General features: G+C 32.6%; 8 protein-coding genes, 3 long non-coding RNA genes and 2 other non-coding genes across 13 annotated transcripts; 6 read left to right on the top strand and 7 right to left on the bottom strand.

Annotated features, from left to right (window-relative positions):
• Nucleotides 1–8,787: 8,787 nt before the first annotated feature.
• Nucleotides 8,788–9,470, bottom strand: LOC133031570 (uncharacterized). Its single transcript, XM_061105114.1, has 2 exons — nt 9,135–9,470; nt 8,788–8,904 (listed from the first exon to the last, which is right to left on the bottom strand). Exons 1-2 carry the CDS (start codon nt 9,468–9,470, stop codon nt 8,788–8,790), a joined length of 453 nt encoding a protein of 150 aa, XP_060961097.1.
• A 4,414-nt stretch (nt 9,471–13,884) lies between these two features.
• LOC133033833 (small nucleolar RNA R71) lies at nt 13,885–13,991 on the top strand. Its single transcript, XR_009685894.1, has one exon. It is a non-coding gene; the product is annotated as a small nucleolar RNA R71 (small nucleolar RNA).
• Nucleotides 13,992–41,389: 27,398 nt separating this feature from the next.
• On the bottom strand, nt 41,390–45,144 carry LOC133031510 (ABC transporter I family member 10-like). The gene is made up of 6 exons (XM_061105043.1): nt 45,090–45,144; nt 44,690–44,795; nt 42,927–42,987; nt 42,641–42,673; nt 42,129–42,251; nt 41,390–41,961 (listed from the first exon to the last, which is right to left on the bottom strand). The coding sequence occupies exons 1-6, from the start codon at nt 45,142–45,144 to the stop codon at nt 41,752–41,754; spliced, it is 588 nt and encodes a 195-aa protein (XP_060961026.1). The 3' UTR covers nt 41,390–41,751.
• A 1,951-nt stretch (nt 45,145–47,095) lies between these two features.
• On the bottom strand, nt 47,096–47,923 carry LOC115720299 (uncharacterized). The gene is made up of 2 exons (XR_009683323.1): nt 47,404–47,923; nt 47,096–47,268 (listed from the first exon to the last, which is right to left on the bottom strand). It is a non-coding gene; the product is annotated as an uncharacterized LOC115720299 (long non-coding RNA).
• A 7,845-nt stretch (nt 47,924–55,768) lies between these two features.
• On the top strand, nt 55,769–56,784 carry LOC133031980 (uncharacterized). The gene is made up of 3 exons (XR_009684976.1): nt 55,769–55,802; nt 55,900–56,001; nt 56,121–56,784. It is a non-coding gene; the product is annotated as an uncharacterized LOC133031980 (long non-coding RNA).
• A 2,026-nt stretch (nt 56,785–58,810) lies between these two features.
• On the top strand, nt 58,811–58,883 carry TRNAA-UGC (transfer RNA alanine (anticodon UGC)). Its single transcript has one exon. It is a non-coding gene; the product is annotated as a tRNA-Ala (tRNA).
• A 5,244-nt stretch (nt 58,884–64,127) lies between these two features.
• LOC115704779 (uncharacterized) lies at nt 64,128–67,168 on the top strand. Its single transcript, XM_061105771.1, has 8 exons — nt 64,128–64,321; nt 64,505–64,594; nt 64,785–64,852; nt 65,370–65,473; nt 66,105–66,211; nt 66,444–66,493; nt 66,598–66,680; nt 66,769–67,168. The coding sequence occupies exons 2-8, from the start codon at nt 64,537–64,539 to the stop codon at nt 66,881–66,883; spliced, it is 585 nt and encodes a 194-aa protein (XP_060961754.1). The 5' UTR covers nt 64,128–64,321; nt 64,505–64,536; the 3' UTR covers nt 66,884–67,168.
• A 13,092-nt stretch (nt 67,169–80,260) lies between these two features.
• Nucleotides 80,261–87,491, top strand: LOC115705423 (respiratory burst oxidase homolog protein E). Its single transcript, XM_030632757.2, has 14 exons — nt 80,261–81,891; nt 81,995–82,154; nt 82,400–82,448; nt 82,885–82,998; nt 83,186–83,611; nt 83,968–84,351; nt 84,430–84,525; nt 84,609–84,724; nt 84,817–84,987; nt 85,071–85,224; nt 85,319–85,507; nt 85,611–85,739; nt 85,866–85,944; nt 86,396–87,491. Exons 1-14 carry the CDS (start codon nt 81,234–81,236, stop codon nt 86,503–86,505), a joined length of 2,835 nt encoding a protein of 944 aa, XP_030488617.1. The 5' UTR covers nt 80,261–81,233; the 3' UTR covers nt 86,506–87,491.
• On the bottom strand, nt 83,778–86,353 carry LOC133031977 (uncharacterized). Its single transcript, XR_009684973.1, has 3 exons — nt 85,910–86,353; nt 84,575–85,802; nt 83,778–84,480 (listed from the first exon to the last, which is right to left on the bottom strand). It is a non-coding gene; the product is annotated as an uncharacterized LOC133031977 (long non-coding RNA).
• LOC115705424 (uncharacterized) lies at nt 87,081–88,489 on the bottom strand. The gene is made up of 2 exons (XM_030632758.2): nt 88,201–88,489; nt 87,081–87,550 (listed from the first exon to the last, which is right to left on the bottom strand). The coding sequence occupies exons 1-2, from the start codon at nt 88,350–88,352 to the stop codon at nt 87,415–87,417; spliced, it is 288 nt and encodes a 95-aa protein (XP_030488618.2). The 5' UTR covers nt 88,353–88,489; the 3' UTR covers nt 87,081–87,414.
• A 1,467-nt stretch (nt 88,490–89,956) lies between these two features.
• Nucleotides 89,957–91,715, top strand: LOC115708136 (peroxiredoxin Q, chloroplastic). The gene is made up of 4 exons (XM_030636333.2): nt 89,957–90,404; nt 90,499–90,636; nt 90,881–90,970; nt 91,326–91,715. Exons 1-4 carry the CDS (start codon nt 90,210–90,212, stop codon nt 91,542–91,544), a joined length of 642 nt encoding a protein of 213 aa, XP_030492193.1. The 5' UTR covers nt 89,957–90,209; the 3' UTR covers nt 91,545–91,715.
• Nucleotides 91,716–92,131: 416 nt separating this feature from the next.
• On the bottom strand, nt 92,132–112,782 carry LOC115704816 (probable flavin-containing monooxygenase 1). Its single transcript, XM_061105777.1, has 5 exons — nt 112,182–112,782; nt 94,977–95,217; nt 93,203–93,384; nt 92,710–93,059; nt 92,132–92,612 (listed from the first exon to the last, which is right to left on the bottom strand). The coding sequence occupies exons 1-5, from the start codon at nt 112,635–112,637 to the stop codon at nt 92,276–92,278; spliced, it is 1,566 nt and encodes a 521-aa protein (XP_060961760.1). The 5' UTR covers nt 112,638–112,782; the 3' UTR covers nt 92,132–92,275.
• On the bottom strand, nt 99,648–102,033 carry LOC115696808 (uncharacterized). The gene is made up of 5 exons (XM_061101919.1): nt 100,777–102,033; nt 100,438–100,682; nt 100,030–100,350; nt 99,822–99,920; nt 99,648–99,743 (listed from the first exon to the last, which is right to left on the bottom strand). The coding sequence occupies exons 1-5, from the start codon at nt 100,865–100,867 to the stop codon at nt 99,648–99,650; spliced, it is 852 nt and encodes a 283-aa protein (XP_060957902.1). The 5' UTR covers nt 100,868–102,033.
• Nucleotides 112,783–144,179: the final 31,397 nt, after the last annotated feature.

Here is a 144,179-nt window from a genome sequence, read left to right as displayed (position 1 = left end):
ATAGAAAACTATTTTCCATTTTCACCTCTTTATCTTCTCCAGGCTTCACCACTTTCAGGCTAAGCTTGTTCTAAACCCCATTTCCATCTTCACCTCTCCATCTTCTCCTATCTTCACTCATTTCCTTCTCAGGCAGGTGTGATTTTCTTCTCAAGCGGAGTTAGGGTTCGATTCCCTTTTTCGGCGAAGCTAGTGGTTCGATTCCGGCATAGTTGGTGGTGCGAGTTTTCCTCAGGCGAATCGAGTTGTTCAGACGGAGATTTGGTTGCTCAGGTTCGATTCCACACTCTGCTTCTTACCTTACTATTCTCCCATTAAAACATTTTTTTTCTTAAAAAATAAAAATAAATGTGCAAGTCGAATTCGAACACAGACCTGCAATATTTCAGGCGATGTAGGATCGATGAATTTTTGCAAGCAATAGGAATAGGAAGCAGTGTCATTAGTGAAAGTCGTTTAATTAATTTGGAATTATTCTCTTAGGAATAGGAAGCATGAATTATTCTTAAAGTCAATATATGTATATATATTTTTACATGTAGTTTCAAAATACAGACATTAGGTTATTTTCTTATATTGTTAGGTTACTTTGTAAAGCATGACAAACACACCTGGTTACTTTTTTTCTTCTTTATTTTTTATTATTTTTTTTTTAAAAAAAAATATTCAAAGTTTGATCAATATTCATTTAAACAAAAGAACTAATATTTTTCTAAAATAAAGAATGTAACAAATCATTACAACTTTATGTAGTATGGTGTCCATTACAACCTTGTAGGGAAGCTCTTTTCTTTGATAATTTTCCTAATCTTTTTCAATGAATAGTTGTCTTTTAATTTTTGTTTCAATGACTCTCAGTAACAAAAATTGGGTTTAGTAGCTAAGCTCAGATGATGAACTGTATTATATACCAAGTTACTTTATAAATCATAATAGACATACTAAGTTACTTTTTTTTCTTAAATCAAGACATCAATTTTTATAAGTAAAAAAAATTAAATTATACTTGAAACAAAAATAAATCTGAATAAATTAAAATTTTATTGGTACCAGGTTAATTAATAAAACTTAATTGAATTTCAAAATATTGATATTAAGTTACTTTCTTATATAGTTAGGTTACCTTGTAAAGCATGACAAAACAAATACACTAGGTTACTTTTTTTTCTTCTTCATTTTTTATTTTATTTTTTGAAAATGTATTCAAAGTTTGATCAATATTCGTTTAAGCAAAAGAACTAATGTTTTCCCAAAGTAAAGAATGTAACAAATCATTACAACCTTATGTAGTATGGTGTCCATAGTAACTTGTTCCTTTTTTATGAATGAATATAACGAGCAACGTCATTAAGTAAAACTAAATGAATCATTCTCTTGTTTTGGTTTGCTTGTGTGGCTTCTCCATAGGTGGCCGATTTCTGCACGTTTTCCTATTATGACCTGATTTGTCACATCGTCCACACTTCATAACCACTCTTGGCTCTCCTCGTACTCTTATTCTTCTCCTCCTTGGTCTACCGGGAGGAATTTTTCCTTTCGGAGGTAGGACAAGTATGTCCAATTTTTCTGGTAGACTCCATTCATCCTCATGTGGCAAATGATAAACTGTTTCTGCAATAAATTGCTTTCATTGTTTTAGTTTTGTAGTAAGCAGAACAAAACTCATAGCAATTTAGCCTTTTCTGTAATAATGAACAATTTTCTAGAATATGTACACCAGTTACTTTGTAATTTTAGTAGTAGTTAACTTTCATTCCACTCTCCTCTATAATGAATTAATGCTTTAATAAAATTCATTCTCCAAGAAAATTACAAGTACCAGGTCACTTCCTGAAACAAAAAGAAAAAATAAAAATCATTTAACAAGTTACTTTATAAGAAATTTAAAATAACATGTTTCTTTCCAACACAACAAACACAGTTTTATTCAACTGTAAAGTATCAGGTTACATTCAGAAGCAATATAAATCTCTAAGATTGAACTAGCAGGTAACTATTTCAAGATATGGTATTTTTTTTGTTATAAAATGCAGTCACAACAAAACAAACACAACCATATTCAAATGTAAAGTTCCAGGTTATATTCAGAGGCAATATAAATCCCTAAGATTGAACTAGCAGGTAATTTTTTTTCAAGACATGGTATTTTTTTGCTGTAAATTGCAGCCACAAGAAAACAAACACAACCATATTCAAATGTAAAGTACCAGGTTACTTTCAGAGGCAATATAAAACCCTAAGATTGAACTAGCAGGTGACTTTTTTCAAGACATGGTATTTTTTTGCTATAAATTGCTGCCACAAGAAAACAAACACAACCATATTCAAATGTAAAGTAGCAGGTTACTTTCAGAGGCAATATAAAACCCTAAGATTGAACTAGCATGTGACTTTTTTCAAGACATGGTATTTTTTTGCTATAAATTGCAACCACAAGAAAATAAACACAACCATATTCAAATGTAACGTACCAAATTATTTTCAGAGGCAATATAAAACTCTAAGATTGAACTAGCATGTAAATTTTTTCAAAACATGGTATTTTTTGCTATAAATTGCAGCCACAACAAAACAAACCTAGCCATATTCAAATGTAAAGTACCAAGTTATATTCAGAGGCAATATAAGACCCTAAGATTGAACTTCCAGGTTACTTTTTTCAAGATATGGTATTTTTTTTTGCTATAAATTGCAGCCACAACAAAACAAACACAATAATATTCAAATGCAAAGTTCCAGGTTACTTTCAGAGGCAACATATAAAACCCTAAGATTAGACTAGCAGGTGACTTTTTTCAAGACATGGTATTTTTTGCTATAAATTGCAGCCACAACACAACAAACATGGACATATTCAAATGTAAGGTATCAAGCCATATTCAAATGTAAGGTACCAAGTTACATTCAGAAGCAATATAAAACTCTAAGACTGAACTACAAGGTAAACTTTTTCAAGAATTGAGAGTTTTTTTGTTAAAAATTACAATCACAGCACAACACATTACTATGAGAACCAAAATAAAAACCTAAAATTAAAATTCCTTATCATTTTTCCTAAATAATATGTAAACTACGTCAAGAATGTAATTGTTGTGAAAATTATATTGCTTTATAATTGCGCAAGTGTACACAATCACAAACAAGTAATACAATGATAAGTAATCAAAGTTCGTCTCCACAGGGACTTTTTACTAAATAATGTTAAATCAACTAAAAGTAATTCCAAGAATTTCAAATAAAAATAAAATAAAGTCACACATTAATGCACGAGAAAAATTTATAGCCTTGATTCTAAACTTGAGAACTAACTTTTTAAGCTAAATAAACTAAAAATGAGAAGCTAAAAGTAATTAAAATGGTGGTAATTTCAGATTTGGAAATTAGACTTGGGTGATTAATTTCCACTTGTATGTCCCAATTGATACAGCAATGACCCAGCAATGACTCAGCAATCCTGGCAGAGTTAACAAATTTCAAAAAAAACCAGAGGGCTTTTTCCAAAACTTGCAGTATACTATTCATAATCTCAACAATGCAATCCTACATCAGATTAGATCACAAATAGTCCAATAAAGTATCAAATCTTTAGTTATGCATGGTAGCAAAATATTCCTATTTCACTACTAATTAATACCTAAAAGAAAAGGTAAAAATCATGCATCAATTAGAGGGGTTCAACTAGGTCTTGCTTTTCCAAGTAAGATCTAGCTTGCTAAATGTTAAAAATGGCCAAAAATTAACATTCATTCAACATTTCATCACAACTAATTGAACTAAGACAAGATTGCTTCATCATTGCAAAATAAGAACACTAGTCCATACAAGGGTTCATAACCACCCAAATCTCAAAGAGTTTAGTTCATAGCTGAAATTAAAAACAACAAACCAGAAAATAAATTGTTCATGGAGTTAAAGAGCAAATTAGAGAGGAGAAAATGATACAAAATGAAGTGGAGAGCAAGAGAAATGAGTGGTGAGCTCAAATCCTTTCTTTGGAAGTTGCCTTCTTCTCCCTCTTCTCAATCTTCTTCTTCTTTGTACTCTCTTTCTCTGTACTTTTCTATTTTTCTGCTGTAATTTTCGTACTCCTCTTTCAAAGTGCAGCCCCCATATCTATTATCCTCCTCTTTTCCTTCTTGCCCCCCAATTAGGGTACCAAAGTTTACCCTAATTGGAAATCCAAGTCACCACCCACTTGTCCTTCATTTTCCACATGTTTGATGAGTCAATAGCCAAATTCCGCCACCTCAGCTCATTTTTCTTTTCATTAAAGCCAGCTGGACTATCTGCCAAAATAAACTTACTGGGCTGACAAATTGCTACGCGATGATTGCTATAGCAATGCAGTCAGCAATGATCATTTTTCTGCTCCTTTTTCTCCTTGTCCCAAATATTTCCAAATACATATTCTTGTATTTTTTTCTGCTTAAAACACATAAAAACAATAACATAAGTCTATTTAACACTTACTAACACACACACACTTCCATTTATTACAAAGACACAACAAACTAAACACAATTACATAGTATAGACATTAATTGCTCTACAATTCACATTAAATTCAAGCTTATAGATATGAAAATAACTCTAAATCTTAGAGTTATCAACACCCCAAACTTAGAATCTTGCTCGTCCTCGAGCAATGACAATACAAACTAAACAAAATAAAACACAACAAAAAATTTTTACACAAAGACTCAACATACAAGACAAATGAGAGATTTCAAAGAAATTCAAGTTGGCCTAGCGAACATTGATGCTCTCAGAAAAAATGGAATTAAATGGAATAGGAAATTGCTTGCCGTAACTTTATATGTTGCCCCTTTAAAGTTTTTGTCATTGGATAACATTAATATTTCCCAAAAGTCACCTAATCAACAATTTATACAAGTATATCCCACCTAAACTTTGAACTTTCTACAACTATACCTTAAACTTTTTTTTTCTTCTTTTTCATTCATTTAAGCTCCATAAGTTGGATTAGTGCACTCCTCTCTACTAATGTAGTGTAAACTTATCCCCTTGATCAATAGGACTTTATTAGGCTTGTAATGTTAGGCTTGGGTTAGGGTATGGTAAAGGATGTATTTAAGCTAGCTCAACACCTAACCACTTCACTTGTCAAAAACCGAGCCTCTTCCTTATGATTTTTTTTCTTTTGACCCACTTCCCTAATTCATTATACTCACAAGTACTTGATATTAAAATTGACTTCTCTTGCTATGTTTATTCTCTTTTTTTTTTTTAAAACTAAAATGGGTGGAACACCCCAAACTTAGTTGCAAGTATATATATATATATATATATATTTTTTTTCTATTTTCTTTGCTGATTTTTTTTTTATATATATATATTGGTTAGAAAAGAATTCATTACTATGTTATACTTATATATAGCAAGAGAAAGTTAATTAAAAAAAAATTCATACTAATATACCTTGTGAGCTAATTCCCCCACCCCAAACTTACAACCCAACATTGTCCCCAATGTGGCTAAAAGTATAATCTTAAATTAGCTCGCCACAAATTACACTCACCGCACTCACCCCAAACTTAATGTGAAACTTGGCTCTTGACAAGTGAGCAATTAAGCTAGGACAGATGTGGAAATGCAATTTAGGATGGATGTGATATGTGTGATTGGATTGCACAACAAAACGAGGCTAACGGCTCAAACTTGGGTGACTAGGGAAAAATTGATTGATAGGGAGGGTTAGAAAGGCTCAAACGTCCAAGGAAGGCCTAAATCATTTCTAAGGGACAAGTCTAACTAGGATTTCGCTTCAAGGAGATGCACTAACTAATTCTAGATGCTAAAATGACATGTGAAATAATCGTATGAGAAAGACAAAGCATGGTGGAATAAATACAAGTATAAACTAGTGAGGAGAGACTAAAGAGAAACATCCACAATATCCAACAATGCAGCATGATAAGGCAACAAGTAAAATTAGGCAGCAACAATAATGGAATGGGCGGAAAGTATCATCATCGAGCAGAACACTAGGCCACAGAAAAACTCAAAAGAAAACTCTCAATGCCAAACTAACAACCACATAAACAACATAGAATAAAAGTTCCAAGCACAAAAGACAACACACAACTAGCACAATACAATCGAAAAACAAACAACACAAAACAGACAAATATAAAAAAATAGCCTAGGTATGAGAAAACTCCCTCTACTCGGAGTCCTCGTGGGGCTCCTCTGTGTTCGAAGCTGATGGCCCTCCCCACGGGTCTAGAACGTGCTGAGGGAAGTCCGGGAACTTGGGATCAAAACGGGGCGTAGTCCTCTTGAATGCACGTTCCATGACGGCGTCGCGCTTCTGCTCATAATCCCACATCGCGTGCAATCGGCCACACATTTGTTGTTGCACTTGCTCAAAGCGAGCAAAGCGATCTACGGGAGGCTCCGTGGCTGAGGACGTCGCTGGGGTAGGCGTTGTTTTCGGAGCTCGAGGTGGACCAAAATTGATAGGCCCCCGAGGATTCAGGGCGCCTTCTTCCTTCCATATGGGTACACCTGCCTTGCGGCAAAGAGCAGTGATGGTAGCAGGGAGGAATAACTTCCCCTTCCCCCTGTGTGCACAATCAGCAATCTCTTGGGCAAGGACAGCCCCTACGTCAACATCCCAACCCATTCTAAGGCAATAGAGCATCCAGGCTCGGTCTCTGCTGACGGTCGAATCGTGTGAGGTGGGGCAGAGGGCAGTTTGCACGAATGTATACCAACATTTCAACTCGTGCTCCAAGTCAGTGCGCCGAAATCGAAGATTGCCATAATTATCGAAACCCCATTCAGACCCTGGCTTAGCAAGCATCGGCATCATGTCACCCACAGTCTCGTCGCTCACCTGCCCTTTTTGCGCGGAGTATTGGCACTCGACAGAGTCTAACCCAAATAGGTTGTTGATTGCTGCAGCTGAAAATGAGACTGGGACTTCACGCACCACCACTACAGTGGGCCATTCTTGGGATAGGAAGTTGGCGTAAAATTCCTTGACAACTTCCATGACTGCCGGCTCTCTTTGCTGGACAAAAAGTCCCCAATCTCGCTTATGAACCGTGGCACTGACCCATTCGGGCAACTCATCAATATCCTCAATATCGGCTACTAATCCACGCTCCATATAAAATTCCCGATTGTCCACCTTCTCGTGATACTTTGTCTCAGCTGCCGGGCAATGAAACTTAGGAATTTCATGCAGTGATTTCTTTTTATTCTTGTTGGCGGTCTTCTTAACTTTTGGCATTTTCTTTTCTTTTCACTTGCACACTACCCCAACACACTGAATTTCTTCTTTGCTTTCTTACTCACTGCTACCCCTCAACACAAGAAGAACTCTTACAATGCACTTCACTGTCCCTAACCCAATCTTGTTCAAAAGTCACACCTCTTTGACCACACCACACTAAGTCAGATTTGGACACATTACACACATTCCATGTAGTACTTGGCCATGATAACTTCCTCTGTGCAACTCAGTCAATGCCCAACTTATCCAACACTAATCTGTTCAACTGGCAATATTCCCAACACTACAACAAATTCCAATTCAACACCATCTCACTAATTATCACCATCATAAAAGCCACTGCAGAGAATAGTTTGAAATTCAAATGCACACCAACAATGTCCAAGTTACAACCCCAATTTCAAACTATCAATGTAACCCAATCAACTCCTTTATACCAAAGAAACCATCTTCCACGCATCACTCTGTTCACAATCCCTGTTATTTTTTTTTTCAGCCCAATATTCTTAAACAATTCCACCAAAATCCAACTCAAACCATCCAAACCAAAATTATCACACTGCTACCACACTTAAATCACAAAATCACTTCCAATTATGCAATTCACAAAATACTAGCAGTCCACTACAGCCACCAAGTATGCACTACAACCCAAAATAACTTTCAAATTAATTTACCCAATCAAAACTTAGCTTGAACCGGTGTCTTGACTCGGGTTGATGTAAGTGCCGACTGAAATGGCTCAGCTGGGTGGCTTCGAAGTCAGGTGGATCCGTTGAGTGTGAGCTGGTTCGTGCGAGCTGCTGGAGGTTGGTGGTGCGGTCTCAGGGGAAATGGACGTTGGTTGACTGGTGTCGGGTTGTAGCTGGGCATAGGTCGTGGTTCTGATATGAGTGAACAGAGGTTGGGTTTGTGAGTGGTAGTCGAATGGAGACTTGGTTCGTAGTGGCTTCGGGTGATTTCGACTTGGTTGATGGTGAAGCTGAGTTGAACGGTTGCAGGGGGAATCGTGGTGCAATTCGAATGGTGAGTGGAAGCTTGGTCTGTCGAGTTTAGGCGAGCTGGTGCGATTTGGTGGTGAGCCTTGAGTGAGGTTCGGGTTGCTAGGGGTTCAGGCGAAATCGAAGGGTGGTTGCGATTTGGTGGCTACGGGCTCAGGTGAATGGCAAACGGCTGAGAAGAGGGAAGTGAATGTGATGATGAAGATGGATGCAGTCTAGGGTTGAATGCTAAGTGGGCGGGTCAACATTGGCTGGGGCCCAGTTGACCAAAAAAAATCAGGCCCAAACTGATTAAAGTGTGGTCTTTGTATCTCCAAAATCAATTGGGCTCATTCAATTCAAAACTAAGTACACCCCAAATGATTATATGAACAAAAATAGAATTGTCCAATGATTGCATCATGAACAACATGGCAATCACATGTTTTTTTTTCTGACAGACCATTCACTTTATTTATTTTTTTTTTTTCAAACCCCAGTTCGTTTGATCAGCCTAGTACCAAAACACTTCTTGCTAAGCTTTTGCTATAGCAACTGAACAGCAACCTGCCACCCCAAACTTAATGATTTTGCCCAATTCAAAACTTCTTCACTTCCACAGCCTTTTTCACTAGGTTCTCTGCACACAGAAAAGAACACAATCTAAATTTCACCATGACAATTATTTAGAGCTAATTATAGTATATATATAATTTCTGTTTTTTTTTTATATATATATTTTTTTCTTTTGCTTTTCTTTCTCTTTTTTTTTTCAAGGGGTGCCTTTCACTGAGAAATTTTTTTGTTTTTTTTTTCTCTTTTTTTTTTTTAGGCACCCCAAATTACAATGATCAAGCATCTTTCAAAGAAATCGAGGTCTTCTCTCGGTTGACCTTGCCTCTCCAATAGTGTTTCAGCCGCTGCCTGTTCACTTTAAATTCCCTCCCGGATTGTTGATCTTTCACTGTAATCGCACCAAAAGGAGTCACTTCTTGGACAGTAAACGGGCCAGACCAACGGGACTTTAATTTTCCAGGAAAGAGTTTGAGCCTTGAATTAAAGAGTAACACTTCTTGTCCTTTTGCAAAAACTCTTTCCTTGATTCTATCATCATGCCATCTCTTTGTCTTTTCCTTGTACAATTTAGCATTCTCATATGAAAACAAACGCAATTCATCCAACTCGTTCAGCTGTAATTTTCTTGCTTCTCCAGCCGCTGAAATATCCATGTTGAGATTTTTTAGTGCCCAAAACGCCTTGTGTTCTAACTCCACGGGAAGATGGCATGCTTCCCATAAACTAGGCGATATGGAGACATGCCTAGAGGAGTTTTATATGCTGTCCTATACGCCCAAAGTGCATCATCGAGGCATTGGGACCAATCTTTTCTGTTGGGATTTACAACCCTCTCGAATATGCCTTTAATTTCCCGATTAGATATTTCAGCTTGCCCGTTAGTCTGGGGGTGATTGGCAGTAGCAATTTTGTGTTTTACACTATATTTTGCCAAGAGGGCAGCCAACACTTTGTTCACAAAGTGTGTTCCCTCATCACTTATCAAAGCTCTAGGAGTCCCAAACCTTGTAAAGACATGTTTATGAAGGAATTTCATAACCACTCGAGCATCATTCTTGGGACTAGCAATTGCCTCCACCCACTTTGACACATAATCCACCGCCACTAGAATGTAGAGATTCCCAAAGGATTGTGGGAAAGGTCCCATAAAGTCGATACCCCAAACGTCAAACAACTCCACCTCCAAAATACAATTAAGAGGCATCTCATTCCTGGCGGAGACATTTCCAACTCGCTGGCAGCGATCACATTGTTGAACAAAAGCATGAGCATCTTTAAAAATAGAAGGCCAATAATACCCGGATTGAAAAACCTTGGCCGCCGTGCGTTGTCCACCAAAATGGCCACCATAAGGAGCTGAATGACAATGCTCCAAGATGCTTCTAACTTCACCCATTGGCACACATCTTCGCATAATACGATCTGGGCACTGCTTGTACAAGTATGGCTCATCCCAAAAATAAAACTTGCTATCATGAAGAAACTTTTTGAGCTGCTGCTTGGTAAAATCAGGTGGATAGGCACCTCCAACTAAGTAATTGACAATGTCTGCATACCATGGTACCCGTGTTTGCTCTACCACTAGCAGTTGCTCATCTGAGAATGAGTCTTGAATTCGTAATTCTCCCTCTAAGTGGCTGCTGTGATTGTTAGTGTCCAACCTAGAGAGATGATCCGCTACTTTGTTTTCTGTCCCTTTTCTGTCTCGAATTTCCAAGTCAAACTCTTGTAGCAACAAAACCCAACGAATAAGCCTCGGTTTAGAATCTTTCTTGGTTATCAAATACTTGATTGTCGAGTGGTCAGTATACACAACAACCTTGGTTCCCACAAGATACGATCTGAATTTCTCAAAGGCAAAAACCACCGCTAGCAACTCTTTCTCAGTAGTTGTGTAGTTAATTTGGGCATCAACAAGAGTTTTGCTTGCGTAATAAATGGAATGAAAGATCTTATTCTTCCGCTGTCCAAGAACAGCCCCAACGGCAAAATCACTTGCATCACACATGAGCTCAAAGGGCAATGACCAATCGGGTGCTACAATCACGGGGGCCGTAACAAGAGCTGTCTTCAACTTCAAAAATGCTTCATTACATTCAGCGGTAAACTCAAATGGTCTATTTTGTTCCAGCAAGTTACACAAGGGTTTGGACACCTTAGAAAAGTCTTTAATGAAGCGCCTATAGAAACCCGCGTGTCCAAGGAAGCTTCTTATGCCTTTCACCGTGGTAGGGACTGGTAACTTCTCAATCACTTCTAGCTTTGCCTTGTCAACTTCTATCCCCTTGCTAGACACCTTGTGACCCAACACAATACCCTCTTGAACCATGAAGTGGCATTTCTCCCAATTAAGCACCAAGTTGGTTTCTTCACATCTTGCTAACACTCTTTCCAAATTCTCCAAACAAACCCCAAATGAATCCCCGTAGATAGAGAAGTCATCCATGAATATCTCCAAAATACTCTCAGCCATATCCGAGAAAATAGCCATCATACACCTTTGGAAAGTCGCGGGAGCATTGCACAATCCAAATGGCATCCTCCTAAAGGCAAAGGTACCATATGGACAAGTGAAGGTGGTTTTCTCTTGATCTTCTGGTGCTATAGAAATCTGATTGTAACCCGAATATCCGTCAAGAAAGCAATAAAACTCTTTTCCCGCCAAACGATCCAACATTTGGTCAATAAATGGCAGCGGGAAATGATCCTTCCGAGTAGCATTGGTTAGCTTAAGGTAGTCCATACACACCCTCCAACCGGTCACGGTTCGAGTAGGAATCAACTCATTGTTTGCATTAGCCACCACCGTGACTCCTCCTTTCTTGGGTACACATTGAACAGGACTAACCCATGAGCTATCCGAAATTGGGTACACAATACCATAATCTAGCCACTTGATCACTTCTTTTCGCACTACTTCTTTCATGACGGGATTCAATCTACGCTGATGCTCAACAGAATTGCTACAACCAACTTCTAAAAGTATCTTGTGCGTGTAAATCGTTGGACTAATACCCCTTATGTCCGCCATAGTCCACCCGATTGCTTTCTTATGCTTTTTTAACACCTCTAGCAAGGCACCTTCATCTTCAACTACCAAGTTTGATGCTATAATAACTGGTAGCGTGTCATTCTCCCCCCAAATAGGCATACTTCAGATGGCTTGGCAAGGGTTTCAACTCCAACTTCGGTGGTTCTTGGATGGAGGGTTTTGGAGGCTTAAAATTACTTTCCTTCAACTCCAAAGATTCAAAGGGCTTCTTGAATTTAGGCATAGGTTGCAATGGCTCCACCCAAGCAACTTGGTTGTCTTCATCTTCACTCAAGTCTTCAAGCTCATCAAAAGAACTTATAAATTTCTCATCCTTCCAAGCTTCCTTGTGAAATTTTTCAGCCACTATCGAGTCAATTACACTTATGCGGGAGCACTCTTCTATCTCATCCGGAAATCTCATAGCATTGAACACATTAAAGGTGACTTTTTGGTCATTCACCCTCATTGTGAGCTCCCCATTTTGCACATCAATCAGAGTTCTCCCGGTAGCAAGGAACGGTCGACCCAAGATAATAGGCACATCTCTATCAGCTTCATAGTCTAGGATGATGAAATCAGCTGGAAAAATGAACTTGTCAACCTGTACTAGAACATCTTCTATTTTTCCTTCCGGATGGGCCATGGACCTGTCAGCAAGTTGCAATGTAACAGTTGTAGGACGTGCTTCACCAATACCCAACTTCTTAAAGATCGACATAGGCATGAGGTTGATGCTTGCACCCAAATCACATAAAGCTCTTCCAACATCGGTGCAGATTGCTGACTGTCAGATTGTAAAACTACCCGGATCCTTCAACTTCGGTGGAATCTTACTTTTCAACATGGCGCTGCATCCTTCGGTAAGAGCTACAGTTTCAAACTCCCCCGACCTCCTTTTCTTCGTCAAAATGTCTTTTAAGAACTTGACATAGTTCGGCATTTGCTCCAATGCTTCCACCAAGGGAATATTGATATGGAGCTGTTTCAACACATCTAAAAACTTCTTGAATTGCCCATCTTGCTGCTGTTTCCGAAATCTTTGAGGAAATGGAAGGGGTGGTTTAGTACATACTGGTGCGGATTGCTGACTGTCAGATTGCTGACCCGATGCTGTATCAACTGGTCTGGTATCAGCAATTTCCTGGGCAGTTTTTTTACTCAATTTTTCGTCGTTTTGGATTGAAGTGGGCTCCCCACTACCCTTTATTTCCTCCTCGGAATTTTTCAGATGCTTGCCACTCCTCAAGTGAATGGATTTGCATTGTTCCTTCCCATCCCTCCTTGGATTTTCCGTGTCGCTAGGCAAAGAACCTTGCGGCCTAGCTTTTAATTCATTGGCCAAATGTCCAAGTTGCAACTCTAAGTTTCGAAGAGAGGCAGCTTGACTTTGTATCACCGCATCATTTTTGGCCATATAATCCCGCATTAGACTCTCCAAAGAACTTGGTTGGGAATTTTGAGCATGTTGTGGATGTCGCGGTTGTTGTGAAAAACCCGGTGGATATGCTTGTCTTCCTTGGGCTGGTGCGGTGCTTGAGCTTACTCCTTGACCCCCCCAAGATAAGTTAGGATGATTCTTCCATGCTTGATTGTAAGAATTTGAGAATGCCCCGTTGTTTCTGTTAAAATTCTGATTTCCCATGTAACAAACGGACTCCGGATTAGATGGACACTTCTCAAACACATGCCCTTCTCCACAAAACACACATGAGACATCATCACTTTGAATGGCAGCAGCTGGTTGAATACTTTTAGCGTTCCCAATGCTCAAATTTTTCAAAACATTCGTCATGGAAGCCATTTGAGCTGTCAAAGCCGTTATTGCATCTACCTCAAGGACCCCCGCCACTTTTCTACTTGTTGGAGCTCTAGTGTTGGACCATTGGTAGTTGTTACTTGCAATGGTCTTTAAAATCTCAAATGCTTCATTGTAAGACTTCGACAAAATAGCACCATTGGCCGATGCATCTAACACCATTCGAGAAGCTGCATTCAAGCCATTATAAAAAGTCTCCATCTGAATACAATGTGGAATGCCATGATGTGGACACTTTCGCAAAAGTTCCTTAAACCTCTCCCACGCATCACTTGTGGACTCATCTTCAAGTTGCTGAAAAGACATGATCTCACTTCTGAATTTTGCATTTCTAGTAGGAGGAAAGTATTTCCTCAGAAACTTCTCAGCAAGGTCATTCCAATTGGTCACAGAATCAGGCGGCAAAGTGTTGAGCCATGATCTAGCTCGGTCTCGTAGTGAGAATGGGAATAGCTTCAACCTTAACACCTCTTCACTCACTCCTTGGATCTTGAAAGAATCACTCACCTCCAAAAATGAACGGAGATGGAGGTGAGGATCCTCAGTTGGCATCCCGCTGAATTGCCCCACGGTTTGGAGCATTTGAAACATCACTGGCTTGAGCTCAAACTGCGGTGCTTGTATTTCAGGCCTCACAATGCCTGGATTGAGCTCATTAAACATGGGGGCTGCATACTCCCTTATAGCCCTTGCTCGATCATCTGCCAATATGATGGGATTAACAATTTGTGGAGCAACCCCATCATCATCAAAATTTTCAGCCATGATGTCTCGGCCCTTAGCCTTTTGAACCCTTCTTCTTCTTCGGAATGTGCGTTCAATCTCGGGATCAATAGGAGCAAGTTCAAAGTCCTCTTGTTGGTGCATACACTATAGATACCTGAGATTTCAAAGACAAACCAGCAAGATTAGAAGCACAAAAAATTCTTAGAATGTCAATTAGTTGATAAAACAAAATTTAGAACTTAAAGTCCCCGGCAACGGCGCCAAAAAACTTGTTGTGAAAATTATATTGCTTTATAATTGCGCAAGTGTACACAATCACAAACAAGTAATACAATGATAAGTAATCAAAGTTCGTCTCCACAGGGACTTTTTACTAAATAATGTTAAATCAACTAAAAGTAATTCCAAGAATTTCAAATAAAAATAAAATAAAGTCACACATTAATGCACGAGAAAAATTTATAGCCTTGATTCTAAACTTGAGAATTAACTTTTTAAGCTAAATAAACTAAAAATGAGAAGCTAAAAGTAATTAAAATGGTGGTAATTTCAGATTTGGAAATTAGACTTGGGTGATTAATTTCCACTTGTATGTCCCAGTTGATACAGCAATGACCCAGCAATGACTCAGCAATCCTGGCAGAGTTAACAAATTTCAAAAAAAACCAGCAAGCTTTTTCCAAAACTTGCAATATACTATTCATAATCTCAACAATGCAATCCTACATCAGATTAGATCACAAATAGTCCAATAAAATATCAAATCTTTAGTTATGCATGGTAGCAAAATATTCCTATTTCACTACTAATTAATACCTAAAAGAAAAGGTAAAAATCATGCATCAATTAGAGGGGTTCAACTAGGTCTTGCTTTTCCAAGTAAGATCTAGCTTGCTAAATGTTAAAAATGGCCAAAAATTAACATTCATTCAACATTTCATCACAACTAATTGAACTAAGACAAGATTGCTTCATCATTGCAAAATAAGAACACTAGTCCATACAAGGGTTCATAACCACCCAAATCTCAAAGAGTTTAGTTCATAGCTGAAATTAAAAACAAAAAACCAGAAAATAAATTGTTCATGGAGTTAAAGAGCAAATTAGAGAGGAGAAAATGATACAAAATGAAGTGGAGAGCAAGAGAAATGAGTGGTGAGCTCAAATCCTTTCTTTGGAAGTTGCCTTCTTCTCCCTCTTCTCAATCTTCTTCTTCTTTGTACTCTCTTTCTCTGTACTTTTCTATTTTTCTGCTGTAATTTTCGTACTCCTCTTTCAAAGTGCAGCCCCCATATCTATTATCCTCCTCTTTTCCTTCTTGCCCCCCAATTAGGGTACCAAAGTTTACCCTAATTGGAAATCCAAGTCACCACCCACTTGTCCTTCATTTTCCACATGTTTGATGAGTCAATAGCCAAATTCCGCCACCTCAGCTCGTTTTTCTTTTCATTAAAGCCAGCTGGACTATCTGCCAAAATAAACTTACTGGGCTGACAAATTGCTACGCGATGATTGCTATAGCAATGCCAGTAGCCATGATCATTTTTCTGCTCCTTTTTCTCCTTGTCCCAAATATTTCCAAATACCTATTCTTGTATTTTTTCTGCTTAAAACACATAAAAACAATAACATAAGTCTATTTAACACTTACTAACACACACACACTTCCATTTATTACAAAGACACAACAAACTAAACACAATTACATAGTATAGACATTAATTGCTCTACAATTCACATTAAATTCAAGCTTAAAGATATGAAAATAACTCTAAATCTTAGAGTTATCAGTAATCAAATTCAATAGTTTTTTACCTTTGTCTATTTTGACTTCAAATTTTATTGATTTTCTTCATCGCCAGTAGGAGCATGAACAATAAGATGATGAATGATAATCACCTCAAAGGAGAATGAAAGAAATCGAAGAAAAATCGGAGGAGAATGAAAGAAATCGAAGATAAATCAAAGGAGAAGAAGAAAGAATCGCACCATATAGAGAATAGGTGAATTTGGATATTTTGGGTTTGAATTTTATAAATGGAAATATCCTTTATAGGTATTCTATTTTTTCCATTTTTTAAGTTTTTTATTTTTTTTTTCCTAGGTTTTAAGTTTTTTCATTAAATATCCATATATTTTCAAAATGCATTTAAGAAATTCCATATTTATAAAAAAAAAAAAAAAAAAAAGCCTTTTTTAAAAATATGTATATTTCAAAATTTTATCACCATATTTTTTTGAAAAAGAAGATATATAATTATTTTTTAAAAATACCCAATTTTTTTAAAAAATTCTTATATTATAAATGTTTTAAAATATTTTTTTGTTTAATACTCCGACATATCCACATGTACCAAAAAATGTACTATTAATTATTAGAGCACTCACAATGATTTCTCTTCTCTATCTTTTAAATAATCAATAAAATATAATTTACATAAAAAATACAAATATTAACTTATATTACAAATATACTTTCACAAGTTTCGATAAACTAACTAAATAAAAAAAATTATTTACCAAAATACCATATTGCACACATCATGCATGCATTGATGATGTTATTCATCTACAATGACACTCAACCTTTTTCCTTCTCTTTGCTATACTTTTTTTCCAGATTTCATTTTGATTTATTTCAGCACGATCAAAACAATGATTTTCACCTAAAAATTATTCCATTACAATCTCTAACTACAATTGAAGCTCCATTCTACAATTTTGAAATTCCGTATTTTAATATTCCCAGTTTGATTATTTAATTAAATGATTAATTAAATGCGGAATAATAAAACTGGTACTGAAAACAGTTTTCTGTAGTTCCAGAATACAACTCTATAACTCCAGAGAAACCCAGAAAAACAAACAGTGCATAAAAGTAAAAACACACAAGATTTTTGTACGTGGTTTCAACAATCCTTTCAGATTGTTACTAGTCCACGGGGCCACGCCCAGAGATAAGATTCATTAGATCGGTATCAAAAATACAAAGTAATTGACTTATGCATAAATAGACTCCCTTTTATTGTATGCCGCAAGCTTGATGTATTCCACCTACTAACCGAATCTTGATAAAACTCCAAGAGCTCGAACTCCCTTCGATCACCTTGAAGAGTGCTTGAATCCTCCCGATTCAAAGCTTAAAGGCTATCTCCCAAAAGCCTATACAACCATCTCCCGAAGGTTGTGTGCTTGTATCATCCCGATGCAAGACTTCAAAAGCAATCTCCCGAAAGCTTGTAAAACCCTTCTCCCGAAGGTGCACTGATGTTCTTCTTCGTTGTAGACTTGAATACAGACTCAAGACAATACAAACAACAAATAAACAGAGTAAGCGTAGAACAACTCTTCTCTACAAAACAAAGACACTCTTTCCTTAAGATATGAATACAATTCTAAGTGTGTGAAAGAGATGCAAAACCTAGCTACTATAAGATGTATTTATAATGAATATACATCTCATAGACGGCTACATTCGGTACGAACAAGACCTCAACCCACTAGAAACTTCCCTAAAATAATTCTTCAATCAGTCCAGGAATTTCCGTTTCTGTACCTACAAAATCGTGGGCAGTAACTACAACTTTCCTTTTATAGAAAAGGAAAGTTTAGCTCCGGTTTTCTCTTCAGGAAATCTAATCTGAGAAAATGGGAAACTCAACACAAGATCAGATAATTTACACAGCTGGTTAGATAAAAACGAAATGGGTAACCAAACTTACAATTTTTACCTTTTTTCCAAAAATAGGAAAGCTAGACAACTTTCCTTTTAAGTTTGAATACACCAAATAGGAAACCATATTAAAGTATACCAACCGAAATTATACAAAGAATAATAAAATATTTTTGTCAATTAAATATGCCAAAAATGGAATTAACAAATTTTTTTATTTATTGTTTTTTTTTTTCGTATATCAAATTCCATATCAATAGTTATCACCCGTTCCTCCTCTTCTCCATCTCTTTTTGTGAAAAAAAACCAATGTTTCTAAGCCTGCAACAATAGGTGTGAAATTGTTGTGTAAAAAAAGTAAAGATAAACACTACAAAAAAATGGATATTCAGCTACAAAAAAATTGGTAGCAAATAATGCCTATTTAGTAGCTAATATACTTTTTGCTACTAACTTTTTTTGGTGGCTACTTCGTAGCTAATACTCCGTTGCTGAAAGTTTTTTGCTACCAAGGCAATTTGTAGCAAATTTGCTACTAATATTTTTGTAGCAAAAAATATCAAATCTAGTAGCAAAATAATTACTTTGAAAGACTACTAAAAATTTTTTAGTACTACATTTTAGTGGCAAATCACCTTAAAATTGGTAACAAATACAACTTTAGTACTTAAAAATATAATAATTCTGCTACTGAAATTTTGTTGCAAAATAAATTTAAATTGAATTGTATGTGATTTTTCAACCAAATTTATATTTAATATTTAATTTTAATTATTCTAGTAATGCAAATTTCTAATTATATATTTGTAGAATTATTAAAAAAATTATTATTAAAATATTTAAACTCACTTTAATAGAATTAATAACTTATATATACATACAATTAGTAAATTGTTGATAATACAAAATCTCTAACATAATCTAACATAATTTAAAATATATAACATAGACAAATCTAAAAAAATCAAATAAATCTTAGATGTTGGCTTATATCCGACCAATTCTGTTAGTACTTCACCAAACATTTTATTTGCTATACAATAGATTGAGCCCTCTTGTGATGCCATTAGTGTAGACTCCCACAACACTCTTCGTGTGTAATTGACCAGATCAAGGTATTCGGCTGCAATAAGGGCTGTTGGGTTCTGAAGGTCAACACCTAAACCAACAACAACATGAAAAGAAATTACTCAATTAACAGTCTACATAAAGGGACTTGGTTTAACTAGAGGACATGAAAAACAAGGGTTGAATTTCAAAGTCTTTTCCCTGATTTTAACTCTACAATGAAAGCTGATCTATGATCAACACAGTGGCATTAAAGCTAGTTACGCTAAGGTACGCATGCCCCAGGTGATTCGAAAAACATGAAGACCTAGGGAAAGAAAAGCAGGAAATCAACAGCATGAAGAAAAAAAAATATACCAGAACAGTAAAGAATCTATAAATATTCACAAAACTATGGTAAAATGTCTATAAATATTTACCAGAAAACAGTGACTTTAAATAGCAGGAGAGCCAAATTTTTAATCAAGAATTGATTTGTTTGATATATGCTGATTGCCTGCCTTTAATGAATTCCAAAATGGTTTTTGCATCTCCATGCTTGACAACTCTCCCATCTTCCATATAGACTGCACCATCTGCATACTCAAGCTCCTCCAAGCGATGTGTCACCCATAATGCTGTAACCTCTTCGGAACTATCTAAAGAGTTCCTTACTGCTTTGATTACCCCAAGCTGGTGTCATAAAAAAATAATAAATAACACACGTAAAAGGATTTGGTCATATATGAAGATTAAGACCATGTATGAAGAGAGCACTAAACTGAGCTACCTGTTAACTAAGACCAGAACATGGACATATTATAACAGGCCATGACACTACATTCAACATAGATTTATACCTGATCAGTTTCATCCAAAAATGTTGTAAGCTCATCCAACAAGAGAACTTTACATGCTTCAGCTAAAGCACCAGCAATAGCAACCCTTTGCTTCTGACCACTGCTAAGATTTTGAACTGACAAAATAAAGCACCAGCAATAGCAACCCTTTGCGTAATTTGACGAGTAAAACTGGAAAATAAAACAAAAATGTTGTTGTTTAAAAAAGAAAAATGAACATAAGCAAAATGGATCTATCACAGTGCATGGATACTATTATATTATGGTACAGTTGAGCAGCACATCTATGTTTTACTACGAATGATGAATAAAAAGAAACAAACCGTCTTATTATGATACATACAGAAACTAGAATCCAGAGCTTTCAAGAATTACAAGTCATTATCTGATTATCTGACTCAATTCTCCTAACTTCTATTCTTATTTTCCTAGTGTGTATACATAGAGGCTACATCACACTTGAAATGTTCCCCGTTTTCAATCTTTCTTTTTAACAGTCCACAAATTGCATACTGAATTAGCAGCAACCGAATTCCTCGCAACAAGCTGAAACAGGGAAACTTTCATAACAGATTAAAAAGAAGAAAAAAACACAATATAATGTGAAATCTTTGACCTTAATACTGATGATATCATATAAAACTATACCCCCCTTAAAGATGTTTAACATATAGAATAAGAGAATCTGGGTTGGTAATGTTGGTCATCAAGACACTTGGAGTAATTTCTGTAGATTGTTGTATGGCAATAATGGTCTTGGATCATGGAGTTTGTTAGTGAACATGTTTGAAAAATGTACATAAGAATGGACTATGGAGAGGGAGGAGTTCATGGAGATTTTGCATTGACTTTTGCATTGGCTAAGAAAAAAAAACCAAAAAAGAGTGGAGCATTTGCTGTTTAGAGAGCTGGTGATCTCTCAAATACCAACCACTTTTTATGGTAATGTTCTTGTTGTTTCTTTAATAAACACAGAGAGATTTCATGAACTTCATTATCTTTCTTGCTGGTTTGTTCTTATATTTTCCGTATAGGCTAGTGGTTCCTATCAATCTAAAAGACAACTTCCGCATCACAGAGATGATCAAGAATGATACATGCTTCCAAAAAATTTAGTATATTACATATCATCATGTAATCATAGAAAAGAAACATGACAGGAACACAATTGATTCAAAAAACTACACATTCCTTCAACAAAAATCACCAGTCATAGGTGATAGGTGTAAGTGTAACACAAATTAATTGTTTTGATACATAAAATTGACCTAAAAATCATTATAACAAACTCAAACCTCATGTTATTTTTTATTAAGCAAAAATAAAAATAAAATAACTGATGTTATTTGGTACTGTAAGATGAAAATGCAGCTTCTACATTTCTAGCCAATGAATAAAGAGACAAAAACCATGGTACCATGAAATTAGAACTTTACCAAAGTGTCAAACTGATACAAATAGAAAGTAGAAACAACAAGAAAAAGTCACAATTTGGCATGTTCACACAGCAGAAATGAAAGTTAAAATGGATGTTATCAAGTACAGATTGCCGTAAAGATGATTCAATTCAAAAAATTAGAACTACTTCGTTGTAATGTTTTGCATGCACACAAAATTTTACAGTTAGACCATCAAGAAGGCATCAGTTGCTTGAGAATTCCTGCTCCATGATTCCTACAATCCAGATTCTACCAAAACTAGATTACTAGCTCCCTACCACATATACCATAGCATCATTGATGTCGGATAAATAACTAGTAGTAAGGAATGAACTAAATAAATAAATTTCATGCTACAGTTACTTAAGATTTGTGCAATCAACAAATTAATCATATCAATGCTAAGAGATGCTAGAACAAAATAATCACACAACTCTATAATGCTGGTAAAATTCTTTACCTCTTGATCTACTATTGTTATCCGTCGGAGTCCAATTTAGATTGAAGGAAAGCTCTGGGTAACAGCAGCGGCAACAAGATTTCTAAGATTAGCAACACCTTAGCAAAATAGAGAAAACAAGAAACTATACAATATGGTTAAGTTACGGAGTTCATAAATCAAAACAAGTATTCCATAAAAGCTATAAACGTTTTAGTTAGCCAACTTTCATATTTCATAAATAAATATATTGTCAAGTGTCAAATGTGTACTATATTTATATATGAATGTATATACACAAATGAATGGATAAGTATGTAATGTATTTCCAGTATTATTTATATTAGAGCACTAGCAGTAGTATAATTAATGTGACCAACTGTGTATATTCATTTAAGCTAACTAATTTGCTGCTTTACTTTTCATTTGAGCTAACAGTAGGATACGTACCTTCCTCGATTGGCAACCTTAGTTTTTTTTCAAGTTCTTGATCTTTCAAACAACAGCTTCCAAGGAGAAGTACCTGAAAAAAATTGAGACTCTTTATATGTGATAGATTAGCTGAGTTACCTTACAACTTTGCTGACTTGACAATGAGTTGAGGAGCATTCTAACCCATGCATTTTCACTGGACATATCCTTCTTTCCATCTTTCTTCTCTTCCTTTGGCGGGCCAATACTCACAATTGTAGCAGAGTTCCATTCGGAGAAAAAACGACATTCAAGCGATGACCCCCAATGCAAAAGTCTTCCCCTCCAGAAATTGAAGTGTAGCCAAGTGACCAGTCATCTGTAATAATACAAAGACAAATGCCAGAAAAAATAAGCTCTGAAGAATATATATAAAGCATTATGTTCTGTTTTAATATGAGCTTCAAGAAATAAGAAAAAACTATATATCTGGACTGAGAAGAGAATGAAAAATGTGCCATTTTATAACTTTCAGATCCAATGATTTGTACTGTTAATCATACTGAAAATCATTAGCCATCACTCTAATAAAATCATAAAAGATCCCAAAATCGGAGATAAGGGGCCACTGTATAAGGATTTAGGCCAGTGTTCCCACAATAAATAATATTACCACTTGTTGGCAAGAGATCATCAAGCCTCTGCCATGAAATTTTCTGCAAACCCATAATAAATAAGAACTTCCTCTCAACACTAGAACCAATGCTGTAAATTAGACTGGAAAATTCTTATGTAGAGATAATGAAGAAAAATAAAATTGATTAGGCATGTAATGCAGGGTATTCTATTAACTAGCATATAGAGCAACTCACTCTTTATTAAAGAGAAGAATTTCTCCTACACAGGTGGGATCCTTGCTCATACTAAATTACAGAATGTCACCCTACATAGGAATAAAAAATTTATCATGTAAACCAAACAAAAAGGTAAAAGAAAACAAGTTATGTCTACATTAAACTAGCATCATGACAAATTTTATGCATATATGGGACAAATAACTTAGAGAAATTTTTCTACCACATATATTAGTTTGAATTCTTAGACTTCTGCAGAAAAGAACAATGTAAACTCATGGTGTGAGACTTTATGCTAGAGAGAGGTGGGAGAGCATAATCATATCAATTTAAGCATGGGATAATCCAAAACTCACCTAGCAAAGCATTTAAACTCTTGGCAATGGAAATATAGCTTGGAATAGTCACAAGTGGCAACTTTCATATGATTTTCATAACCAATTTGTTTCAATATACTATCTGCATATGAAAAGGAGAATGTCACCAAACCATTCACATAGCCATAAACTTAAGCCTTATGCCAACAATACCACTATATCGATTGATGGCCATGAAGAGATAATACTACAAAGATTAATGTCTCTCATGGAATATATACAACAGATAACCACAACAAATGACTACATTGATGCACCAGATAATGTAGAGCAACAAACACTAGGACTTTTTATTCCACAAACTATGCAGAGCAACATCCAACCTTTTTCACAGCAGAAACGTCATCATAGCAGCAGTAGGTGACAAAAATTAAATCAAAAATTCAGTTTAATTTTTGATCAAAAATTAATTTTTCAGTTTAATTAATGTATTTTTAAATTAAAAATTATACCTATAAATAATTAAACCACAAATGTAGAACATTTTAGTTATAAAATTAACAAACAACTTAAGAATATTAAATTTAATTTATCCAAAAATAAAGGAAAAAAAGACGTATATCCTAGCAAAAATTTATTATAGGATTTAAAATAAGATAAAAACATTAATTATAAACAAACAATCTGGACAGAGTAATTTAAATTTAAATTTCAAAAAAAGATAAGTATCCCACAAAACAAGGTTAAAAAATAACAAAAATTTCAAAAATTAAAATTTGAATTTGGTTTTTAAATAAATACGTGTATGTATATATATACCATACATTAATTTTTATCGTCATTTTTTTTTCTTTACTCTATTCACATTCACTGTTAACGATTTTTTTTTCTCTCAAAAACCTTAATTTGCCTCAACAGCCTCAACAAATCTAAAGAGCAATTAAGTGCCATAGTTGTATAAAGGTATGAGCTAAATGATATTTGATATATATCATGATTGACTTTATAATCTTGCATTGATTGGATTGTTAATTAAAAAATCCTTTCAGGTGTTTCAACAGGTTAGGTGTTTCAAAGAATTTCAAAAAGGATACAAGGAGTGGGTACATACAAACAGGTTTGAATAAATTTCTATCCTATTTTTTTAAAACAGAAACTCTTAATCACTAAAAGAATACAATCAGAACAATTGTATTGAAAAAAATTGTTTCAACTTTTCAAAAGAATATGTATTAGTTTAGAATATAGTGGAGCGTTTTCTTAGGCATAAAGTATTAGATAATTGTGTGTGTTGTCATAACTAAATTTGCCTCATTAAGTCAAAAGACTCATTACAAGCATAATATATCCACACAGAAGCAACAAAATCTAATCATATAAACAAAATAAGCAACTAAACAAAATAACCCAGCACAAATTTATCAACCCCAATATCATCACAATCACAGAAACAGAGAAACAGAGTCGAAAAAAATTTCCAAGATATAATCAATAATGCATAATTACCGAAGGGAGAGTGCAAAGGAGAACTCCTCCTCGTGTATGTTCTAGGTTTATTTGCCTCTGATGGGATTCCATCACTCCTAAACTCATTTCTCCATTTTCGATGATGACCACGGGATATCAATGCTTTTAAACCACTAAACCATACTTCAGCTTCATCTTTATCTTTGCAAATCTAGAAGAATGATAGCAAGAGAATACAGTAAAGTTTAAGATGAGTTATCTAAAAACTAAAACCATACAGTAGTAAAGCTATAGCCTTAAAATAATTAGAGAATGATAGCTATAGCCTAACCTAATTACTACTGACCTGATAATCCTTATAAAGCTTCTGAAGCTTCACCGCAGCACTAGCTAATTCGTCACGCGTCGTCGAATCGCCAGCAACGGTGACATCCTCCTGGTCGACTACAGGAGCCTCGCTGCCATTTGAAGTAACTTGCTGAAATAGAGCAGTTTTAGGTGTAGTGTTTGATAAATGAGAGGGAGATTTAGGCAGAGATGAGAGGGAAAGACAGCAATTTTAGCAGAGGGAGATTTAGGATGTGTTTATGGTTTAGGCAAAAGAATAAGAGAGAGCTTTGTGACCACTCGAGCACTGCCTGTGCAGGCGAATGGAGCAAACGAGAAGGGAGCTTTGAGAGGGATTTTAGGTTTAGGTTAGGCGGCAGGGGAGGCTTAGCTTTTGGGAGTTTAGGGTTTGTGTGGTAAAGCTATAGCTAGCTTCTTTAATTATTATTTTATTTATTATTATTATTATTATTTTAAAATTAGAGATATACTGGACTAGCCTTAAAAAAAATAAGGTATTAATCCATGTACAACTAAACTTTTTTTTTTTTGCTTTTTGTTTTTGTTGCTCCAGAATTCGCCCAAAATACGTGGACCAGTCGATAGGGGACACGTGGACCAGATAACTTGTAAACATTTGCTAAGCCTTTGTGCGCCACAAGGAAGCACTGTTAGCATGGGTCCCGGAGGAGGCACCCGGAGTACAAGGTACTCCCGGAAGCTTGCATAGCGCGAAGGCTCTCCGGGATGTGTCAGGTCTCTCTCGAGCAATCAAGTCGCATTTAATGCTGCATGGGAGGAAGCGTGTTGGGATTGTAACACGCAATAAAGTCTGACGGCACAACCCCCAAACAAGAAATAAGCATAAAGAATGATCATTTAAGTCTAGCGACGGCTACTCTGCGAAGAGTCACGTCAATCACAAGGCAAAAAGGACATTCTTCATAAAAACCCTACAGCACCTAGGGATTTGACCATGCATCACCCATGGTATATGTATTGGAAATGCCCAACTTTATGGATACTTACAGATACATGTGTAAGAACAATTCTAGGGATTACCCCACCAAAACACTATAAATACCCCCTCAAAGCTCATTTAATGGGGTCGAGAATCTTGGTTTGCAAAAGAGCAAGAAGAGAAAATACTCACCAAGAACATTCTCTGTATTTAAGAGAAAGACATTCTCTCAAGTGTGGAATCTGTATTAAATACATCCATTAATAACAGAGACTCGTGGACTAAGGCTCATTAACGCCCCAACCACGTAAAAAATCTTCATCTCACTTTCTTACAGCTCTTTATTATAATCATATTTTAATAGTTGTCGAAAATCTCGGTCAACATTTTGGTGCTTTCATTGAGAGCTGAGGAAAGCTGCTACATAACAAGCATTCGACTTCACAACAATGGTGGAGACAAGAAGTACACGTCATCCTCGCCCTCTAGAAGACGCTCAAGATCCCAATGAGGAAGATGTAGCCTCAAGAGCAGCAGAGGAGTTCGAGGAAGAAGAAGAAGAGATAGTTCCCGACGAGAACTACGAGGAACACCTCGACGAGTATGCCTATGACGGAGGAAGCTACTCGGAGTTGGTGCTCCTTAGACAAAAAGCTATCGATCATGAAGCTGAGATCGAAGCTCAGAAGGCGCATAACCAAAAAATGCAGGAAGTAATGCTAGCCATGCAGAAAGCCATGGAGGCAGCTGGTATTCACGTGCATCCCAAGGCGATGGCCGCTGGGCTCGACGGAGAGCCAGCGACGTCTTCGCCTAATTCCCAGCAGCAAAGACCTAGGGAACCTAGCCCTATAAGGCACCCTGCTGAGGAAAACCAAACAAAAAACCCTACTTCTACCCCTGGGCGAAAGAAAAAGGTGCAGGATCCGCGAAGGGTCCGCTCGGATTTCCCTAAAGGGAAAGGTCCGCAGAGGGGCAAGCCCCAAAGAGGGAGTCTTGGCCCTCAGGATCGAGGGGACCGGAAAAGCATTTCCGTGCACCAGGAACCAGGGGGTAGAGGAAGAAGAGGACAGAGATGTCCTCCCATTGATCTGAGAAATCAAATCAATGGGAATCAAGGTGACCTCCGGGATCATCTTGACCAAAAAAGATACAGGCCCGTGGTCCCCTCGGGTACTGTAAACGAAGGGATTATGGCGGAACTTGCCATACTTCGAAAAGATATTGCTTGAGTCTCCCGGAGGCAGAAGGGAGACGACTCCGACTCAGACAGTGAGGATCGGGAGCCTTGTGCCAAACATATCCTGGAGGCGGAGCTCCCTAAAAACTTCAAGATGCCCGAAATGGCGGCATATACTGGGAACTCCGACCCCAGTGATCACTTGTCACGGTTCAACCGTGTCATGACAGTCATGTGGGTCAGCAATGACGCCAAGTGCTTGTGCTTCCCCCTCACTCTGAGCGGATCAGCAGAGGAATGGTTCAAAAAACTGGAACCAGGATCGGTGGGTTGCTGGAACAAACTCCAAACCAACTTTCGGAGACAATTTGTCGCTGCCAGGAAGGTTAACTTGGAGGTTAGTGCCTTGACCAACATCAAGCAACTGCCCACCGAGACCTTGAAGAATTACATCAAGAGGTTCCGAGAGGAAGCCTCGAAGACCAAGAAGGTCGACGACGGACAACAGCTTGCGCTTCTCCAAGCAGGAATCCGCACTGGGACTCCCTTCTGGAACGAGTTGCAGCAAGAAGGCGCTGCTAGCCTTCAGGACTTCCAGAAGCGAGTCCAAAAATATATTAACCTCGAAGAAGCCCAGATCGTGGCTTACGGAGGCTACTATCCCACCGGGATAGCAGGATACATGCCAGGAGTGTCGCCCTCGGGTACTGTCCCGACCGCAACTCCACAAGTAAGTGGTATACAGTTCTCCGCTACTCCCGGATACAGCCAGGGCCAAACTTTGGCACCGGCATCTTCCCATTACGGCAACCCGTCCAGGGTGAATGGACGAACTCCTTCACAGGCTGCCCCGACTGCTAGCTTAACAGGCCCTACCCAGGGGTCGAGGAGCAAAAGGTCCTCCAAGGGCAGCACCCGAACGGGAGAGAAGCGCCAAAAGAAGGGGTACACACCCCAATACACCCAGTACACAGAGCTCACGGACTCTCAGGAACGTGTATATTTTGCCACAAGGCAGAATACGCACTACCGGAGACCCCAGCCGTTGTACAAAGATAGCTCCCGGAGAGATCCGAGTAAAAGATGCGAGTACCACAATGACATTGGTCATAGCACCAACGAGTGTAAAAATCTCAAAGACGAGATTGAAAATTTGATCCGCTTGGGCCACCTCTATGAGTGGATCAAAAATAGGTTGCCCCACCTTAATCCAGGGCAGGTGGCCGGGGGTATGCCTCCAGGAACGCCAGGGGGTACAGCAGGAGTATTGCCTCCAGCTGCTCCCGCAGGTGACACCCAGCATATCCCCGGGCTACCGCCCCGGCCTAATGGACGGGTAGCCATGATCTCCGGAGGTCCCCATATCGGAGGAAACACTCGCAAGGAGCGAAAAAGATATGCCGAGGCCGCAAAACACAGTGAGGTGTGGGAGGTTACTCAACTCCCGGCTCAAAGGCCTCGGCTAATGGACCAGCCCATAACGTTCACGGAAGAAGACGCCAAGACGGTGCGTTTTCCTCACCACGACCCGCTGGTCATAGAGACCCCCATCGCAAATAAAGTGGTGGCTAGGGTCCTGATTGACAATGGGAGTTCCGTGAACTTGCTCTTCAAAGAAGCCTTCACTGCGATAGGATTGACCGACCGGGACCTCTCGCCTAGTGGATCACAGCTCACAGGGTTTAACGGGACGACGCTAATCCCGATGGGAAAAGTCAGGCTCCCAGTTACCCTGTGCCCGGATACCCCCCCAGAGCACATTTAAGTATTGCACCTTCGTGGTGGTAGACTGTCCAACAGCCTACAACGCGATCCTAGGCCGACCGGCCCTCGTCGACTTTGGTGCGATTACTTCAATCCGACATCTATGCCTGAAATTCCCTACCTGTGAAGCCGGAGTCGGAACGGTGAGGGGAAATCAGGGAGAGGCCAGGCAATGTTACAATGTTGCCACCCACTTACCAGTACTCATGGTCCGGGGGCCCCCTGAGATAAAAAAGGCTGAAGAGGATGAGTTGGATCCTCGCATAGGGTCTGAAAGGGTCGTGGAACCAATGGAGGACGTCGAAGAAATACCAGTGTGCGACGACGACTCCACCAAAGTACTCCGGATAGGGAAGAGCCTGGATCCGGAGGAAAAAGATAAAATAATAAAAACACTGAAGGGCGCCATCGACATCTTTGCATGGCGCCAAGAAGACATGACCGGCATCAGCCCTCATGTCATCACCCATGTACTCAATGTCAACCCGGACATGCCCCCTGTACAGCAAAAGAGACGCCTGCTCGACTCGGTGAAAGCCGAGGCCTTAGAGAAAGAGGTGGACAAACTCTTGTCCAATGGCATGATCCGCGACGTGTATTATCCAGAATGGCTGGCCAATCCAGTCCTGGTGCCCAAACCGAACGGGACTTGGCGGGTTTGTATAGATTTCACAGATCTAAACAAAGCCTGCCCAAAGGACTGCTTTCCGCTGCCCAGGATCGACCAGATGGTAGACGCCACGTCCGGATTTAAGCTGCTGTCTTTCATGGATGCCTATGCTGGGTATAACCAAATAAAAATGCATACGACAGACCAGGAGTGCACTAGCTTCAGGACCGATAAGGGGGTATACTGCTACCTAGTCATGCCTTTCGGACTGAAAAACGCCGGAGCAACCTATCAAAGAATGGTTAACTGGATGTTTAAAAGCCTCCTGGGACGAAACATGGAAGTGTATGTAGACGACATGCTCGTCAAATCCAAAGCATGCAACAGCCAGGCAAGCGACCTAGAAGAATGTTTCGAAGTCGTCCGGAGATATGGCATGAAGCTCAACCCGAAAAAATGCACCTTCGGGGTCAAGTCGGGAAAATTCCTAGGCTTCATAGTCAGCCAAAGGGGGATCGAGGCGAACCCGGAGAAAATCCAAGCTCTCCTGGACATGCCATCCCCCAAGAAACATAAAGACGTGCAGAGCTTGACCGGAAAGGTAGCCGCACTGAGCCGCTTTATCTCACGATCCACGGACAAGTGCATACCCTTCTTCAACATACTGAAGAAATGCCAAAAGTTCGAATGGTCAGATGAATGCGAGGAGGCATTCAAAAGGTTAAAAGACCACATGTCCAAACCTCCTATCCTATCAAAACCCGTCCTTGGAGAAGACTTGTTCCTTTACTTGGCCGTCTCCGAGCACGCGGTCAGCGCTGCACTGGTCCGGGAGGAAGAAAAAGTTCAGCACCCCGTGTACTATGTTAGTAAGCGCATGATAGGAGCCGAGACAAGGTACCCGGTCATTGAAAAATTAGTATTCTGCCTCTTGATGGCATCAAGGAAGTTGAGACCGTACTTCCAAGCCCATCCGATCAGAATCTTGACCAATCATCCGCTCCGGCAAGTTCTCCAGAAGCCTGAAGCATCCGGAAGACTCCTCAAGTGGGCGATGGAGCTAAGTCAATTCGACTTACATTACGTGCCCCGGATTTCCATAAAAGGCCAAGCCTTGGCAGACTTCATCACCGAATGCAACGAAGCCGAGGCAACAGCCAATACACCGGAACCACCAATCTCCACTTGGAAAGTATTTGTAGACGGAGCTTCTAATGAGAACGGTTCAGGAGCCGGAGTGGCTATGATATCACCTACTGGATTGCGGCTCCAGGCGGCACTCCGATTCAACTTCACAGCTTCGAATAATCAAGCCGAATATGAGGCCTTGATAGCAGGGCTAAAATTGGCTAAAGCTGTAGGAGCCAAGAGAGTGGAAATCTACAGTGATTCTCAGCTGGTCGTAAACCATGTCTCCGGAGAATACCAAACTCGCGGCGAACGGATGGCCGCGTACGTAGCAATAGTCTCAGAACTGCTCCACGAGTTCGCGGACTATAAAATAGAAAGAATCCCCCGAGAGAAGAACGCTCATGCGGACTGTCTGGCTAAGTTAGCCTCGGACAGTGAAATCGAAGAACTGGGGGTAGTACCAGTGGAACGCTTGGCAGAGCCGAGCATCAAAATAAAAGAGACCACACTAACGGTTGGGCAAGAACCCAGCTGGATGGTCCCCATCATAAAATACATAACCACAGGTGAGTTGCCCTAAGAAAGGGCACTGTCTCGGAAGATTCAGTATCAAGCTCATCGTTATGTAATGATGGACCAAATTCTCTACCGGAGAGGACTCAGCATGCCTTATTTAAGGTGTGTATCGGACCCTGAAGCTAGACAAATCATGCTGGAGGTCCATGAAGGGTTCTGTGGAGATCATACGGGAGGACCCAGCCTCTCAAAGAAAATATTGAGGCAAGGGTACTTCTGGCCAACAATGAAAAAAGATTGTATAGACTATGTCCAAAAGTGTGACTCGTGCCAAAGGTACGCGAACATACCGAGAGCTCCTCCAAATGAGATCACTTTGATGACCAGCCCCTGGCCCTTCGCGGTCTGGGGAATAGATCTCATCGGGTCTCTACCTACGGGAAAAGGAGGGGTAAAGTATGCAATAGTAGCAGTGGACTACTTCACCAAGTGGACAGAGGCTGAGCCTATGAAGACAATAACTGCTAAGAAGGCATTGGACTTTGTTATCAAAAACATAGTGTGTCGATACGGCTTGCCTCACAAAATAGTCTCAGACAATGGAAAGCAATTTGATTGCGAGGAATTTACTGACTTTTGCAACCAACACGGAGTGGTAAAAAGCTTCTCCGCGGTAGCCCGGCCTCAAACAAACGGCCAGGCGGAAGCAGTCAATAAAATCCTAAAGGTCACCTTGAAAAAGAAGCTACTGGCCTGTAAAAATAACTGGCCTGAAGAATTGCCAAGGGTATTGTGGGCCTACCGGACGACCCCCAGAACCACAACCGGTCACTCGCCGTTCTCAATGGCGTACGGTTGTGAAGCAATGGTCCCGGTGGAAACATTATTCCCATCCCACAGGAGGACGACTTATGATCCGGCCACCAATCAGGCACTGCTCCAAGAGGCTTTGGATCAAGTCGAAGAACTCCGGGATGAGTCTCAAATACGGATGGCTGCTTATCAAAAGAAGGTGACCAAATATTTTAACTCCAAGGTTAAAAACAGAAAATTCGCTATTGGGGATATGGTCCTAAGAAGGGTTTTTCCAGCCACCCAAGAACCCGGAGTGGGGGTACTTGGACCAAATTGGGAAGGACCATATGAGATCGAGGACGAAATCGGTTCTGGCACTTACAAACTAAAAAGAATGGACGGAACCACCGTCCCAAGAGCCTGGAATGCCGATCACCTCAGAAAATATTACCAGTAGCGAATTAAACTTAGATTTTGTTCAAAGGGTTTGTACCGTCCAAATGTATACCTCCTCTATATTAAATAAAACTGAGTGCCTTAAAAACAAAGTTTCTATGCCACTCAGGGGGGTACTAGGGTATACCGCACGGACGAACAGAAAAAAACAAACTAAGTAAAATATCCTGACCCAAAGGGCAGGTCAAAAGTATGCACAAAAATAAAAAGCATAAGTATAAAAACCCTGAGCCAAAGGACAGGTTAAAATATATAAGTGTGACAAATAAAGATCGCATAAGAAATATCCTGGCCCAAAGGGCAGGTCATATACATATAAATGGCCCGGGGACAGGCCTTAAAGTATAATTGTCTCCCCTTCAAATGAAAGCTGCCACCTATATGTAAATTGTTCTAAGGCAGCAGCAAATATGTACAAACAAAAAAAAAAGTTATAAAAGAAATGGGTAGAATCTGGGTCAATAATACAGCAGCTCAGTCAGCCCGCGAAGGAAGACGAGGTCCAATCCGTGCCTCAAGCGCGGCATCAAGCTTCTTCTTCTTTTCCCGAAATCTGGCAATCATCTCCTCGGGTTTGGGATAAAAAGTAAGCTTGATACTTTGATCATTGGTGGCCCAAGCCATATAGACACCATCATCAAAGCGCTTCGGGCACCGGGCGCAGGAAACAGGAGAAAGGAGCTCGGCCCTCTTGGCCTTCCTGGTGGATTGTTCTTTGAAATCCCTAAGCTCCTTCAACTCCGCAGCTAGAACGGCCTTGGACTCAATGTCCGACTGGTGAGTCTCCTCTAAAGATCTCACCTTGACGACCATTTCATCCAGAGCCTCCCTGGCCTCCCGGAGATCTCGCCTGGCCTTCTCAGCAGCCTCGGTTTGAGCCCTTAGTTCCTCCTGGTGATGGGCCTCCATCCTGTCTCTCCGCTGAGCCTCGTCCCGGATCATGGCCTCCGCCTGAGCCTCCCTCCGTTTGGCCTCCTCTTCCTTGGCCTTGGCCGCTGCCTCCTGGCGCTCGGCAGCCTCCTGGTAGATTTGCCTCTCCGCTGTGAGGTCCTGGAGGACCTTCCTGACGTCATTCATGTCCCCAAAGTCGGACAGAGTGAAGCCTGGTTTATGATGTTCTTGGAGAGGCGGCCAGCCTCAGCAGCAAGCTGAACCATAACGAAGTATAAGGAAAAATTTCTCAAAGGAGGAAAACAAAATACAAACAACAAAAGGAAACGCGAAAATTGCAAAGTACTTACCACCGTGAGAGAATGGCTGAGAACCTGGACCTGGAAGATGGAGTTCAGGGAAGCGCAAGTGGCAAACCGCTTGGGCGCGCAACGGGTGAGCTAAGAAGCGAACTCGCCGGTCATCTCCGCGGCAAAAGGAGCCAAGGTAGGCCCTAGGAAGCGACGAAACCAGTCCGATAAGGGGTCCAGATTAACGTCCCACGGATCCTGGTATTCCGGGTGGTTGATGCTCGCCTCAACCTCAGCTCGCAGAATCCTCCTAAGGGCCTCCACTTCAGCATACCCCCGGGAGTACTCATCCATAGTATAGTTGTGTTTGGCTATGCGAAGCTCTTGCCTCACCTCGTCCCCCGGAATCGGGGTAAGCTCGATGTGGGGAGGAGCAGGATTTTCCTCCATCGGGGAGACCCCGCCGTCTAGGCCATGGGCAGGAGTGTCGGCTCTCCGAGGCCTCTTCGGCTCGTCTTGGGCAACCATCTTGCCCTTACGCTTGCGAATCAGAGCCGCTTCAGGCTCCTCCTCGTCCTCCTCTGCTACCTCCGGAAGGGCTTGAGGCTCTCCTGCACCCTCAACGGCTTCCTCTGAGAAGTCCCACCTTTTCCCTTGACCTTCTCCCGGAAGCACCTCCTCGTCATCCACTAAGTCAATGGTTTCGGGGGGAGCGCCAGAAGAAACCTTCAAGGAAGGGGCCGGGGGAGAGGGGATGAAGGCCGGAGGAGCCACGGGAGTATGAACCCCGGCGAGCTGTTCCAGGATGGCATCCATAGAGATACCTGTTTCAAAAAATAAGCAAGTGTTAGAAGTCCGTGAGGGACCGCTTATACAAGATACAGCAAATAAGCTACTCCTACCCGAACTTCCTAACCCTAGCAAAGTCCTGTACTTTAATGCTGGCGGCGTCATCTCCGAGATAACTGTCCGAGGGCCGAAACCAGCTGGACGTTATGTAAGCTGATGGACCTAAGGGAATAGGTTCCGGAGGGCCGGAGGCCATCCGGGACCGGCCTAGGTAATCTCCTAAGTTCGTAAAATAAAATTCCTTCAAACGATCCCCCCACCGGGTCAACGGCATCTTAAATCTACAAAGACGCTCGTCGAACCCTACGGGCCTATGACTGGTGTATTCATCAACGGAAGGAACATAGCGAATTATCAAGGGAGACTTACCGCCGGCACCGGAAGTGCTAGCACCGGGAGCACCCGAGTTTGGTTCGGGGGCTAAAGGCTGTGGCCGGGAAGTCTGCTTCTCGGAAGAATCTTCAAGACGAAGGGGCCTCCCGGCGGGACGATCCCCAATCTCTTCTTGAAGTATCTTGTCAAAAAATTTAGCTTCGGACTTCCCGCCAATGGCTTGGCTCCTTCGCACCACCGGACTCCCCACGCGAAGCCCTCTCCCAGAGGCAGCCTGGGCCTTAGAGTACGCCTTCTCCTGGGCCTTCCGGTAGAGATAATCTTGGTACTTCTTCTCTGTCGTAGCAATAAGCTCATCCCGGAAGGCCTTCTCCGCAACCGGCGCCCTCACATTGGGGCAGATGACCCGTGAGAGGTTGGAGTCATCCACGGATTGGTGAGAAAGGATAAGTTTGGCCTTCCTACAATTCTCTGTGGTGACTAGGCCCCCAACATCAAGATCGGCATGGTCATAGGAGGCGAAGGCTTGGGCCCTTTGAAGAAAAGCCTGAGTGGGAAGCGTCCGCTGGTAAGGTGGGATCCGCACCCACTCCGTGAGAAGCTCCGGGTGGTCCACGGCCCTGAACCCGGACGAAAAGAAAAAGCGGTGGCGGTACTCCTTAACGTGAGTCTGCCTATTATACGGAACCACCCCCTCGTTAGCAGGGTGGATCCGGAACCCATAAAAACCATCCTTAAGTTTGTCCCCTTTCTTGGGGACGGATACAAGTTCATAGAAATATAAAATTTCCGCCGGGCTAGGAGATCCCCAGCCACGGGCGGTGTAAAAAATAAATAAGCCTGAAAGCAGGCGGTAAGCTTGAGGAATAAGTTGGTATGGCGCAAGGCCGACAAATACAAGGAAATTAACAAAGTAATCTTGGAGCGGGAGCATGGCACCGGCCATCAGATGGGTCTGACTCCAAGCCCCGAAGCCGTCATAGTTATGGTTAGGCGTCTCCGAGTCACGAGGAGGCCGGTGAAAGGTCCCTGAGGTGGAGGGTTTGATCCCAGCAACATTAATAATGTTCTCCAGCTGGTGAGGACAAGTCAGGGTGGATCGAAGCTCGGCCGCTTCCCAACCAGTCGCACGGGATTTATACCCCTCCTGGGCAACGGGTCCCAGAGAAACCTCCTCCAGCGTGGCCATATTTTTTCCTTTCTTCTTCGAAGATTTTGAGCCAGAAGCAGACATTTTGTGTTCTGAGAAAAACAAAAAAGGAAAAAGAAAATTCCAGCAGTTAGGTCCCATACCAAACCCTAAATCAAGAAAAAGGGAGTGGGGGTCCCCTAACCGCTGGAAAGAGGCCCCCTCCGGACACGTGTCACATGAGAATCCCTAGAGAGAAACCCTAGAGAGAAACCCTAGAGGCTTGAGCTCAAACTGCGGTGCTTGTATTTCAAGCCTCACAATGCCTGGATTGAGCTCATTAAACATGGGGGCTGCATACTCCCTTATAGCCCTTGCTCGATCATCTGCCAATATGATGGGATTAACAATTTGTGGAGCAACCCCATCATCATCAAAATTTTCAGCCATGATGTCTCGGCCCTTAGCCTTTTGAACCCTTCTTCTTCTTCGGAATGTGCGTTCAATCTCGGGATCAATAGGAGCAAGTTCAAAGTCCTCTTGTTGGTGCATACACTATAGATACCTGAGATTTCAAAGACAAACCAGCAAGATTAGAAGCACAAAAAATTCTTAGAATGTCAATTAGTTGATAAAACAAAATTTAGAACTTAAAGTCCCCGGCAACGGCGCCAAAAAACTTGTTGTGAAAATTATATTGCTTTATAATTGCGCAAGTGTACACAATCACAAACAAGTAATACAATGATAAGTAATCAAAGTTCGTCTCCACAGGGACTTTTTACTAAATAATGTTAAATCAACTAAAAGTAATTCCAAGAATTTCAAATAAAAATAAAATAAAGTCACACATTAATGCACGAGAAAAATTTATAGCCTTGATTCTAAACTTGAGAATTAACTTTTTAAGCTAAATAAACTAAAAATGAGAAGCTAAAAGTAATTAAAATGGTGGTAATTTCAGATTTGGAAATTAGACTTGGGTGATTAATTTCCACTTGTATGTCCCAGTTGATACAGCAATGACCCAGCAATGACTCAACAATCCTGGCAGAGTTAACAAATTTCAAAAAAAACCAGCAAGCTTTTTCCAAAACTTGCAATATACTATTCATAATCTCAACAATGCAATCCTACATCAGATTAGATCACAAATAGTCCAATAAAATATCAAATCTTTAGTTATGCATGGTAGCAAAATATTCCTATTTCACTACTAATTAATACCTAAAAGAAAAGGTAAAAATCATGCATCAATTAGAGGGGTTCAACTAGGTCTTGCTTTTCCAAGTAAGATCTAGCTTGCTAAATGTTAAAAATGGCCAAAAATTAACATTCATTCAACATTTCATCACAACTAATTGAACTAAGACAAGATTGCTTCATCATTGCAAAATAAGAACACTAGTCCATACAAGGGTTCATAACCACCCAAATCTCAAAGAGTTTAGTTCATAGCTGAAATTAAAAACAAAAAACCAGAAAATAAATTGTTCATGGAGTTAAAGAGCAAATTAGAGAGGAGAAAATGATACAAAATGAAGTGGAGAGCAAGAGAAATGAGTGGTGAGCTCAAATCCTTTCTTTGGAAGTTGCCTTCTTCTCCCTCTTCTCAATCTTCTTCTTCTTTGTACTCTCTTTCTCTGTACTTTTCTATTTTTCTGCTGTAATTTTCGTACTCCTCTTTCAAAGTGCAGCCCCCATATCTATTATCCTCCTCTTTTCCTTCTTGCCCCCCAATTAGGGTACCAAAGTTTACCCTAATTGGAAATCCAAGTCACCACCCACTTGTCCTTCATTTTCCACATGTTTGATGAGTCAATAGCCAAATTCCGCCACCTCAGCTCGTTTTTCTTTTCATTAAAGCCAGCTGGACTATCTGCCAAAATAAACTTACTGGGCTGACAAATTGCTACGCGATGATTGCTATAGCAATGCCAGTCAGCAATGATCATTTTTCTGCTCCTTTTTCTCCTTGTCCCAAATATTTCCAAATACCTATTCTTGTATTTTTTCTGCTTAAAACACATAAAAACAATAACATAAGTCTATTTAACACTTACTAACACACACACACTTCCATTTATTACAAAGACACAACAAACTAAACACAATTACATAGTATAGACATTAATTGCTCTACAATTCACATTAAATTCAAGCTTAAAGATATGAAAATAACTCTAAATCTTAGAGTTATCAGTAATCAAATTCAATAGTTTTTTACCTTTGTCTATTTTGACTTCAAATTTTATTGATTTTCTTCATCGCCAGTAGGAGCATGAACAATAAGATGATGAATGATAATCACCTCAAAGGAGAATGAAAGAAATCAAATAAAAATCAGAGGAGAAGGAAAGAAATCGAAGATAAATCAGAGGAGAAGAAGAAAGAATCGCACGATATAGAGAATAGGTGAATTTGGATATTTTGGGTTTGAATTTTATAAATGGAAATATCCTTTATAGGTATTCTATTTTTTCCATTTTTTAAGTTTTTTATTTTTTTTTTCCTAGGTTTTAAGTTTTTTCATTAAATATCCATATATTTTCAAAATGCATTTAAGAAATTCCATATTTATAAAAAAAAAAAAAAAAAAAAAAAAGCCTTTTTTAAAAATATGTATATTTCAAAATTTTATCACCATATTTTTTTGAAAAAGAAGATATATAATTATTTTTTAAAAATACCCAATTTTTTTAAAAAATTCTTATATTATAAATGTTTTAAAATATTTTTTTGTTTAATACTCCGACATATCCACATGTACCAAAAAATGTACTATTAATTATTAGAGCACTCACAATGATTTCTCTTCTCTATCTTTTAAATAATCAATAAAATATAATTTACATAAAAAATACAAATATTAACTTATATTACAAATATACTTTCACAAGTTTCGATAAACTAACTAAATAAAAAAAATTATTTACCAAAATACCATATTGCACACATCATGCATGCATTGATGATGTTATTCATCTACAATGACACTCAACCTTTTTCCTTCTCTTTGCTATACTTTTTTTCCAGATTTCATTTTGATTTATTTCAGCACGATCAAAACAATGATTTTCACCTAAAAATTATTCCATTACAATCTCTAACTACAATTGAAGCTCCATTCTACAATTTTGAAATTCCGTATTTTAATATTCCCAGTTTGATTATTTAATTAAATGATTAATTAAATGCGGAATAATAAAACTGGTACTGAAAACAGTTTTCTGTAGTTCCAGAATACAACTCTATAACTCCAGAGAAACCCAGAAAAACAAACAGTGCATAAAAGTAAAAACACACAAGATTTTTGTACGTGGTTTCAACAATCCTTTCAGATTGTTACTAGTCCACGGGGCCACGCCCAGAGATAAGATTCATTAGATCGGTATCAAAAATACAAAGTAATTGACTTATGCATAAATAGACTCCCTTTTATTGTATGCCGCAAGCTTGATGTATTCCACCTACTAACCGAATCTTGATAAAACTCCAAGAGCTCGAACTCCCTTCGATCACCTTGAAGAGTGCTTGAATCCTCCCGATTCAAGGCTTAAAGGCTATCTCCCAAAAGCCTATACAACCATCTCCCGAAGGTTGTGTGCTTGTATCATCCCGATGCAAGACTTCAAAAGCAATCTCCCGAAAGCTTGTAAAACCCTTCTCCCGAAGGTGCACTGATGTTCTTCTTCGTTGTAGACTTGAATACAGACTCAAGACAATACAAACAACAAATAAACAGAGTAAGCGTAGAACAACTCTTCTCTACAAAACAAAGACACTCTTTCCTTAAGATATGAATACAATTCTAAGTGTGTGAAAGAGATGCAAAACCTAGCTACTATAAGATGTATTTATAATGAATATACATCTCATAGACAGCTTACATTCGGTCTGAACAAGACCTCAACCCACTAGAAACTTCCCTAAAATAATTCTTCAATCAGTCCAGGAATTTCCGTTTCTGTACCTACAAAATCGTGGGCAGTAACTACAACTTTCCTTTTATAGAAAAGGAAAGTTTAGCTCCGGTTTTCTCTTCAGGAAATCTAATCTGAGAAAATGGGAAACTCAACACAAGATCAGATAATTTACACAGCTGGTTAGATAAAAACGAAATGGGTAACCAAACTTACAATTTTTACCTTTTTTCCAAAAATAGGAAAGCTAGACAACTTTCCTTTTAAGTTTGAATACACCAAATAGGAAACCATATTAAAGTATACCAACCGAAATTATACAAAGAATAATAAAATATTTTTGTCAATTAAATATGCCAAAAATGGAATTAACAAATTTTTTTATTTATTGTTTTTTTTTTCGTATATCAAATTCCATATCAATAGTTATCACCCGTTCCTCCTCTTCTCCATCTCTTTTTGTGAAAAAAAACCAATGTTTCTAAGCCTGCAACAATAGGTGTGAAATTGTTGTGTAAAAAAAGTAAAGATAAACACTACAAAAAAATGGATATTCAGCTACAAAAAAATTGGTAGCAAATAATGCCTATTTAGTAGCTAATATACTTTTTGCTACTAACTTTTTTTGGTGGCTACTTCGTAGCTAATACTCCGTTGCTGAAAGTTTTTTGCTACCAAGGCAATTTGTAGCAAATTTGCTACTAATATTTTTGTAGCAAAAAATATCAAATCTAGTAGCAAAATAATTACTTTGAAAGACTACTAAAACTTTTTTAGTACTACATTTTAGTAGCAAATCACCTTAAAATTGGTAACAAATACAACTTTAGTACTTAAAAATATAATAATTCTGCTACTGAAATTTTGTTGCAAAATAAATTTAAATTGAATTGTATGTGATTTTTCAACCAAATTTATATTTAATATTTAATTTTAATTATTCTAGTAATGCAAATTTCTAATTATATATTTGTAGAATTATTAAAAAAATTATTATTAAAATATTTAAACTCACTTTAATAGAATTAATAACTTATATATACATACAATTAGTAAATTGTTGATAATACAAAATCTCTAACATAATCTAACATAATTTAAAATATATAACATAGACAAATCTAAAAAAATCAAATAAATCTTAGATGTTGGCTTATATCCGACCAATTCTGTTAGTACTTCACCAAACATTTTATTTGCTATACAATAGATTGAGCCCTCTTGTGATGCCATTAGTGTAGACTCCCACAACACTCTTCGTGTGTAATTGACCAGATCAAGGTATTCGGCTGCAATAAGGGCTGTTGGGTTCTGAAGGTCAACACCTAAACCAACAACAACATGAAAAGAAATTACTCAATTAACAGTCTACATAAAGGGACTTGGTTTAACTAGAGGACATGAAAAACAAGGGTTGAATTTCAAAGTCTTTTCCCTGATTTTAACTCTACAATGAAAGCTGATCTATGATCAACACAGTGGCATTAAAGCTAGTTACGCTAAGGTACGCATGCCCCAGGTGATTCGAAAAACATGAAGACCTAGGGAAAGAAAAGCAGGAAATCAACAGCATGAAGAAAAAAAAATATACCAGAACAGTAAAGAATCTATAAATATTCACAAAACTATGGTAAAATGTCTATAAATATTTACCAGAAAACAGTGACTTTAAATAGCAGGAGAGCCAAATTTTTAATCAAGAATTGATTTGTTTGATATATGCTGATTGCCTGCCTTTAATGAATTCCAAAATGGTTTTTGCATCTCCATGCTTGACAACTCTCCCATCTTCCATATAGACTGCACCATCTGCATACTCAAGCTCCTCCAAGCGATGTGTCACCCATAATGCTGTAACCTCTTCGGAACTATCTAAAGAGTTCCTTACTGCTTTGATTACCCCAAGCTGGTGTCATAAAAAAATAATAAATAACACACGTAAAAGGATTTGGTCATATATGAAGATTAAGACCATGTATGAAGAGAGCACTAAACTGAGCTACCTGTTAACTAAGACCAGAACATGGACATATTATAACAGGCCATGACACTACATTCAACATAGATTTATACCTGATCAGTTTCATCCAAAAATGTTGTAAGCTCATCCAACAAGAGAACTTTACATGCTTCAGCTAAAGCACCAGCAATAGCAACCCTTTGCTTCTGACCACTGCTAAGATTTTGAACTGACAGCTAAAGCACCAGCAATAGCAACCCTTTGCGTAATTTGACGAGTAAAACTGGAAAATAAAACAAAAATGTTGTTGTTTAAAAAAGAAAAATGAACATAAGCAAAATGGATCTATCACAGTGCATGGATACTATTATATTATGGTACAGTTGAGCAGCACATCTATGTTTTACTACGAATGATGAATAAAAAGAAACAAACCGTCTTATTATGATACATACGTAAACTAGAATCCGTAGCTTTCAAGAATTACAAGTCATTATCTGATTATCTGACTCAATTCTCCTAACTTCTATTCTTATTTTCCTAGTGTGTATACATAGAGGCTACATCACACTTGAAATGTTCCCGTTTTCAATCTTTCTTTTTAACAAATTCACAAATTGCATACTGAATTAGCAGCAACCGAATTCCTCGCAACAAGCTGAAACAGGGAAACTTTCATAACAGATTAAAAAGAAGAAAAAAACACAATATAATGTGAAATCTTTGACCTTAATACTGATGATATCATATAAAACTATACCCCCCTTAAAGATGTTTAACATATAGAATAAGAGAATCTGGGTTGGTAATGTTGGTCATCAAGACACTTGGAGTAATTTCTGTAGATTGTTGTATGGCAATAATGGTCTTGGATCATGGAGTTTGTTAGTGAACATGTTTGAAAAATGTACATAAGAATGGACTATGGAGAGGGAGGAGTTCATGGAGATTTTGCATTGACTTCTGCATTGGCTAAGAAAAAAAAACCAAAAAAGAGTGGAGCATTTGCTGTTTAGAGAGCTGGTGATCTCTCAAATACCAACCACTTTTTATGGTAATGTTCTTGTTGTTTCTTTAATAAACACAGAGAGATTTCATGAACTTCATTATCTTTCTTGCTGGTTTGTTCTTATATTTTCCGTATAGGCTAGTGGTTCCTATCAATCTAAAAGACAACTTCCGCATCACAGAGATGATCAAGAATGATACATGCTTCCAAAAAATTTAGTATATTACATATCATCATGTAATCATAGAAAAGAAACATGACAGTAACACAATTGATTCAGAAAACTACACATTCCTTCAACAAAAATCACCAGTCATAGGTGATAGGTGTAAGTGTAACACAAATTAATTGTTTTGATACATAAAATTGACCTAAAAATCATTATAACAAACTCAAACCTCATGTTATTTTTTATTAAGCAAAAATAAAAATAAAATAACTGATGTTATTTGGTACTGTAAGATGAAAATGCAGCTTCTACATTTCTAGCCAATGAATAAAGAGACAAAAACCATGGTACCATGAAATTAGAACTTTACCAAAGTGTCAAACTGATACAAATAGAAAGTAGAAACAACAAGAAAAAGTCACAATTTGGCATGTTCACACAGCAGAAATGAAAGTTAAAATGGATGTTATCAAGTACAGATTGCCGTAAAGATGATTCAATTCAAAAAATTAGAACTACTTCGTTGTAATGTTTTGCATGCACACAAAATTTTACAGTTAGACCATCAAGAAGGCATCGCTGCTTCGAGAATTCCTGCTCCATGATTCCTACAATCCAGATTCTACCAAAACTAGATTACTAGCTCCCTACCACATATACCATAGCATCATTGATGTCGGATAAATAACTAGTAGTAAGGAATGAACTAAATAAATAAATTTCATGCTACAGTTACTTAAGATTTGTGCAATCAACAAATTAATCATATCAATGCTAAGAGATGCTAGAACAAAATAATCACACAACTCTATAATGCTGGTAAAATTCTTTACCTCTTGATCTACTATTGTTATCCGTCGGAGTCCAATTTAGATTGAAGGAAAGCTCTGGGTAACAGCAGCGGCAACAAGATTTCTAAGATTAGCAACACCTTAGCAAAATAGAGAAAACAAGAAACTATACAATATGGTTAAGTTACGGAGTTCATAAATCAAAACAAGTATTCCATAAAAGCTATAAACGTTTTAGTTAGCCAACTTTCATATTTCATAAATAAATATATTGTCAAGTGTCAAATGTGTACTATATTTATATATGAATGTATATACACAAATGAATGGATAAGTATGTAATGTATTTCCAGTATTATTTATATTAGAGCACTAGCAGTAGTATAATTAATGTGACCAACTGTGTATATTCATTTAAGCTAACTAATTTGCTGCTTTACTTTTCATTTGAGCTAACAGTAGGATACGTACCTTCCTCGATTGGCAACCTTAGTTTTTTTTCAAGTTCTTGATCTTTCAAACAACAGCTTCCAAGGAGAAGTACCTGAAAAAAATTGAGACTCTTTATATGTGATAGATTAGCTGAGTTACCTTACAACTTTGCTGACTTGACAATGAGTTGAGGAGCATTCTAACCCATGCATTTTCACTGGACATATCCTTCTTTCCATCTTTCTTCTCTTCCTTTGGCGGGCCAATACTCACAATTGTAGCAGAGTTCCATTCGGAGAAAAAACGACATTCAAGCGATGACCCCCAATGCAAAAGTCTTCCCCTCCAGAAATTGAAGTGTAGCCAAGTGACCAGTCATCTGTAATAATACAAAGACAAATGCCAGAAAAAATAAGCTCTGAAGAATATATATAAAGCATTATGTTCTGTTTTAATATGAGCTTCAAGAAATAAGAAAAAACTATATATCTGGACTGAGAAGAGAATGAAAAATGTGCCATTTTATAACTTTCAGATCCAATGATTTGTACTGTTAATCATACTGAAAATCATTAGCCATCACTCTAATAAAATCATAAAAGATCCCAAAATCGGAGATAAGGGGCCACTGTATAAGGATTTAGGCCAGTGTTCCCACAATAAATAATATTACCACTTGTTGGCAAGAGATCATCAAGCCTCTGCCATGAAATTTTCTGCAAACCCATAATAAATAAGAACTTCCTCTCAACACTAGAACCAATGCTGTAAATTAGACTGGAAAATTCTTATGTAGAGATAATGAAGAAAAATAAAATTGATTAGGCATGTAATGCAGGGTATTCTATTAACTAGCATATAGAGCAACTCACTCTTTATTAAAGAGAAGAATTTCTCCTACACAGGTGGGATCCTTGCTCATACTAAATTACAGAATGTCACCCTACATAGGAATAAAAAATTTATCATGTAAACCAAACAAAAAGGTAAAAGAAAACAAGTTATGTCTACATTAAACTAGCATCATGACAAATTTTATGCATATATGGGACAAATAACTTAGAGAAATTTTTCTACCACATATATTAGTTTGAATTCTTAGACTTCTGCAGAAAAGAACAATGTAAACTCATGGTGTGAGACTTTATGCTAGAGAGAGGTGGGAGAGCATAATCATATCAATTTAAGCATGGGATAATCCAAAACTCACCTAGCAAAGCATTTAAACTCTTGGCAATGGAAATATAGCTTGGAATAGTCACAAGTGGCAACTTTCATATGATTTTCATAACCAATTTGTTTCAATATACTATCTGCATATGAAAAGGAGAATGTCACCAAACCATTCACATAGCCATAAACTTAAGCCTTATGCCAACAATACCACTATATCGATTGATGGCCATGAAGAGATAACACTACAAAGATTAATGTCTCTCATGGAATATATACAACAGATAACCACAACAAATGACTACATTGATGCACCAGATAATGTAGAGCAACAAACACTAGGACTTTTTATTCCACAAACTATGCAGAGCAACATCCAACCTTTTTCACAGCAGAAACGTCATCATAGCAGCAGTAGGTGACAAAAATTAAATCAAAAATTCAGTTTAATTTTTGATCAAAAATTAATTTTTCAGTTTAATTAATGTATTTTTAAATTAAAAATTATACCTATAAATAATTAAACCACAAATGTAGAACATTTTAGTTATAAAATTAACAAACAACTTAAGAATATTAAATTTAATTTATCCAAAAATAAAGGAAAAAAAGACGTATATCCTAGCAAAAATTTATTATAGGATTTAAAATAAGATAAAAACATTAATTATAAACAAACAATCTGGACAGAATAATTTAAATTTAAATTTCAAAAAAAGATAAGTATCCCACAAAACAAGGTTAAAAAATAACAAAAATTTCAAAAATTAAAATTTGAATTTGGTTTTTAAATAAATACGTGTATGTATATATATACCATACATTAATTTTTATCGTCATTTTTTTTTCTTTACTCTATTCACATTCACTGTTAACGATTTTTTTTTCTCTCAAAAACCTTAATTTGCCTCAACAGCCTCAACAAATCTAAAGAGCAATTAAGTGCCATAGTTGTATAAAGGTATGAGCTAAATGATATTTGATATATATCATGATTGACTTTATAATCTTGCATTGATTGGATTGTTAATTAAAAAATCCTTTCAGGTGTTTCAACAGGTTAGGTGTTTCAAAGAATTTCAAAAAGGATACAAGGAGTGGGTACATACAAACAGGTTTGAATAAATTTCTATCCTATTTTTTTAAAACAGAAACTCTTAATCCTTTAAAAAAGAATACAATCAGAACAATTGTATTGAAAAAAATTGTTTCAACTTTTCAAAAGAATATGTATTAGTTTAGAATATAGTGGAGCGTTTTCTTAGGCATAAAGTATTAGATAATTGTGTGTGTTGTCATAACTAAATTTGCCTCATTAAGTCAAAAGACTCATTACAAGCATAATATATCCACACAGAAGCAACAAAATCTAATCATATAAACAAAATAAGCAACTAAACAAAATAACCCAGCACAAATTTATCAACCCCAATATCATCACAATCACAGAAACAGAGAAACAGAGTCGAAAAAAATTTCCAAGATATAATCAATAATGCATAATTACCGAAGGGAGAGTGCAAAGGAGAACTCCTCCTCGTGTATGTTCTAGGTTTATTTGCCTCTGATGGGATTCCATCACTCCTAAACTCATTTCTCCATTTTCGATGATGACCACGGGATATCAATGCTTTTAAACCACTAAACCATACTTCAGCTTCATCTTTATCTTTGCAAATCTAGAAGAATGATAGCAAGAGAATACAGTAAAGTTTAAGATGAGTTATCTAAAAACTAAAACCATACAGTAGTAAAGCTATAGCCTTAAAATAATTAGAGAATGATAGCTATAGCCTAACCTAATTACTACTGACCTGATAATCCTTATAAAGCTTCTGAAGCTTCACCGCAGCACTAGCTAATTCGTCACGCGTCGTCGAATCGCCAGCAACGGTGACATCCTCCTGGTCGACTACAGGAGCCTCGCTGCCATTTGAAGTAACTTGCTGAAATAGAGCAGTTTTAGGTGTAGTGTTTGATAAATGAGAGGGAGATTTAGGCAGAGATGAGAGGGAAAGACAGCAATTTTAGCAGAGGGAGATTTAGGATGTGTTTATGGTTTAGGCAAAAGAATAAGAGAGAGCTTTGTGACCACTCGAGCACTGCCTGTGCAGGCGAATGGAGCAAACGAGAAGGGAGCTTTGAGAGGGATTTTAGGTTTAGGTTAGGCGGCAGGGGAGGCTTAGCTTTTGGGAGTTTAGGGTTTGTGTGGTAAAGCTATAGCTAGCTTCTTTAATTATTATTTTATTTATTATTATTATTATTATTTTAAAATTAGAGATATACTGGACTAGCCTTAAAAAAAATAAGGTATTAATCCATGTACAACTAAACTTTTTTTTTTTTGCTTTTTGTTTTTGTTGCTCCAGAATTCGCCCAAAATACGTGGACCAGTCGATAGGGGACACGTGGACCAGATAACTTGTAAACATTTGCTAAGCCTTTGTGCGCCACAAGGAAGCACTGTTAGCATGGGTCCCGGAGGAGGCACCCGGAGTACAAGGTACTCCCGGAAGCTTGCATAGCGCGAAGGCTCTCCGGGATGTGTCAGGTCTCTCTCGAGCAATCAAGTCGCATTTAATGCTGCATGGGAGGAAGCGTGTTGGGACTGTAACACGCAATAAAGTCTGACGGCACAACCCCCAAACAAAAATAAGCATAAAGAATGATCATTTAAGTCTAGCGACGGCTACTCTGCGAAGAGTCACGTCAATCACAAGGCAAAAAGGACATTCTTCATAAAAACCCTACAGCACCTAGGGATTTGACCATGCATCACCCATGGTATATGTATTGGAAATGCCCAACTTTATGGATACTTACAGATACATGTGTAAGAACAATTCTAGGGATTACCCCACCAAAACACTATAAATACCCCCTCAAAGCTCATTTAATGGGGTCGAGAATCTTGGTTTGCAAAAGAGCAAGAAGAGAAAATACTCACCAAGAACATTCTCTGTATTTAAGAGAAAGACATTCTCTCAAGTGTGGAATCTGTATTAAATACATCCATTAATAACAGAGACTCGTGGACTAAGGCTCATTAACGCCCCAACCACGTAAAAAATCTTCATCTCACTTTCTTACAGCTCTTTATTATAATCATATTTTAATAGTTGTCGAAAATCTCGGTCAACAGTTTTCAAAAGTATCATTTTAGAAATAAGAACAAAATAATTTTTAAAGTTTTAAACACATATCACATATCACATCACATTTAGTTAGTATTTTTTAAAAATAATATTGTCCAAAAGTGATTTTGTTTAAAAAAAACAAAAAAGTTATTTTTAAAATTCTTGTTTTTTATAACTTTATTTTTTAAAAACTGTTTCTAAAAAATAAGGTCAAACAAACTTTATGTTTTTAAAAACTAAAAATAATTCTTAATCACGATGTCAAACATGCACTAGAAATATGATCATAATTATTATTTTTTTAAAAAAATAGGAATTATCAAAAATTAAATGCTTATGTTGATTTTTTTAAAAAAAACAAATATTTATGTAAATCTCATTCATATTTGGTCTACTCTCTTTTTAATATTTTAAATTTTGATTTAAATGTATTAACTTTTATAAACAAAAATTGTAGTGTTTATTAAGTCAGAAATTCAATCACACATGGAAAAAAATTAATAAAATTAGATTTAATTGTGATTTTAATTTTTTGTTATTTAAAATTTCTTACTTCCAATGTTGATCCATAGATAGATATTTCCTCTTCTTCTACCATAATTTATAATTGGTATTGCTCTAGTATTCTCTACATTAATATGAAATATTTTTTCTTGTAGTATAATCCATCGTGTTTATCGAAAGATAAAATAAAAAATGATAGATAAGAACTGGATTTTCCAAAAGGATAGATTATCGGTGGAGTATTTCGATGGACTTAAGAATTTTCTTAAATTATCATCCTTTCACTTGAATGATGAAAATAAGATTCGATGTCCATGTGTTTCATGTATGAACTTATACTATTATGACTTGGAGACGATTAAGCGCCATATATTTGTAAGAGGATTTTATACAAAATATGTTTTATGGGAGTTCCACGAGGAAGATATCACAGAAATACACGAGGATGAAGAGAATGCAGAATCAATCGTTGAGGAAGACAACACATTATATGATAGTGATGATGAAGATGATGACGATATGATACCAGCATTAGAGGATTTAGCTAATCAATCTCATAGAAATAGTGATTTTGTGAACCTTGGAGATTCAAATGGCGACAACAATGCAAGGAATTCATTACCTAACTTATTTGCTGAAGCTGAAAAGGAGTTGTACCCCGGATGCACAGTATTCTCGAGCTTAACATTTATTGTTAATCTAATGCACATTAAAGTGATGTGTGATTGGAGTAACAAATCATTTGATCTGTTGTTGGACTTACTTTGGAAAGCATTTCCCAAAGACAATAAGATTCCACGGTCATATTACGAGGCTAAGAAGATGTTGCGTGATCTTGGTTTAAGATATGAAACCATTCATGTATGTAAGGACAATTGTGCTTTATTTTGGAAAGAGAATGAAAATGCTGAAAGATGTCCTGTATGTGATCATGAACGATACAAATTTCAAGGAACTAAAGGCAAGAAGATCCCATACAAAAAGATGCAATATTTTCCCATAACTCCACGTCTACAACGACTTTTTATGTCTCGCCATACATCAACTGATATGAGGTGGCATAAGGAAGAACGTGTTGATACTGATGGTGAACTTAGACACCCAGCTGATGCAGAAGTCTGGAAGGATTTCGATCGACAATATCCTAATTTTGCAAAAGAAACTAGAAATGTTAGGTTGGGATTTGCAACAGATGGATTCAATCCATTCGGTGATTTATCAAACGCACATAGTATGTGGCCAGTGTTGCTAATGCCATATAACATGCCTCCATGGAAATGTATGAAACGAGAATTCGTAATGATGGCATTACTAATTCCAGGACCCAGTGCTCCAGGAAAAGACATAGATGTCTTTTTACGACCTCTAATTGATGAGCTCAAGGAATTATGGGAAAATGGGGTGCGTACTTTTGATATTGTTGACCAAGAATATTTTACAATGCGTGCTGCAGTATTATGGACGATTAATGATTTTCCAGCATATGGTACTGTGTCTGGGTATAGCACTCAAGGGTATAAGGCTTGTCCTGTTTGTGAGGAAGACACATCTTCATTTCGAGTAAGAGGAAAAACATGTTTCATGGGTCATCGTCGATATTTGAGTCTGAACCACCAATGGCGCAATGATAAAGAGTACGATGGCACAATTGAAAGACGTTTGGCTCTAAGAATTTTAACAGGAGATGAAATCTTGGACAAAGTAAAAGGTTTATGGAAATGTAGGCCAGGGAAAAATGATAAGATCATTAAGGAAGATAAGCAACAAATGAAGGATGCATCTTATGAAAACAAAACAAACTGGAGGCGAAAAAGTATTTTGTGGGAGTTAGAATACTGGCCTAAGTTAAAACTAAGACATAAGATGTGATGCATATTGAAAAAAATATATGTGAGAGTGTGGTCGGTACAATATTTAGTATCGATGGGAAGTCTAAGGATACTGAAAAGGCAAGACTTGATTTACAAGACTTAAATATTCGGAAGCAGCTACACATGAAAAAGAAAGGGAATAAATGGTTGAAACCAGTAGCATGTTATACACTATCGGCAAAGGAACGACAAGAATTTTGTACGTTCATAAAATCTGTAAAATTTCCTGATGGATATGCAGGAAATATTTCTCGAAATGTTAACATGAAAGATGGAAAATTATTTGGGTTGAAAAGCCATGATTGTCATATCTTACTGCAAAGGTTGTTACCTATTGGCTTAAGGCCATATTTGAATAAAAAGGTGATGGATGCAATTGCTGAGTTATCATTGTTCTTTAGAAAACTATGTGCGAGGACATTAAATGTGAAAGACTTAGATGAATTGGAAGAGGGCATTGTACTTACCTTATGTAAATTGGAAAGTATTTTTCCTCCTGCTTTCTTTGATGTGATGATTCATCTTGCGGTGCATTTGCCATTAGAAGCTAAGTTGGGAGGTCCAGTACAAATGCGATGGATGTATTCAATCGAAAGGTATCATAAATTGTATTTTAGTTAAATTTGTATTATTCGATAATTGTTGAGTACAATATTTTAAAATTATACATTGAAAACATAATAAATTTCAGGGAATTAGGTCATTTAAAGAAATATGTAAAGAACAAAGCTCGACCTGAAGGTTGTATTGCTCAAGGATACATTATTACCGAGGCATTAAATTTTTGTTCCATGTATCTTCGTGGAATAGAGACACGATTTAATCGCCCTGATCGTAATTCTGAAAACCTTGGCGTCAGAAAAGAATCTACCTTGTCTATATTCAACATGCCTACAAGACCATTTGGCAAACAATCATCTTTCACACTAACTCAAGAGGAACGAAACCAAGTTCAATGGTACATTTTGAATAATTGTCCTGAGTTAGACACATACTTAACGTAAGTTAATTTGTTTTTTCTTCCCAAATATTATAATATTTATGTTTTAGCATAAAATTAATATTTCATAGTACTTGTTATGAAAACAGAGAACATAGATTATTCTTACAATCTCAAGGATTTTCCGACATTGACCAAGTACAAAAAAATAAATTTTCAAGATGGTTTGAAAATAAAGTAAGTATAAAATATAAATTAAAATATCTTATAACATAAATTTGTGTTTGCATCATAAAATGACAATATGAAATTTGAAATATTCACAGATAAAAAAAATGAACGAAACAACTTCTGGTCAAGCAAGAGAAGATTTGTATGCAATTGCGGTGCAACTCGATTTGTTGGTTTGTTCATATGATGGTTGTATGGTTAATGGAGTTCGATATCATACAAAAAGTCGAGATGAAAAACGTACAACTCAAAATCATGGTGTTTTGGTTGAAGCAGAATATGAAGGAAAAATGTGTAATTTTTACGGCGTCATTGATGAAATTTGGGAAGTACACTACCTCTATTGGAATACAGTTGTATTGTTCAAATGTTCTTGGTACAATACCAATGGGAATAAAATGTATACTGAGTATCACTTTACTAGTATAAACATTAGCTCAAAATGGTTTGAAGATGAACCATTTGTTCTTGCTAATCAAGTATGTTCAGTCTTTTATTTAGATGATATTAAAAAAAAATAAAGATTGGAAAGTAGTGCAGAAAGTGAATCATCGCCACATTTGGGAAATACCACCAAAGCGTATCATGGTGAAGATGATGATGAAGATCCCACTATCATCGGTTCTGAAGCATATCAAGAAGAATTTTCGAATAATATTGATTTAAATTTTGATTCAACAATAAGTAATATCAATCTTATTCGGGATGATATCGAAGATATAGAATGTGATGATGGAGTATTTAGTGATATTCCAATAAATCACAATGATGATACAGAAGAAGAACTGTAACTTGATGATTCTGAAGATATAATATTGAGTGATAAAACTAATTAAGTATAAAGTGCGTCAATTTTTTGTTTTTTTAATTTTTCAATATAAAAATTTGTTACATGCAATACTAATTAATTTTGTATTTTTCAGCTTTACAGTCATGTCAAATAAGAAGTCACGTGATCTACCATTAAGCCGTACAAGGTCATTTGGTCCAAAGAAGACATATAATAATGATTCAACATCTACAAAATCTCCACCTCCTGTGCCTTGTTCTCCAAATGAAGATTCAACAACACCATCTGATGATGAAATTCAAGAATTGTTAGGTACAACCGTTCATACATGCATGACTTAATTAAGATAATATATACATAAATATAGTTATATCACAAATTATATTGTAATTATGGACAGAGTCAAAGAAGAACACCCGTGGCCCTACTCGTGGGGATGGAGTTAGACGTTCATCAAAAAATGATACAAGTAAGAAAATAATTTCTTATAGGAAAGGTGAACTTAGAGTGTATGGGCCAAATGCAACTATATTTGGAAACACTGTTGGTGTAAAAGTACGTCATCATGCTCCACTTCAGTATAGTGGTTGGGCCAAAATTCCTCCAGAAGATAAGAAAGCTGTATATGCTCGCATCATGGTATACATATTTATAATACAATTTTTATGTACATAAAGCTATAATTTTATAATTCATTTAATAATTATCTTTTTTAGGACATCTTTGACATAGATTTTAAAAAAGATCCATACCTCGAAACTATTTGCAATCACTATTGTCAAGAGAGATATAGGGGCTACCGTAACAAATGCCACAGTAAATACAAATCTCTTATCGAGGAAGGTAAAAATCCATTAGAAAATCGACCTAAAAAGTTGGTGCTAACAGACGAAGACTCGGGAATGGATGTGTAAAAACTGTTTTTCTAATGAAGAATGGAAGGTATCATAATATTTCTTCAATTTGTACACATTTAATACTTTTAAATTCTTAATACTGAAATGAAATATGTTATGTAGAAAAAGTCACGGTGTTCTAAAAATAGAGCAAAAGTTTCTTTTATGCATTCCGGTGGAACAAAATCCTTTATTCAATACTTACATGAAGAGGTAGTATTTTTTTCGTATAATAGCATTAAAATATTATTATATTTTAATTTTATTTATTATTTAAATGTATTACAGAAATCAAAACAAAGCATAGGTGATGAAGTACAACAACAAACTATGAAGTGTGGAGAGATCGAAATGTTTCGAAAAACTCATTATACGATTGAGAATGGATGGATCAACGAAATAGCCAAGGAAAAATATGTATGTTAACTTTAAAAGTTAGTAATTTTATTTAATCGTTTTTGTAAAAGTAATAATTCATTATTTTATTGTTATTGTAGAATGAAATGGTTGAGTTGCGACGAGATAAACTTATTCAATTTGAAGATGGCTTGCTACTAGTAGTTGATGAGGCTGCTATATATAGGCAGGTGTTAGGTGAAGGAAAATACGGTTGGTTACGAGGTTTAGGTCCTACACCTGGAAAAAAGATCTCAGTGGAATTATCATCCAAACATAAAGAGATTGAAGAAGAACGTTTGGACAAATTAGAGAAAATCATTGAAGATCTAAGGAAGGACCAAGATAATAATGTTGCAAGAATCGTTCAAGAGAATATGAAAATATTCTATGAATCAAAACAAGGCAGATTATTAGAGGAACGATCATCAGAGTCACCAATCAGAATTCCATCAATGGTTTCATTAGAACATAAATTTACTCTTACATATTTTTTTTCATGTATTTAAAATAAATTATAACAATTTTTTTTTTATTCACGATAAACAAAATAGTTTTTTCACGCAACTGGAGCCAAGTAAAGAAAAAGATCAACCCTCATCCTCACAAAAACCCACTAAATCGTCCTCAAATTTAGAAGAAGTGCGAGATTCTCCAATTAAATTTGAGATTCCTAAGGACACTCCAAAGGGTGTAAAAGCTGCATTACTAGCTGTTCGATTTATAAAAGCTTCACACACTTTTTCCATGGTCATAGACCCAGAAATTTTGGATAATGATGAATATTTACATATTTCACCTATCGATGTAATTCATCTAGGCACTATGAAACGGATTGGAGCTGCTTGCATAGTATTTTACATTAGGTAAAAAATTTATCTTTAAATTACACTTAATGCACTAAATAATATTTTTTCCTTATTAATCTAATTGTAATATTTAGGATCTTACATGAAAAGTTGGTGAAGGCAAATCGAGCACAATATTTTCGTTTCTTTCATCCAATTTTAGCTTTGGATTCATGTCGAAGCACAAAATGCAATGACAATGGCAAGTATCGCATGGAAGGAACAAAAGCGGGACAATTTTGGTTGCTTTCTCGTTAATACCGGGTAAGAATTATTTAGTTAACTATTTATGTAATCAATATATTTGACTTACATATAATATCTTACTTTGGTGGTCAACAGAGACCATTGGATGCTAGCAATTATTGATGTATTGCGTGAAACATGTTATTGGCTTGACTCAATTGGATTACCCCCGCCTAATAAAATTAAATCTCTAATGGCAATGTAAGTTAAATAATATTATGGTTTAGTCTAATTTAATTTTTATTTTTTAAATTATTTTAATATTTCTTTTGTTTATTAGGACTTTTGATTACTACAATGCTTCCAAGAATAGGCGTGCCAAAAAAGTCTGGCATTACATGGAAATCTATAAAAGTAAGTTGTAAAATAAAATTACATTAATATAACAATATAGTAATTATTCTATAAATTTTAAAATATTTATGTGTTTTTATTTCATAAATATGTGCAGTGTCCTCAACAAATATCGGATTTTGAGTGTGGATATTATGTAATGAGATACATGCGTGAATTTTGCATGAATTCTAGACCTATCAATTGGCTAACCACTCAAGTAAGTTATATATATATATAGATATATATATATTTGGGGTATATACACTATGATAAAATATTTTTCTATTTTATTATAAATACTACTATATGAACTAATACTTACCTTACTCATTGCAGTGGAATGGGAAAAAAACTTATACAAAACAAGAAATTGATGAAATTCGTTTGGAATGGGCTGACCAATTTTTAGAAGAAATTACAGAAGATGGAGTGCTTTAATTGAGTGATCACAATAAAAGAAACATTGTTATTGTGTTATGCAAACGTTTCAGTTTATTAATTTGTTTTAAGGTAGTAAGTGTTTTTTTTTTCCCTAAGATGCTTTTATCTATGTTGGTTTCTTTGAAATTTTTACTGAAGCTTATTAGAGGGTCCATCTAGTATCTTTGTTTCAACAAAATTATATATATCCTATATGACTTATGTAGTTGTTTATTACATTATTTTTCTTTCAATTTTTTGTGGCGTTTATAATTTTTTAAATTTAGTTTATCTTATTCATTTATTATAAATTTAATTATTTCTTTTTACCTTTCTTTAATATTACAACAAAATATAATTTATATACATGTTGTTTTTTAAGAAAATATAGATTAATTTTTTTAATTTGGAGCACAAGTACAGATTTAATTATGTTTTTATGTTTACTATTCTTACATATATATTATATTATATTCTACATTTATTAATTAGTAATACATAAAACACTTTAACTAGAAATATTTATTTGCTAGTGTAAAAATATGATATAATTTAGTAGCAATAAATTTATAATTGCAATAAATTCTAATATACACAAAATGCATCAACTTTATATTTTACGCCAATATAAAATTTTAGCTACAAAAAATACTAGTAGCTAAAAGTATTCATATGCCACCAAAATTTTTAGTAACAAGCATATTTAGTGTCATTTTGATTAAAACTCATTTTGCTACTAAAATTTAGTAGCAAATTTTTATTTAGTGCTCAAAATGTTAGCTACCAAAGATAATTGTAGCTAAAAATATAAATTTGCTACTAGGAAACTCATATAGTATTTTTTTATTAGAACTTGCTACAAAATCATTTTGCTACGAAAATTTAGTAACTAATATTAATTAACTGCTACCAACTACATTTGGTAGCTAAACTTTTGTTGCTAAAAAGTTGGTTTCTTGTAATGGGTTATTGTGAAAGAAGATCACTCTGACGAAGATTTTATTGAACCAGTAATAAAACATGCAGGTCATCATTTGAAGAAGAAGTTAAAGAGAAATGAATGTGATAAGAGTTCTATACTAGAAGTTAGAAAAGGGAAGAACAATGTCAATGAAATGCCTAAGGTTTCATTTTTTTTTTTTTTTTTCCATAATTTAGAAATTTTACCTTTGTTTTTTTTAGTGTTTTTACATGTGATTTTGGTTCTAGAAATTTATATATTTTATTTGTTTTGTTTTTATATTAGTGGTAGATTTACTGATTTAGAATATTGTTACATTTAGTTTTTTCGACATAAATAGTTATTTATTGGTGTATTTTTTCATTCATTTTGGATTTTATTTTGTAATGATCATTTGTATTTTTTGAGGTTTAGGTTTGGTATGGAGTTGTTTGCTAACAGTTTGCTAATAGTTGTATTGTAATTTTTTTTTATATTGTGCTTACCATTTGCTTTTATTTTTGATATTTTTATTATTTGATTTCAGGAATGGAAGTATAAGTACGTTGAATCTGATCACTATAAATCGAAAGTGGTCACTCTTGCACTTACAATGTCATTGAGAAGCTTAATATCACTCTTTCAAGAAATATCAAGACTTTGTTTCGTGCTACTTAATTTGGTAAATTTGTAGACATTCCCTCGTATAAACTCTACCCTCATGTGGTCCATGTTATTCTTTTAAGAGAGGTGCAACAGTCCAATGGGAAGAAATTTTGAACGAACATTGCTAATCGTTGTATTCGTTTTAGTGTTGAAGAATTCACTTTGATTATCAGTTTGAATTGAATGGAGAATTGTAATAAAAAGAATTTTACTCAAGATCCAAACCAAATTATGAGTTTTTTACGGCTAAACCCTCTTAACTATCACTCTACATGCACTTAATTCTCTAAGCTCAAATCTTGATGGCAAAACCCTCCAAACTACTGAACTAATAGCAAATTTAAAGTGTCATCCATTTTTTACGGTTAGCTGCCAATATAGACTATTTATGTGTATACTTTTGTACATATGTCACATTTATATTGATACACCTAATATTATTATTTTAAAAATATAAAAATTATTTCAAAATTTATAATATTTTTTTTATGGGAAATTGTAAAAAAAAAAAAAATTACTCAAGATTCAAACCAAATTATGAGTTTTTTGTGGCTAAAGTCTCTTAACTATCACTCAACTTGTACTTAATCCTCCAAGCTCATATTTTAATAGTAAAACCCTTCAAAACTAGTAGCAAATTCAAGTTATTCTTTATTTTTATTTATGTTTATGTGCCTATTTCTCAATTATATTGATATATATAATGTTTGATTCAATTATAAAACAACTATTACATAATCGGTCTAATTATTAATCCAAAAATATAATTAGAGAAATTATTTGAATCTTTTGTATTAATGTGTTATGCATAACACATATTAATCAACTATTGAACATTCAAATCATTTTGCCTCACACATTCAAAATTTATATCTATTTTTTTATAAAGAATAAATAGAAGTCAATAGTAATAACTACGATGCTATCGAGATTTGCAAATTTATGAACATCTTTTATTGTTTATCGATGTATAACAAAAAAACAACAGAAAAACATCAAAGGGGATGTAGCTCACATGGTAGAGCGCTCGCTTTGCATGCGAGAGGTACGGGGTTCGATACCCCGCATCTCCAAAATTTGAATTTTTTTCTTATTAGTGCTGTCGTTTTCATATTCCACTGTCGTTTCTTGAGTTATTGTCGTTTTATTATGTGAATAATTTGAGAAATCTATTCATGCAAAAAATTTCTTTTCCTCAAAAGTTTTTACATTTTTAAAAATATGTATATTTTAAACTTTACCACTATATTTTTTTGAAAAAAAAATAATATAATTATTTCTTAAAAATACCCAATTTTCTTTTAATCTTATATTATAAAAGTTTCAAAAATATATTTATACTATAAATTATTAGGACACTCACAAGAATTTTTCTTCTCTATCCTTCAAATACATCACTAAAATATTTTAAATTTTACCACTATATTTTTTGAAAAACAAAATGTAATTATTTCTTAAAAGTACCCATTTTTTAAGTCTTATATATAAATCTTTTAAAAACATATTTTTTGTTTAATACCCCGACCTATCCTCATGTACCAAAAATATACTATAAATTATTAGAGCACTCACAACAACTTATCTATTCTATCTTTTAAAATACCTTATTAAAATTTTATTTTATCTATTTTACAATAAACTTTTACATTATAGTATCCATCATGATCATCTTCTCTATTTCTTTCTCTATATTAAATCTTTTTATATATTTTATTTATTTTAAATATATAATATTATATATACATAAATATAAAAAAATAATAAAATTAAAGAAACCAATAAAATAAATTTAGAGCTGCTTTACATGTAGAGCAACACTATTCATTGTTGTAAAATTTATGTAAAATAATATATCTATTGTATACTGTATTTTTAAAGAGCTAAGATAAAGAATATGGAGGTACTTTTTAGTTAGAGGAGACGAAATGAATAAATTTGTGTTTTTCTTAAATGGGCTAGGGTACATATCATTTTCGATTGACAAGCTTATTCTCAAAAATGACACAAAAATAGCATATTTTTAAGTATAGCAACTTAGTTGGGACATCCCCAAACTGATACAATCAGGATATAAAATAAAGGTTAATTATGATTTTTTCTCCCTAAATTTTGACATGTATTAAATTATGTCCCTGAACTTTTAAGTCGTTAAAAATACCCCTTGAACTATTGAGATTGTTAGATTTAAGAATTTTTGTCTAATTTCATTCAATTTTACTATTTCAATGATTGTTTATGTACTAAACCATACTCTCCAGACTTTGATATATACCAAATCATCCTGCTCGAACTTTGATATGTACTAAATCATGTCCCCTGAACTTTCATCCATATTAGACTTTTTTACTAAAATTGGACAAAAGTCCTTAAATCCAACAATCTCAATAGTTTATGGGGCATTTTTAACAACTTTAAAAGTTCAGGGAGCATGATTTAGTACATGTCAAAATTCAGTCATAATTAGCCTAAATTAAAAGTTCGAGCAAAGGAGTGAGCTACTAAGTTGGCCAATCACTTAACAAAATAATTAGAAACATTTCTCATAGTAATAACCTATTCTTTACATTCTTTAATAACCAAACCAAATAAAGAAATCATTTCTACTGAACTTTGCAATGCTTGAACCACTACTAGACTGTCTATTTCGAGAACTACATGATGCCGTGGAGATGACTTGATTCGGCTCAAAGCCTCAGGAACCTCCATTGCTTCGGCTAAAGCCGGTTTCACTTGGCCAAGAGCTAAAACAGTACGACCTTGAAGAAGAACACCATTGCTGTCCCTAGCAACTAGGCCAAATCCGAAGTTGTGACTCATCTCAAATAGGGTTGTATCTACGTTGACCTTAACTCTATTTTGTCTAGGTGAAACCCAGCGCTCAGCACCATCTCCAGGCTGATAACAGGTCTCAGATGACCTAAGGTAGAACTTTGAGCACTTCTTCATTGATTAAGATAAGCTATTATAGAAGCAAAAATGTGTGAGATTCCCACAGTTTTCCCTTTCCAAACCACATCATTTTGAGCTCTCCAAATAGCCCAACAAAGTGAAGTTATCAAACATATCCTCTCATTGTCCGACTGTTTAAAAACCAACTTGCACCAGTCTAGAAAACCAGCCCCCAAAACTATGTTTGTACCGATTCCTACTCTATTCCAACAAAATTTAATAAATTGACAGGTTACTAAGCTATGGAGGATAATTTCATTTTCATTCTTACAAACAGGACGAAGTGCACTAACCTCCACCCTTTTGGTTTGTAATTGTGTTATAGTTGGGAGATAATCAGTTCCTGCCCGCTAAGTGAGATTTTAGGTCATGAATATATTAATTCATAAATATATGAGTAATTTGCGGTGAAAATACCCAAGTTTAACTCGGAGTTGCAGATAAATACCTAACAAAAATTTTTGGCGGTAAAAATACCTTCTGTTAAGGTATTGGAACTTCCGTAGGTACCTGGCCGTTAAATGCCAGGTAAGGGTCCAGCTGTCATGCTCTTATTGGTCCACATCATTAATTAATATTTTAATTAAAAATTCATTTAATAATTTAAGAATTAAATAAAAAAATATTTTTAAATCAAATAAAAATAATAATATATATTAAAATTCGTATTTTAAATTGATAAATAAAAACATACAATGATTAAAATTAAATTAAAAGTAATGAAAATGTAAAAATCACAAACCCAAAAAATTCAAACTTCCATCACAACAAAATCAAAATCAAATTAATTCAAAATCAAATTCATTAACCTGATTCCAAATCCCAAATTAAACAGAAACTAATATACAAAATCATTCTTCATACATATAAATCTAACAAACTCACACAAAATCAAAACCTAAAACCAAGAAAAAAATACAAACTTACACATAAAAACCATAAACCTATAAACGCAAACCCAGCACTATGAAGAACAAATAAATATGAACTCTGAAAGTTCATCCAAAATCCGAAATCAAATAAAAAATCTTCGCTACCAACAAATAAATCTCAGATTTTTAGATTTAGTTTTTCCCTTACCTAACAAAAACCAATTTTTTTTCACACGTAGAACACTTACTGTTTGGGTAGGTAACATTCACCATTTTTGTAGTAAAAAAACTCAGATTTTTTTTTTCAAATGCAGAAAACTCTGAACTGTACGTCGAGAGCCTTTCACCATGGTGAGCTTTCAGATCTGGGTCCTGTTTAGTAGGATCTCTACCAGTGAGGTTTCTTTTCAGGTGAAGGTTCGTCTGCTATGGTGGAGATTGGGGATTTCTAGGGCTTTGAGATTTGATCTCCTCCAGTTTTGTTCGAAGCTTCTCCAATTCCCAGGCGTCTCTCCCGTGCGTTTGAATCGATCGATTCATCTGTTTGTCTCTCCTGCATTTGAGTCGACCGATTTCGTTTGAGTGGATCTAAACCTCAAAAGAAAAGAAAGAGAGAAGAAGAACGAAGAAGTGTGAGATTTGGCGTTTGAGGTTCAGATACTTTTTTTTTAATTATAATTTAATTACATCAAGTTTACCCAGATGTCATGTGGCATTAGTTTAGGGATTTAATTAATGATTATTAATTAAAATATAAATTATTAATGTATATTATTATTTTTGTTTGATTTTAAAATACTTTTTATTTAATTCTTAAATTTTTAAATGAATTTTTAATTAAAAAATACAAATTAATGATGTGGACCAATAAGAGAATGACAGTTGGACGCTTATTCGTACTTAATCTTATGCATCTACGGAAGTTCCAAAACCTTAACAGAAGGTATTTTTACCGCCAAAAACTTTTGTTAGGTATTTATCTGCAACTCCGAGTTAAAGTTGGGTATTTTTACCGCAAATTACTCTAAATATATTATAAAACATGCTAAATGGCTAAAAGAATTGTAAACATATATATATTAATAGGTTGATAAGTTGATTAAAATTAATTATTATCATTTATGTAAACATATTATATGAATTGTGTCAAGCTACTCATTTATAACAAGATTGCGTATGAGTTTTAATTTTTGACATAACTAATATATGAGACGAGCTTAGGTTGGACATTTACTTGTAAAATTTAAATATCAACACGACAAGAATATAATTCGTAAATACAAATTATCACTCTTATATTTGTTGTAAGTTAAAGTAGCTGATGTTAGGATTTATAAACCATTCAAGATATATATATCACATATCTAAACATATTCCTAAAAAGTATTTTAATATAGAAAATCCTAGATCATAAATCTATAGAACTATTACAAAAGAGGAAGATGATGAAAGTGAGCGGAAGCACTAACCTGAAGCCATTATTGGAGATTGCAGAGAAAGTTTTGATCTTCCAAGAATAAACTATTTCCTAGGTATTTTCTTTAATGGGAGAAAACAGAAACCCAAGTATTTCTTGGGGACCACTACCTATTTATAGGCTTATTATATAATAAGTTTTGAGTATTTATAATTTGGCCCCTCAACAAATTATAAATTAACTTATGGTATCTACACATTATTTTCATGACAATTTAATACCCTTTGATACCCATAATATAATTGGTCACTTAATTTTGTATCACACGTTATAATAGCATATACATTATACATATGTGCCCAGATAGAATTTTAATCCAACAACTCCACTTATGAGATGTATGTTGGCTTGTGAATTTATAGTTAGTGAGGTTTGGAGCTCATCATTCATGTTATGTATTATATTATATTAAAACTTAAGTTTTGTTCACGGTCTTACATTGTATTATATTGAATTGTATTAAATAATATTTTTTTATATATATAGTACCAATTTGTATAAATATATAATATTTTGATATAAATTCAAATTAAGTATAGTATTATATAAAAATAGAGATAATTGTGGCATAAGTATTTAAAATTTTGAACTTTTAAGCATAAATATTTAATATAAATGAAATTGTATAATTTTGGTCAAATTTTATCAATACAAATTATGTTTTAAATTTATTAATTTTTTTTTTAAAACTAACCCATAATAATTTTCATTAAGACCTAATGATTTAAATTTTGAGGCTAGCATGTGTTATATTTAAGATACTATTGAGAAAAATTATACTTTTATTAACCTTTGATACTTATTTATTTATTTATTTTTTATATTTTACTTTTTCTTTTTATATTTTTATAAAATCTATATAAAAACTCACATAACAATTAATGAAGTAATTTAAATTGTAATTAAAATTTATATAATAACTCACATAAAAATTATAAAAATTACCGAAATAACACCGTAAATTTTTTTTAAAAAATAAATAATATACTAGATAATTTGTGCCCAAGAAAAATATTTTTCTATGGAAGTAGCTGTATTTATTAAATATTATATGGCAATTAATTGTTTATTTTGAAGAAAAAATTTGTAGGGTTATTCTGGAGTGGAAGCTTCGCGCCCCCGATTCATACCACCCTTTGAAGAAGGTTTTCTTCGTTATCTGACACCTTCAGTTTCGTGGTTTGCTAATATCTCAGCCGTTGAATCGCTTAAGGTACCCCTTTCTTTATCTTCATTCTTCCGTTTCGGCCAATTCTTTCTATGGTATGGAGAATGTGAAATTTCAAAATTGCTCGTTTTTTCGTTAGAAAACTCCATACACGGGCTCTATTCTTGTTGTTTTGGTATAAAATCATTGAAGAAAAAACTTTAATTTCTTAGTTTTCAATTTGTTCAGGTCCAGTAGTGACTCGCTGAGCTTCAACGATTATGTTCAATTCCAAATTTTTAAGAGTTGGAATTTGGATGGTTAAGGAGCTATCAAGAGGTAATCCTCAAGCCCCAATTCCCAATTTCTTCTTCTTCTTCTTCTAACGATTTCGGCTTCTTTTGATCACATTCTGATTCTATTTGAAGTAAGTACTTAGTAAATAATTGACGCACCACATAGAATTTGTGGGGAAATAATTATTTTCCATTTGCCAACTACAGTTTTATTCTCTCTCTCTCTATGTCAGGAAAAACTAGTATAGTAGGTAGAGATAGATATACGCAGAGCCGTTGTTGCCAATTCTTACAAAAACTGGTTAGTTATCTTATTTTTGCCTTTTGGAAGTAGCAAATGTATTTCTCTACTCCTTTTTTTGTTGTTATATCGTCTATGATTTGTGTTCTTTTGGGCTTTATTCGTTGCCTGTGGTCATTGAAAGTGAACGGTTGTATATGTTTTTTAAGGCTTATATATAAACAGACACAAGCTTATATACACAGACACGCATTGTATTTTGCTGCACTGCTTTGCACTAGCTGTGCTCAAAATCCTGGTTTGGTTTTTACAATGAGGTTAGTCACTAGTGTAAAGTTGATTTTTACAAAAGACTGAAAAAAATCCATACCGAAGTGTTTGCAATAATATAGTAATTTGGGGAGTGAGTTTGGAAAGAAAGCATTATTTGTATATTGATACGTATACTGTGCTGCATACACTTATAAAAGTTATGTTGACTTAGGTGTCTTTACTTTTGAGAGAGATTAAAGTTATCCTTTATTTCCGATCTTCATGACGTTTGTGCCTTGTTAATATTTTGAAACATTTTAAACAGTCAGAAAACAAGGTTTCCAGGGGAGCAATCTTTCAGAAAAGTTGTCATTTTTCTTCAGCAACAGATAAGAATCCTTTGCCGGAAGGGAGTGGTCAGGAAGAAAAGTAAGTTTCTCTGGTTTTAGATTACTAAGGTGATTGTAATTGTAAAGACATGGATTCATGATACTTTGTAATCCTGCTGTCTTTCATTGTTTGGTTTCACTATACAGAGTAACATAGTTTTTCAGGAGGCACTATTAGTTGAAGGATATAGTTAAGAAATTTGTCTCGTATCATCTGTAGTAGACATTGAAAATTAGTTTTCAATTGGATATTAAAGTTGGTGTAATTTGCACTGTTACTCTCTTTTTAATTTAAGCCTCAAATATTTTGTTATGATTTCACTGTAATCAGTGACGGACCCAGAATTTTTACTTTGTGGGGGCTTATATATTAAAAAAAATATTTATAGCTACATTATAATCACTCTTACCAAAATTATCTAATTTTGTGGGGGCTTTTCTACTAGTTTTGCCTTTAATTTTTAAATTAAAAAATTTACATTTAATTTTTTAAAAGGCAATATTTTTGTTAGTGGGGCTATAGCCCCCACATCAATTTTAATGGGTCCGTCCCTGACTGTAATATACATCAATTCAATAAGGTGCATAAATATTCTTGGTGAAACACATTATTGTCTGATTGAGATTTGCAGTTTTCTTAGTTTTTTTCCCCATTCTCTATGTCTTCTCAGGATTTCTGTGACATTTGTGGATAAAGATGGAGAGGAAAAGCATATAAAGGTTCCAATTGGAATGTCTATGTTAGAAGCTGCTCATCAAAATGACATTGAACTTGAAGGCATGAACTTTCTGATGCCTGTCTAAAGTAGTGTAGTGCATTGTTCCTTTTTTGCCACTTTGGTTTATTCAGCAACTACTATTGTCCATAGTATTGACTTATTCTAATCCTAGCGAGTTCTTAGTTATTGCACATCCCTTGTTTTCCACCATAAGAATTGACTTATTCTAATGCTAGCATGTTCTTAGTTCATGTATATAAGTCTAACAATCTACTTCAAATTTGATATCAGGAGCTTGTGAAGGCTCACTTGCATGTTCAACTTGTCATGTGATAGTGATGGTATGTTTGGCGATATAAATATTCCTGCTTTGTTAACTTGTTTTTCTTTTCTTTATCCGCAAATTTTTGCTTTTCAATGCTAATCTATGAAGCTTATAATGTAGGATATGGAGTACTATAATAAATTAGAGGAGCCAACAGATGAGGAGAATGACATGTTGGATTTGGCTTTTGCACTCACAGAAACGTGAGAGCACAAACTTGCCTAGTAATTTCATTCCTCTATACTTTGATGTTGTTAAGCAAAGATTAAAATCATCTTTAATATTTTATAGGTCTCGTCTCGGTTGCCAAGTAATTGCAAAACCCGAACTAGATGGAGTTCGTTTAGCTATTCCCGCCGCTACTCGCAACTTTGCTGTTGATGGGTATGTCCCAAAACCACACTAGACGTGATAAAGCAATACATAAGAGAGTGGTCAAAGTTTTATAAATGCAGTCATCCCATTTTTGTAGCTCCTGTATTCTAATGATTCAATAATATTATGCCTCTGTTGGCAACTTTTTGTTTTTTCTTTTTATTCCCCTTTATTTGGGGTTCCAAATTCTTTTGTTGCTTTAAATTATACTGTTGAGTATACCATGTAGAAATATAGTTTAATAGTTCTCATGACTATTAAGGGATTTTCCCGACCATTTATGGTTTACACAATAAGAAACTTTATTTTTTTTCCATCTCACAATTCCGAAAAAAAAAGGCATGATTGATGATTTAGTTTCGATGTATTGCGTTACAGACCAATTCCAACTTATTAAGGCCTCCATATGTGTTAAACATATGGAAGGTGGGGTAGGCCTTAATAGCTTTGGGGCTTTCTATTTAGCTCAACAACTGTTGGTACTAATCTCACAATTGAAAACCTCAACCCTAAGTTTTTGTTTGAGGCACTTAAAAGAAACCATGTTCTGCATATATAAATGTGTATATATTTGTTTTATATATATAGATAAAAAAAAATTGAAAAAATAAAAATAAAATAATGGGTTATAGTTCTTAAGCCTCCATTTATATGTCGGTGAAATCTTGAAGATGATATCATACTCATTGCTTGCAGTGTCATTGAACCAATTGAGTTAATTTTACTCCATGCTTGATCTCTCAGAGTTGGATTTCGTGTAGTGACAGTGCAACTTAACTTACCAATACGTTTGTAGTTGCAGAAAATATAATTTAACCATTGTTGTAATAAGACAACATATACTAAAATCAAGTTTCTCAGTGGGCTGCTTTAAGCCACTTACACTAAGTTTTGTTTGGTGCCACAAATTCTAAAGTCGAACCTAGAATGGTCTATACAGGCCTGTCTGCCACAAATTTTTGCTTCATTTTCTAGCAACTAGTAAATATATATATGATTGAATTCACTCCCTCCTTTGTGTTGACTCTGAGAACGGTTTTCACCACTATTTTTTGCTTAATTTTCTGGCATAATTTTGATTGCAAAGTGGATAAATTGGACAAAACAACTTTGAAAACAGAGGCACTTAACTCTGCTTGGTTTGCTTCATTATTAAGGACTAAGTGGGTAGCCTTATCAACTAGGCTGATCAACATGATGATAGATTTTAATAAAAATTCATTTGTCTTCGAAATTTTTTCAGTGTAATAAAATGTTTGGTTTAGTCTCTTAATTAAGTGTCACTGTCTCAATAGTCCAATAATATAAACATAAAATACATCTGAATTAGATACTCTTCTGGATGATTTATACATCACACCTAAATGCTAAACTATACTAACGTAATTCATCATGCTTGTGAATGTTTCTTGGTTTCGTTTCAGTGCCAAAAGGGAATAAGTACAAACAAGGCATCTCTTATTACTATTTTAATTTTTTTTTTTCTTACCCAATTTTACTTCGTCAAGTTATTGATCTTTTGTGGTACAGATTCTGTACGAGTTTTAAGTACAGTTTGAAAATCTTTGGTCACCAAATCTAATATTTTGAAAATTGGGGGCAACATTAATGTAGCTTGTGAAAACAGAGTTTTACATTTTCGACTAAAGAAGTTGCAAAATTATTTTATTTTTACTCTTCGTTAATTAGGCAGTATTTTTTTTTTACGTTAACCCTGCATGTTGAAATTAACGAGTATGACTTTTACTTCAAATTAAAATAGTATAGTTAATAAAGTTTTGAGACCAAATAATAATGTTTTAGCTCAAAATTTCTCTTATGTGAGATGAAGATACTCCACCATTATTTAGCTTTAATTATGACAAATAGAATAACAATTAGCTAGGTACGATTTCTAGCTACATTTTTTTTAAAAAAATATATATATCAATGGACTTAAATGTTATTTGTGAGAACTGAGATATGTATTAGCTAGAAGAATATAATATTCGATTCGATTCTATTCTCTATCATTAATTTATTAATAATGATTCCTTCAAAAAAAAATTATTAGCTCTTATTTGTTTAAATTTGTAGGTATTAATTTAATTATTATAATGACACGTAGAAATATTGTTATTTAATTTGGTGAAATTTTAATTTTTTTTTATGGACAATATTTTTCATAGAATAATGCCCATATCATCCGTGAAGTTGTGAAGTGCATGCCTTCAAAAGAAAGTAATTAATATTAACAATAATTACTATAGGTAGAAAGTTATCGAACCCTACATCGCTTTCCAAAGTAATTAATTCAACAAAAGTAGTAAAGACCAATTATTTACTCCTATTGTTATATATATACACTTGTAGTTGTATTGTATAGAGAAGAAACTATGATCTATTGGAGTGTTTTATTAAGTAAAGTCAAAAAGGGTACGTAAGGGGTAGTTTGTTGTTGTATTTTCTCTCCTTTCAAATAAAATAAAAATAATTGAAAAAACTTGCCTTTGGTGTTTATAAAACGACAAGTAAACGTCGGCTGTGGCTTCAGCTATGAAACAAAACGACAACGACATGACCAAGGCCTTTTGCCTTTTGCTTTCTGAGATAGTTAATTTTGAAATTAATAAAGAACAAATCTCAGCCAAGAAATCCAACTTTGTTTCAGATGAACCGTCATTTTGTGTTACAGGAATCGCAGAGCCAACCTTTTACCAACTTTCTAATACGTACAAATATAATAATAATATTCAAAAAAATAAAATAAAATAATAATATATGTATATAGATACAGTAAATGTCTGAAAATTCTTAATTTAATGTTTTTTCATTAAAGTTAACTGTTAAAACTAATACTTTTAAATTAATTAATTAATTATTTTTTCAAAAAATTAAATTTAAATATCTAAATTAATTTAATAGTATTAATAAAATTAAATAATTATTTTTTTCTTGCATAAATCTTAATTTACATTTGAATTAGAAGTTATAATATATAATCAATTAATTTATAATATTAGTTATATTGTTTAAAATATTTAAAAGTACTATTTATTTATTTTATTATTTAATAAAATTAGCAAGATATATTTTTTATAAATAAATTAAAATTATATTTAAAAAATATAATTAAATTGTATTAAAATTTAATTTTTTTATAATTATTTTTTAAATTAATAATTAGGTAATAAAAACTATAACTCTAACCATGCATTCATGTTAGTATATAAAGAGAGGTTGGATATTAATTTAAGCAATTTAACGTCATGAATTTATTATTTGAAAATATTGGTGTTATTGTATCCAATTAAATTCATTTTCTTTCAGGTTTTTATTATTAATACTAATAATTAACAGAATTGCTGTTGTGGTGGAAAATATTATGCATTGGATGCTATTGCAAGTAATAATGATTTAAATTTTAACAAATAATAGTCATCCACGTTTTAATTATCGTGGAAAAAATTGTCAAAAAATAAATAATAAAAAAAACAAAGAAAAAAGAAAACAAAGTCATTCACGTTTTAATATATGTGATGTTGTTGATGATGGAAACAATTTTTGGTTAATAGATTAACTATTGGAACTGTCAGTCATCAAAAAGAAAATTTATCCAAAAAAACAATTTATATTCACTACTGACTACACATTAAACTTCTGAGCTTTCGGTTTTGTTATCTCTTTCCACGACAAGTGTTTAGTATTTTAGTCAGATAGTAAATTGGTCTCATTAGTTAAGTTGAGATATGGTGTTTTAAAAACAAGAATAATATTAAAAGAAGCAACATTTTAATAATTAATACTAATAATTATATTGTATCAATAAATTAGAATTATTAATATACCTGGTTGTCATTTCGGGCAGGCGATTTAGACTCTTTTATTTCCATTTTATTTATTTATATTTGTTTTGTGTGGACCATGGAGGCTAATATTTGTTAGTTAGCTATATATTGAGTCTGACTCGTAAACTAAAAACTACTCATGTGAATCACGTCAAAACATAAATCCAAATTAGGATTCTAACCTTCTCTAGTTTTCAGCAACTCTACCTTTTTGTTCTTTAAAAATAAAAATAAAAATAAAAACAAAAAGTTCGTGTCATTATGCCTTTTTAATTAAAATTTTACCTAATCTCATTTTTTTAATTACTATATTAACAATATTGACGCTTGATGAAAACGAAATTCAATAGTGGTCTACTTATATTATAATTAAGTAAAGACTCTAGGATTGAAAAAGGAAAAAAGAAGGTTGCTGCTACTAATAACATAAAAACAATAATACTTTGTAAGTTTTACACGTACGTATGTTATGTATCAAATCAAGTTGTGCATGCATGGCGCTTGCTTTAATAGGTTCAATTTTATATACTTTAGCCAATATACATAATTTACTTTTAGTTACAACTAGGGCGGGTCCTAAAAAAAAGCGGGCCACAAGAAAAAAAATTATTTTTGAGCCCTTATGTAAATGTGATATTTTTCAAAGTCAGTAAAAAAAAATATATAATTTTAAAAGGGGAAAATAAAATTTGGGCCACTGGGCTAGGTGGGCCCTAGGCACAGGCCTAGCCCACCTATGCCAGGGCCGGGCCTAGTCACAACAAAACTTGTGGCTAAAAGTAAAATAGTTGTTATTAATTACAAATCACCATTCCTATGATATGACTAAAAAATCCGTAGCTAAAAGTATTAGTCACAAAAATCACAAATTGTTGTAACTAAATGTATTTTTAGTCAAAATATTTGTTGAGACTAAAACTAAATTAGTAAGAACTTGTGTCTAAATATTATGTTTTAGTCATAAGTAATTTTTTTGTTGTGACTAAAAGTAGTCACAAAAAATTTATGTTATGATTACAAAGTTGTCACTAAAAGGAGTTGTTTTTTTACAGTGACATGTTTGAACTAAATAATATTTTTGAGCTTGTGATCTAAAATTATATCTATAATTGTTAAAATAAAATATAAAATTAAAACATATAATTGAGAATAATATTTATTCTACCTTAATGATATATTCATACCGAATAACATCCGTAGTAAATTTGATAAAAAAGTTATCATGTGCATTTTGTGGGATATGACAATTAAGGAAAATAGTGGAAATGTTTCGATCCTACGCATTTGATGAAGCGTCTTCATGGTGCTCTCCTCAAATGGTTGTACTTCTTAGTTAAGAAGAAATATTGAAGAAAAACTTCTTTTGAAAGAAAAAAGATGAGTAGGGAGAGCAAACCCTCATGACAAGGAACACTTAGAGCTAGGTTCCAATGAGCAGACAGAACATAAAGCTATTTCGAGTCTTTGGAAAACAGGCGACCATCAAAGCTCACCAAATAAAGATGAATCATCAGGAGTTCTCAAAATATATAACTTAGGAAGGTTAAGTCGGTTGCCAAAGTCAAATCCAAAGTATATGCAAATACATCATCGGTGAAGGAAGAAGTAAATGCTGGGTTTTATGCCCTAAATAAAACTCTTTACAATCTGATTAGTTATCAATATAAGAAATTTGAAGTGATTGATGTTTGCATGAATTTTACATGCTAATGGTTTAATATGTTTAACATGTTTAATATGTTTATTACATTCATACACACAAAATCAGTTAAATCCAGATCACATGTTTATTCACAATTACGGTATCGTCAACATAGTGGAATGTGATTGTGATCATATGAATCAAAAGTTTTGGTCCCTGTTTCATCAGTGTTATTGGATTTACACTAATGTGATAATCAGCGATGATGTGTACTTACACTTGGAGTAAGTGTTATGTTCTTTCCAGGACATTAGTAAAGTATACTAGTTTCGAATGTATGGAGTATACATTGGACTGGACCGATATTGCAACTAAGTTAAGATATTACAAACTTACCGTTATACATATATTTCCAAGTCAATATCAGTAGTTGATCTTAAGATTAAAAGAATCTAAATCCTGATATGCTTGGGCTCAGCTCAGGAGTGCTATTCATGTTCTTTGATTTATTAGTTAAGCCTACTTTTGGGTCAGGGTGATACGTATATTTTGGGAACATGATAGTATGATTGAGTGGGAGTGCTGAACATAAATATGGAATCTATAGCTTCTACTGGTGTATAGAAGTTAAGTGATGATTCTCTTCGAGCTTAGCAAATAGAAGTAAATGGATGAGCTCTTGTTTAACTGACTAATTATTAGATCACTAAACACCATTTACAGGTAGCTAAGTGTTTTAAGGGGCAAAATACATTGAGGGGTGAGAACGGTAAAGAAATCCCATCTCGATGTAAATCATCTATATAGAGGATCTTTAAATCACAATAAGATTATAAAAATGGTTAAATGAGATAGTATATTGATATCGTGGAACATACAATATGCTCTATATAAGTCTGAGAGTGCAATTCTAAGTTCTAAGAGTGGATTCAACGAAGAATTAATAAGTAGGAATTTACTTGGTAAATTTGGTTCACTTATTGGAAGCTCAGCATATAGATCCATGGTCCCCATTCTAGTTGAGAACATTCTGCTTGTAAGACTCATTAATTGATTCGTGATTGATCAATTATAATTCTAAAGTTAGACTATGTCTAATTTTATGAATTTTCACTAAGCAGGGGTGAAATTGTAAAGAAAAGAGTTTCTAGGTTTATTTATTTATTAATGGACTTTTTATGTCTAATTAATAATTAAATTAAATGACAATATTATTTAATAATCTATTTTAGTTATTAAATAATTAGTTTTGGCATTTAAAAGGTTAGAATTGGAAAATTGGCATTTTTGAGAAAATAGAGATAAAATTTGATAAAATTGCAAAATCAAGTGAGGCCCAATACTAACACCTAGGCCGGCCACTTAATGTTGTTTTTTCAAATTAATATTTTCATTATTTTAATGCCAAATAATTCTAAACCTAGACCTAGTAGTTGCCTATAAATAGAAAGTGATGGCTCAGTCAAAACACAAGTTTTCAGATCATCTTTCTGACAGAAATTTCTCTCTTCAGAAAACTGAGCCTTCCCCACTTTCTATACCTTGGCCGAAATACCTCTCTCTCTTTTCCCTTCATCTTTTTCGTGACCCTAGTGAAAGAGTAAGTGCCCACACACGAAGCGTAACTCAATCATAGATTGGAAGACTGTGAAGGATCAAACTTGAAGAAGAAGGACATTCGGGCTCAGATCTTGATTATACTCTGCTACAGAAAGGAATCAAGGGTTAGAGATCTGAGTGGAAGGAGACATTAATTCCGCTGCATCAATGTAAGGTTTTCTTAACTTTATATGTGTTTAATTTATCGTTTTAGAAAGTTCATATTTAGGGTGTTTAAACAACATACTTGTGAGTAGATCTAAGATCCTGGTAAAATAATTTCCAACAGTAAAAGAGCTCTTTAACATATGAAGATGCATGTCAAAGCTCCAACTGGGTAAAAGCTATGGAAGAAGAAGTAAATGCTCTTGGAAAAAATTAAACTTGAGAGTTAGTGCCAAAGCCTAAAGATGTAAAGCCTATATTCTTGCAAATAGACTTTGACAAATAGATGTGAAGAATGCATCTTGCATGGAGAGTTGGATCAAGAAATATATATGATCCAACCAAGAGGATTTGAGGACAGAGTTTACCCTAATCATGTTTGAAAGTTGAAAAAGACATTGTATGGATTGAAGTAGGCACCAAGAGTATGGTATGGAAAGATTGTAGGGGTTCTTAATGAAAGGCGAATACACACTAACACATGCAGATTTTAGTTTATTTGTCAAAATAAAAAATGCTAAAATTTCAGTGGTGTTGGTATACGTGGATGATCTCATCATCGATGGACCTAATGAAGTAGAAATTCATCAAGCAAAGTAGAATCTGTCAGTGCATTTTCAAAAAAGCTTGAAGAACTTAAACACTTTATTAGTTTAGAAGTTGATCGCACCAAGAAAGGTTTATTTCTCCACCAACAAAAATATGCAAAGAATTTATTTCAAAATTTTAGAATGCTTGCTTAAAAATTTATATCAATACCCATGGAATAAAATGCCAAACTCTGTGCTCAGTATGGAAAATGAGTTGCATGTATTGTCAACTTGTAGGTGTATATATTTTAGGCTAATTAAGAGTTTTGCCTCCTGAACTTTGACATGTACCAAATCATGCCTCCTAAACTTTTAAAGTCGTTAAAAATGCCCCCTAAACTATTGAGAATGTTAGATTTAAGGACTTTTGCCTAATTTTATTCAATTTTACTATTTCACTGATTGTTTATGTACTAAACCATGCTCCCCAGACTTTGATATCTACCAAATTATGCCCCTCGAACTTTGATATGTACTAAATTGTGTCTCCTGAATTTTCATTCATGTTAGACTTTTTTACTGAAATTGGAAAAAAGTCCTTAAATCCAACAATCTCAATAGTTCAAGGGGCATTTATAACGATCTTAAAAGTTCAGGGGACATGATTTGGTACATGTCAAAGTTTAAGGGGCAAAAATCCTAATTAGCCTATATTTGAATCTACTTTACATTGACCTGCCCAGATATTTCCTATGCGATTAGAGTATTAAGCACATACATGCAAAAGCCAAAGAAATCTCAGTTGGAAGCAATTCAACGAGTAATGAGGTATGTTAAAATACCACTACAAAAAAAGATCATTTTTTGTGACAACCTTTTAATCACAATATACTTTTTTTGTGACTAAATATGACTTTTAGTCACTATAAAAATTTACTTATGACTAAAACATAGCATTTAAATACAAGTTGTAACTAAAATTAGCATATGGATATGATCAAGTTGCTGACATATTTACTTAAAGTGTAAGCACGATCAAGTTTTCAAAATATATATTCAGAGATCTCAATTAAAACTCATCAAACAAGAAGAAGTCTAAAGGGATTCGGTAATGAGGGGGAGTATTAAGAGTCATTACTGATCTAGAATGTTCTAGAAAGTACGAAGAAAACCTTGAATGAGTTTCAAAAATACCGATCACTTGTACCCATAAAAAGAAGTATGCTGTGTACCAAAATGCAATTTGAAGCAAATAGAGAGTCCAAAGTGTGGGTAACAAATTCAAAAGTGTGTAAAATTTTAAGAGTGCCTTAAGAGTCATTTGTATCTTAAGTGTTTTAACTTTGTACAAGTATTCTTCAATAATAATAAAATGCTGTAAATTTCTTACTCAACATTTGCTGCTGAACTTGAGGAATTAATGGTCAAAAGGATGGTCAATGGCATAAAGTTGACATGGAGAAGGCGGTTTTTTGAGTGGAGAGATTCATGGAATTAATTCCTACACTTTATCTAACCTTGGAAGAATATGGTTTGGCTGTTGGAGCCAGCCAGATTGGGACATTATATTGGGTTTGACAACGTTATTGCTCGACGAGGATTCCTGAAGCTACAGGTGGAGATTAATAGCAAACATAGGATTCCAGCAGAGCTCTATCTTAGGACTGTGTTTTTATTGTGGACCTATATCTTTAGCATGATGTTGCTAATTGTGTCCGTGAGAAATTAAGCTTTGCCTAATTTCCTCTTGTTGGACAAGCTTTTGATTATTAAGGCTGGCCATTAGAAGTTGTTGTGTTACCAGGAAGCCCAGCATTCATAAACATGGTTAACCGGTAGATACATATATACATATTTATATTATAAGTATTTTACTTAATTACTCTTGGTAGTATAATTTATTATAATGTTACGTACGCTAGCTAATTAATTAAGCATTACTTAATAGTAACGTACGGCAAATGTGTTTTCAAAACGACAAATTTTGCTCAGTATATATACTAGAAACTCGTCAATATATAATTAATCTCTCTCGATCGATGCATGCATGGTTTATATAATATTATAATTTATAATGATTATATATACGATCGATCAATTACACGATTTTCGCAACACCAACCTTCACCTTAAAATTGGAAGGTATGTCTCGATACAAAAAAAACCACAATTGCTCTAAAGATTTGTGTGGGATAGTACAAATAAATTATTATTGATTACCACAATTGCATGAATTATAGAATTTTATTTACTTTTTTCCCTTTCACTTTGTGCAATTGAGACGTACTTTAATTGATATATATTTGTAGTTGAGGGGGTTTGGCTTGGTGCTGCCGCCTTTAGTTTTGTTTGTACAGTACTGCTTTGTACTGCATTTATATATGTTCATGCATGGATTAGTTAACGACAAAGACTACTGGCTAAAGCCTTTATTAGTCATCATATATATACATCATGTATAATATGATGATCCTTTTACACACGAGTCATTTAGTTTAACTTGAATTCAAAGTCTACTTAAGTAGTTAGTCAATTTTTTTATATATATTTTTAGAAACATATCTAATGATGATCTAAGATCGATATAGCTTTATATTGTAAATGGAATATATGTGTATATTATATATATAACGGTATACGAGCTCTCTTTAAAAAAAAAAAAATCAACACCTCATGTAAATAATATTTTAAGATATTGAGAAAAACAACACTAATCCTGAAAATATGGTAAGACTTGCTATTTTATTATTAGATTATGTTTTATAATAAGTGCCTTTTAAGTAATCTTAGTTTTTTCATCTTCTTGTACGTTTTTTTTAAAGAAAAAAAAAATAAAATGCTCGGTTTATATACTATAAAACATTTTGATTGACTAATTTTGATCAAGATCAGATCATGAACATGATCATATATGAAAATATATATAGCATGATACTAACTTATAACTTAAACATGTAATTCACAAAACAAAATTTATGTCATTTAAATATTGCTGCATGACATAAATAGTGACAAATTATGTCATTTTTGTAATATTAAATTAATTTTCATGACATATATGTCGCAATTAATGCCCCCTTTCAAAATTCGTTAAGATCAAGTTACGTATACATTCTAATAGCCAATCAAATAATATTGAATTTAATTGAAGTATGGGAGAGAACGAAAAAGGAAAACATTTTGAAAATGTAGATATATGTAAACAAAGCATTTTTTTTCAATTATTAATATATAATATATATGTATTTATCACGTCAAAATATATATATATATATGTATTTATAATTCATTTGACTACATATAGTTACGTTTTTAATAATACATATTAAAGAAGGTATATATTAGCTAGTGTAGGCTGTTGTTAACTGAAAGATGTCGTTATGAGGTATACCTATATTAACCTCACCAAATAGTACTAGTAATAACATTTATTTATTTATTTTTCATATTTAATTATGATCTTGAAATTTCCTCTCTATATATAGTTTGTTGAGTTAGGGCAGGAGTGGAAGACACGAACTGATCTGGCCAATATGTAAATTACAAGACTAAGTAATATGAAATTGAGGACACGGTTTCTCTTGCTTTCCATCTAATAATAAATATAATATTAAAAATATATCTAATTAATACCAATGTCCAATATATATTTATATATATATATATATATTTCTTTGTTTTGACACAATTAATTAAGCATGCAAGCAAGATCCTACCAACACCATCGCTCTTTAACAAAATGTCCTACCCAATCACAAAATTCAAATAAACTATAATATGGAAATTCGCTTTCTGTTTTATTTATTTTGTTCTTTTTTATCGTTCTTTATTTTTTTTGTGTGTGTGTGAACTGTCAAGGTACTTACAATTTCCGTACGGATTTTTTAATAAGCTAATTCATCATTCCAAATTAGAAAGAAACGCATATAATTAAAAACATAATTAAATTACTTATAGAAGCAAGAAAACAAAACTGGCACTAATAATGCAGGTATATTGTAGTATATACGTATTGTAATCATGCAAATTGAAATAATTGGTAACATATATATAATAAGAAGAGTTCTATTTATATACGGGAATTTTATGCAAGAGGCCGAAAAATACACCTAACTCGTTAATCTATATTTGAATATTGTGTGCACACCCCATAAGCTTTTATATATACAAATTAACCTTTAATGTAGTTAGATCTCAAGTCAAGGTTTGGAATAGCTGCCACTCGATAGAAATTATAATGAAAATTCTAATAATGACAACAATGAAAAACAATACTCTTTTTTTTTCTTAATTAACATAAAACTAATAATAATTGAAATGGATAATAATTGTGATTTTCTCTTTTTGCTGGTTTTGAGACAGACAGGATATATTTATATTTAGTATAACAAGTTGGAAGGTGTTAATTTGGAAAAACAATATCCACTTATTATCTACCGCCAGCTGGCATTATATAGTTTATACAACTTATATATTATATATAGTTATATATACTTTGCTAGCTAGCTTAAGCTCATTGGTTATATATTTGTAACATATCTTAGAGAATATTAAGTAGTAGGGTATATATATATATATATATATATATATATATGCTTAATAATTTGTGTGTCTCTGCTACTAGCTAGCTTAGTCAAGCTTCAGTTTTTTCAATTCAAAGATCCACGAGTCACCAGTACTATAATTAATATTATTATTATTAGGCTAGAATACTTTATATGTAATTAATTGGTTAAACTTTTCAATTTTTAATTTTCGTAGTTTGATTTTCTGTGTGTTAAATTTTGGAAGTCATGCATGATATAATATATTATATATACATATAAATATCTGTCGAAATTATATAGTTTGGTTAGATAACAAACCAAAAATTAGTGACACATGACATATATTGTTGTTTGTTAGTATAATTGTGTGGTGTTACTTTTACTAAATCCAATTAATTAAGGGTAACGTAAGTGCTAATTAATTGCTTGCTCTAGTTTATATAGTTTGAATAATTATCATTTAGCTAACTTTTAATTATATAATATTGGATCTTCTTACTCTTAATTTACAAAACGACATATGGTATATTCACATAGACGTGAATTTTGTTTTCCATTTCCTCGTTCGAATTAATATGAAACGTAAACAAATTTTCTTATATATATTTTTATATATATAAAATGATCATGTTTTGTTGTTCTTCGCAGTAGCCAATAGGGATATGTATATATAGACTATAGTCTATAGTACTATACATCTCAATCTTGAGATATATATGACATTAACACACATTCTACAATTAGGTTAACTCTAGCTTTGTACTTTATCTTTTTAACATTTACCGCTGCCACATTAATATTAAGGTTTTAATAATTACTGTGGCCTACGTATACAAACCTTTTATGCATGGTGGCACATACAATATATATATTTTTTTATGAGAAAACCAAATAATAAACTATATATTATTTGATCAATTAATGCACATAAAGAAAGGTCACACTCACACATGAGATATATGGTGATTATTTATAATTAAAAATTAAATTTATATAATTACTGATCATCTTATACAGAATTAGCTATAGAGAGAATCGCCGAGGAGAAGTGAAATAATAAGGTACTGATATAGTTCCATAGGTCGCAGTCGCATCCTTCACCCTACCCACATTTGAGACTTGTTCTCCTATATGAATGAATATATACAAGTATATATCCCTATTCTTTGTAACATATATATCGATTATTGACATGTAATATATTTCCATACATCACCTTCTCTATTATCTCTAGAAATTTTTACATAGGGAGCCCTGTTGGCTGTTCTTGTATATATATATATACTTAATTAAATTAATATAACTGTTAATTTGTTGTTGAAATATATATATTGATGAATAAAAATAGATTTCCCGGTAGCTAGATATAAGATACGTGGCGCAGTCGATGGCGTAGTTTGAGGATAAAGAAGCATTAGACCATGTCTATTTATATATATAACACCTACAAATATATATATGTATATACTTTAAAATTTCAGTTCAGTAGTCTTCTCTTCTTTCTCATATAGTCTTCATCATTTATAATAATACCAAAAACACTAAACACTCTCCCCACACCTTAATTTCTTATAATATTCAAAAATGTCTCATAATTGAATTCAATTTATATATATAGCTTCCTTTTGTTGTGAAAATTTCTTATTATTTTCAGTTTTAAAAATTCAAATTAGGTACTATTATTATTAAAAACAGAGGAATTTTTCATTCCAAGAGCAAAACTCCACCTACTCAACAAGAGAGAGAAGCACGACTTAGCCAGAAAGCGTTGAAATTGTGTGTTGCGATCGGTTGAGAAGTGTTTGTCTTGTTTGTTTATTTTAATTTTAATTTTAATTTTGGCCATTTAAGCTCAAACGTGTGAGCCAAGCCTCTGTTTTCTGCTTCCCTTAGCATTAACATTTTAGAGACCAAAAAGGGAGAACAGAGAGCAAAAACAAAAGAAGAGGGAATTCTATCTTCACAACCAGTTGTATATCAATCTCTCTCACACAAGATATATATAATATATATGTATGTATGTATATATATATGTGTTTGGAATAATTTGGGTGAAAGTAATTAGAGAATAATGAAATCACCAGCTTCATTTGGGAGAAGCAGTAGTTCGAAATTGTCGAGTTACAGCCGTGGGTTTGACCTCCCGGACGATTTAGAGCCGGAGTTAGATCAAGAAGCTGACAGCTATGAAGTCGGCGGAGCAATGTTGTCTGTGTTCCTCAACGACCTCCGCCAAAGCTCTCAGCAAGACCTTGTGGAGGTCACCTTAGAGTTAAACGACGATGATTCCATTGTCGTTTGTAGCGTTGCTCCAACGACAACAGGGACTCCAACTAGGACTCCCGTCGCCGCCGCGGCCGATGAGGCCGCTTCAGTTTCTGCGGTGAGTGCCGGAGGAAGTAAAATTGTTAGGAGTTTCTCGAATGCGTCGAGAAGTATTCGCCGGAAATTTCCGTGGCTGAGATCGACTGCGGCCTCGTCGATTGCTTCGGACACAGAGGATCAAGCTGCGGTGGCTCCAATTACAGCTCGTGACGCTCGAAGAATCAAGGCGAAACTTCAACGGTCGAGATCGACTGCTCAAAGAGCTCTGAACGGTCTCAGATTTATCAATAAAAGTACTACAGGTGCTAAAAACGCCGATGAGTTGTGGAAGCGAGTTGAGTCCAAGTTCAACTCGCTCGCTAAAGACGGATTACTTTCTAGAGAAGACTTCGGTGAATGCATAGGTAGATAACGAAATTGAATTAAGTATTAGTTAAATTGGTTACTGAGAAAATTATATTCATGCATATATAATCAATATTAATGTGTTGTCTGTGTGAATTGAAGGAATGTTGGATTCGAAGGAGTTCGCAGTAGGAATATTTGATACATTGGTAAGAAGAAGACGACAGAGGATTGATAGGATAAACAAAGAAGAGCTTCACGATTTCTGGTTACAGATTTCCGACCAGAGCTTTGACGCGCGACTTCAAATCTTTTTTGAAATGTCAGTCTTTTCTTTCCCAGCCGTTGGATTTGTTTTCCTTTTTCTTTGTTCTTTTTGCATCAAACAAATCAACGGTGGTAAACACTGCAGCGAATATGCTCAATCCGTTCAATTATTGTTTATTTTTCACCGGATTTTGTTTATTTGTTTATTAAAGATTCCATGTTCTAATAATTTTCATATTATGATCACATTTAATTGTTGAAAGAATCACTCATTTAATTAGTTAATATTATATATTTTAGGGCGGATAGCAACGAAGATGGACGAATCACAAGAAATGAAGTGCGGGAGGTAAGATTAAATTTTTAATTCGTATATTAAGATGCCGCCTTATTTTTCCTAAACAAATACGAGTCACATTTCTCACCTAACATTTATGCGCTTTTCTTTTTAAACAAAATAAGTTTAATATGTCCTATTAGCTGTATTTGACATCTGTATTTCTATTATTTCAGTTCTTCTTTCACTCTCTCCATATATTTGTCTAAAATGTATATTCTAGGGGTGTAAATTACTGAGATTTAATTGTAAAATTACGAAAAATCAGATTTCAGATAGAAACACTAATAATTTCTACAAATAAAGCATAGTTATAAAATGGAACTTGTACAACAAGTCCATGCTTCTTCATTTCTTACAATAAAAATAAATTTGATATCAAATTATATGTTAGTCAGTAAGATCTAATTATCGATTGTTTTCCATTTGTCTCTTTTCGAAATCTCAGCTCATAATGCTAAGTGCTTCCGCAAACAAGCTTAGTCAGCTAAAAGAACGAGCTGAAGAATATGCTTCGCTAATAATGGAAGAACTTGACCCCGAAAACCTTGGATATATTGAGGTATTTACAACACGCCACACTTTTGTTTAGATGTGTGTATTAAAAGAAGGTATTTAGCAAAACATATAACAAATAAAAAAAGTAAAACTTTTATTGAATACGTACACGTGGTGTGCTAAAGGACTAAAGGGTGAGCACTCACAAGCAATTGTAACTACGCTCATGGATACATTGTCCTTCATTTCAGTTATGGCAGCTGGAGGAACTGCTATTACAAAGGGACACTTACATGAACTACAGCAGGTCACTGAGCATAGCAAGTGTGGGCTGGAGCCAAAACTTGGGTTCAAAATTTAGGCCCAAGAACCTGGCACGGCGAATTAACTGGGGAGTTCAGTATCTTGTTATGAAAAATTGGCAAAGAGGGTGGATAGTTCTGCTTTGGATCACCGCAATGACTTGCCTATTTTACTGGAAATTCTACCAATACAGCCATATGGCGGCGTTTCAGGTAATGGGCTATTGCTTGCCGGTCGCCAAAGGCGCTGCTGAAACTCTTAAGCTCAACATGGCACTTATCCTCTTACCCGTATGTCGAAATACACTGACTTGGCTTCGATCCACTAGAGCTAGGTCCTTTGTCCCCTTCGACGACAACATCAACTTTCACAAGGTAAGAAAAAGTTATCATGTCCATAAAACATTATTCACCAACACTTATTACACACGACCCAGAATAATTTTTCCTCTTTTAGGAGCAAAGTAACATCTTATAATGACTGGGTAAAAAGTATTAAGGTGTATTAAAAGAAGGTTTCGATTTTGTGTGCCAACTATAATTTCTGTCTCATGGGACAGGTAAGTTATACTTTGATTAAATTTATTAAAATGGCAGTGCCTACTGTCAGTAGATTATATTGTAGCAGCGTCATTATTTATATGAGGGAAAAACAATGCATACTTATGGAAGTTATGCTGTAATATTCTCACAGAAAGGTAACTTTAGACCTTTTGTCAATTGTCATGCAGTTAATTGCGTGTGGTATAGCCGTCGGAATCACTCTCCATGCGGGGAACCACTTAACGTGCGATTTTCCTAGGCTGGTAAACTCACCGCCAGAAAGATTTGCAGTCATATCCTCCGATTTTCATGGCGTACAGCCGACGTACAAAGATCTTTTGACAGGTCCAGAGGGTGTGACTGGAATTCTAATGGTGGTGTTCATGATCGTTGCGTTCACGCTTGCTGCTCGTCGATTCCGTAGAAACGTGGTGAAATTGCCAGCGCCTTTGAACAAGTTGACAGGCTTCAATGCATTCTGGTACTCTCATCACCTGTTTGCTTTCGTCTACATTTTGCTAGTAGTCCACGGGCAATGCCTGTATTTGGCACACGAGTGGTATCAGAAATCGGTAAGATTTTCTTGGTTTTGTTCTGTATTTATATAAACGGAAGAGGAACTGCAAGTTGATCCTTTGTTAATTGTCCAGACGTGGATGTACATCTCTGTTCCATTGATATTGTATGTAGCTGAGCGGAGCCTGCGAACATGTAGATCAGAGCATTATTCGGTGAAAATATTGAAGGTGAAGTTCAAACTATATTTGTTTATGTAAGATGTTCAGAACGTCTTACCAATGAAACTAACATAGATGATGACATTGGACAGGTCTCAGTGCTACCAGGGCAAGTTTTCAACTTAATCATGTCCAAGCCACCCGGATTCAAGTACAAAAGTGGGCAGTATATATTTCTACAATGTCCACCAATCTCTCAATTTGAATGGTGAGTCTCATCAGATAAGAAATTCATTGTCCTTTATGACTCTGTCTACAATTCACACGTCAAACCAATCGTCACCACTTTCTTCTTTGCAGGCACCCATTTTCAATTACCTCAGCCCCAGGAGACGACTATTTAAGTGTTCACATCAGAACAGTGGGAGACTGGACAGAAGAATTGAAACGAGTTGTTACTGAAGGCAATGATCCATCCGCTGTGATTGGTAGGGCTCACTTTGGTCAGCTTGGAGTTTCATATCAGAGAAGGTATATTCTTCAAGTAACTTTACCTACAAATATTTTAGGTTCTGCTTATCTCTAGAAATATTAAAACAGAACATCAAATGCAGCCAACCCAGATTGCTTGTTGATGGCCCATACGGGGCACCAGCACAAGATTATCGAAACTATGATGTCTTGCTGCTGGTGGGGCTTGGGATTGGAGCTACACCTTTTATAAGCATCCTTAGAGATCTTGTAAACAATACAAGAGCAGAAGAGCAAGTACGCGTTTCATGTCTCCTTTTTTACAGTGTCTATATAACTTTTGTATTGACTTTTACTTCCCCTAATTGCACCCAATGTATCCATGTCCTAGGATTCAAATACGGAAGCTAGTACATCAGATGATAGCCTAAATAGCTTCACCTCGTCAAATATAACACCTGGAGGGAAGAAGAAATCGCAGAGAACTACAAATGCCCATTTTTACTGGGTTACAAGAGAACCTGGCTCTTTTGAATGGTTTAAAGGAGTCATGGATGATGTTGCAGAAATGGATCATAAAGTAATTTAAATTTCAAATTTTCAGCTAAACTGGCTTTTACTCGAAATGAATAAGCTTTCAAGTGACTAACTCTGTTTTTTTTGTCAAACAAACTCAATAACAGGGTCAGATTGAGATGCACAACTACCTTACTAGTGTTTATGAAGAGGGTGATGCAAGATCGACCCTTATCACCATGGTCCAAGCACTCAACCATGCAAAACATGGCTTTGACATCCTCTCTGGCACCCGAGTATGCATTCTTATCAGAATTGTGTTGCAACTTCATAGATGCTCAATCAATTTAATTTTATCCCTATAAAAACAATTCGACATTAACAAAACAATTCAAAAGCGTGCTGACAAAGGTTTCTTGCAGGTGAGGACTCACTTCGCAAGACCAAATTGGAAAGAAGTATTTACCAAAATTGCATCAAAGCATCCGTATTCGACAGTAGGTGAGTAAATTCATTCAACAATCTGACTTGAGCATGTGTGGTTTAAATATAAGTGTAAGTCGGCATGTAGGCTACATAGTTCTTAACTATCCATCTGCTTCAACAACCCATCACATCACCTGCTAATAAAAGATATGAAGATGAGCCAAATAATATAACAAGACTGAAAAAAGTTCCACGAAGCTCAAAATGTCAGATGTTCCGTTTGAGAATTAAATACCATGAATGCTTTTGTCATAGAACTAAAAGGTCATTTAATTTCTAATGATAATTTAAAGTTTAGTTAACTACCATACAAAAATGATGAGCATAGCAAAGACCATACCATATATAATTTTTAGATTAAGAAAATTACTGTGAACAAAATGCCACCCTTATTTTAAAAAAATCAGGCCAAGTAACTCATGTAAACCAAGAGATGTTTTACCAAGTAACTTTCTTATATTTGCAGGGGTCTTCTATTGTGGGATGCCAGTGTTGGCAAAAGAACTGCAACAGCTATCGCATGAGATGACTCAAAAGACATCCACCCGTTATGAGTTCCACAAGGAGTATTTCTGAAACTAAATGTTCGCCATCAGCACCAAGCTGCTATTTAATTGTAATCATTCAAATGATTCATATAATATATATATATAATATCATATAAATATATTTGTACAACGGTAGTAAGCTGAAAATGTAAATTCCATTTTTGTATACAAGTTATAACGAACAAGATTTAGATATAATAAACCAAAGTGTAAAAAGAAAGAGCAATTACACATAATCGAGTGTCAGTAGTTATGAAATCTGGCATGCTCATTAGAATCCGCATTTATTTATAAACAATATAATATTAAAAAAAAAATAGCATAGAACTGATTTGTTCAACAATTGTAGCTATTGGCATTGCTTCAGTAATTTTTGTCTGAGACAAGAGAAAACAATGAGATATATAGTTCCTCCCCTGTTCAATATTCTTACCCTGCCAATCACTAATCGCATATCACAATGTTAATTATTCGTAATATAGAAATGAAGTGTTGTACCTTGAACTTGGAGGCATACATTACTACAACAACATACAAAAAGAACATTACTTTCAGCACCATAAACATCCACTAAAGAGAGGCAAAGACTTAACGGTGGGTATAGAAAAGCTCAGCTTTGTCATCATTAAAACAATCTATATTTTATGATCCAATCCGAGGCTAAAAATTACAACATAAAAGCTTGAGTAGAGAATGATGAGGAGATAATTGCTTAAACTTATCCTCGACCTCACATTATTAATTTATTAGTATATATAGATAAAAAAAAAAAAGAGTAACCAAAAATCACCAGTAAACCGCTCTAATGATAAATAACAAGAAAAACTGTATCCAAATCGCATGTTTTTGTTACGTAAATGTTTACAATTAAGAGAACAATCTAATTGTTAAAGTAAACTTAGAACTGAACATCATAAAGAGGATCAAATAATAGTGTTCATTCATCTTTCAACCGCTTAAGAAGCTTAGAAGCCCAGCGTCGTACTCGACGCTTCAGAGTGTAACCCACAACTACTCCAACAGTAAAACATATAGCACAAAGTTTTGAGCATGTCCACAGTGACACCACCCGGCTGCAATCAAAACATTCCACAATCGAAATTTCAACCAAAGAAGAAAAAAACTAATAACAACAACAACAACAAGCATAATAAGAAGTCAAGTAAAAACGTGTGACAAAACTTCAACTTTGCTGGATAACAAGACATGTATCACCCTGCAACACAAACTTTTTTGCAGTAAATTTAAAACCCAAAAAAAATAAAAACAAAATTATCGGTAAGAAGGAACAAAATATGTCCTCCTTAATATGAAACGTTGCCAAAGTACAAATATAACAAATAATTCAATCATTCACTTCACGGATGAGAAAGCAAATCATTCAATTAAACACTAGTCCCTTCTATTAGTAATGTACTTGAAAAAATGGAATATCTAGTATACAAAATGCAAACTTGGGTTTTCTTTTTTCTTTTTCAATGTTAATTATACTGATCCTGATTCTCCTATACCTATATAATATTCATTTTTGGAGTACTGGCTCTCCCAATTTGATCTTTATAGGAAATCTATTCCAACCTACATATCAATCATCAGCAAATTGTAGACTTTTCCTTAAACCTGTCCTAACCTAATGCTAGATTGATCCCTACACTGAAGAATAGGAAGAATAGTAAAGTGAAGGGGAAATTATTAAAGGCAATGGGAATTGAGAATTGGAAACCTGGAAGATCTGGTGACCAGAACGCGGGGCTGGTCTGAAGAAGATAAGGCGGAAGAGAGTCCTTCGCTCAAACGAGATGCTTCAAATGATGAAGACGACCCCAAATTTGAGTCTTTTGTAACATTGCGAATCATCTTCTGTATTCCCTCCATAGCTACAATTACAAAGGTCACAGCATAACTCTCCGGTGACTGACTAAGTTAGGGCTGAGCTAACAGGGGTTTTAGGTTCCGAATTGGAATTTAGTTGCCCTACGTCCACTTCGTCGTTTCTTTAATGAAACGGTACGTCGTTTCTATTTATGAAAAATATGAATAACTTTATATGTCTATAATGTCTCGAATAATTTTTCAGTTAAATATTTTTTCATGTATTGTTATTTAAAATATTTTATAAAATTTTAAAAAAATTAGACAAATTTAATACAATAAAAATATGATTTAAATATTGTGATGTAAGTGTGATTATTTAATTTTAGACGCATATAAAATTGATTATCTAAATTTTTTTTTTTTATATTGTAAATTGATCTAAATTTTTTAAAAAAATTTAGGATATCTTAAATAATTATACCGTACACAAATATAAAAAAGAAATTAGACTATAAAATTATTCTAGATGCCAAAATAGACGATGCATCAATACATTCTTTTAAAGGGGTACATTGTAGGACCTTAACTTTATAAAAATAATTTTTATGAAAAATTTCATTAGCAAGATAATTTTACAAAAAAATTTAACACAAAAATTTATATTAACATAATAACTTTTTATGGTCGTAAAAATGACTATGAATTATATTGTGCGACCGCAAACTGACCATAGATTTACATTGTGTGACTATCATGGTCGCATAAAGTAAATTAAGTGAAATTATTTTACAAATTCTAATATTTGAAATGGTTAGTTTGGTAAATTTCTCAATGGGTGCACCGATATACCCATATTTTCTTGGCATCGAGAAAAAAAAATTTACTCTAATTTTTTTCATAATCATGCATGTTATAATTGTTAAATATATTCTGTAAAATTTTGAGAAATTCGGAATAATTTATAATTTAGAGAGTAATATTTAAACACAGACAGTTTGAACCTTATTTTTAGCGTATTAAATTTTGTTGAATTTCTTAAAAATTTTACAGGATATCTTAAATAATTATATTGTACAAGACCATAAAAAAAATTAGACTAAAAATGTCTCTAAGATGTCGAAACGGATAGGGATACATCGGTACATCACTTATAAGGGGTGCGGGCAAAATGTGTGCAACATAATATGCTAGGGAAATTCTATAACGCACCCCTTTAAAAGGGATACACTGATACATCTCTCTCTGTTTTAGTATCCGAAATAGTTTTTTAGTCAAATTTTTTCTCATGGTCACGTAGATTATAGTTATTTAAGGCATTTTGCAAAATTTTAAGAAATTCGGAAAATTTTAACACGCCGAAAATTGTGTTCAAGCAGTGTGTTGCACGCATGACTATTTTATTTTATACACGTGTAAAATAAATTGTTTGAACATTGTTTTTTATATTGTAAATTATTTTGAATTTCTCAAAATTTTGTAGGATGTCTTAAATAGCTATAACGTACATGAATATAAAAAAAAAAAATAGACTAAATTGTTTTTCTAAATACCAAAACAAATAGGGGTGCATTAGCACAACCCTTTTAAAGGGGTGTATTGTGAAATTACCCAATATGTTATATTAACATAGTAAATTTTCTTAAATTAAAGCTTTTTTCACATTACTAGTCTTCTTAACTTAATGAACCCAAAAAAAAAGGGCCAAACCCAAAAACATGCAAGTGGAGAAGAGAGCATAAGGGGTCAGAAATCGTCCACATAGAAAAGCCAATCTTCTTCTTTTCTTCTTCTTCTCTTATCTTCCTCCAAACATAATCTGATTAAAATCACCAACTACAAACAAACAACAATATCTTCAAATCATAACAATTTAGATAAATTTCTTCTCTTTTCTCTCCTTCTCACATACATTCTCTAATGGCTTCACTTTCTCTCCCTAAGCACTCACTCCCACCTGTGCTCCCTCCCCAAACTCGTAAAGACTTATTTTCCCAAAACCTCAAAATCTTCTCCAAATCATCTCACTCTCAGTTTTATGGCACCAAGCTCTCCTATTCTACATCTACTACACTCCCACTTTCCTCTTCCACCAAGAATGTCGTTTTCGCCAAGGTACATTACCTTTCTTTTTGCATATTTTACTGGAGTTGCCACTTTTGTTCATCAATAATAATTGAGGGGTTTTTGGTTTTTTTTATTACTTTAGGTGAAAAAGGGTTCGACACCACCACCCTTTACCTTGAAAGATCAGGATGGAAAGAATGTGAGCCTTTCCAAATTCAAAGGGAAACCTGTGATTGTCTATTTTTACCCTGCTGATGAGACTCCCGGCTGTACTAAACAGGTGCTTATACATTATATGAATTTATATATGGGTACCCTTTGAATTTGAAATGCATAATTATCATACTATGTCATAGAACATTGCCATATTTTAATGTTTGGTTTGGTGGCAAGCTGGACTCTGTCTTGTCTACTATTAAAGAAATTTAGTGTCTTTAATCACTGTAAAATATTGCCACCACTCATTAATTTTAATGGTGTGCTTTAGCATATAGCATTGTCTGAACGGTTACTATTTTCTACAGGCTTGTGCTTTCAGGGATTCTTATGAGAAGTTTAAGAAAGCTGGAGCAGCGGTAGTCGGTATTAGTGGTGATGATGTAAACTCACACAAGGTAATACAAAACTACTTGATTTTCTTTGTCATTTGTCGCAACCCAAATCTGAGTCATCAATTCCACACTGTATTTTAAATTGTTTGAACTTCATAATATCCAATTGTCACTTGATATGCGTGTACCTGAAAACTCTAGTTAGATGGCACCAAAGATATGTTTTCTTATGATTAATTTAAATGTAGAATGTCTTAAGCTGTTACTAAGCTCAAAACTAACAAATTGAATTGAAAAATACAAAGACTTGTTACTTGTTAGTTATATAGTTTTGTGATAATGGAAAAGTTTAAACTTGTCATAATAGCTACTCATGCTTGAATTCTTATGGCAAAAGTAAATGTTCTTCTGTATGTAGGCGTTCGCAAAGAAATATAAACTTCCTTACACATTACTAGCCGATGAAGGTAACAAAGTGAGGAAAGAATGGGGTGTGCCGGGGGATCTGTTTGGAACATTGCCTGGGAGAGAGACATATGTTCTTGACAAGAATGGAGTTGTCCAACTCGTCTACAACAACCAGTTCCAACCTGAAAAGCATATCGATGAGACTCTCAAAATACTAAAAAGCATTTGAATGTATCCTCTTGTTTAATTTTGTATCATCTTTTCAGCTGTAAATCGTTTTGCCATTGATGTAGACAAGTATATCAGTATGTATGATTTAAACTTATCGCATCTAAAACTAGAGCTATCAATGTTTGAACCTTCTTTCATATGTGAATAAAGGCAATCATTTTCTGTTCAATGTGTAGTCAAGCAGATATTTTGGGGCAATTCATCAGGAACAAATAAAAAAGTTGTTGCTCATGATTTATTTGTCTTTTTTCTTTTTGATCCTGCAAGGTAATGCCTTAGTCAACAGTTTGGCCAATCACATAGAGTTTTGACTTTTGAGGGTGGACACCAAGTCTACCATGGCAGCCGGCAGAACTGTGTCCAAATGAGCTGCATGTATAGCTTGCTAATCCTAAGAGTACAACGTATATGTTGTGTTTTGTTCCCTTTTAGTGGTCCTATTTGCCTTTGTTAACTACTATTGCAGACCATTGGACTGGCCAATCTGCAAGTAGCTAAATTCTGAATTCTGATCATTTTCATCTATTTCTATTATCTACTCTGGTTCCCAAGTAAACCAAAGTCTTTATTATTTTATTTTGGGGGTTGGGGATTTTAAAAGTCAATATCATTTAGAATTACATTAGTTTGTTGGATACACTACTATACAGTACATAATAAGCTTGGCTAAATCACTACAGAGCCTTTTTGACTGCATTTTATGTATACGATAACTTCATGTCAATCTTATCAGTTAAAATAGCCTTTACTACGGAATTTGCTAAATGCTTCAGATACCCAGGTCTTTTTCTTCCAAGCGGTCCATCCCATTTCCTCACATATTTCATCATTGTGATTGACATTGTAAATAGAAATGCAGTTCCTCTTGTAAAACCTGGTGGTTCTCTTCATAACTTCCATCTCCTTAAGTGTTTTGTCAAGCATTGTTGGCACTCCCGGGAGCTTAAACTTCTTGTCCACCAGTCGAGACAGCCACATGGAACGCATTTCTGATGAATGCAAGTTCGAAACAATTTCGACATAGCCTATAAATCCCATGTTTGGGATCAAAGGATGGATTGTACCCCTGTAAAAAACAGAGAAAAGAAATTCAAAGATAACTAAACTTGTAACAAAATATGAAACTCAATGTTCAACGTTTTCTTCCTTTCTATTTGTTTAACCTGTAGAGTGGTATGAGACCAGATGGATAGTCCACTAAGCTGCGGAATGACTCTGGCATGATAGCTTGAAGCTTTTTATTTCCATCATAGCCAGTTGCAAGGATTACAACATCAGCTTCAATTTTCGACTTATCTTCAAACTCGATTCCTTTTTCCCAGAACCACCAATTTGATGCTTTCTTAAAGACAATGTTTCCCTTCTCAGCTTCTGGGATGAATTTTTCTGGTATAACAGCCATCTGGCAAGATGCATAGTCTTCCACAAAAGGGTGTTCTGGTTTTAGTCCATACTTCTCCAAGGGAAGCTTCCTTAGCAGATAAGATTCCATTAACTTTGAAGCTGTTTGCCTCTGTGTCAAGATGTATATATATGTATATACATCATTCAATTAACATCAAATCATCAATACATAAATATCTGAACACTATACATTAGTTTCACAAAATTATATATTCAAGGGAGTTGATTAAAGAATAGTTTGGTAATTATTACCAATAATGGAGAGAAAAGAGAGGAAAGGAGGAGCCTTAGAATGCTCTGGTTGGGCTTTTCAAGGGGGAACTGTAAAGACATTGTGGAATTGAAAAGGAAAAATGGCAAACCCCAAATCCAGTAATGGGGAATTGCCCAATGCAGAGTCCTTACTACCAATGTACATGGTTTCCCTTCTGATCCTATTGAACCCCACAAAACAAAAGGTTCAGTGTCATAATAATAATAATAATAATAATAATAATAATAATAATAATAATAATAATAATAATAATAGAATAAAAAGTAATTATATATATCATCTCTTAAGTAAGTATATACTTTGTCTTTATGCTTAACATTTTATTACTTTCAAAAACAAAAATAGTCGACTTTTTGACTCATGATTTCAGGAGTTTAGAAAGAATGAAAGTAATACAAATGGGGGGTTGTTCGAAAGAATTCTTCATACGTGGTCAAATGTTTGTAGTATATACATACGTAGACAAGGTCTTTCTCAGTGAATTGAACTGCTAATTATGATTGATTATCTAATGGTGGTTATATATTGCACATTTCTTCTGCTGCAAGTTAAGATTTATAAGATATGTATATGTATAATTTATGTATGTGGCAAAAATCAGAACTTGTATTTTCTTCTATCTGATCTAATATGACTAGTTTATCATCTGAATTTTTGTTGAGTCAAATAGGTACGTGCATGTTTTTATTTTAAGAGAGGCTAACAGACATTTTTGGTGTGTAGCACCTTTCTCGATGTTATACTGTCAGTCCTTATAACTTGAGAGAATAATTTTTAAAAAATATTGTTAACTAATTATGGAGCGTCACCTATAAAAGATGTTGAGCAAACTGTTAGTGCCCATTATAATGCTATCCCTAAAACACCGGTTTCTCTTTTCTAAATATCGGGGTACTCCTACTAAAAGCGTGACACTAAAATTAAGATCAAAAGTAGTATACTTTCAAGCATTATTACAATGCACCAAGATATCTAATATGATATAATATTTTATAATTAGTTAGCAGTTTTTTATAATATTTATTAAATTAAAATAACTAAGACCAAATATTGAATTGTATTATACCTTATAAAAATAGGCACCATAAAACTTTTAGCATTTCTGTTTCAATTTACAATATTATAAAAGAAAAATACTTTCGAAAAAATAAGAAAAGTGAAACTTTCATGACTTTATATATGATCTAACCATATCATATACTGGTGTTTAAGAACAAACAGCATGCAAAAAAATTCCTAACCATAACGTGGAAATCAAAGTTCATCTTTCATAAATATACAGATATATTTGTTTTGCTTTTATTACATTTTACAATAGTTCTATTTTTAGTCCAATTTTTCCATTTCTTTTTCCACAATATCATATATGAAAGTCTAAAGATATCGTCATTTAAAAATAAAATTGGATCGGAACTCATGAAACACTAAAAATAATATTAGTATAATATTGCATCGGAAGTTAGAAGGATATTAATCAGAAATTTCTGCACATAATTCTCATGCGTTGGGAAAATATATATTACATATTTTATTTAGTGTGGTAAATAGGTTAGTAGGTATAAGTAAGTCGGGCTAGTCCTGAACATAACCAGATTAGATTTGTGTTTAGAGCTTAAAAAAATATGTTCCTTTTTAAAATTATTCATTTTTTTTTACTTATTTTGAAAAGTACCATATTTTTTAAATAAAGGCTTAAAACTATTTTTTTTTTTCGACCCACTAAATTTCAGGAGGAACTCTAAGTACACTTACCTTGGTTTTGTAGAGCACATTCCAAAGCCAAGTCGATAGCTGATTTCTTATAGCCAATAACAGAAACCTTCTTATCCTTAATGAGATCAGAAGTGGCATCTTTGTCAAGTTTGCAGTAATCAATTGTATGCAAAACTTTTCCTTCAAATATCTCAGGTCCCTTCTTCTCTGGAAACTCTGGCATCATCGCTACATCTCCATACATTCCAAGGCACATCACCACAAATTCGAAATTGTACAGCTGTCAACATCCAATTATTATCATATTAGTTACCTTAATCATATTAATTGACCAATTCTTAGTTTTGCGATTAAAAAAGATTAATTATAGGGAAATTTACCTGATATATTAATTTTTGCTATTTTTTTTATAAAAATACTGTCAGGCGGTATTTTTTACTTTTTTACTATAATTTTTATAAGTTTCATACTGCAGTATACTGTGTTAAGTTTTCACTGGTGTTTTACTGGTGTTTTAAAAAAATACAGTATTTTTGAAAACTTTTTTCCGTGTGATTTTTGTAAAAGTTAACTCAAATTCTAATAATTTTGTAAATTTTCCTTAATTATATGATCATTGAATGGTATTATAGGGAACATATATAGTGTCCAAAATCATTGTGAGTATTGTACGAAATCAAATCTGATAATGATTTGCACCAATAACAATATGCTACATCTTATGATGCTTGACACCATAAAGTGCCCCTTAACATTTTCAACTTAATTATATACCTTAGAAAATGAAAAAAGATCTATTTCCAAAAATAATAAAAAAAAAAAAATCAAAGAAAATTTTATGGTACATCCCTAAAAATTGGTATACGCACAACTTTTTTTTTTTTTTATATATTTAAATCATTTTAATCTTTTTTTTTATGCTAATATATGTACATATAATATTTATTTAAGGGGTAAACACTCATTTTGATATCTTATGTTTTGCTAAAATTAATTTTTCATATCTTATGTTTTGAATAATAATAAATTAGTACCTTTTGTAGTTTTTACCAAGTATGGATTTGGACAAAAATATTAGGAGTTTTTTTAATTTTACTTTAAAATAATTTTTTTTCGTACTTTTAAGAATTTCACACAGAAATTCATATAGCAACTAATGGAGCAATTTAAATCTTAATCAAAATCCGTATAGCAACTCACATATAAATTATTGGAGAAACTATCAGAGTAACCCAAACTGTAATTTTTTAAAAAATAAATAAAAAAATAATATATAAAATAATTTTCTAAAATATTATATTTAGTATGTCAAAGCAAGATTTATTCAAACAGTTAGCATGTTTTTTATTTTTTTTATTCTGTACCTATAACTGTTTGAGCCTAATTTATGGATATAATTATAAATTTTTTAAAATATACTTTATACATACTTATTTTGTGCCACAGTTGTATATACTCAATCATCATATACATTACTTTGTTATTTAAAAATCAATAGAATATACCTTATTATTCATGGGAATATGCCTAATAATAGTATGATCACCTGAGATCCGATCATTTAAACTATTTCAAATTACAGAGGTGATTTTTATTGAAAACCAATAAATATATATATATATAAAATATTCCCTATAAATATTAAAAATAAAATAATCCGATAATATGGCTTATAGTATGTATAATTTATATTGATCACTATATATTTTATTAACTTCATCAATATTGATATTGCTGTAGCTGCAATTTCATATATGGTGTAATAATTTAGAAGTGAGCATCCGATTCAATTTAACTTTTTTTTCATTATCTGATCCAATTTATTTAGTAATTGGATTTGAAAATTTATTATCCGATCCAATCTGTTTTTAAATTAGATATCCAATTACACACTTAAATTTTAATATTAAATTAAAAATATATAAAAAAAAAAGTAAAAACTAAGTATCACCTTTTATTTAAATTTAATATTTTATAAATATACTATTGTTACAAGTGTAACGTAGACACAAATTTTAAATAATTAAAATAATAATATTTTTAAGTAATAAAATAGAACAAAATATTTTTAAAATAAATACACAAAACAAATTACAAATTCAATACACAAAAAAAATTTAATAAAAATATAATTAATATATATTATATTTTTTAATATTTTTTATTATATAAATAATTTTTTAACATATATAAATATAATTAAATTGGATCGATTTTTAATTAAATTTTGAGATTCACATTCAATTTAATTAAAATTTAATTTTTAACATCTAATCTAATTGTAATTAAATATCTCATTTTTTATTAGATTGAATCCGTTCAATTAAATTAGATTAGCAAAAAAAAATCTCTTATCTTTTTTTTTTTCCTTTGAAGTGACACACATTTTTTTTTAAATGATTGAAGTGATTAGATTTGGAATTGGGACGCGAGAAACATGATGAGTCTCTCGTTTTTTTTTTTTTTTTTAATAATAATAAGATAATATTGATATGATGTATTTTCTTGAGAATTCTATACGGCACCGACACCACAATTAGGTGGCAGTCCACTTATGTTGTGGACAAAAAATTAATTTTATTTTTATTTTTTTTATTTTTTATTTCTGTTTATTAAATTATATGGCCCCACAATCAATTTTACTCTTTCTATTCAATATAACCACACGCGCTTTTGGATATATTTACCTATTTCATCGCTTCGTCTTTTTCCCTCTCTTTAGTATTTTTCTTCTACAAGTTTTGCTATTGATCATCAATACTATAATTCCACTGTAAGTGACTTGTTGATTCTATTTTTTTTTTTCTTTTGAAAATGATTATTTAGCTATTTTAGTTAATTTGTTTTTACTATTTTTTTTATCTCATATATTTTGTATATATTTAGATACTGAAGAAACAAAAATAAATGAATTTCAAGTGGAGAAATTACATAAGAAAAAGTAAAAGTAAGAACTTTAAGGTTTTTATCAATTTATTAATTGCAAAAATAAAAAGTTTAAACTCATAATTAGTATATTAATAAATGATTTTGTTTTAAGAATGTTTTATGGTTAATTATTTCGTGTATATATGTAGTTTTTTTTTTTTTTATATATATGTCCACACTACAAAAAATCTTACTGTTAGTCACAACAAAATTTGTGACCAAAGATAAAAGAAAAATGTGGCTAATTATAAATTATCATTATTGTGTTGTGACTAAAAGGTCTGTGACTAAAAGTATTAGTCACAAAATTACAATTTGTTGTGACTAAATGTGTTCTTAGTCACAATATTTGTTGTGACTAAAACTAGATTAGTGACAACTTTTAACTAAATACTATGTTTTAATCACAAGTAACTTTTTATTGAGACTAAAAATCACATTTAGTCACAAAAAATTTATGTTGTGACTAAAAAGTTATCACTAAAAATAATAATTTTTTGCAGTGCCATGGCGGCGGGCCCCTCGGCCGCTATTGCTCCAGATTTTGGCCGCTAAAGGGCAATAGCGGCGGACCTCGGCCGCTATTGGTCCGCCGCTATTGCTTGGCCGCTATTAATAGTATTAGCGGCCAAAAATTGGTTCCGCCGCTAATACTATTAATAGCGGCGGAGCAATAGCGGCGGGACCCCGCCGCTATTGCTTTGTGTCAGTTTCGTGTTTCGAGACTGACACAGGCAATAGCGGCGGGGTCCCGCCGCTATTGCTCCGCCGCTAAAACTCCGTATAATAAAAAAAAATATTAATTATTTTTAAAAATTTATTTATATTAGATATAAATAAATAATTAAATATTTAATAAATAAATCTAATTAATATAATTAAAACAATTTAATTAAATATTTAATAAATAAATCTAATTAATATAATTAAAACAATTTAATAAAATTTATTAATAATTTAAAATTGTCTCCAAAGTAATTAACTTTAACATATTAATCCTAATAAAATATTGTCTCAAAATTAAACTAAATTATTACAAAACATAAATAAATTATTCATTAACATCTTCATTCAAGTCTCTAATTATGAAGTCTTGATCTGGATTATTTTCGGTACGAGTCCCCGAAGCCCGTGGCGGAGAAGGCACATACGCTTGGTCTGATGATAAACCCAGCGTCAAATTACCGAGCTCAGCTTGGTTGAAAATGGGAGTTGAAAAAAATTGGTTCTCCTGCGATGAACTCCCAAATAATCCAAAATCGACGAAAGTTTGAGTAGAGCGGAGGAGACTACGACGGTGTTCGGTATAAGAACCGATTTCCCATTGGCGGAAGCGGTATTCTTTGTTGAGGAAATTGCCGAGGAAAAGATTGGGGTCGTCGCCGCAAAAAATTTTCAAATTCTTCTTTGTGACAAATTTTGGAATTGTTGTTGCGAGGAAGGCCGAAATTGTGGTTGCGTAGGAGGTTGTTGTTGCCGTTCGGAGGAGCGGCATGACTACGAGAAGACGAACCACCGTGCGACCGCGATTGACTATACGTTTGAACGAAATTGTCAAAGCGTGGGTTAAATATTAGGGCACGTTGTTCGGGCGTCAAATTACCCCCCAAGTGGCACGCATAGGCGAGAATATATACGCCATGGTGCTCATCATTTCGATAGTTGGTTGGGGAGGCACCGTTGATTGAGTTTGAGGGATTGGTTACTTTCCTTTGCCCTTGAGCCTTTTACCCACGCCTGCTTTGATAGTCGGATCTTTGGCCTAGAATCGTTTCCATTACGTCAAACCGATAACCGCATCGTATTCGGATTCGGTCCCGCATCGCTCCGGGATTGTCGTTCAAGTCGCTTCCTATCAAGCTCCTTGATCAGTTCCTCCTATTTAAATCAAAATTATTAGAATATGTAATTAATATAAAATATAAATTTTAATAATAAATCATTTTAATCACTTACATAATCTTTTGCAGCTAATTCATTAACGAAAGTTCCAGACGGTTTTTTCACATGGATCTCCTTCCATGCGTCAACTACATGCTCTCCAGGAGTACCCCCCTATACAAATATAAACAATTAAATTAGTTTATTATAAGAAAAAAATATTATTAACTATTAAAGAATTTTTTTGTATGAAACATTTAACAATTAAAGAATTAATACATACCATTCCGTGGCGTATGGACGCCAACGATTTTGTGCCTTGCGTTGTTGGATATTTCATTAGTTGCCGATTCGATTTATTTTTAGTTGAACGATTCAAAAATGCCTCGCTAACGAACAATTCGCAAACCGGTTTCCAAGTCTCAGTATTCAAGTAGTCAGGGGGGAATTTGAGAACTGTGTCCCAATCTTCTGGTTTTTTGTAATGTTGTTTGAAATGCTTGTGTCTGAGCGTCTTTCGCTCACTATACCGCTCCGCCATCACCGAATATAAAGTCCCCATAAGTAGGTCTCGGTGGGGATTCCCATCGATATCAAAGTAGTACTATGTAATAAAATAATTTAAAATTATGTTAATTTGTAAATGAGGACATAAAATTATTACAACCTTTAATAATTAAAAATCACTCACTCTGATTCGATTGAGCACTTGATCCTTGTATTGTTGGGGTACATCGGAAAAATTTAGATGACCACCCGGGCACAACATGCTCACTTGTTGGCCAAGAAATCGAACATAATTGCTGGCTTCAGTGCCAACTACTTTGCCGGTTTCAAGATCTACCTCCACCGGTAAGGGCTTACCAGCTTCTCTCCTTTTTTTTTCGAGATTAGCGTTTGCGGCAACCCCACGAACCTTTCTGACCGGAGGTGGAACTATATATATTCGAGGGAAAAATTATTTTATTAGTAAATCATACATTCACTATCTATTTTCAGAACAATTGTAGATTTGAAAAAATATGAAAACCTGCTTCGCAAGACGACGGTACCCTAGAAGGATCAGGGGGATCCCTGCCATCACCATCCCCACCGTGGGATGTCGCTAACGTAGCTGACATTTTACTTTACTTTGAAGACGGAAAAAAACGTAAGAATTCACAAATGTGAAACACATAATTGAAATATAAGTATTTAAAATGTCAATACGAAAGAAATTAAATATTCCTTTAATTGTAAAAAATTTTAGTAACGAATGTTTACAAAATAAAAGTTACACTGAAGAATCACTATCATTTCCATCATTCACTAAGTTTACATTTTCATCCTCTACATGTTCAACTAGTAAATCATCTACTTCTTCAGCAACATAATTCTCATCCAGTTCATTATTCTCTATCTCAGAATCCACTAACTGATCGGACGATTCAACAATTACTGGAGGTTCATTCGATTGCATAATCAACTCTCCAAGATCAACTGTCAACACAAAATTGGCAGAGTTAGAATCACTAACAACATCTACATCAGTCTCATCTTCGTTGTCAGTAATGTCCCAAATTTGTCGATGGCTAATATCTTCAACAACCTTCCAATCGCGACCTCTGAGTGGATCTTCAAGATAGAAAACTTGCTTTGCCTGGTTGGCAAGGATGTACGGTTCATCTTGATACCAATGTCCACGAGTATTTATACTAGTTATATTATTTTCAGTGATTGTCTTCTTTCTTAATGGATTAGTGTTATACCATTTACATTCAAACAATGACACTGTAAATGCACCAGTATAAGATATAGTGATTACATCTTCAAGTGTGCCGTAATAATTAAACCCTTCTGTTCCAGCAACAGTAACACCACTATTTTGTGTCTTCCGCTTTTGGTCTCGCTTTGATGCAATAAACCGAACACCATTCACTACACAACCTTCGTAAAATGTTGCTAAGTAATCGGACCCGGAAGCGAGAGCGAGTAACTCATCACCATTTTGTAAAGTTCCAAGCTTGTGCAGCTCATATATCTAAATACATAAAATGTATTAATATGAGAGGAATATAAATGATTGAATTAAAACTTAACAATTTTGTCGTTATACCTTCTTGTGAAACCACGGACGGAAAGTTTGCCTATGCAATGCATCGTGATTACCATTAGGATTTTCATGCTTGATCTTGTCCAAATGTTCACTGTGAAGTATGATAATGTCAAGATACGATAGAAGGAGATAGAAAATAAAAACTAAAAATTTAATAAAATAATTTATAAAAATGTAACAAACTTACTCTAAGTAAGCTTGGATTTCAGAGAATTTTGAAGAATGTACCACTCGGCTTTTTCACGGCGGTATGATCAAGAGGCTTGATAAGTCCGCTAGTTAAAGGACGAGATTGAGAATTAAAAACTGAGAGATAGCGACAAACAGAAGGCGCATCTTCATTTCGATCAAGCCGATTAAATCTTGTTTCACACCCTTTAAAGTACATTGAACAAAAAGTTACTGCCTCATCAGCAACATAACCTTCTGCAATTGACCCTTCAGGACGTGCTTTATTTCCCACATAATTTTTCAATTTTTTCATGTACCTTTCAAAAGGATACATCCATCTCATAAAGACCGGGCCACCCAATATCGCTTCTTCAGGCAAATGCAATACCAAGTGTATCATAATGTCAAAAAAAGCTGGAGGAAAAATCAATTCCATCTTGCACAATAACAGAATTAAATTATTTTGAGCATCCTCCATATCTTTTACATTTAGAGTTCTAGAGCATAACTGTCGAAAAAAATTACACAGCTGAGTAATAGTTGTTGCAGTGTCACGAGGTAGAAATTTACGGACACCAACCGCTAATACTCGCTGCATAATGACATGACAATCGTGGGATTTTAACCCAATAATGTTAGACTCATCTGGAGAAACTTTGCTCTTTAAATTTGAACAGAAGCCATCGGGAAACTTTATTCCTTTAACAAACTGACAAAAAAGTTGTCTTTTCTCACGAGTCAAAACATAAGGAGCATGCGGTTTCATTTGCCTCCCATTTACATCTTCATAAATCCACAACGATTCCCTAATACCCATCTTCTTTAAATCATGGCGCGCATTGGTTGTGTACTTTGATTTATCATTATCCAAGATGGTTCCTAGGAGACTATCACACACATTTTTCTCAACATGCATGACATCAATGTTGTGTTTTAAAATATTCGTGCTCCAATACTCCAACTCGTAGAAATTACTTTTTTTCCTCCAATTATAATTTTCTGCAACTCTTCTACGTTTCACGCCCCCAAAATTTTCATGATGTCCGGGAATTTGGGGTTCGAGAGCATTAACTTGTGATAATATTTCTTCACAAGTAAATCGTCTTGGAGGAGGTCTTCTTTCAACTTTACCATCAAATCGAGTATCCCTTCTCATTGCATGGTTACTTGGCAAGAACCTTCGATGACCAACATATGATGTCTTCCCGATCACTCGAATGGACGTCGTGTCTTCATTACAAGTAGGGCAAGCTTTATAACCTTGACCACTCCACCCAGACAAGCTACTACGAGCAGGAAAATCATTCACTGTCCACAAAAGCGCAGCACGCATGGTGAACATTGAGTTGGTCGAACTATCTCTCGTTGCTACCCCATTATTCCACAACTCCTTTAATTCATCCACCAAAGGTCTTAAAAATATATCCATGTCTTTACCTGGAGATTTTGCACCAGGAATTAGGGTAGATAGCAAGAAATAATTATCTTTCATACATAACCAAGGTGGTAGATTATAGTTAGCCAACACCACTGGCCACATGCTGTATGCAAGACTCATGTTGCCAAATGGATTAAATCCATCAGCAGCTAACCCAAGTCGAACATTTCTTGGGTCCCTTGCAAAATCGGGATGTTTTGCATCAAAGTCTTTCCAAGCTAAACCATCGACCGGGTGTCGCAACAACCCATCATCTTTTGATTTTCCAGTATGATGCCATATCATGCTTTTCGCTGTAATCCTCGAACTATATAATCTTTTAAGTCGAGGTGTCAACGGAAAGTATCGCATGACTTTGCAAGGAACTTTTTTTCCTTTCCCGTTCTCGGAAGTAACCCAACGACTAGTTCCGCAAACTGGACAAGCCTCCTTGGATGCATTCTCCTTATAAAATAAGCAACAATTATACAAACAGACATCGATATTATCATAACCCAAGCCTAATTTCTTCAATCTCTTTTTTGCCTCGTAGTAAGTTGATGGAATATTATTTTCCTTCGGAAACGCAAACTTTAAAAGCTTCAATAATTCTTCAAAGATGTTATTAGGAATTTTTCCCCTAACTTTTAAATGCAATAGCTTTGCTAAAAAGTTAAGAGATGAAATCCAATCACAACCGGGATACAATTCAGCTTCAATTTCCTCAAATAAGTCATCAAATTGTGGGTTTGTGGTTGGTTGTTCATCTTCTCCTTGTGCCTCAGTTGTCGAGGGAAAGAAATCTTCCAAAATAGGAATCATTTCATCCTCTGATTCAACATCCAAGAATCGCTACATCAACGACGGCATCCTCAGGCTCCCCGTGATAAATCCACTTGTCATATCCTTGCATAAAACCTCGATCAAATACGTGTGCTCTAACCCTATCTATTTTTTCAAACCTACTATTTATACATCTCACACAAGGACATCGTATTCGTCCATCACAATCCTTATGTTCTGATGCCATTGCTAAAAAGGCTTGTAGACCATTCCAAAATTCATGGCAACCACGATTTCTGATTTTGGTCCAAGACTTATCAATTGTCGCCATCTACAATTTAGACGACAAATGAAGTATTAAATATTTAAATTTTTGTAAAGTCTTATGAAATTTTATGAGTATGAATTTTATGATATATTTTTAAATATAATTATTATTGTTCTTTATTGTTAATTTTTAAATTTTTGTAAAGTTTTATGAAATTTTATAAGTACAAAAGTTATGATATATTTTTAAATATAATTATAAATATGAATTTTGTAAAGTATTATGAAATTTTATGAATATAAATTTTATGATATATTTTTAAATATAATTATAAATATGAATTATTATTGTTATTTATTATTAATTTTTAAATTTTTGTAAAGTCTTATGAAATTTTATGAGTACAAAATTTATGATATATTTTTAATTTATTTATAAATATGAATTATTATTGTTCTTTATTATTAATTTTTAATTTTTTGTGTTATTTTTATTATTTATAAAAAAATAAATTTATTTTCAAAATTTAAATAAATATCAAATAATTAAATTTTAAATGAATTATTATTTTTTGAAACTTAAAATTAGTTATAAAAAGTTAAACTAATTATATTATAAAAAAATTCATTTTACATATTACACTATAAAAATTCATTAAATTACTAAATTTTAAATTTTTAATTTTTAAATTTTTGAATTATTTATCATTTATATAAAAAAAATTTATTTTCTAAATTAAAATAAATATAAAATAACTAATTTTTACCACCATAAAAATACAAAAAAAATTATTTTTTAAAATTCAAATAAAAGTTAATCCATTTAATTTAAATTTTAATAAAAATTAAAAAAATAAATCAAATCTTCTAATTAATCTTTTTAACTTTTAATATTTATATTATTTATTAAGTTAATAAAAAATTGAAATATTATTATTTAAAAAAATCTTATTATGTATATATTAAGCTACAAACTAATATTTTTTTTTTCTAATTTTTTAAATTTTTTTCAATATTCTAAATTTGCTAAATTTACTTCTCAAATTTTAGCAAACTTAACAACAAATCAATTTAATATCAATAAAATCTAACATAAAATAAACAAATACAAACAATTACAAATTACTAATTACTAAAATTAATTAAAAAACCTACAAATAACAACAATACAATATACAATATTGTTACAATATATAAATTATATATACATTAACATATAATCTATATTTTCTTTAAAAAAAAACCCAATACTATATATTTTATATACACAAATATATAAATAAAAAAAATAATATATACAAAATATACAATACACAAATATATACACTATTATATTACAATATACAAAATATACAATATACAATAATAAAAATAATATAATAGTGTATATACACAAATATATACACTATTACATTACAAAAATAATATATACAAAATATATAATATATATATATATAATGTATAATTTTTATACTTTACATAATAATACAATACAATATATATACTACACTACGATATACATATATATATAAACTGTTATATACAAATATATATATATAATATACCCAGATTATATATATACCCAAAATATATATATACACAGATTTATATGTAAATATATATATACACAGATTTATATATATATTTATATGTAAATATAACCAATTTTATATACAAAAATATATATATATACACAGATTTTTCTATATAAAAAACTACATTTATAAAAACCTACACAGATTATAAAAACCTACATTTTTCTATATACACAGATTTTTCTATATAAAAACCTACACAGATTATTTAAAACTTTAAATATATAACATTCAAAATTTAAATATACATTATATAAACCAATCTAAAACCTAAAACTATATAATAACAAATCTAAAATAATAAAAAAAAAATACAATACTTACCTAAAATAACCGGTGGTGCGTCGGGGTGGTGGTGCGTCGGGGTGGTGGTGCGTCGGGGTGGTGGTGCGTCGGAGATGGAGGCGGTGGAAATTTCAGAAATGGGAGAAGGGGAAAGGAGGAGCGGTTTGGGGAATTTTTTGAAAGAAAATGGAAAAATGGGGATGAGGGGTCTGATGGGGTATATATAGTGTTATTAGCGGCGGGGCAATAGCGGCGGACCCCGCCGCTAATAACATTTTATTAATTTTTTTATTTTTTTTTAAAATAAAATACTATTAGCGGCGGGGTCCGCCGCTAATACCCCGCCGCTAATAGTTTGAATCAAAATGGGCGGGATTTTTCCCGCCCACCTATTAGCGGCGGGGTATTAGCGGCGGACCCCGCCGCTAATAGTAATAGCGGCGGGCATTAGCGGCGGACAGCCCGCCGCTATTAATATTTTAAAAAAAAAATTAATTCAGCCTGGCAATAGCGGCGGGGGAGGGCCTCCGCCGCTAATACCCCCATTATTAGCGGCGGAGGAGCTCCGCCGCTAATACCCCCGCCGCTAATGATGGGATTTCTTGTAGTGCCATGACTGCATAAGATTATCTTTACACATTGTTTTATTTTTAATTATATGTTAATTAGTAATTAGTTAGCTATGTATCAACTTTTTTGAAGGAACATATACAGAGAGTTTCAAATGTCTCTAGAAGAAGAAGATATTTGTTTGTCTAGTAATAAAGATATTAGTGAGAAAAAAGTTGAAAGCACAATGGAATTGAATGATAGTGTGGAAACACCTAAGATAGGAATGAAGTTTGATTCATTGGATGATTTGTTTTTGTACTATAAATTATATGGAAACAAGAAGGATTTGGTGTTAAGAAGAAAGCAAGTCGTAATTCAACACATGGAAAAATGAAATTTGTTTGCCTTTCATGTTCTTGAGCTAGGAAATCTCAACTCAAGAAACAAAATTTTCTTATTCTTAATTCTCAAACAAGAACAGATTGCAAAGCAAAAATTAATGTTACTTTGTATGAATATGGGCAATGCAAAATTAATTCTATTATGCTTGAGCATAATCATTGTCTAAGTCCTCGTAAATCAAAATTCTATACATGCGATATGGAAATAGGCATAGGGGCAAAAATAAAGTTAGAATTAAACAATCGTGTAGGGTTATAGTTTGGCAAAAAATTTCCAAACATTTGTAGTGAAGCTGGAGGTCATAATAAAGCACTATTCTTAGAAAAAGATTGCAGAAATTTTGTTGATAAAGCTAGGCATTTACGTTTGGGGGTTGGAGATGCTAAAGTCATTCATGATTATTTTATGAGTATGCAATCTAAGAATCTTAGCTTCTTTTACATGATGGATTTAGATGATGATGGTAGAATCAAAAATATATTTTGGGTAGATTCTTGGAGCAAAGCCTTATTTCAAGAGTTTGGTGATGTAGTTACTTTTGACACACCATATTTGACAAATAAATATAATTTGCCATTTGCATTGTTTGTAGGAGTTAATCACCATGGGCACTCAATATTGTTGGGGTGTGGATTGTTATCAAATGATGATACTAATACATTTATTTGGTTGTTCAGAACATGGTTTATACGCATGAATGAATGTGCACCACTTGCTATAGACCAAGACAAAGCAATGAAAAAGGCTATAGAAAAGTGGAGACATTTTATGAATGAGTTTGAACTTTCAAACAATGAGTGGTTAAGTGATTTGTTTAAGGAAAAAGGTCGATGGGTTCTAGCATTGAAAGATATATTTTGGGCTAGTATGTCAACTACTCAACGTAGTGAAAATATTGTAGATGATATTGCTACAAAAGGGAAAGATGTATCCACAATTTCAACTCAATGTGTTACCCATGATTTACAAGAAAAAATGATCTTAAAGGTAAACAACTATTTAAATTTCTATTTTGAATTTATGTTTATATAAAAATATATTTACACTAAAATTTTGAATCTAGGAACAACATACGGAAACAATGACACCTTATATATCACTTCCAAGTGAATTAATAAATTTCAAACATTTGAATGGATCTTACTCGCAGTCTTTACAATCTTATTAATTTAGACCAAATTTTTGAAACCCGACTTTGTAAAATACTCAAGGTAATTACTTTATCATATGTATAAGTTTCACTCTATTTTTCTTGTATATATTTATAAATATAGAATTGAAAAACTAATTGATTAATTGTATTCTTGTCGTAATTAAGTAGGTCTTACATTGAGTGATGGAATGCCGCACCAAGCAACTTCAAGCCAAACAATGTATTACTACCAAGACCCAAAGATTTATCATGATCATCCTAAAAATATATACTAATATATATGTACCGAAGCATATATTTTATGACTGGGAGATGTTATTATAAAGTAAAATACTCCATGTATATTTTTTTGGAATGATGTCAATTTCAAAACTTTATGAACATCATATATAAATTTGTTATTTAGTAGTATATATAGTTTACTTTTTAATGACTTTAATATGCATTTTATAGATAAGGTTATGCATTTTATAGAGAAGGTCCCGAAAAATGAAAATATTTGTTATGTTAATTTTATGTGGATAGTTATCATAATTTTATTTACACTCTAAAAATCTATAAATATACTTTTTTTTTATAATTTTTATTTTACATAAAATACATCTCAAATTATATTAATTTTTATATGAGTGGAATTTTAATTTTTTGGAAAAATTTTAGTCTAAAATCATAAATAACAAAATGAAAAAGTAAAAATTATAAGAATATTAATACAATATACATGTATTGAAAAATAAAATAATGAATTTTTTTCATATATAAGCATTTAATATAAAAATACTAGAAAGTTTGAGAATTTTTTTTTTTTTTTTTGAAGAAGAAAGTTTGAGATTAAAAAAGTAATAAAAAGAATTTGATGTAAAAAAAATAAAAAAAAAATGACTATACTACTGGTAATTGAAAATTATGTAAACATGAATAAACATTTAAATATTAGAAAAAATGTTGAAAATAATTTATTGGCAGATGGTGCGCGTGGGCTTATTATTTAGATGGAAAGGGTCAAAAATGGTTGTGGGTCCCATATAATTAATAAAAAAGTATTATAAATAAACTAAATAATATTATTTTGTATTAAGTCACTGTCAGGTAGTTGTGGTGTTCGGCACCGCCGGTGCCGCATAGCAATTCTCATCCTTTGTTTTTCAATTATTTTTTTATAAAATTTTACAGAGTTTTTTTAATTTCTTGACAAAGTTTACAAAGCTATATTTTTTTTACACTGATTAAATGACTAAAATAAAATGTAATTTATTAGTTTCTTTTAAAAAAATTTTAATTAACAAATTTTGTTATTAGAAAATAATTGATATGCCAATCAAATTTAATACGCTACTAAAAAGTAATTTATTTAAGATACTAAAAAGTATTTTATTATTTCATATACTTTGTGCTCGCATAGTATTTTAAATAAATTAATTTTATCAAACTATTTTATTAAGTTTTTTAAAAAATTAAAAGACAAACTGGTATCTTTTTTTTTTTGTTTATTTTATTAAATAAAATAATATCTTAAATATCACAAAATTATATCACCAAAAAAGAATAATACTAATTTTGAAAATAATTTATTATATTTTCTTTCAACTTAGTACACTTTTAATCAAGTTTCAAAGTAATACAAAAAATGTTAAATAAATAAATAAAAAACAACGTAGTTGCATCTTATCTTAACTAACAAAACACACAAAATAACATTAAATTAAAATTATAGTTTAAAAAGTAATTATTCTAAAAAAATAACAATAATTACCTTGAAAAATAATTTATGATGTACTATTCTTAAGTTCAAATAATTAATAGTATGATCAATTTTTTTTATGTAATAGAGAGAAAATGAAATAAAAATAAAAAATAAAAAAACGCACGCAAAAGAGAATTTTTGTAGTAGTGTGACATAAAAAAAAAAGAAAAAAAAAGACAGCTGATAGCTGACGCAAGTAAAAAGGAAATGTCAAAATGTTTTAATTTTCGGTAAATAAAATAGTGAGAGTTAGTTTTTAATTTCTTTCTAATATTGCGTATAAAATTAAAACTTCCCCTTTATTGGATCCTTCCATATTTAAATTTTTATCATCCAGATAATTTTATTTTTTATATGAAAATGTATGTATCAGTAATTAAGACGTGCGTGCTACAAATTTTTGAAAAAAAAAAAGAACTCAAAATAATTTAACATATAGAAAACAAAATCTAAAAGTAATTGATTAATTTAACCGAATTAGTTTAAACGGTTAACTTTAATAAAAAGAATTTAAAAAAAAAAAACCGTTAACCAATAATTTTCTTTAAATAACTAAAAGATATATATACCTTTTAATTATAATATATATATATGGTATCATGTGTGAAATAATGTAGGCATATAATTTAGTTATATATTTTTAATTTTTATTTTGTTTTTATATAAATTTTTAGTTATATAATTAATTTTTTTATTTTAGTTGATAAATAACATTATTTTACATTTAAAAAATATTAATTTAAGAACTATTTATATATAAAAAAAATTGTAATAATATTTAAAATTTATTATTAATTATAATTTTAATTTTAATTTAACCGTAACATTTTTAAGGATAAATTGCGGCATAAATACCTAATGTTTCAGATTTTATACACTTAAATACTTAATGTTTATTTTTGGAGGCAAAAATACCTAATGTTACATTTCTCTTACACCGTTACTACTATTTCCGTTAACTCATAAATATAGACACGTGGAGGATTCAGATGCATTACATTTATTTTTATTTTATTTTAAAACTTAATATCTTTAATATCAGAAACTAAATGCTACATATTCCAAAAAAAAAAAAAAATCAGTTCTCATAACAATTTTCATATAATATTGGTACTTTAATTCGATAATCATGTTCCATATATTGCACTGTTTCACTCAGCTATGGTAATTTAGTATTGCATCTCTCTTATTTTTTTTAAACAAGTAGTATTTAGTTTTTGATATTAAGAATATTAAATATTAAAATAAAATAAATAAATGTAATGCATTTGAGCCATTCACGTGTCTATATTTATGATAAATTAACGGAAGTGGTAATAACGGTGTAAGAGAAATGTAACATTAGGTATTTTTGCCTCCAAAAATAAACATTAGGTATTTAAGTGTATAAAATCTGAAACATTAAGTATTTATGCTGCAATTTACCTTATTTTTAATTTTATAATATTTTTCATTAATATTTTTAAAATTATTGATCATACATTTTTTTATTATTATTTTTTTATAAAATAATAGTACGGGAAAGATTTTTTTTTTGTAAGTGCAATAAGTAAGAGCGTCATCACAATATTGATCAGGCAAATAATCAGGGATAGACCTACTCTTGTGAATGTGGGGTCTGTAATCCACACTAACAAAAATATTACCTTTTAAAAAATTAAATGTATTTTTTTTAATTTGATAATTATAAACTAAAATAATAAAAAAGCCCCCACAATATTAAATAAATATAGTAAGAGTGATTATAATATAAATATAAATATTTTTTTAATGATAAATAAATCCCCACAAAGTAAAAATTCGGGGTCTAGTCATTTTCCATTTTATTGTTAAAAAATGAAAACAGTGGATTTGGTAAAAGAAAATAATAATAGACAAATACTTTTTTAGATATATATATGTCATGTTTATTAAAAAAATCTATAAAAAAAATAAACACCTACTCATATAGTTACATTTAATATAACATACCTGAATTTCGTCCGAGTTGTTGGTCTGGACAGCAACTTCCCAAACGGGGTGACCCGAGAGGAGGCTGCCATATTCTTCCGGTGTATCCATTTTGTCAGTGGTAGTTTTTCCGCCCAGGTAGCGGAGCGCCACCACCTTAGAATTGAACCTTACGCATTTGAGGACGTCAAAGTGCCGGGCGTAGGAGTTGAGGTAATCCAAGACCTCTAGGTGGGAAGGAAAGCTATACTCCTTTTTCACTGCAGCAGGCCATGGGAAATCCGAGAACTCGTAGTCTCGGTAAGTCGATTGGAGGTTAGTGGAGCTGTAACAGCAATGGCTCCACACCCCTCCAATCGTATCAGTCCCTTCAAATACTATGGGATCATGGTGTCTCATCTGTTTGGCTGCTGCAATACCACTAACTCCAGCTCCTATTATCCCAATTTTAGTAAAAATAGGAGAAGTAGGAGCCATTTTTGGAGAATTTATTTAGTAATGACTGGGTTGGGAAATTGGGGTGAAATTTTGTTGTCAGAGCATTGTGATATATATAGGAGTTGCATGAGAGTTTCGGGTACGTGAAACAATATTTCACGTGTTGGTGAAAGTGTTAGAATAATCAATAATGTATAAGAGAATTAATGATAGGTTGGTGCATTTGAACATAAAAATGAGGCTAATTAAGAATTTTTTTCCAAACTTTGACATGTACTAAATTATGCTTCGTGAATTTTTTTGCCGTTAAAAATTTTCTCTAAACTATTGAGATTGTTAAATATAAGGACGTACTTTTGTATAATTTTAGTTAAAAAATTCTGACATGGATGAAAGTTCAGAGGCATGATTTAGTACATATCAAAGTTTAAGAGGCATGATTTGATAGATATCAAAGTCTGGAAGCATGTTTTAGTACATAAACAATCACTGAAACTGTAAAATTGAATGAAATTAGACAAAAATCTTTAAATCTAACAATCTCAATAGTTCAGAGGGAATTTTTAACGACAAAAAAAGTTTAGGGAACATGATTTGGTACATGTCAAAGTTTGGGGAAAAAAATCTTAATTAACCTAAAAATTATTAGTTAATTACAAATTATTAGTCAATTACATATTATTACGTTCTATACCTGTCAAAAGATAATACTTCTATTATTATCAGTGACGGACCCAGAATTTTTACTTTGTGGGGGCTTATTTATCATTAAAAAATAGTTATACTTATATTATTATCACTCTTACTATATTTATTTAATTTTATGGGGGCTTTTTTATTATTTTGGTTTATAATTATCAAATTAAAAAAAATACATTTAATTTTTTAAAAGACAATATTTTTATTAATGGGACTATAGCTCCCGCATTGATAAGAGTAGGTCCGTCTGTGATTATTATAATTGATCAAATTAATTAAAATGTATATTATATTTATTAAAAAAAAAAAGATAGCAATTTCGTAAGGCATGTTGTCATTTCGACATAGCAATTTCTTTTAGCTCAAATACTATTGAAGTATTGATGCCTTGCGTTAGGAAGCCGACTTCAAAAATAAGTTTGTCTTAAAAGTAATAAATTAGGCGTATCTTATTTGAATCAATGTGGTTTTTTCAATCATATTATTACAATTATTTGGTGTGGCAGTTCATAAGTAGTTTTGCTTAAGTTGGTTGTTTACTTGGCCTCAATTAGCTTGTTTAAATTTTTAAAAATAATATAATCATAATATTAAGGGTAAATGACGGCAAAATCCTTAATACTTTCGTTTTGGTTTCACTAAATCCCAAAACTCAAATTTCTGCGGGTAAACCCCCAAAACCAAGAAACTGTTAGCAATTTAACACTTCCGTCCAAATTTAGCTGTTAACTGTCAGGTTGGATTGTCCACGTGGACATAATAAACACGTGGCACAATTTTATTGGTCCACGTAAAAAATTATTTAAAAAATTTAAAATATAAAATAAAATTAATTTAAAATTTTAAAAAAATTATAAATAAGAAAATAAATTTTTTTCTTTTTTTTTTTCTTTTTCCTTCTTTTTTGTCTTTTCTCACACACATATACCCTCTTCTCTTTCTCTCTCTCGCATGTACACAAGCCCACAACCATCTTCAACCCATTGTGGCTGCAGCTAGCGTCCAAGACCAGCAGGCAGCCCAAGACCACCAGCAGGCAGCCCAACCTCCTCTGGCGTCGTCCTCCTCCGGCCTCGTCCTCCTCCGCCGACTTCGAAGCCATTAAAGCCACCACCCACCATCTCCTCCATCTCAGATCCGCCATTAAAGCCGGCGAACAAAGATGTAGCTTCGACGTGGTTGTGGAGGAGGATGTCGGGGACCACCAAGCTAGCTCGGATCGATCTCCTCTCTCTCTCTCTCTCTCTCTCTCTCTCTCTCTCTCTCTTTCCCGGTCTCTTCTCTTACTCTTTATATTTAGGGTTTTCAAATAGTTGCGGGGAAATAAAATTAGGATTTTCAAATATTAATTTTGGGGTTAAGATTTCGTGTATATATATGTGTGTGTTTGTTTATTTGTTGAATTTGAATTTGTTTGAATTGATTTGAACTTGATTTTGTTGTTTTTTTTTTGTGATTTGGATGGTTGTGGTGGTAGCAGATGACTGAAGAAGATGAAGAAAAAGAAGATGGTGGTGGTGGTGGTAAGGAAGGAATGGTGGTGGGTGGTGGGTGGGTGGGTGGGAAGAATTTAGGTTTAGGGTTCATAGTCAAAGAAAAAGAAAGGAAAAAAAAAAGAAAAAGAAAAAGAAAGAAATGAAAAAAGAAGAAAGAAAAAAAAAAGATTTTTTTTTATTTTTAAAATAATTAATTTTTTATTTTTTTTAAATAATTATTTGCGTGGACCAATAAAATTGGGCCACGTGTGTATTGTGTCCACGTGGACAATCCAACAAACAGTTAAATTTAGACGGAAGTGTTAAATTGCTAACAGTTTCCTGGCTTTGGGGTTTACCCGCAAAAATTTTGGTTTTGGGGGTTTAGTGAAACCAAAACGAAAGTATTTGGGGTTTTGCCGCTATTTACCCTAATATTAATAAGTGGACTTTTTTGTAATTACTCATATTTTAAGTTTGTATATTTATTAGTTTGATGAAAACCTTAGTTGGAAATCCTGAGTGTATATATGAAGTAAAACAATAATACCTTCATATTTGGTTAAACTATACATATAAGGCAGTTTAGTACGTTCTATAAGAGTTACGTTGTATTAAATAATAAATAATACTTTATAAAAGTAAAAAAAAAAGACAAAATGAAGAAAATAAAAGAGATTTACTAAAATAGATGAGCACAACCATTTTATATATTGGATCCAAAGTACAAAGTTTGCGGACTACGTATAAGTGCAGTCGCCCTAAAAATAATAGGAAAAAAATATATATGTATTTTAGTTAGTTACATGTATATTTATAATAAAAGATGATATTTATAAATATAATATTAAGGGTGTGTTTGGAAGTAACTGTATAATTACTAGGGTGGTAATTACACAGTTTAGTAATTACACTATATTTTAAAATGGAAGGTGTGTTTGGATATGAGGTGGTAATTACATATGAATTCCTAATATCTTGTTTGGCAAAATAGTTAGTAATTATATGGGAAAATAATATTTTTTAGTAGCTAATATTTAATATGGAAAGTATTTAGTAATTACACAGTGTAATTACATCCAATTCTCATGGGGGGCATGAGAATTGGAGAGTGTAATTGGAACCCCTCAATTACTTCAAATTACACAGTTATAGTGTAATTACATGGTCAGACAAACATGCCAAATTGTGTAATTACTTCCAATTAAACACAAATCCAATTACATTGTGGCTTTCCAAACGCACCCTAACTTTGTAATGATTAAGTTACTTAACATCCAATTACATCGCTTGGGGAAGGTCAAGTGGGATGATTCTGAGACTGTGTAGGTATGGGACTACACAGTTGAAGAGGGCTTAAATGGATTGATTGGTACTACCTATATCAACAAGGTGCATCTTGTTTTTCAGTAGCCCATCACGAAAGAACTCCACAGTTAAGCGTGCTTGACCTGGGGCAATTTCAGGATGGGTGATCTCCTGGGAAGTTTTTCCAGGAAGCGTGCGAGTGAGGACAAAGCATGCTGGAAACACTCGTGTTGGTCTGTAGGGTCAGTCATCAATTCAGGAAACAGCCAGAGTGGCGTACTCGTGTATAAGAGCTATCATTCCGTGGGTGTAAGGACCCAATGGAGGCTTGAAGCGGGGACGTTACACTTTCCCTCAAAGATTCATATATAATCAAAATTTCATATTGACCCATAGTGTTGCAAAGATAGGATTAGGATTAGATAATGAGTTGATTTAGAATGGTCTTTTATCTTCCATATAACTTGTTTGCTTTGTACTTTATTTGCCTATCTTAAAGAAACACAAGTTTACTTCAAAAAAAAAAAATCATAAATATTTTACCTCTAGAGATAGACACACTTTTTTTGTTTTGGCGCGGGGTTGTAGCTCGAATAAAAATAATAATAATAATTTGTGGTGTAAATATTTAAATTTAAATTTTCAGTTACAGATAAATATTTAAGTTTAATCTTTTACGGTAATAATATTTAAGTTATAATTCTAAATTTTCGGTAAGTGTCTGGCTATTAAGTGTCAAGTGAATAACCACGTGAATAATGACCACTTGACAGTTAACAACTAGATACCTACAGAAGTTTCAAAAATATAACTTAAGTATTATTACATTCAAAATTAAACTTAGGTATTTACACCGCAAATTACTCTAAAATATATATTTTAAAAATTAAATATTTTCTTTTTAAATAAATACGTTTACAACAAAATAATAAAAAAACTCCCACAAAATAATTATAATTTTATTTAAAATAATATAAATATTTTTTATAACAATAAGTCTCCACAAAACAAAAAAAATAATTTGGCAGATAAATACCTAAGTTTAACTCTTAGTTGCAAATAAATACCTAAGTTTAATTTTTGGTGGAAATAATACCTAAGTTATATTTTTAGAACTCTGTAGGTACCTAACCGTTAAATGTTAAGCTATAATATCCACGTGTCATTTTCTTATTGGTATATTTGAACTAATTTTTTTAAAATAAAAATTTAATGATTTGGACTAATTAGAATTTGTCACGTGACAATTTATTTAACTAGGTACCTACACATGAGTTTCAAAATTATGACTTAGGTATTATTACCACCAAAAATTAAGCTTATGTATTTATTTACAACTGGGAGTTAAACTTAAGTATTTAAGCCACAAATTATTCAAACAAAAATTTTAGATTGGTCATTCTATCCTCTTCGTTAACTTCTTTCATCATCATAATGAGGGGAGTTCTCTCATTATTATGTTTATTAAGTATTTTTCTTGGTGAAAATATGATTATTTTTCTTTGGGATTTTGATTCTTTAAATGTATATTAGATTAAATAATTTAAAGATAGAATTATTTTTTAAACTATGATAATGTTGAGTTTTAATTAAACGCGTTTGGTTGGTGAAATTTTATGAATTTAAGGGTTAGAACCCCAATTTTACGAAATGAGGTGAATTTGTAAATATTCTTTGTTAATTGTTGTTGGGTTATGGTTTACGTCACTACCTATATCATGGAATTGTAGAATATTTTAAGTACCACATACTCAAACTTATAACTTTTTTACTTTTATATTGTGGGGCTGAATTTTTTCTAAAAATACTATGTTTTTTTTTTTAAAAAAATAATGTGTAAATTTTATGTTGTGTACTGTATTAAATTTTCATTGTTATTCTACGGTTGTTTTTTAGTAGTTTTACTATTATTTTTAGTTGTTCTGCTTTGTGTTTCATTGTTGTTTTATAAAAACACAGTACTTTGGAAAAAAAAAATCCATGTGATAATATTTTTGTAAAAATTAACCCAACTTTAAGTATTTTTGTAAATTTCCATATTTTAATGGGATAATTTCACAAATGCACAAAAACAACAAAAAAAACAACAAAATACGGTTTCACGGAATTTTAAATATTTTTACGATTTTTTTGATTTTATTTACATAAAATACGGTCTTTTATGTTTAAATTTTGTTCATTTGTTGTTAATTTTTTGTTATATGTATGTTATTTTTTGTTGTTTTTTTGTTGTTATTTTGATGTTACTTTTATGTTGTTTTCTTGTTGATTTTATGTTGTTTTCGTGTTATATTTTGGAAAACCGTAAAAATATAAAAAAAACGTTCTTTGAACGTAAAAAAGTAAATATTTTACAAAAAATGGTGTCTTATATAATTATTTTTATTTTAGGGGTAAGTTGAAAAATACCACTTTTTTAAATCAATTAATCAAATTTACCTCTAATTTTACATTTAATTGAAATATACCTCTTTTATATGTATTGTACCCAAAATACCCTGACATAAGAGAGTTACATAGAGAGTATCTTGTAGTGACAGGGGCAAAATTGGTATAATGTTTAAAAAAAAGGGTAAAAATGATAGACTTTAAAAAAGAGGGTAAAAATAAAAGAGGACAATATAAAAAGGGTATAAAGTGTAATTTCCTCTTTATTTTAATTCAATAAGACTAGTGATTTTCCTGGCCCAATTTTAAGGGTTAGGCTTCTCTTTTGGGCTTTGGGCTTTTATTTCTCAACATATATCATTATTTTTTAAAATTATTTTATAATACCAAAAGTAACAAAAAATTTAAGTTTTTATGGGTTTCTTTTCGTGGATTATTATTTTTCTTTTACAAAAAACAAGACTATTATTGTTTTGTTATTTTAAAAAAGTGTTATTTGCTCTAACGTTATATTATATTTCTGTAACGTAAAAATAACGTTATTTACCAACTAAAAAACATTTATACTGTAAAAATGTAAAAAAAAAAATCCTACCAAAAAAGTACAATTTTAGATACTTTGTTAAAATTTTCTTTATTTTTCTTTTCTACTGACTTCTCTTTTGGGCTTTTGACTTCGAATGGAGTTGTCCAACTCCTCTACTCCCAGTAGAAGGAGGAAGGAGGGGGTCATTTGCCTCTTTCAGTTTCTTACAAATTAAAACTTTATATATTAGTTTTTAATATTTTATTTAATGTTCCATAAATTAAATATATATATCTTTGGTAATAAAACATATTTATTTCACCTCATAAACTTTTATGGACAGGATACCAATCTTTGCTTAAAAGAGAAAACTAAAACCAGACAACTAAAAAGAAATTATACATGAAGAGTTGTGAACCAATCATTATATATACGATTCCTAATTGTGTTTGAATATCCTGTGATTTCATGAATAATATCATATTTGATTCTATTCACTATACAAGTAATGACTTTACACTCCCAAATAGCCTCATTTTCAGCTCTTCAAATGTGATAAATTGCTGCAAGAGTAACCATAAAATCCTTCATAATTGCCCTAACCATCAGAATAATTGTCCACAACTCAGTGGCATTAGTCTTCCAATCTAACAAATTCTTGATTTGGCTTATATAAGTATGGCTATTATAATCTCAAGAAACAAAAGACATGACTCACATCCTCACTGTTAAGTCCTTAAATCAAACAAATTTAGGGACATTGCTATCCCAATCTTATGTAGCCTATCACAAGTTTTCAACTTGTCTTGTTTAGCCAATAAAAGAGTGTTTGACAATATTCATGTTGTTGAAAAACAATTATGAGCATTTAAAAGCATAAACCAAATAATAATCCATAATCATTATAGCCAAAATCTAGTATTTATTTAGAGCATCAAAAGGCAATAAAACACATACCTCCCATACCATCCATGAGAGCTGTAGGATTTTTCTTGTGATTTCAAAGAATGCCCCTACACCAACTCAATAATGATAAAAAAACGTCAGGGACAAAACTGTCCCAGAAAAATTAATACACGAAATTAACTAAACGACCAAGAACTCAAGTCGTTTCCTCCTGCACGACAAATCGTTTTAGCCAAAATGATTTGTCGTTCTGCTTTGAACAAAAACAAGGCAAGCTGAGCAAACCCTAGCTTAGAAATGTCAAAGAACCTTCGAGAGTTCTACCAAACTCTCTCTCCTTCTCTGGTTCTCAAACCCTAGAACCAGATCTCTTCTTGATCAAAAACAGATCGATCTACCCAGAAATTAGCACAAACACATACACACACAACTCAAAATTGTGTAGAATCCAATCAACAAGAAGGAGAATCAGCATCAAAGGAAGGAGAGAAAGAGATCCAGGTTCAGGAAGCAAGGGCTAGAGATCTGAACGGAAGGAGTCATTATATTACGTTGCACCCAATGTAAGGTTTCCTAAACTTTATATGTGTTTATTTCATTGTTTTAGAATTCATATTAGGATGTTAATGAAACATACATGGTAGTAAATCTAGATCCTGGTAAAATATTTCCAACAACTGGTATCAGAGCATTGTTACAAATCCTGGTAAAATATTTCCAGCATTAATTTGAAATCCAATTTACCAGGATTATATTCCAAAATCCTGGTAAAATATTTCCAACAACTGGTAAAAAACATTTTATGTTACATGGTTCACATGATTCATTTCATGATTATATATATAATGTATGAATTCTATTTAAGTCCAGAACATATGAATTTGTTAATGATTATAGTGTTGTCAACACAGTGGAATATAATCTTAATTATATGCTCGAAAGTTTATTCCCTGATTTGTCAGTTCACTGGATTTAGACTGGCATGATATAATTAGCGATAGGTATTCTTACACCTTAGATAAGTGTTATGTCCTTTCCAGGGTATTGGCAAAGTTTACCAGCATCCGATGTATGGAGTATACATCGGAAGGGACCGATATTGAACTTTGATTAGATATATTAAAATTTACCGTAATATCTATTCAATTCAATATCACCTGTTGATCCTAGATCAAATGATCTTAATCCTGATATGGTTAGGTTCGATCTCAAGAGTATTATACATGTTCTTTGATTTGTTAGTTAAGCCTACTTTTGGGTCAGGGTGATACGTACATTTTGAGAACATGATAGTATAATTGAGTGGGAGCGCTAACATAAATATGGAGTCTATAACTTCTATAGGAATTTAGAAGTGAAACGATGATATCCTTCGAGCTTGGCTAAACAGAGATAAATGGTTGAGATCTCATTTCACTTCGCTGAAATATCATTTATACGGAGCTAAGTGTTATAAGGATAAAATACATTGAAGGTGTAACGGTAATTTAGTTCCTATTCAATGTAGATCATCTATTAGAGGGTCATTGATCAAATTAGGATTATAACAATGGATAATTAATAGCGTATCTATATCGTGGAACATATAGAGCGTTCTATATGACTGAGAGTGCAATTCCAAGGTCTAAGTGTGGATTCAATAAGGAATTAATAAGTTAGGGAATTTACTTGGTAAATTCGGTTCGACTTATTAGAAGCTCGGTTATATAGGCCCATGGTCCCCATACTAGTTGAGACCATACTGCTTGTAAGACTCAATTAATTGATTTTAATTAATCAATTATAATTCTAAAGTTAGACTATGTCTACTTTATGAATTTTCACTAAGCAAGGACGAAATTGTAAAGAAAAGAGATTTTAGGTTTATTTATTAATTAAGAGACTTTATATGTCTAATTAATAAATATATTAAATGACAATATTATTTAATAATTAATTTTTAGTTATTAAATAATTAGAATTGACATTTAAATGGTTAAATTGGAAAATTGATATTTTTGAGAAAATGGGATTGAAAAATGACAAAATGACAAAATTACAATGTGAGGCCCATTATCCACTAATATGGCCGGCCACTTTGTATAGGGTTTACCATTTATATTTTTCATTATTTTAATGCCATACAATTCTAACCTAAACCTATATGGCATTCTATAAATAGAAAGTGGTGGCTTCAGGAAACTCAGTTATGCATCTTATTTCTTTCAAAGAAAAACCTGAGCCTCCTAGCCGCCCCTCTTCTTCTCTTTTCTTCTCTTCAATTTCGAAATACCCTAGTGATAGAGTAGTGCCCATACACATCAAGTGGTATCTCAATCATAGTGTGGAAGATTGTAAAGAATCCATCAACAACAAGGAGAATCAGCATCAAAGAAGGAGAGAAAGAGATCCAGGTTCAGATCTTGATTATGTTCTGCTACAGAAAGGAATCAAGGGCTAGAGATCTGAACGGAATGAGTCATTATATTCTGCTGCACCCAATGTAAGGTTTCCTAAACTTTATATGTGTTTATTTCATTGTTTTAGAATTCATATTAGGATGTTAATGAAACATCGTTTTTGTGGAATTTTTCCCCAAAAATCCGATTTTTTATGGGATTGTTTCCCAAAATCTGATTTTTCCAATTTTAAAACCCCAAATTTAAAATAAAATATTATTTTTAAATATATTTAAACTTAAATATCATATTTCAATTAATAATATTTATTTTTAGTAATTATTATTAATCATGATATTTTGAGGTTTAAATTTAGAAATTGATTATTTTATTTTTTAAATTATGGTTAGATTTAAAAATTGGTTAATTTATTTAATATTTATATATTATTTAATTATAAGATTAGATATTTTAATATTTAACGTATATTAAATTAAAAGATAACTTTATCTTTTTTATTTAAAATATTATATTAAAATTATCTTATATGACAAATTAAATAATTAATAAATCTGAAATTAACCTAGATATTTTTATAGATATTTTAACCATAATATTTTCAAATTTAAAAGTTTGTTATTTTGTTAAATATTTAATTTTTTATAAATTATAAGTTTTAAAAAAAATAATATTTTACTATTTTATATCATTTTACTTATTAGATATTTATAAATTATATCTTAAATATTTAAATAACTTAGATATTTTTGTAGAAATTTGAATATTGCTTAATTGGAGATATTTTGACATATAATTATGGTAATTATTATTTATTTATTATTTTATTCCTAAAATAATAACTATCTAACCATATCTATTTTAAAATTGGTTTATTTTATTAAATTATAAGATTTGAAAGTGATATTGAAGATTCTTTCTTTCAAATCATTGATCTTATTTGATATTTAATTTAATTTGATAAAAATAATTCAAATAAACCTAGATATTTTAAATTAGTTTTCATTTTTGAATTTTAAATTTTGAGATTTTTAAGGTTTGTTTTAACAACCCTAAATTTTCAAAATTTAGTTAGTTAGTTTAAGAATAATAATTTAATTATATTAATATCTTATTTCACATTTGTTACATGGACAATGTTTGTTTAATTTTTATATTGTTTATTCAAAACTTTTTTAACAAACCTATTATTTATTTGATCTAAATTGCTATGATTAACTTGTTGACAGATCCAATGATCTGATTTTAATCATAGTCCAATTGTCAATAGATCTTATGAATAATTTGTAACAGGTAAATTTTTGTACTTCTTTCATCTGTGTAAACCTAGTAACATGATAGGGCCCATCCAAATCATTTGACCTGTGTGAGCCTATATGTTTGTTATTGGGCTTAGATGCATATAGGAAGCCCATTTAAGTTTTTACTAAGTAAATGGACTAGGTTGCTAAAATAAAATTTGACATAAGTAATTTTATTTAGGCCCAATTAGATTTGGGCTTATTCAATGAATAACAATTGTTTATTTAAAGGTTAAATTCCTCTCTTTTGGGCCTTGTGTGAGAGTTGGGGGCCAATAGAAGTGGGTACGACATACTGAACTCAGCTCCCCCTCACATGAACTACCCCAATTGTGAAGGCCCATTTGCTTTATTTAAATAATTGTATTAGGTTAATTATATTAGTCTAACCTAATTAAAATTGAATTAGCAACATAATTAACTTTTAAAATATATGAAATTTATTTTTTATTTTTTATTTTAATATTTTAAAGTTAATTTTAGAAAAACATTTAGTTAATGATATATATTCTAGATAGTTATTTCTAGTACTAATTATATTTTCTAATATTTAATTAGGAAAATATCATAGATTGTGAAATTAATTGTTTAATAATTAATTTTGGTACAATCTAAGTTAAGTATATTTTTCCTAGTATTAAACTAGAATTAATAATTAAGTCTCCTCTATACTTAATTATTTATTTCTTGAATTTAATACATTTAATTAAATTGAAAATTTAAATATCTAAGTTGATTATCATCATGATACTTATATATTATTATTTTCATGTTATTTAATTAAAATTAAAAATTATTTTAAGTTTGAAATCTTATTTCAGAATAACTTAAATTTGAATAATTTTCAAAATATATTTTATTTTATTTTATTAATCTTTTTCCCACAATTTCGAAATTGCATTTCTTAAATGCAGAAATTTTGAATTTTATTTGAAAAATAGATTAAAGTTGAAAATTATTTATTTTAATTTTAGACGAACTTAAATCAATGATTTTTTCATTTAATGATTAATTAAAATAAATGAACTAAAATATATTATAATTAGAAATTGAATTAATTAGTCAATGAAAGTCTAGATAGTTATTATCTGTTTTGCTTGAAGTATTTTTCTAGTGTATTTAATTAAATACAAAATTAATATTTAAGTTGATTTTCATCATGATACATAAATATTTTAAATTTTTCTTTAATAATTAATTAAATGGGAAAATTATATTTTTTGTTGTAAATTAATTTTGGGCCAACATAAAATTAAGATAATTTTTCTAGGATTTATTTTTATTTTATTTTAACAAGCAATTTCAAAAATTGTATTCTTAAATACTTCAATTTTCGAAATGCAATATAGATTTATAGGAAAATTAAATTTGAGTTGTAAATTAATTTAAATTAATTTTGAAACAACTTAAATTGAATATTTTTCTAAATATTTATTGGAAACTATTACTAAGATGGAAATAATTCATGTTATTTTCATATCCATCTAAGTATAATTTATAAATATTAAATTAAAATTTATATTTAGAATTTTTCATTCTAAATTGGAAATTTTAATGAAATAAATATATATTTAAAATAAATTGATTAAAATAAATATTAGAAGAAAATACACTTTAAATAATGAGCTTTATTATTATTAGGATATTCGATCTCCATTGTTGGTTTTACATAGCTATTGTTTTAGTGAGTAATCCTCCCTAATGGAGGAACGTTCATTAGCAAGTTAGCGCCGTTTAATCTCGAAAGATAAGTAATTTTGTAAGTGTTTTATATTAGTATTGATCACCCTAATGATGGCGACTGTATTTGACTTACAAAAGTATGAAACAATGGTGGAAGCTCATAAGATAGAATAACCTTGACTCTTGCCTAAACGGGAAAACGCTGGATTCCAATCTTGATCGAATAAAAGGTTGCTAGAATGTTTATCATTTTAGATGGGCTGACAACTCTATTCAATAGATGGTATCACTGACTCTCGCCTAAACGGGACACTGTATCAGTTTGTTGAAGACCTTGGAAATTATTTAGGATTGTATGTTTTAGTATTTTCACTTGTCATTCCTACTTGCTATATGTTTAATAATTTCTGAATTGTGTATGAATTTATATTGAACCATGTTATTTTCTTTTATTAAATTGTAGTTTAATTTCGAATCTTCATTGTTGGTCTAACTTGGTTTGTTGTTCTAATGGGACAAATCCCTAATGGATTGTCAACATTAAACAAACATAATAGTGTTAGATCTCGAAAGATAAATATTGTAAAAGCAACATCTAGCTGTCCATCTATCTTAGACTAGTATTTACAATATGAAACAAGAAGATTGTATAAATAAGATTACTTTGACTCTCGAAGCATCTTTGGATTCTTATTTAAAACAAAATTATCCTAATTTCTCTTAGCTTATTCATTTCGAATTAGCTCAATAATATATCATTGGATGAATGGTTTATAAATCATTTCATGTCATTCTATATTTTCTCTTAAGAAATTAAATGACGCATTTGATTATATTCCCGAAATTCTATCCCAAAATGATATAAATCCTCAATCTTAGAAATCTCCTACTTGTATGGGCAAATTAACTTAGAGTTAAATTAGTAGTGGTGGTCCATGAAAGAATTACTCATAATACAGTTTCACTTTCACAAGTGTTTAATAACCATTTTCTATCAATGGATTCAAACAGTATGAATATGAGTTTAGTATTCTGTGACCAGGATCCACTTGCACTATTCTAAGAACTCTTTAATGTAACTAAACCTAAGTCATTAAAAGACTACAACTAGGGGTGTTCACAAAGTATCCGATCCAATCCAATCCGCACGATCCAATCCAATCCAATCCGCAAAATGCGGATATCCGCACTTGTGCGGATTGGATTGGATTGAAAAATCCAAAATCCGCACTTGTGCGGATTGGATGTTGTTTGACCTCAAAAAGTAACCGATCAAATCCAATCCGCACTTAATTATACATATTTTTAAAAAATTATAATATATAATATATAATATATATTAATCAAAAAAAAAAAACACAAACTTCTTTTAGTAACATATTGAGTTGGTGCATTTTATTTATTTTATAATAAAAAACACAAGAAAAATAATTTTTATTCACATAGACACATACACATAAATTTAAATATATGTATACTAGCTTAGTTATTTTAGTAAGAGATACATATATATTTTAGTGTAAATCTAAAGATAAGTACATATATATTGATATATATATATATGTATATTGGTTTGATTTGTATATAAATAGAGATGGAAATATATTATTATTGGAGATTAAGAAACAATAGTATTTTTTTAATTTTTTTTCTATGAAATATTAAATAATTTATTATTAAAAAAATAACCGATCCAAAATAACCGATCCAATCTGCACTATTGCGGATTGGATTGGATTGGATTTAAACTCTTATGCGGATCGGATTGGATCCAAAATATGAAATCCGCACTTAGTGCGAATTGGATGTTGTTTGACCAAAAAAGTACGGATTGGATTGGATGAACACCCCTAACTACAACAACATTTTTTTAAATCTATGGCATTTGTATCTTGTTCATAGTGGTTTTGACAAGATCAATCTCTGCAAAGAGTTAATATGCCTATATCCACTGAAAGTAAGTTCATCTCATTCGCAGTTAGATGTACATTCAGGGGTGGATATGAGTTTTTCGTTGTATTCTTAAAACGATCACTCTAGATTTTACCTTATGCAAAAGAAATTTGAAATGTTTGAAAAATGTCATGAATTTTCTAGCAATGGTGATAAACAATTAAGGTAAGTGGTTAAAGATCTTGCGAACTGATAGGGGTGGAGAAATAGTTAGTAGATATGCAGTTCAAAGATCATTAAATTGATTTTTGAATTATATCCAAACTTACCTCCCAGAAATTCGATTTGCATATTGATGATTAGTTACTAGTCATTGCCTAAATCCTTCTATGGTAATACAATTTCAGAATGATGCAATGGTTGAGTACTTAATGTAAATCATTACTAGATTCATGGATGACCTAATAGAAATCTTAAGAAAAGCTAGAACTGTTAACCATGGTTTGCATGTTTGTTAGCTATTCTAAGTGATTAGGGGTGGACCATCCCATAGTCATTAGATAAGAAAGTGTTTGTTTAAACAAATACTACTTTTCTAAGAGAATGACTAAGTTTGATAATAAAGTAGAAAATAAAGGAGATATTTTTTCTTGATTCCAAAAGTGTTCTATCATCTTATTCTACATATGATGATCCCACTGCCTCTGTTGTCTTGACACAACCGAAGAGGTTAATACCATTTAGTTTTCTTAGACATAATTCACGGTACCTTCTCATAGTGGGAGGGTTTCTAGGAACTCACCTTCTTATGACTTGGAAGACACTAGTGATAAAAATCCATTGTGAGTTTAAACAAGTAATGGATTGTCAAAAATAAGAAACTAAGAAGAAAAGCCAAGAGAACTATGGTTTAATCCATTCACATGGAATAACCTAAAATTTTAATATTCCAAGGACAAGAAAGGAAATTTTTTGTTTGTAGGTCTATTCTATGGACTTAACAAAACTTCCTGTTCCTAGTATTATATGTTTGAGTTTATCTAAACCTATGGCTTATGGTATACTTGGTTAATTACTTACTCTAGTGCAAGCAACTTACTTTAGTAAGATACTTGGTTAATTACTTACTCTATGGCAATCTATAGAAGCTTCTCGACTTCTAGGCATAGATTTTATTTATCTAAGGAAAAGTCTCAACTATTCCAGAAAAGATAAAGCCATGAAAGAATTCTTAAATCAACAATGAGAGGTCTCAGATATGCTTTAGTATGCCTTAGACCAGACATCTGCTGTTGAGTGGGAGTAATGAGTAAGTATCAGATTAATCCAGGAGAGGAACAGTAGAAGACAATCAAGTAAATCTTAAGATTAAGAAGAGGAACTATATGTTAGTCTATAAGGATGTGTTTAAAACTCTTAGACTACACCACATCAGATTTTGAGACTTGCCTTTGTGCTAGAAAGTCTGCTGATAAGATGGTGATTACTCTAGGGGTGGAGTAGTGATTTTGGAGAAGTGTAAAAACCTATCTGAAGTCTCTTAGTCTACCAGAGAAAGACTGAATGTTAAAGATGCAGGAAAGGTACTTATTCAGTCTAAGGAAAGTTCTATACATTTGTGGCACCGTTCCAACTTGTCTTAACTACTAGTGTTATTTCCTGATTAACCAAAAGTAGTTGCCAAATGTATAGAATCCAGTATCCCAAGAGAGTAGACATATAGAGAGGAATTTCACAATATCAAGGATTTTGTGATTAAGGAAGAGTAATGGTGGAGAAAAGGTTGTGTTTAATACAACCTGTCAGATCCTATTACGAGGAATCTACTACTACTACACTTGATTTGTATATCAAGGTGTTGAGATTATTTGAAATGCACATTTTGTTTTATATTAGTGCAAGTGGGAATTATTTGGGTTTTGTGCCCTAAATAAAACCCATTTCAATATAATCAAATTTACTTAATAATAAAGATCAGAAATAACATTTTATGTTGCATGGTTCACATGATTTATTTCATGATTAAATATATGATGTATGAATTCTATTTAAGTCCAGAACATATGAATTTGTTTATGATTATAGTGTTATTAGCACAGTGGAATATAATCTTAATTATATGTTCGAAAGTTTATTCCCTGATTTGTCAGTTCACTGGATTTAGACTGGCTTGATATAATTAGCGATAGGTATTCTTACACCTTGGATAAGTGTTATGTCCTTTCTAGGGCATTGGCAAAGTTTACCAGTATCTGATGTATGGAGTATACATCGAAAGGGACCGATATTGAACTTTGATTAGATATATTAAAATTTACCGTAATATCTATTCAATTCAATATCGCCTGTTGATCCTAGATCAAATGATCTTAATCCTGATATGGTTAGGTTCGATCTCAAGAGTATTATACATGTTCTTTGATTTGTTAGTTAAGCCTACTTTTGGGTCAGGGTGATACGTACATTTTGGGAACATGATAGTATAATTGAGTGGGAGCGCTAACATAAATATGGAGTCTATAACTTCTATAGGAATTTAGAAGTGAAACGATGATATCCTTCGAGCTTGGCTAAACAGAGATAAATGGTTGAGATCTCATTTCACTTCGCTGAAATATCATTTATACGGAGCTAAGTGTTTTAAGGATAAAATACATTGAAGGTGTAACGGTAATTTAGTTCCTATTCAATGTAGATCATCTATTAGAGGGTCATTGATCAAATTAGGATTATAACAATGGATAATTAATAGCGTATCTATATCGTGGAACATATAGAGCGTTCTATATGAATGAGAGTGCGATTCCAAGTTCAAAGTGTGGATTCAATAAGGAATTAATAAGTTAGGGTATTTACTTGGTAAATTCGATTCGACTTATTGGAAGCTCGGTTATATAGGCTCATGGTCCCCATACTAGTTGAGACCATACAGCTTGTAAGACTCAGTTAATTATAATTCTAAAGTTAGACTATGTCTACTTTATGAATTTTCACTAAGCAAGGGCAAAATTGTAAAGAAAAGAGATTCTACGTTTTATTTGTTAATTAAGAGACTTTATATGTCTAATTAATAAATATATTAAATGACAATATTATTTAATAATTAATTTTTAGTTATTAAATAATTAGAATTGGCATTTAAACGGTTGAACTAGAAAATTGGTATTTTTGAGAAAATGGGATTGAGAAATGATAAAATGGCAAAATTGTAAAGTGATGCCCATTATCCATATATAGCCGGCCACTTTGTATACGGTTTACCATTTATATTTTTCATTATTTTAATGCCATACAATTCTAACCTAAACCTAGATGGCATTTTATAAATAGAAAGTGATGGCTTTAGGAAACTATGGACTTGCATCTTATTTCTTTCAGAGAAAAACCTGAGCCTCTTATTCTATTGATATCCGCCACCCTCTCTTCTTCTTCTTCTCTTCAATTTCGAACCTTGAGTGAATAAGAGTAGTGCCCACACACATCAAGTGGTATCTCAATCATAGTGTGGAAGATTGTGTAGAATCGAACCATTAAAGAAGGAGAGAAAGAGATCCGAGTTCAGATCTTGGTGATGCTCTGCTACAGAAAGGAATCAAGGGCTAGAGATCTGAATGGAAGGAGTCATTATATTCTGCTGCACCCAATGTAAGGTTTCCTAAACTTTATGTGTGTTTATTTTCATTGTTTTAGAATTCATATTAGGTTGTTAATGAAACATACATGGTAGTAAATCTAGATCCTGGTAAAATATTTCCAACAACTGGTATCAGAGCATTTACTACCAGATTTACCAGGATCTAAGAGTTTAAGAAAACCTTACATTGGGTGCAGCAAAATATAATGACTCCTTCCGTTCAGATCTCTAGCCCTTGATTCCTTTCTGTAGCAGAACATAATCAAGATCTGAACCTGAATCTCTTTTTCTCCTTCTTTGATGCTGATTCTCCTTCTTGATTGGATTCTACACAATCTTCCATACTATGATTGAGATACCACTTGATGTGTGTCGGCACTACTCAATCACTCAAGACTGAAAAATATGAAGAAGAAAAGAGAAGGGAAAGTGGCGGCTAGGAGATTTTCTCTGAAGGAATAATATGCAAGTCATTGTTTCCTGAAGCCATCACTTTCTATTTATAGAAAGCCATCTAGGTTTAGGTTAGAATTGTATGACATTAAAATAATGAAAATATAAATGGTAATTACTTGCATAGTGGCCGGCCATGACAAGGATAATGGGCCTCACTTTGCAATTTCGCCATTTTGTCATTTTTCAATCCCATTTTCTCAAAAATGCCAATTTTCCAATTTAACCATTTAAATGCCAATTCTAATTATTTAATAACTAAAAATTAATTATTAAATAATATTGTCATTTAATATATTTATTAGTTTACACATATAAAGTCTCTTAATTAATAAATAAACCTAGAATCTCTTTTCTTTACAATTTCGCCCTTGCTTAGTGAAAATTCATAAACTAGACATAGTCTAACTTTAGAATTATAATTGATTAATTAAAATCAATTAACTGAGTCTTACAAGCAGTATGGTCTCAACTAGTATGGGGACCATGGGCCTATATAACCGAGCTTCCAATAAGTCGAACCGAATTTACCAAATAAATTCCCTAACTTATTAATTCCTTATTGAATCCACACTTAGAACTTGGAATTGCACTCTTAGTCATATAGAACGCTCTATATGTTCCACGATATAGATACGCTATTAGTTATCCATTGTTATAATCCTAATTTGATCAATGACCCTCTAATAGATGATCTACATTGAATAGGAACTAAATTACCGTTACACCTTCAATGTATTTTATCCTTAAAACACTTAGCTCCGTATAAATGATATTTCAGGGAAGTGAAATGGGATCTCAACCATTTATCTCTGTTTAGCCAAGCTCGAAGGATATCATCGTTTCACTTCTAAATTCCTATAGAAGTTATAGACTCCATATTTATGTTAGCGCTCCCACTCAATTATACTATCATGTTCCCAAAATGTACGTATCATCCTGACTGTTCAAAAGTAGGCTTAACTAACAAATCAAAGAACATGTATAATACTCTTGAGATCGAACCTAATCATATCAGGATTAAGATCATTTGATCTAGGATCAACAGGTGATATTGAATTGAATAGATATTACGGTAAATTTTAACAAATCTAATCAAAGTTCAATATCAGTCCCTTCCGATGTATACTCCATACATCCAATACTGGTAAACTTTGCCAATGCTCTGAAAAGGGCATAACACTTATCCAAGGTTGAAGAATACCTATCGCTGATTATCATGCCAGTCTAAATCCAGTGAACTGACAAGTCAGGGAATAAACTTTCGAACATATAATTAAGATTATATTCCACTGTGCTGACAACACTATAATCATTAACAAATTCATATGTTCTGGACTTAAATAGAATTCATACATTATATGCAGCATATAATCATGAAATAAATCATGTGAACCATGCAACATAAAAATGTTATTTCTGATCTTTATTAATAAGTAAATCTGATTATATTGAAATAGGTTTTATTTAGGGCACAAAACCCAACAATAGCCACAATGATTCACAACGAATCCTTGGTGGAAATAGGCAAAAAAGTTTCTTTGAAATCAATGCCCTCTCTCTGACTTTAGCCTTTAGCCACAAGTCGAGCCTTGTACCTCTCTACTTGCCCATTTGAGTCACGTTTGATCTTATCCACCCATTTGCACCCGATGGGTCTACAACCTTTGGGTAGTTCAACCAACTCCCAAACTTCATTTTGTGACATAGAACTCAGTTCTTCTTTCATTGCATCCACCCACAATGTAGATTTAGGACTATTCACTGCTTCTTGTTAACTGGTTGGCTCAGAATCATCTCACACATCAATCTCATGTTCCTGCATATAGACAAGATAGTCATCAGGAATAGCAAACCTACATGCTCTTATGATCTTCTCACCACAACTTCATCGTCCCCTAAATCAAGATTTTCTTCTTGTACTGGATCTTAAGGTTCACCATGAGCTTTCATTGAAACTTGTTCAATCACAAGATCATTAGTAGGATTAGAAGCAGAAGTGGAAGCAACAGCTATAGAGACATAAACACGCTCTTCCCTGAATACAATTTCTCTTGACCCTTGACTTGAACCAAATTCATCCTCAAAATAAACAGCTTAGTCTGATTCCATCACCCTGGTGGTGTGAGAGGGACAATAGAACCTAGAACCTCTTGAACCAATAGTGTAGCCTATACGACTCCCACTGATAGTCTTCGGATCCAGCTTCTTAGATTTAGGGTTAGAAGGCCTTACCTCAGCTTTGCATCCCCAAACGTGAAAAATGATGCAAACTCGGTTTCTTGCCTGACCACAGCTCGTATTGCGTCTTTGGAACCGACTTGCTAGGCACATATCAAGAAGTGTGCAATTCTGTATTTCAGCAATTCCATTCTGTTGGGGTGTACCTGGCATTGTATATCTTGCATCAATGCCACATTCCTGCAAGTATCTGGAAAACGGCCGAGGTTCCTTCAAGTTTCATCATAACGCCCATCATACTCTCCACCTCTATAATAATTGACAGCTTTAATCTTCTTTCCCTTTTGGAGCCCAACATTAATCTTGAAAATCTTAAAGGCATCTAAAGATTCAGAATTCTCACAAATGAGCTCAATATGACCATACCGAGAAAATTCATCAATGAAGGTGATAAAATATTTATACCCGCCCATAGTAGGTGAAACAAAAGGCCCACAAATGTCAGTGTGAATAAGCTCCAATACATCTGTGCACCTGTCTGACTTACTCTTTCTAACCTTAGCAGCTAACTTTCCTTTTATACAATCAACACAGGCAGTGAAATCAGAGAAATCGAGATCCTGGAGTACACCACCTTTCACCAATCTCTCCATTCTATATCTAAAAATGGCCCTAACGTTTATGCCAAAGCATGGAAGATATCAAATCTAATCTTGCACGTTTGGAACCAACAATAGCATTAAGAGAAGAAGAAGAAGAAGGAAGGCAAGAGGGAGAAGTAACAAAAACAACATCATATAAATCAAACTTATATAAATTTCCACATAAACTTTCATATTACCAACCAACATAGAGTCACGATACAAAATCAGATTTCCAGTTCCAAAAGAAGACTATAACCTAGTCTATCCAAAATAGATACAGAAATCAAGTTCCTCCGAATACAGGGCCAGTAAGCAACATCTTGCAATTCCAAAAAATGTCCTGTATTTAACTGTAGTCTAACAGTCCTAAAAAACTCTATTTTGACTTAGTATCGTCTTCCATGTACTCTTCCGAACTATTCGACCTTCTTCGATTTGTCACTGCCTTTCTTCTCTAAGTGGACTTTTGGTCACTAGAGTTATTGGAAGTGGACTCTCTCTTCTGAGAATTGCTTGGGTTCATTACCATGGAGATGCTTCTTGCTTTTCCCTTTTTCAAGTCCTCCTCTTCCTTAGCAAGAATGGCAGTCATCTCCTCAACGGTCCATTGCTCCTTTTGAGCATTATAGCTTGATCTGATTGAATCAAACTGAGAGGGAATGGTTGCCATCACAAACCACACCATGTAATCCTCACCAAGATCTAATCCCATCAGTTTGTCAATGTGAGATCTAATGTCACCTGAATCAACATAATTAGTCCAATGGAATAAAGTCAGGCATATTCATTTTTCTCATTCTTTGAGAATTTCTTGTACTTCTCCTTGATTGCATCGAGAAAATCTTTTGCAATCTTAGTTTGGAGAATACTATCACGAATGGACTCATCCATGTGATACCTCATAAGCATCAGACAACAACGATTGGAATGCTCCCAATCCTCATAGGAATTTCTATCCTTTTCAGTGGTATCATCAGTAGGTTTTGGAGGTGCATCAATTCTCAAGGCCAAATCCACTCTCATAAGAGTCAAATTCATCATGAGAGATTCTACCCACTGCTTGTGGTTAGTTCCGCTCAACGTCAACATGGCAGAGGTTCTTGGATTGCTTAAAGCTAATGAAAATTAAGAGCAATAACCATTAAATGCATGTTATGACATAGTCATGCCATTTGTGCTCTCTTCTCATAAATAAATGATCGCAAAATATAACAAATAATCATTATGCATGCTAGAGTTGTCAAATAAATTAACAAGATAGAACTCATACACAGGTAAGAATAATCTATTAAATATTATAATCAAATACATTAATTCACTATGGAAAGGATAGATAAATTATGATTCATAATATTTAATAATTTTCTTCACCATATTAAGCATCTTTAATAAGCAACCATCATTAATAGGATAATTAATTACTTATAAAAATCTTAATGTTAATTGGAGAAAAATACAATACTTAAATAAATTAATATTTAAGTGTTCTTCATTACCAAACAATTTTCCATGCTTAATCTTACGATAGGCAAGAAAATAAGCACTAATTATTGAAATAAATCACAAAATTTATGCCACAATACTAAAATTATCAACCAAATATGAATAAAATTCATGCAATTAGTATTGTACATATAGAAAATAATAGAGAATTAAAAAAAACATGAAAATGGTGAAAAATGGCCCAAAAACACCCCTGCACGCACCCCCCGCTCCTGTTGTTGTTGTTTTTTTAAGGAACCATACGACATGTCGTTTTGGAAATATGACATGTCGTTTGGTCGAACGACATGTAGCAGACCGGAGACAAGAAACGACTTGTCGTTCGCTGAAGGGCTTCGAGACAAAAAATGACGTGTCGTTTTAAGGGGATCAGGACACCAAAAACGACTTGTCATTTTTTGTGGGATTTTAGGACACCAGAAAAACGACAAGTCGTTTTTGAGCTATTTTCTGGACTGAAAACGACGTGTCGTTTCTTCTCGTCTCTTTTGCCCAGAAAAATGCCCGTGGGTCTAAAACTCGGGTCGACGAGACCCAGTTCGTGACCGGACCATTTCTCCCACATTCAACCACCAAATTCGACGTCGTTTGAGGCGTTTTGTCCCATTTTTAATCCTCTATCATTTTCTAATACCCATTTACTCAAGAAACACAGAATGATACATCAAAAAATGATGAATCCGAAATGGGTTTCTTCATTGTTAAAACCAATCTCATGTGCCTCTAACACATAATTAAGTTGTTAACTATCCCATTATGGTTATTAGCAAAATTAGGCACATAGTTAATGATTGTGTATTATGGAATTAAACGTACGATTGTATTAGTCCATTATAATAATTCTAACACATGTTACTCCACACTAATTTTGGCTAAATTTAATATATTTTATTTATGTTTGCGGGAAAATTACGACTAAATGTGCAAAATCAAATAAATTAAACTCTAAACAATCAAGTAATTAGTAATGACAAAGATTAACAAATTAAGAACAATAACTATTTCTAACTTTTCAAAACTATTTCTAACTTTTCAAAACTATTTCTATTTTAAAGCATCTCAAGTGAGTGCTCTTACACAATTAACATCAAACAACACCACAAAATACTCCCCAAAACTATTTCTAACTTCCCCAAACCCTAATAGAACTGAATTCTCAAAAACATACGTCAAAACCAATCTCAACTCTAAATTTCAAAGAGAGAAATGAACTAGGGTTTACCTTGGGGTTTCTAAACAAATTTCCTTCCAAAATCTTGCTAAATCCTTAAATGAAATGGATGAATTTCTGGTCTTTGAAGGTTGGTTCTTTTCTTGGGTTTTCTAGGGCTGAGAGAGAGAGAGAGAGAGTGTGTGAGGGAGTGAGGAGAAATATAAAAATATAAAAAATCACTAAAATTTTACTATTATCGGGAATAAAATATAAAAATTTCATAATTGATAAATAACATGCATGACATATAATTTAATAAAATCTTCGTAATTGAGAAATTATTTCACTAAAATACCTATTTTTGACAATAAAGCTTAATTTCTATTAATGCACATATAATCATATATATTAATTAATTTACTAATAAATATCAATTATTTGCCAATTCCATTTATAAATATGCAGTCATTACAATAACTAACATGAAACAAGTTTCTAAGACGAATAGTTGAAAACAACAAATGTAAATAATCTTATCATAACACATCCACGCTATGTTATTATTATGTTTTATAATTTGATAAAAATTGAGTTTAATGTCTATTTTGTACTATTTTGAAAAATATGAAGTCTAAATTGTTATTTAATAAAATAAATAATTCAATTAGTAACTTGTAAAATATATAGTCTAAAATAGTATTTAGCCTTTTGTATCATAATATATATTAAAATTTTAAATTATTTTTTTCTTACATTAATTGTATATTTAATATTTTTTAGAAAACATATAAATATGTGTAAATGGATTTAAATCAGTTCCTTTTAAATGTGAATCAACATTCAATCCGTATAAATATAAATTTTAGATTTTTTAATCCAATTTACATAAGTTTCGCACTTTACATAAGCAATTAGATTAGATCATTAGGTAGATTAGGTATTGGAACACCTTACATTTTTGTTTTTAATTTATTTTCTCTATAAAATTTACAATATTCCATTAAAAATTATATTTTTTTTAATGATAGTACTCTTTTTTAAAAAAATAAAAAAATAAAAAATTATTACGACCACTAGAATATGTCTCTGGCTCCGCCACCTATAACAACCAGTTCCAACTTGAAAATTATATAAGAATATTTTTTATTTAAGGAAATATATTTCTATTTAAAGAAATAAATTTCTATTTAAGGAAATAAATAAATAATTGATTTTCTGATAAATGAATATTTTATATTCATTGAATCTGGACAAAATCAATTATATAATATTCTATATATGGTCAGATTTCTATATTCATTACCTGATTTGATTTCCTGAATTAATTGTCAAAATATAATGACAATTAATGTAGCACAAATACTTATGGAGTATCTCACCTATAAATATAGGGTCTCGGTCCCCGAGCTCCTCACTCATTCTGTTCATAACAGCAAAATCCATCTAAAGAGAGTTGAGAGAGCGAGGAAGTCCGATTACCCACATCAATTGGTTTCTTTTGCAGATCATGCTTATGTGGGACTAAAGCTCAAAGATTCAATGGCTGGAGGTATATCGATCCTTTCATTGCATATATTATTGATATGATTACAGTTTGTTTTCCGCATTTCATATCATTTATATATGCTATATTACATACACTATATATATAGTCTAACAGTTGGTATCAGAGCGGTTTTATCTCTGCCTTGATTGTATTTGAGTTTCATATATATATATACACACACGTATATACACTCGATATTCATATATATGTTATATATGTGTTCTTCGTATATACATTCATATATATATATTCATATTATATATATACATTTTCATACGTATATACTTATATACATTCAGTTTATATATATATTCATATACATTCTGTTTATATATACATTCAGTTTATATATATACATTCATATTCAGTTCATATATATATATTTTCATATACATACATATATATCCATATGCATAAAAGTTATTCATATATATATATACATCTTTCATATATATATATTTATATATTTATGTATGATTATATATATTTTCATTATATATATTTCATATTGGATTGATAATTTTATGTGATATATATTGTATACGTATATATGTATATATACATAAAGTTTTAAGTTTCGTTCTTCGTTAAGAAAAAAAAAATATATATATATTTATATATATATATCTTTTTTGGGTGTATATTTTAAATCTTTATTGCAATATCACATTCATATAAAATTATAGAGTGATTTCGTGCATGAAAAAGATTTGAATAAACATCAAAATCTGGAATTTTTTTTGAAGAACACCTTTGGACCCAACTCATCTTCATTGGAATTAAAATCGACTTTTACTTGTTTTAGATGCATAAAATCCACATAGATCTCTCTTTTTTTTTTTTTTTCATTTGGATCATTTTGGGATTAAAAACCGATTGGGTTTGGGTCGGGTCCGTCGAACCCACATGCAGAAAAACGGGTCAAAATGACCCGGGTTGGCTGAAGAAGACGACCCAAATGACGTGTCGTTTCTCGAAAACGACATGTCGTTTTTAAGTTTTTTTGGCTGCTGTCGTTTGCTAAAACGACATGTCGTTTTTCCCTTGTGGAAAACGACGTGTCGTTTTTCAAGTATTGTTGCTGCTGTTGTTTGTTTAAACGACATGTCGTTTTTCGTCTTCTGAAGCAGCCTTCAGATTCATAAAACGACGTGTCATTTTTCCTCTTGTGGAAAACGACGTGTCGTTTTCCCGTGTGAGCAGCCAGCCTTCATTGTAGCTAAAAAACGATTTTCAGGGCAGATTTTTCAAAACAAAAAAAAAAGAAAATTAAGAAAAATTTAAGAAAATTCCGAAATTTTATTATTTTGATTTATTTTTTGGAATTTTATTTTATTTCCTTATTTTTATTGATTTAGTCAATTAAATTACATTTGTTTAAACTTTCCATTCTTATTTAACATATATCTTTATATATTATATGTTATTTAGTAATAAATTATTATGGAAAGTTTTTAACTTGGTAAATTAATTACATGCTTTATTTTTACATGTAATTACAATAATTGTGATATTTTAAGAATGTCAATATTTGATTATTCTACAATTAAGTGCGCAATTATTATATTTATTTACCAATTATGTAATTTACTGATTGAATTAATTGATAATCTGTCATTAAGTACATTCTTTAATTTTGCATTTAATTCATTTCATATAATTAATTGTACTAATTTGTATATTTACCTTATTTATACAAATTAATTATTAGTGCAAATATTTAAGATGTTATATGGTCATAAATGCATAATTAATTATATATTATAGAATTAAGCATTTAATTTATTATCATACATTAATTGTATTAATTTGTATTTAAAATATTTGACAAATTTGTGTTTAATGCAATTAATTTAGATTTGTATGATTTAAATGCTATACATAAATTCCTTTTATAGTGCTAGATATATTTAGAAATATTCAAACATTAAGATAGGTTGAATATTTTATTTAGCACATTAAAGTTCATAAAACTTCATAAAATTTTTCATAAAATATTCATAATAAAATATGAATAAAACGTAAGTAATTTTGTGGTTGGACATAAGAAAACATGAACCTAGGACAAATGCTCATATCTAGAACGGTTTTTAATGATCTTCGGACGGCCACACTAGGAGCACTAATCTCAGTGATTGTATATTATGTTAATAACAAAATTACTTTTAGGTAGAGCCCAATACCTAATGTCAAAGTGAAAATATAATTTTATATAATTAGGGAGTAGCCACAGCATCCTTATTTATATAAAATTATATATTAATTAAAATTCACCTTAATGGACATAACTTGTAATTAATTATATAGGTATAATAATTTTACCCCACAGGGATTTTATTATATTTGTATAATTAATTAGGATAATATGTTAAATTAAATTCTCTTAATTTACCCCACAGGGAGTTATGGGGATTTAATTTAATAGTGTTATCACAAATTTAATTAAAGATAGATAATAAACCTTCATTTTCCTAAACTAATTGTTTAATTAAATCTATCATAAGGTTCATCTAATTTTATTAAATTTAAAATTTAGCCCACAGGCAATTTTGGATTTAGTAAAATTTTAATCTTCAGTTTATACTTTGGTGTCTAGTGAACCACATAATTTTAAATAATTAGGGAGTAGCCACAGCATCCTTAATGATATAAAATTATATATATTAAGTGGATCAAGATCACATAATGGACATGAATTATGTGAACATAATAATCTTACCCTACAGGGATTTTATTATATTTACATAATTAATATGTTAAATTAAATTCTCTTAATTTATCCCACAGGGAATTATGTAGATTTAATTTAATAATTTTATCATAAAGTATAAAATTTTGAAACATTTATAAGTGTTTCATACCTTTCATTGAGATAGAAATATTAAACTTTAAGTTTTTTCATAAATTGTGTAAATCTATCATAATCTACATCTAAATCTAATCTTATTAAATTAAAAATTTAGCCCACAGGCAATTTTTGTTTAATAAGATTTCATATTTAAGCATGTTTATTCATTGGTAAAAACATGATTCATTTAAACCTCAAAACTATAAATGTAATTTTATTACATCACTATTCATAAATTTCTTCCATACGAGTAGAAATTTCCAAAATTTATTCTGATAACTTCATCTAAAATGTACAGTTTTTATTGTATAATTAAGAAAAATAAATCACACTTTATTATCACCAATAAATTTTAATTTATTGTGTATGAATTCATTCTAATATAGTTAATGTGATTATTAACACATAGTGGATAATTTTAGAATGTTATTCCACATTCATAATTTCTTGCAAGGTTTACAAATAAACCTAAGAAAGTCAGTAACTGTGAGCAAATCTTATCCACAGACAAGATAAGTTCTCACATTTAGAAGTTTAAGGAACAAGCAATATAGTAGTGACTTTGTTTAAAATTGGCAAAAACCTTTTATGTTCCAAGATTCTATTGAAACTTGATTTAGACACATTTAGAGGTCTTTACTACAAAATAATGTCACTCATAAAGATATGCAAGTTCAATCTGACGATAAAAAATGTGTTATTAATAAGAATTCTTCTACATTATAGCATCAAAATCGGTGCATATTAGAATTCTATCATATTAGAAATCATACAAGTCAATTAATTTTGAAGACATGGACTCAAATTTTGCATCTCTTTTTAATGATTACTCACATAAATTATTTTTCTACAAAAGTATAGATTTATATGTTTCAAAGACATTTAAATCTTAAGTAGAGAAATAGTGCATTTTGCATATTAAGATAGTGAGATCAAATATAAAATGGAGAATACTACATTAAAATTCGTGAGTATGGATAAACTCCCAGTCCATTTGTAAAGTTTCTTTAAAAGTATGGATTCATTGCCCAATACATATGCCTGGTACACCTAAATCATAGTGTGTAACAGATTTAAGAAACTAAGCATTTTTTGGACATGGGGTGGAGCCTACATAGCAAACTCCGAACTTTCCTAAATCTTTCTCTATTGATACTCTTTAATGGGGTGTACATATCGAATCGTGTTCTAACCAAAGTTGTTTCTCAAACATATTTTGAGTTGTGATAAGGTTGAAAACCGACTTGATGACATGTACACATTTTATAAATATCCATATATATAGTTAGAGTACAATTGTCAAAGAAGATCTGGGCCTTAAACCATAAATGAGCATATTTCATTTAAAAAGCTATAAGGTTTAAGGGTTACATATTTTATTATCCATCTCACAACACTAGAACTGTGGAATTAAGAATTGACTTGATCAGTGGGAGTGATCTATCTAGGAACCTAGTTTCTGAGAAAGATCATTCATATTTTCTCAAACTTCCACCTCAAGTGTTAGATTAATTATGATTCACAACAACCCTTAAGGTTAATGATTATTGAGAATTCATAACTAATCATTAATAATCTACAAGTCATTGATAAAATTCTAATAAGTTATGTTATTTAGTAATTGCTTATAATTTCTAAAATAACATGCATATTGAACCATTTGCTCTTTTAAGAGTTTGTTGGTCCATCCTTAAGATGACTTATTAGAACAATAAGATCAATGTTTTCTAGTGATTACATTTTGTACAATAAGAGTTCAACTACAATATTAATTTGAGACACAAATTAAATTATAGAATGATAAAGAATTGAAGTTGTAGTACAATATGCCATGAATGAAGAAATGAATATCTTAAATAGCAATAAAATTTATCTTTAGTAAAGTTGCCAATGGGGTGGAGAACATTAATTAAGCATAGATTTTTTCACCAATAATATTCATTAGGCAACATTGAGAAACATAAAGATATAAAATATATTCATTGCTAAAAAGTTCATTTTGAACTAAGAATCAATAACATAGGAGATTTACATTCTCGCTTGTTTTTATAAAAGATTCTATTATAGACCTTGGCATTTGTTGCTCGTTTCAATTCATTAATCAATTCCAAACAATGAACTAGAGGAGAAGGTATACATACTGCCATAAAGATTTTCTTCTAATAAGTGGTGAACATATGCAAGCTTAAAGTGTCTATCTATAGATTAAAACAAACATCTCACAAATTGGTATTATATCATCTTTTCCTTTAGGTTTGAAAAGAGAATTATGGGAATAATTATATACCAAGAGGTTAGTGGGAGTAATATTTGTTTTATACGTAGACAATATGTTACTTGCAAATGATGATAAAAGTTTTCTATATAAGTTGAAATAATTCATATCTCAAATTATTATTTTGAGATAAGGAATATAAATAATATATATAATTTTAATTAATTAGAGAGTAGCCACAACATCTCTGATTAAATAAAATTATGTATTATTGATCTGATATAACTTTTATCTTTAAGTGTGATAAATTCAACTCAAACCAGCATCTGAAAAATGATCTGGAGTGAGAATAAATTAAGAACATTCATTTGCTTCTATTTTAGAAGCCTAAAGAGTCTGAATAAGACTTTGCATTACATTTGTTTCAGGATCGTTAAGTAGTATCAGAATAACTAAATTTAAGACCACTTTATTCTTCATACAAAGTGATGAGGTGTTTTTAAGATACTGAAATTATATTCATACATATTTTGTTAAGATGAATTGACCATCTGGAAATATAGTTAACCAATTAGATTCTAGCGTACTTCACTGGTTGTATTGATTCACGTAAATTAATATTTTATTACGACCTTAAGATTGCCAGTAAGTTATATTGTAGAGAATCTTGATTGTTATTTCCACTATAGAAGTCAGATTCATTTATTGTTTGAGGATACATCTCGTATGATGTATTATAAAGTTTCATAGTAGGCATAGAGTTCAGAATTACAGTTTCATTAGGCCATTAAGAAAATTTTGCGATAAATTCAGCTACAATATTTATGGC

Source organism: Cannabis sativa, chromosome 1 (assembly GCF_029168945.1).
Source record: "Cannabis sativa cultivar Pink pepper isolate KNU-18-1 chromosome 1, ASM2916894v1, whole genome shotgun sequence".
Lineage (NCBI taxonomy): Eukaryota > Viridiplantae > Streptophyta > Magnoliopsida > Rosales > Cannabaceae > Cannabis > Cannabis sativa.
Note: the sequence above shows the minus strand (reverse complement) of the source record. Positions and strands in the feature narration are given on the sequence as shown.

Excerpts from the sequence above, each read along its gene's own strand:
- LOC133031570 (XM_061105114.1), bottom strand. The coding sequence starts at position 9,470 with ATGGATATTTCAGCGGCTGGAGAAGCAAGAAAATTACAGCTGAACGAG. Across the intron at positions 8,905-9,134 it reads AACACTATTGGAGAGGCAAG|ATTGTGTTCTTTTCTGTGTG; the intron begins GTCAACCGAGAG and ends GGTGAAATTTAG.
- LOC133031510 (XM_061105043.1), bottom strand. The coding sequence starts at position 45,144 with ATGGGTTTGCAGAAAATTTCATGGCAGAGGCTTGATGATCTCTTGCCA. Across the intron at positions 44,796-45,089 it reads TGATCTCTTGCCAACAAGTG|ATGACTGGTCACTTGGCTAC; the intron begins GTAATATTATTT and ends GTATTATTACAG. Across the intron at positions 42,674-42,926 it reads TCTCCATAGTCCATTCTTAT|CTTGTTGCGAGGAATTCGGT; the intron begins GTACATTTTTCA and ends TCCCTGTTTCAG.
- LOC115704779 (XM_061105771.1), top strand. The coding sequence starts at position 64,537 with ATGTTCAATTCCAAATTTTTAAGAGTTGGAATTTGGATGGTTAAGGAG. Across the intron at positions 64,853-65,369 it reads GCCAATTCTTACAAAAACTG|TCAGAAAACAAGGTTTCCAG; the intron begins GTTAGTTATCTT and ends CATTTTAAACAG. Across the intron at positions 66,212-66,443 it reads AAATGACATTGAACTTGAAG|GAGCTTGTGAAGGCTCACTT; the intron begins GCATGAACTTTC and ends ATTTGATATCAG.
- LOC115705423 (XM_030632757.2), top strand. The coding sequence starts at position 81,234 with ATGAAATCACCAGCTTCATTTGGGAGAAGCAGTAGTTCGAAATTGTCG. Across the intron at positions 84,352-84,429 it reads ACGAGTGGTATCAGAAATCG|ACGTGGATGTACATCTCTGT; the intron begins GTAAGATTTTCT and ends TTAATTGTCCAG. Across the intron at positions 85,225-85,318 it reads ATACAAGAGCAGAAGAGCAA|GATTCAAATACGGAAGCTAG; the intron begins GTACGCGTTTCA and ends TCCATGTCCTAG.
- LOC115705424 (XM_030632758.2), bottom strand. The coding sequence starts at position 88,352 with ATGGAGGGAATACAGAAGATGATTCGCAATGTTACAAAAGACTCAAAT. Across the intron at positions 87,551-88,200 it reads CTGGTCACCAGATCTTCCAG|CCGGGTGGTGTCACTGTGGA; the intron begins GTTTCCAATTCT and ends TTTTGATTGCAG.
- LOC115708136 (XM_030636333.2), top strand. The coding sequence starts at position 90,210 with ATGGCTTCACTTTCTCTCCCTAAGCACTCACTCCCACCTGTGCTCCCT. Across the intron at positions 90,405-90,498 it reads AGAATGTCGTTTTCGCCAAG|GTGAAAAAGGGTTCGACACC; the intron begins GTACATTACCTT and ends TTATTACTTTAG. Across the intron at positions 90,971-91,325 it reads ATGATGTAAACTCACACAAG|GCGTTCGCAAAGAAATATAA; the intron begins GTAATACAAAAC and ends TTCTGTATGTAG.
- LOC115696808 (XM_061101919.1), bottom strand. The coding sequence starts at position 100,867 with ATGTCAGCTACGTTAGCGACATCCCACGGTGGGGATGGTGATGGCAGG. Across the intron at positions 100,351-100,437 it reads AAGTGCTCAATCGAATCAGA|TACTACTTTGATATCGATGG; the intron begins GTGAGTGATTTT and ends TTTATTACATAG. Across the intron at positions 99,921-100,029 it reads CGTCCATACGCCACGGAATG|GGGGGTACTCCTGGAGAGCA; the intron begins GTATGTATTAAT and ends ATATTTGTATAG.
- LOC115704816 (XM_061105777.1), bottom strand. The coding sequence starts at position 112,637 with ATGGCTCCTACTTCTCCTATTTTTACTAAAATTGGGATAATAGGAGCT. Across the intron at positions 93,060-93,202 it reads CTCTTTTCTCTCCATTATTG|AGGCAAACAGCTTCAAAGTT; the intron begins GTAATAATTACC and ends ATCTTGACACAG. Across the intron at positions 92,613-92,709 it reads GGTCTCATACCACTCTACAG|GGGTACAATCCATCCTTTGA; the intron begins GTTAAACAAATA and ends TGTTTTTTACAG.